This window comes from Balaenoptera musculus, chromosome 2, assembly GCF_009873245.2.
Source record: "Balaenoptera musculus isolate JJ_BM4_2016_0621 chromosome 2, mBalMus1.pri.v3, whole genome shotgun sequence".
NCBI classification, from domain to species: Eukaryota; Metazoa; Chordata; class Mammalia; order Artiodactyla; family Balaenopteridae; genus Balaenoptera; species Balaenoptera musculus.
The window spans coordinates 120,648,644-120,792,822 of record NC_045786.1 but is presented as its reverse complement, the minus strand read 5'-3'; the positions used below and the strand labels follow the sequence as shown (position 1 = coordinate 120,792,822).

Here is a 144,179-nt window from a genome sequence, read left to right as displayed (position 1 = left end):
TTTTTCTTACAAAAATGGTAATATGTTGAAATAGCATTTTATGCACCAGATTTTTAATTATATTATGAATAGTATGTTTTCCTATGGTAATAAATATTCTTCTGTATTTGTATTTTAATTGATGAATATCATTCTACTATGTGGAGATATCATAATTTACTACATACTATTGGTGGACATTTAGATTCTTCCCAAAATTTCAGTAGTATAGATAATGCTCTAATGAAAGCCTCTGTTTAAATATATTTTATTTACATCTTTGATTCTTTCCTTACCATTTCTAGAAGAGTTTTGCCCTTTACATTGCCAAGTGAAGTGTACCACTCTTTCATATGACCATTCTAATCCATTGTATACTGATGTTTTGTCTCAAGTACATAAGGTGGTATTTTCTGATTACAATCTCAGAATCTGGTAATCTGGTCATTTTGTGAATATGGAGTCTGCAGTTCCCTGTGTATATATTACCGTGTATGTGTATATATGTACGCATGTGTTAAATATAACATATATGGCAAAGAAAGTAAAGTAGATTTTACTTTCTTTGAGTTTAGATATTTGTTTCATTAGCTTCTCTATAAGCTCAAATTTAAACTTTCTAAGTCTGAATTGAGGAATTGTTTTTGAAATAAGTGATACGATTTATATTAAGTTACACTTTGGGACTATAGCTCTAGTTTATTTTGACCAAAAAAATTTGATATGTTGGAAATAACCCGTGCTAAAAATTCTTTTATTCTCATTTTATCATTTTATGTGTTTGTGATTTAAAGCTTTTACAAGGCTACCAATGGTAGAAGATTCTATTGAAATATTTATATACATGGCTCTGGATCAAGGGGTGTGTGTGTGTGTGTGTGTGCGTGTGTGCATGCGTGTGTATCTGCATGTGAGTGCATCTGTGTCTATTATGGAAATAGATGTGTGTGTGTGCCTTTGTCTATCACGGAAACACCTATACTTTTGTATATTTTAAAAACATTTGTAGCTATTATCTTGGTGTTGCAATATATAATATACAATTCTTATATAAGGAGATGGGCATATCTCTCTTTATAAGGAAAAATTTGGCAGAAAAAAATTCAGAGGCTTATTCTTTCTAGATGCCTTAATGGATGTCCAGTCCGCTACTTAGATACTAAGTTATAACTAGAAAATGCTTTTTTTTCCACAATAATTATTGGACATATAGTTAACTTGCCCTACCTCTAAGACAAGCATTTTTAAACTGGGAGCATTGACTCCTAGGAGTGCATGAATGGGCTTCACAATGTGTGTGAGCCCACCAAAATTATACAGTCCCAACGTTATGTTTATGTGCATTTGTGCATTTTTCCCTATTGTGAAAATTCTATCATTTAAAATTCCATTCTCCAAAGGCTCTGTGACACTCAAAAGGGTTAATAATCATAGTTATAAGATGTATTAATTATGTATCAGGAAACAGAATTGAATAGAATATCTATAAATTGGGAATCTAGGGATTTTAGGATATTCAGTAACATGGTGTTGTGTTTTCATATGTGATTTGACCTGTCAGAGCACAATTCAAGCTTTATTGTGTTGCACAAATTGAGTAGTTGAAACAGACTATATTAGGCACATAAAGGTTTTGTTTTGTTTTGTTTTGTTTTTGTTTTTGTTTTTTTAAAGAGTGAAGATGCTGCAGAAAAAATAATCATAGCAATTTTTTGGTTGTTCAACTCAAGGTTAATTTGGATAATTGCCTATGGTCTAATCTTGAGTTTATTTGTCATTTATTTATTTGTTTGCTTGTTTATTTATTTCAGTAAGTGAGGGAGCCAGGATGAAAAGAAATTATGTCAAAGAAATTAATAGTTTTATCATTTGTTTGGCTGACTAGCTTATAGTTAATCTTATACATTTGAACCTGTAATATGCAGGATACTTTGTACAGTGAGGAATTGAGGGTATATGGAGACATGTAAGAGATGGCTCAAATTTTCCAAAAGCTCACAATCTAGAATGAAAATTAAGTTTATAAGACCAACCACAATCTGAGGCAATGTACTTCTGGCATGAGTAACTCAAAAGCAAGACTATATCATGTCTATCCACACTATCACAATTAGGAATAGTTTCTACTTACAGCAGAAATTTGACATGAGACTGTATTTGAAAATGTAGGTTTTATTATTATTCTTGTATGGTGAGGTTAACAGATCAGAAGATGACTGCCATTGAAAGGATAGTTTGTTACAGTTCCCAAGAGGAGGGGGCACACCGCACAACTTGGGGTCCCATTGGGAAGAACTAGGGTTGGTCAGGAGGCAGAGGGAGGTGAGGGGAAAACACGGGCCAGAACCTTTATTGTGGTTTTCTAGAGAAGGAACTGGAGAGGCAGGGTAAGCAAGTTTAGGACTGGTGAGTTGAAATAATTTCTGTGGGCTCTGGGGTGTAGGGGCTGTCCCTCTTTCCCTGATACCTGGCCTTGGTGTGATTACAGAAAGAGGATAGTGGTCCAGAGTGTAAGACCCCCAAGAAAGAGGTTGGGCTAGATGGCTTCTAAATTGATTAGTTTGCATAAGAATGGCATGCTCCTGGGTCAGTTGTTTGCTCTTTCTGGGAATTAGCTAGCAGTGGGAGGGGCAGTCTTTCCAAGATTAGCAAGGCCCCTGATGTCAAAACATCAGAAAATACAGAATATAAAAAGGAATGACTGATACAGGCTGTTAACAGATATAAGGCTCTTGAGGCTATTCACTTCCCCATACTATTTTAAAACAATAACAAAGTAGTGGACCTATTTACTAAATGCCAAATAGTGAGAAATTCAGTCTTTTCAGTGGTCCAGAAATTGGTTAGTTTGTAATAAGATTAGTTCTTAAAATGTTTCCATTATGAATTGATACTGTATTCATAATATTAATAAAATTATCTGAGGAAAACTTCCATTAATCCTGGTATTTCCTATTCCTCCCCCCAGCCCCCAATATTATTTCAGGAAAGTTAGCACAAGGATGAAAATATTGTTGAACTCTTAATATATAGCAATCCTGTCCAACTGAAATATAATGCTAGCCACACATGTCATTTAAAAAATTTTAGTAAAACTAAAAATAGAGTTACCATATGATCTAGTAATCCCACCCCTGGGCATATATCCAGAAAAGATGAAACCTCTAATTTGAAAAGATACATACACCCCAATGTTCATAGCAGCACTATTTACAATAGTCCAAGACATGGACGTAACTTATGTGTCCATCGACAGATGAATGGATAAAGAAGATGTGGTATATATACACAGTGGAATATTACTCAGCCATAAAAAAGAATGAGATAATGCCATTTGGAACAACATGGATGGACCTAGAGATTATCATACTAAATGAAGTAAGTCAGACAAAGACAAATATTACATATTACATATGTGGAATCTAAAAAAATAATACAAATGAACTTATTTACGAAGCAGAAACAGACTCACAGACATAGAAAACAAACTTATGATTACCAAAGGGAAAGGGGGAGGAGGGGTAAATTAGGAGTATGGGACTAACAGATACACACTGCCATATATAAAGTAGCTGAACAACAAGGATTTACCATATAGCACAGGGAACTATGTTCAATATCTTGTAGTAATCTATAATGGAGAAAAAACAGAAAAAAAGTATATATAAAACCAAATCACTTTGCTGTACACCTGAAACTAACACAGTATTGTAAGGCAACTATACTTCAATTAAAAAAAGATTATTTTGCAAAAAAAAAAAAATTTAGTAGCCATATAAATATAAAAAAAGTAAAATTAATTTAAATATATTATTTATATGCATGTTTAATATATAAAGTAATATATTTTGTTTAATCCCATATATCCAAAATATCATTTCAGAATGTAACCAATATAAATATTATTTATGAGATTTTTTTCTTCTTTTTAATGCTGTATCTTTGAAATCTGGTGTGTATTCTATACTTACAGCACATTTAATTTGGATGTTAAATTGTCATTGAAATACTTGATCTGTCTTTCAGTTTCATAAAATTTACAGTTGATTGAGTAGATTTACATATCCAAAATTGTTCCAGATGCACTTAGAAGTTTTCCAATAATTGAACTGGGTATCAGTTTTGTTTTGTTTTTTAAAATTTATTTATTTTTATTTATTTATGGCTGTGTTGGGTCTTCGTTTCTGTGTGAGGGCTTTCTCCAGTTGTGGCAAGCGGGGGCCACTCTTCATCGCGGTGCGCGGGCCTCTCACTATCGCGGCCTCTCTTGTTGCGGAGCACAGGCTCTAGACGCGCAGGCTCAGTAATTGTGGCTCACGGGTCCAGTTGCTCCGCGGCACGTGGGATCTTCCCAGACCAGGGCTCGAACCCGTGTCCCCTGCATTGGCAGGCAGATTCTCAACCACTGCACCACCAGGGAAGCCCTGGCTATCAGTTTTAAACATTTAAATTAAGTAAGAGTAAACAGAATTTAAAATTCAGTTCTTCAGCAGTACTATCTGCATTTGGTCAGTGGTTACTGCATTGGACAGTTGAGGTCTAGAGTAATGATTATCAAACTGTGCATTAGAATCAACCATGAATTATGTAAAAAACACAGTTTGCTGGACTCCACCTGAAACCTACTGAATCAGAATCTACAGGGCATTATGTGATCAACAGAATAGTTTGAGGGTCACTGGAAACACCAAACATCCATGTGTCTAGAAACAGAGGAAGGAAGAAAGTTCTTTATGAGAAGGAAGTCTATAAATTCTTACCTAATTGGGTGCCCCTTATTCTCCAACCTTACTTCCTACCAATCTCTTCCTAATGTGCTCTTTTCCAGCCACACTGGCCTCTTTGTAACTTTTCCTCTCATGACTTTGAATTCAGTTCCTCTGGAATTATCTTCTCTTCCACAAAAAGCTTGGCTCACACAGATATCATCTTCTCAGAGAGGCATTTCCTGAGCACATGAAACATGAAATTAACGTATTTCCCACCATACTTTGTCTCCTCACCTTTTTACTTGTCAGTTTCAATAACTAACATTTCATGTTTTTCTATTTATTAGTTATCTCCCCCTTACTAGAATGTAAATCCAATGGGAAATGGGTCTTTGTTTACTACTTTATCACCATCATCTAGAAAAGTACTTGGCACTCAGTAAATCGTGTTAAAGAGATAAATATAAAATCTCATTCAGTCTGGAAGACTAGAACCTAACCACTAAATTTGTACAGTTCAGATAAGGTCAATGCAAAGTCAGCTCCAGTGTCTACGATAACCAATTGCCCCTGATTGATTTAGAGCAGTGAATTTCTGACCAAACTGACTTTTAGACCATATCTCGGGGAGCGTGTTGGACATATATGGTCAGTAACAGGCACTAGAGAAATAGAATACCATGGACACTGAACAGACTTTCACATTATGTAGTTGAGAGGATCAGAATGCTCAATGATATTTGATATCTATTCTCAAAGTAAGAAAATAGTTAATAGCAATGGTGGGACTTCCAGCAAACAAGATAGCATAGACCCATTTTCCTCTGCTCTTCTCTGATAAGCATAACTATAAATCTGGTAATGGTGCAAGAGACAATGCAAGGATAACTCTGAAAGGTGTTCAGAAGAGGTGAGCTGGTTTAGGACACCAGGATGTGAAACACAGCACAGCGGCAGGGTGTCTTGAGTCCCCCTGCCCAACAGAGAATGGTGTTCAGGTCCAGCATTTTCAGATGCAAATGGCAACAGAAGGCAGCCTAGGTATGCTGCTCTCCCCCCCATCCCCAGGTGGAATGGGAGTACCTCTGACAATATCAGGGGAGCAGGACATTGCCCACAAGGGGATCAACTGTGAGCCCCACCAGAGATAAGCATCCTGGGGAGATACTTCTTCCTCATGGGCCTGAGACTCTTTTTGCAGAGAGATACTGAGGGGGCAGGCAGATTGGGCAGGAGAGTTCAGCTATAGCAGGCAGCCTGGTTCAGGGAAGCCTCTTTGTCTCCCTGGGGACTCTTCTTCCCCACTCAGAGAGTCAGGACAACCAGGAGCCACTGATAGGGGGGATCCTACCACAGTCTTCTCCCACTGAGGGAAACCCATGGCATTCCTGAGGAAACACATTCAATTTCCTCAGGTGGGACCAGGTGGGATCAGTGGGAGCCCTAGGGGCACTAGATAGACCAAACTAGCCAAAGTAACACTTCTAAGCCTCTGAAAGTTACACTGCCATTGGAAGCGGAGCCCACAGATGTAAGTTAAGTCCCATGGGCTACACCTAAACAGAGTGACTGCTTGCTAAATAAAAGATTCAGATAGGACCCAGAGGCTCCTAACATAGCAGACAGTATGTCCAGGATACAATATAAACTCACAACTTGAATGAGAAAAGACAATCAATCCACTGATGTCAACACCAAGGTGAATCAGATATTGGAATTATCTGACAATGGTTTTAAAGCAGCTGTCGTGAAAATGCTTTGACAATCAATTACAAATTCTCTCAAGACAAATGAAAAATTAGAAAATCTCAGCCAACACTTAAATTTATAAAAAAGAACAAAAGGGAAATTATAGAACTGAATAACACAATAATTGAAATTATAAAAACTCACTGGATGGACTCAATAATTAATTAAGCATAGATAATTGTTAGAGGATTATACATTCATTTTTAAAATAGTTACTGAGAATTTACAAAGTGTAAACAAGTCAGACATGTTACCTGTATAGACTGTCAGTGAAATAGAGGAGTTGGGTGTTAAATAAATCACGGCAGAAATAATTATAATTGTGACAAGTGCTATGAAGAAAATGCCACAGATAAGAAGTACAGACAATCATTCTCAAGGGTATGGAATTTGAAGGAAAGATGAGGAGAGCAGAAGATAATTCATGAGGAGAAAGGCTCATTGAAGGGAGTTCGCTGAGTTTCCTGCAGGCTTCCTTCTGACTTGGTCAGCTCATGTTTGCCTCAGGAGTCTCTGTTGCCAGCTTTCTTGATAAAGCATAAACGATCTGAAATCCTTATGCTTCCTCTGAAAATTAGGATTGTGATGAGGTGAGTGAAGGACGACTTGTAGGATTCTGGTGTGGATGATGGGGTAAATATGGCAACATTATTAGGACTGGTTGTAGAGGAAGTGGAACAGGTTTAGAACTGGACAAAAATGAGGTCACTTTTGCATACACTGAGCTGGAGATGCCTGGCTATCTGCTGCATCCTACTGGCAGATGGATTTGTGGTTTGGAGCTCAGCAGAGATCAGAGTTAGCGATATGGATTTGCCAGTCTTTAGCATGGATGGAGGTTAATGCAAGGAAGGAATGAGGTCATGGGAAGAGAGTATGTAGGATGAGAAAAGAGGGTCTAAGACATAAATGTAGGGATTGGGAGAAGAAGAGAGCCTGCAAAGATGAATACAGGGAAAACAGAGAAAAGTAATAGAAGCCAGATAATGTTAACAAAGGAAGGAAAGGTTAATGTCAAATGCTGCATAAATGTCAAGGAGGTAGGAGGACAAAAACAATTTGCAACAAGAACACTCAGTGCCCTTGACAGGAGCAGCTTCTATAATTTTTAAATGGAAAAAATGGAAACAGCACTATAGACTCTGTTTCTGGAAATTTGGCAGAGGGAGAGCAAGAAAGACAAAGGGAGGGGGTCAAGGTAAAGATTTTGTTTTTGATTTTGGTATGAGAACAGCAATTTGAATGTTTGTAGGCTCAGTAGAAGGGGCAAACTGAAGGGAAGAGGTTGGGACCCAAATAAGAAAGGGAGTGGCAGATGAGGCAAGGTCCTTGAAGTGGTGGTGGGAGCTGGATGATGGAGCAGAGGAAGGGGCATTATCCTTCATGGGACAGGGGGAGGGAGGGATTCCTTTTCCAATGAGGGAAGGATCATTTATAAAAGGGCAGAAATTGAAGTGTTATTACTTAATCCACTTTAATTTCCTTGTCATGTGGAAACAATGTGTCCTACTAAAAATAAAAGGAGAAGTCATGGGTGGTGAAAGTTTGGAAAAAATATTAGAAATATTAAGAGGAACAAGGAAAAGAAAATTGGAGGTTTTCTGGGAAGCATTGACCTACTAGTTGAGGTTAGAGGCACGTGTGTGATGGAGTCATTTGACTATCTTCAGCAGGTAATTTTTGATCGTGACTATCAGCTGATCAATTTTGGAATGAGAGTTTAAGGAAGTGTTGGCACTTAACCAAAGTCTTCACAAATGAAGTTGAATATTTTGTAACATTGTTACTGTCAATGTTTACGTCGTGGCACACTTTGTCAATTTACTAAATATATCACTAATTAGTTGATTAAAAACATGTTTTTCTTTTATTTATTATTCTGTAGGCACTTATCGGTTGCCTACAACGTGCACAGTACTTTTTCAGTCCCAGCGGGGAAGCCTAGAAAAGTTGCAATTCCTGCCTGCCATAAATTATCCATTTATTTGAAAGGAAATGATAAATAGCGCAACAATCAGGGAAGATAAGCAAAAATGAAAAGACAACTACTATTTTTGTTAAGGTCTACTACGTATCAGACATTGGACTTGGGTGTTTTATAGATGTTATCTCAGAGGCAATATTGGGTAATGATTAAGATTGTGGCCTCTGGAACCAGATTCTAAGTGCCTGATACATGATGGCGATTATTATCAGCTAATTGATTTCACAATAAATGCAGGGAGTAGACATTATTATTCCCATTGTATAAACAAGGAAAGTGAAATTAAAGGGGTTAGATAATCTTGCACAAGATCACACAGTTGAGGTAGATTAAGATTCCAGTTTCTGATTGTGTAGCCTTCATTTGTTTCCATGGACTCTGCAGCTGCTCACCTAATGTATAATGTTGTACAAATTGCATTTTCCTTAGAAATTATGCTTGCAAAGTAGGGGGTATGCTCAGCATGTGGTGACATTAATCACAGAAAATGGACTGATGAAAATGAGTCTTATGGAGGGATTTGTGGGCATTAATTAGAGAAACAGAGTTAGAAAGACATTCTGGAAAGAGGAAATAACATAAGTGAAGCAATAGCCGTGGGAATGACTTTTTTTTTTTTTTCTTTTTAAAGGCTGGGAAATGACAAGGAGATAATTCTACTGGAGTTGGCCTCTATGCATTGTGAGATGAGAGGGTGAGTAACTATATGACTCATTTTCTAAAAATGATTTGATTTGTAGCTTTTGTTACTTACCTGTCCTTTTGACATTATTGCATTTTAAGAAAAATTGGAAATAATCATTTCTATTCTTTTCAATTTTGGTCTATCCAGTGGACCTATCCAGTTAGGTGGCCTTTCTTTTCCTGTGAATCACTAACACTGAACAGAATACTTGTGGACAAAATTTGTACATTAGTACTTTTTTATGGATTGCCACATAAATACCAGCTATATTTCATCTGAATGGTTTTTGTTTCTAGGGTTTCCTAACTGGTTTCTTCATTTCCATCTTGACCCCTCTGTAGTAAAGGCTCTTCCCCCAGTCATGGTGATCCTTGAAAAATCTAAGTCCAATTATGTTACTGCTCACAATTTCTAATGACTTTTCTATTTTCTCAAAATAAAATCCAATGTTCTTACTCTCAGCTATACGGTCCTGTAGATCTTGTCTCATGCTGGCAACTTCTCTGACGTATCTGTGTTTCTTTCTCTATCCACGTTGCCTTGTCCATCATTTCCTTCAGCTCTCTGCTCAAATGCCATCTAATCATTGGGGTCTTTCCCAACCACTTTCTCTAAAATTGTCCTGTTCTTTTCACCTCTCCCCACATCTGTCCCAGCAACCTCTATTCTTCTTTACCTTGATTTTGTTCATATCACTCATCACCACCTGACATATTACATATTTATTTGTTTACTGTCTGTCTCTTCCCACTTGATATAAGCCCCATGAGAATGGGAACTTTGTCTTGTTCATTGTTCTTGGTATAATACCAAGAGCATTGGCATATAGTAAGTTCTAAACAAATACTTATTGAAGAAATGGAAATGAGTGAATAAAACTATTTTTACTAATGCTAATATATTTAACATTTTAAATTTATATTGGGGAGAATAGTACCTCTAATATGGGAGCTATGCTGTGCTAAAGTACTTCACAAAATAATTGACCAAAACTTGTCATGCAGTGCCAGAACTCATGCTTATTTTCCTTATCCAAATAAGGACTATTTTCATTATCCAAATACTATTCAGCACAGTGAAAGCATTTCCTAAAACAGACATGAATACCTTTTTTAAAAATTGAAAGTCATTAATGTACAGTGGATGGGGTTAACAATCCAGGGATTTGATTTGTTGTGAACAAATCAACAACAACAACAAAATTTGCATTTTTCTTTTGGTGGAGTGGTGACATTGTTGTGGAAAATCTGGGAGGGGTTATGAATGACAAATCTAACATGAAAATGAATTGCACTGCAAGCCTCTGCTTGAGAGAGTCTAAGAAAGGCTAGGATGGTTTATCTATATTTGAGATACAATAGGAGACAGAGAGAGTTATTAATTCCTCCTCAACCATCAACACGCTTTATGAGCTTGGATAGGTTCCCACACAAGCAATCAAACTCTGCCATTCCCCTTTGGGAATGAGCCAGACTGTCTTTCGTTTTTCAGTAAGGAGTCAGGAATTGCTGTTTTGTCATCGTAGTGATCTCTCAGGATAGAATAGGATGACTATAGAACCATCTGAGGCCAAGTCAACTTCCAATTTTGTGTATATCTGGGTGTCCTCAATCTAATCAGTTCAACCTGTTTGTCCATCTGCTAGGGTCAAAAAACTGGCAAACAAGAGAGTATTGTACTATTCAACCTCAAGTTTGTATCATTTAAATTCTTCATGTTCTACTTCCTTGATTTATAGATGCCTAGTAGCCCGGTCAAGGCTGAGAAAAATACAATAGTGTGCTAACTGTAAATTATCAAAGACAACCAAACCAGCTAGCCCTCTAAAGGTTTGTGTTGAAGAGATTGGCAAAGTGGCAAATCAGTAAACAGTACAGGCTTGTGGGTTATCATTGGCTTTTATGTGTGCCCCCAGATTTCTTGTTTTGGCATGACAATCTTTAATAACGATTATATTACTAGTGAAGCTTTCAAATGACGATCAAGTAGATTATAGTAGAAATTATATCTGCATATGTTTGGTTGTCTACTAGACAAAAACATTGTTAGAAGTTCTTTCCTGACACCCAGGTTCTCATAAAAACATGCAAACACAGTGTGCTGCCTCAAGAGACTACAATCACAGTGGTGATATTCCATTTTATATTTATGTTCTGAGAGATATCTCCCTGATGGTGGAATATATACCAAATTCCAGCAAACATCCAGTTTGAGAATGGGAGAGGAATTCCTGGCCCAGCACTGTTGGTCAACGCATAGAATTCACTATGTTAAATGGTGTCAGACATATTGCCTCCAATGCTTGCCAACTTTTTTTCACTCAATAATGCCAACATTGCCACTTCATCATGCAAACAGACAATCCAAGCCTGAAATATTCTTCTGCAGATGCTAATGACAGCAATCTCAGAGGGAGCCTCATTCTTGTTTTGGTACTGTTGTACCTCAGACCATCATGTAGCATTCTGCCAATAACAGGTTTTAAATTAAAGTGTTCAGCTGTCTCAATGACTACAATAGAAGTGTTGGTGGCTGGCCTCTCCGTGTCACCCCTAGGGTATCCAAAGTCACCAGAACACTGGATACTTGGAGAGGAACCCTGCCTGTTTCCATCTATTCCCTCATCCCATGTCATCCTCTTTTTTCTATGGAGCTCAAAAGACTTTCTTCCCAATAAGGCGAAACTAGGAGTTCAAATTCGAGTGATGTTGTCTTGGTTAGTCATTCACTCACAGGTATTTACATTTTCTGGGGCTCCCTTTGTCTGTGGCACAGTTCCTGCATCTTTGGCATCATTGGTCATTATAACTCAGCCAGGAGACTTGCTACTGCTATCAGAGGAAATGTCTGCCGCCCCTTGGGTGACTCAGTTAAACTTGTTCTCTGCCTTTAGAAGCTTTTACTCTGGGACAAGCAGCATGGGTGTGTCACATGTCTGTGGGTGTGTAGTGGTAGATATATCATTGTTTTAATTTGCAGTTATCTGATGATTAATGATGATAGCATCTTTTCATGCACTTATTTTCCATCTGTATGTCTTCTTTGGTGAGATACCTATTCAGATCTTTTGCTCATTTAAAAAAATTGGGTTGTTCAGGTTTTTTTATGCTTGAGTTTTAACTGCTTTTTGTATATTTTGGAGAGCAGTGCTTTATCAGATTATGTATTTTGAGAATATTTTCTCTAAGTTTGTGGCTTGTCTTTTGATACTATTAACAATGTATTTTGGAGAGCAGAGGTTATTAAATTTAATAGAGTGTAACATCAATTTTTCTTTAAAATTCATGGATGATGCTTTTGAAGTTGTATCCATAATCTCATTACTAAACTCAGGCTTCTCTAGATTTTCTTCTGTTTCCTTCTAGACATTTTGTAGTACTGAATTTTTTTTAACATGTTTATAGGAGTATAATTGCTTTACAATGGTGTGTTAGTTTCTGCTTTATAACAAAGTGAATCAGCTATACATATACATATGTCCCCATATCCCCTCCCTCTTGCATCTCCCTCCCACCCTCCCTATCCCACCCCTCTAGGTGGTCACAAAGCACCGAGGCGATCTCCCTGTACTAGTGGCTGCTTCTCACTAGCTATCTATTTTAACTTTGGTAGTGTATATATGTCCATGCCACTCTCTCACTTTGTCCCAGCTTAACCTTCCCCCTCCCCGTGTTCTCAAGTCCATTCTCTACCTCTGCATCTTTATTCCTGTCCTGCCCCTAGGTTCTTCAGAACCATTTTTTTTTTTTAGATTCCATATATATGTGTTAGCATACAGTATTTATTTTTCTCTTTCTGACTTACTTCACTCTGTATGACAGACTCTAGGTACATCCACCTCACTACAAGTAACTCAAGTTCGTTTATTTTTACGGCTGAGTAATACTCCATTGTATATACGTGCCACATCTTCTTTATCCATTCATCTATCGATGGACACTTATGTTGCTTCCATGTCCTGACTATTTTAAATAGAGCTGCAATGAACATTGTGGTACATGACTATTTTTGAATTATGGTTTTCTCAGGGTATATGCCCAGTAGTGGGATTTCTGGGTCATATGGTAGTTCTGTTTTTACTTTTTTAAGGAACCTCCCTACTGTTCTCCATAGTGGCTGTAACAATTTACATTCCCACCAACAGTGCAAGAGTGTTTCCTTTTCTCCACCTTCCCTCCAGCATTTATTGTTTGTAGATTTTGTGATGATGGCCATTCTGACTGGTGTGAAGTGATACCTCATTGCAGTTTTGATTTGAAATTCTCTAATGATTAGTGATGTTGAGCATCCTTTCATGTGTTTGTTGGCAATCTGTATATCTTCTTTGGAGAAATGTCTATTTAGGTCTTCTGCCCATTTTTGGATTGGGTTGTTTGTTGCTTCATTTGCAAATATTTTCTCCCATTCTAAGGGTTGTCTTTTCATCTTGTTTATGGTTTCCTTTGCTGTGCAAAAGCTTTTAAGTTTCATTAGGTCCCTTTTGTTTATTTTTGTTTTTATTTCCATTTCTCTAGGAGGTGGGTCAAAAAGGATCTTGCTGTGATTTATGTCATAGAGTGTTCTACCTATATTTTCCTCTAAGAGTTTTATAGATGTCTGGCCTTACATTTAGGTCTTTAATACATTTTGAGGTTATTTTTGTGTATGGTGTTGGGGAGTGTTCTAATTTCATTCTTTTACATGTAGCTGTCCAGTTTTCCCAGCACCACTTATTGAAGAGGCTGTCTTTACTCCATTGTATATTCTTGCCTCCTTTATCAAAAATAAGGTGACCGTATGTGTGTGGGTTTATCTCTGGGCTTTGTATCCTGTTCCATTGATGTACATTTCTGTTTTTGTGCAAGTACCATACTGTCTTGATTACTGTAGCTTTGTGGTATAGTCTGAAGTCTGGGAGCCTGATTCTTCCAGCTCCGTTTTCTTTCTCAAGATTGCTTTGGCTGTTCGGGGTCTTTTGTGTTTCCATACAAATTGTGAAATTTTTTGTTCTACTTCTGTGAAAAGTGCCATTGGTAGTTTGATAGGGATTGCATTGAATCTGTAGATTGTTGTGGGTAGTATAGTCATTTTCACAATGTTGATTCTTCCAATCCAAGAACATGGTATACCTCTCCATCTGTTTGTATCATCTTTAATTTCTTTCATTAGTGTCTTATAGTTTTATGCAAACAGGTGTTTTATCTCCTTAGGTAGGTTTATTCCTAGATATTTTATTATTTTTGTTGCAATGGTAAATGGGTATGTTTCCTTAATTTTTCTTTCAGATTTTTCATCATTAGTGTATACGAATGCAAGAGATTTCTGTTCATTAATTTTGTATCCTATTACTTTACCAAATTCATTGATTGGCTCTAGTATTTTTCTGGTAGCATCTTTAGGATTTTCTATGTATAGTATCATGTCATCTGCAAACAGTGACAGCTTTGCTCCCTCTTTTCCAATTTGGATTCCTTTTATTTCTTTTTCTTCTCTGATTGCTGTGACTAAAACTTCCAAAACTATGTTGACTAATAGTGGTGAGAGTGGACAACCTTGTCTTGTTCCTGGTCTTAGAGAAGATGATTTCAGTTTTTCACCACTGAGAACGATGTTGGCTGTGGGTTTGGCATATATGGCCTTTATTATGTTGAGGTAAGTTCCCTCTACGCCTACTTTCTGGAGGGTTTTTATCATAAGTGGGTGTTGAATTTTTTCAAAAGCTTTTTCTGCATCTATTGAGATGATCATATGGTTTTTCTCCTTCAGTTTGTTTATATGGTGTATCACATTGATTGATTTGTACATATTGAAGAATCCTTGCATTCCTGGGATAAACCCCACGTGATCATGGTGTATGATCCTTTTAATGTGCTGTTGGATTCTGTTTGCTAGTATTTTGTTGAGGATTTTTGCATCTATGTTCATCAGTGATATTGGTCTGTAGTTTTCTTTCTTTGTGACATCTTTGTCTGGTTTTGGTATCAGGGTGATGGTGGCCTTGTAGAATGAGTTTGGGAGTGTTCCTCCCTCTGCTACATTTTGGAAGAGTTTGAGAAGGATTGGTGTTAGCACTTCTCTAAACGTTTGATAGAATTCACCTTTGAACCCATCTGGTCCTGGGCTTTTGTTTATTGGAAGATTTTTAATCACAGTTTCCATTTCAATGCTTGTGATTGTTCTGTTTATATTTTCTATTTCTTCCTGGTTCCATCTTGGAAGGTTGTGCTTTTCTAAGAATTTGTCCATTTCTTCCAGACTGCCCATTTTATTGGCATATAGTTGCTTGTAGTAATCTCTCATGATCCTTTGTATTTCTGCAGTGTCAGTTGTCACTTCTCCTCTTTCATTTCTAATTCTATGAATTTGAGTCTTCTCCCTTTTTTTCTTGATGAGTCTGGCTAACGCTTTGCCAATTTTGTTTATCTTCTCAAAGAACCAGCTTTTAGTTTTATTGATTATTGCTTTGTTTCCTTCATTTCTTTTTCATTTATTTCTGATCTGATCTTTATGATTTCTTTCCTTCTGCTAACTTTGGGTATGTTTTATCCTTCTTTCTCTGACTGCTTTAGGTGTAAAGTCAGGTTGTTTATTTGAGATGTTTCTTGTTTCTTGAGGTAGGATTGTATTGCTATAATCTTCTCTCTTGGAACAGCTTTTGCTGCCTCCCATAGGTTTTGTGTCATTTTGTTTTCAATGTCATTTGTTTCTAGGTATTTTTTGATTTCCTCTTTGATGTCTTCGTTGATCTCTTGGTTATTAAATAGTGTATTGTTTAGATTCCATGTGTTTGTATTTTTTTACAGATTTTTTCCCGTTATTGATATCTAGTCTCATAGCAATTTGGTCAGAAAAGATACTTGATGCAATTTCAATTTTCTTAAATTTACCAAGACTTGATTGGTGACCCAAGATATGATCTATCCTGGAGAATGTTCCATGAGCACTTGAGAAGACAGTGTATTCTGTTGTTTTGAATGGAATGTCCTATAAATATCTATTAAGTCCATCTTGTTTAATGTGTCATTCAAGCTTGTGTTTCTTTATTTATTTTCATTTTGGATGATGCGTCCTTTGGTGAAAGTGGGGTGTTAAAGTCCCCTACTATGATTATGTTACTGTTGATTTCCCCTTTTATGGCTGTTAGCATTTGCCTTATGTATTTAGGTATTTAGGTGCTCCTATGTTGGGTGCACCATTTGTTGAAAAGACCATCCTTTCTATATTGTATTGCCTTTGGTCCTTTGTTAAACATCAGTTGACTATATTTGCATGTGTCTGTTTCTGGCTTTCTATTTTGTTCCACTGATCTATTTGTGTTTTCTTTTGCCAATGTCATGCTGTCTTGATATAGTGAGTCTTGAAATTAGGTAGTATATGTCTTCCAGTTTTAGTCTTCTTAGTATTGTGCTAACTACTTCACCTTTCCATATAAAAACCTTAAGATTAGATTGCTGATAACCACAAAATAACTTGCTTGGAGTTTTTGTGAGGACAGTGTTGAATCTATAGATCAAGTTGGGAATAAATGACATCTGAACACTGTTGATTCTTCCTATATGAACATCGTATATCTCTTCATTTATTTAGATCTTCTTTGATTTCTTTTATCAGAGTTTTGTAGTTTTCCTCAGGTAGAACTTATAATATTTTGTTAGATTTTTACATGATTTTCCTGGTGCTAATATAAATGGTATTATATTTTTAATTTAAAATTTCAATTGTTTATTGCCGCTATGTAGGAATCAATTGGCTTTTTTTTTAACTTTGTATCCTGAAACCTTGTTATTGTCACTTATTTTTTCCAGGAGATTTTTGGTCTCTTATTTGGGATTTTGGTATAGACAATCATACCATCTGTGAGCTAAAACCATTTTTTTTCTTCCATTTCAATATGTATACCCTTTCTTATTGCACTAGATAAGACTCAGCTGATGTCTCTTGTTTCCTATTTTAGGGGGAAAACATTCAGTTTCTCTCCATTAAGTAAAATGTTAGCTGTACATTTTTGTGAATGTTCTTATCAAATTGAGGAAGGTCCCCTCTATTCCTGATTTGCTGAGAATTTTTTATCATGAATGGATGTTGGATTTTATTAAATATGTTTTCTTCTTTAGCCTGTTAATGTGGTGGATTATATTAGTTGATTTTCAAATGTTGAACCAGCTGTGCATACCTGTAATGAATCCTTTTTGGTTATGGTGCATAGTTCTTTTTATACATTATTGGACTCAGTTTATTAATATTTTATTAAGGATTTTTGTCAATCGGCAAATATCTTTGATTCCCTTTCCTATGTGAATGATGTCTTGGCTGAATATTTGATTTTTGAATGGTAGTCTTTGCTCCTTTGGAGAGTAGGGGTAAGAGATGGCAGGTTGTCAGGTCCCTTTGAAACCACTCAGTTCCCAGTTCTCCTTAGCTGCAAAGTCTAGAGTTCTTCTAAACTTTGAGGTAAGAAGGGTAGGAAAGAAACAGTCCATTTTTACAGGGGTAAATTTCCCCAGCCAAGCTTTCACCATTAGTGCAGAGCTTTGATATTTTTCCTAGGAGCCTCTACTTTTGGTCCTCAGGCTGTGGTCAAAAACAAGGCACAAGAGAGTTGAGTAAGGACCTCTCTCTCTCATTCTCTCTCCCTCTCTTAGGAGAACCTAAAGCCTGAATCCTTATTCATACCCTCTAGTCTCCCTCTGCCTGCTAAATCTAACAGCTGCAAAACACAAAACTAAGGAAAATTAATTGGCAATTAGCTTCCAATGAAAGGGAAAGAGAGCAAAGACTTATGGTTAGAGCAATAACTTCCCAGAATCCCTGTGTCATATTGAAATCTATTTAGCTCCTCTTTTTCCACTTCCCAGCATATAATAAATTTCATTTCATGCCTTTTAAATGAAATGGTAAAATGCATCAGACAAGCCATCATTTTTGGTGTCAGCTGACACACAAACTTTACACTTACAAAAGTATTTTACATATGGTAGGGGATTCAATTTAAGCCTGAACTTTACTGACATGGACACTACAGACAGAATTGAAGCAATTTCACACAGCTCAGTCAGCAGCAGAGGCCTTGGCAGAAGTGCCTGGAAGTGAGCTGTCATTGAAGTGGACAAGTGGAAAAGGAGGAAGATGGCAGAGTCAAGTGGTGACAGACAGGACGAGTTCAGTATTACAGGTGAGACCACTCTCAATATCTCCAAAATAATTCAAGGTTTTTTACATGGAACTGGAGATGTTATGGGGATGGCGATTCAATAGCAAAGCCAGGGAAATCCAGTCATTACTCTTAATATGACCCCTTTTTAAACACCCAAGTGTGGCTTAGGTAACTCAGGTCACACAGTAGAAGAATGTAGAGAGGAATTCACTTAACAACTGTATTTAACCAGAAAGTAGATCTGCTGTATCTTTTGACCCAGGTCTTTGGTCTTTGTTCTAGTATCTTTTCTGTGTGTGATTTACAGAGGAAAATTAATTAACACATTTTAATAAACGTCTCATTATTTTCTTGGAGAATATGACTTTATAAAGTATGCAGGATCACTTGATCAAGGGAAAAGAATCTTTAGATGGTCAACAACTGCCCATGTTCATTTATAAGGAGGCACAAGCTTTTTCTCTGTTACCGCTACTATCTTCCTGACATATCCAGCAGACCTTGACAAGTACAGCACATAAAGCTTATTTCTGTAGTGATAGGAGTAGTGCTCTGCTCCTGACTAAGAAACCTTTATAAGCAAGGCTTCAGTTCCACAAAAATGAGCTGAGACAATCTTACAGCTTGTTCAAAACGTAACTCACTATCCTTGCTTCATTTCACTGGGTTTCTGAAAGCAGCCCTGAACCACTTGTTGCTCCAAGTCATCTCTTCAATTCATCCATCAGTATGGGGTACCATTTTTTTATGGAACACCAGATTGCTTAGGGACCAAGATAGAAGAATTTGAAATCTGGGTCTTTCGTGCTTGGGAAGGAGTTTTTGTGCTTTTCCTACCCATAAACTCTCAACTTATATTCATTTAGAGTGTTTTAGTTTCTTATATACAAAGAATGGATTTTCCACAGTTGATGAGAAAAATGAAAAGGAGTGTGAATTTTTGCTGAGCTTAGAGCTAACCTGCTTGAGTGACTAGGAACATCTTAGAAACACACATTGTCAGTTTAAGAATGTGATGTAATCTTCAGGGGAATAGAATATTGTTTGGTCCAGGAAAGATGGGATTTGTTTCATTTGATTTGGTAGATGGTATTATATCTGACAGACAGTAGAGTTGGGAAAAATACAGTTTCTTCTCCTCTCTTTTGACTTGCATAAAGAAAAGATTAAAATAACAATAAAATAATAAATTTTAAATAATATCCTTTTCTTCAGTTATGTAGAAGTAGAACTGAGAATGTGAGCTTCATTTGACATTTGACAACTGAGTTGGAAAATCATTATAACTTTACTAAGATTGATGCAAAGCAGCGTTTCTCAGTGTGTTCTGATCAGCAGCACCTGGGAAATTGTTAGAAGTGCAAATTCTCAGCCTTCACCCCAGATCTACTCAATCAGAAACTCTGGGGTAGATGCCCAACCTTCTGTGTTTTAATAAGTTCTCCAGATGATTATGGTGCATCGCTCACTCCTTCAGCCCCTTGAAGTCTTTGCTCAAATGTCATTTCTCAGTGAGGCTTCCATGTCCACTTTATTATATATTGGAACAGCCCAGCCCCTGCCCTTGGCATTCCCTATTTTTCTTACCTTGTGCTGCCCTTGTTTAAATCCATGCATCTAATCACCTTCTAATATAATATCTAATTTATCTATTATGTTTATTGTTTGTGATCTGTCTTCCCTCATCAGAAGGCAAGCCCCTCAAAAGCAGGGGCTTTGTCTGTTTCATTCACTGTTTTGTCCCAAACACTTAGAATAGTGCATGGCACATAAATATGTGCTCGATAAACATTTATTGAATGGGTTATTTTGTGAAGTCAGAATTCATAACAAATCCATGTCTCTCCCAAAGCGCTGAAGCATTTCACACCAGGAGAGCTGAGATTCCATATTGACAAGCTCTCCAAGCGTTTCCCCCTGTGCTCTTCTCCTCCCATCTCCCCATCCGCCCCCTGACACATCCCCACAGCGTCCTACACCTGAGTCATGCTCAGCCGGGTATGCATGTGTCCCCACACACACCCCCACACACACTCACACACTCCTCCACCATATGCTATAGCACCAGCACCCCAACCCCTAAATGGTCACTAGAGACCATAACCCTGTCAGGAAAAAAGGTAGATGGTTCACCCCATCCCACAACCCCCTTTAAATTAGTTCTAGTCTCCATTTCTGGTCCTTAATGCCTTTGCTGCTGATTTATTGCTAGGAGCCTGGAAGAAGGTGTTATCGTTCTATTTCACACACGATATGCTAATCAAATGTGTATTTTAAGGATCGGTTTTAGAGATAACGCTGTATCTAATTAATTCCTGTTTTAGAGGTAGACCCTAAGTGCTAAAATACTCTGCTTTTCTGGAAGGGTAGATTGGAGTCAAATCTTTTGTATTGAAAGGGGGAAATGTATTCATTTTGTAATGGAGAATATACATAGTGAACCAGGGTGTAATATTGTAACAGTGGAGATTAGGGTAAACATAGGAGATGTTTTATGTCAGTGTCACGTTCTCAATGAAGCCTAATCTGACCACTGTAGGTGAAGTAGCAAGTGCTTTCTTCCCTGTTCTGTCCATTCTTTCTCCCCCTTATCATCTCTGCTTTTTTTCTCTTCCAGAACAAGTAATATAACATTACTTCTGTTATATTATACTTTTCTCATTTACTATTTTTGATATTTATTGTCTCTTCCCCCTCCCCACCAAAGAATGTAAGCTTCTCAAGGGATGGTATATTTTTTACTCTCTTGATCAATGCATTGAGATTAGTGATAATGAGATAAGGATAACTAAAACTGTGCCTGACACATAGTGGGTACTCAATAAATACTTGTGAATGAATAGAATATACAGTGTTTATATTCTTGCCACTATAAGAGTGAAGAGTTGTGGGAATATAACCAAATGGAGAAGATAATTCACCTAAGGTTGATGTGGAGAAGCACTTATGCTGTTTGCCCAAATTATGGGGTTTCCTTATCATACTAATGATTTTTTTTTTTTTTTTGGCTGCACCTTGCGGTATGCTAGATCTTAGTTCCCCGACCAGGGATCAAACCTGTGCCCCCTGCAGTGGAAGCACAGAGTCTTAACCACTGGACCACCAGGGAAGTCCCACTAATGATGTTATAATGAACCATGTTACAGGCAAATAATGTAATTGTAATTAAGAGTGGAGAAACAAGTGTTCCAGAGGGCTCATACACTGGAGGATAGTTAAAGGGGGAGGTTTGGGAGGATCTTTTATTGTGGACAAAGAATGAGGTCCCAAGGGCTGTAAATGAAAAAAAAAAATAGTGTATTAATAAAAGAGAATATTGTATAAATAAAAGAGATTGTATTGAACTGTGAGTTGATGAATTTGGGGGTTAATGCATACCTGGAGGCTTCACTGAGAAATCAAGACTGGAAGGTAGCGGCTTTTGTGAAATGGCTTGTTATTATGACAACTTGTCTTGATTGTTTTTCTTACTCCTTGCTGCCACCCGGCAGCTCACCTGAAGGGATTAGGATGGTTAGAAGGCAGAGTTAAGTAGAGAGTACATTGGATTAGGAGTCTATTATTACTATCTTTAACTGACGGAAAATACTTCTTAAAATAATTCACTTCACAATATTTTTGCCCTAGGTGGCAAGTGCAGGAACATTCTAGAGAGCTGAGATAGGTAGAGAAATTAAATAGCTGACTCTCTATAGTATAAGCATAGGCAACCTAATTAGAAAATTAGGTCATTTTCTTCTTAAATTCCCATCACCTCTATGTGTACCTGAAAGTTACACTCCTGTCCCATCAGTAACCCTTATAAGGAACACATTTTTTTCCCAAGTTATCATTTCAAATATTTTCTTTTACTAAAGAGAGTGCTAATTGTTGAAAGGACACGTTTAACTTCAGTCATCACATTTGTAGCCTGAGACTAGCTTATGTTCAGAAGTTGCTTCAGTAACTAAAGATAACACTGTTAAAGATAGACAGTGTTTAACACTTAAAATTCACCATGGTAGATTCTGAAAAAAATTAAATGAACAGCGAGCCACCATTTTTTTGAAACTGTTTTATGTTTTATCCCTGGGCTTTTCCTGATCATAGCCCAGAAACAAGAAACAAAACCATTTCCCTAAGCTGTGGCTGTTCATCTCAGCTGTCATTGTCCCCCACTCTGGTAAACAAGAATGCACGTGAAAGGAGCCATGTTGGCTTCTGTTCTTTGCGAGACTGTAGACACAACGCAGAATCTGGCAGATGGAAAAAAAAATAGTGGGTGTGTGCTTTACTAATAGATTTCTAAAACAATAGCTATATCAGGAAAACATGCATTAAAAAAAAGAACAGCAAAGCATAGCTATCCACAAGTTCCTTCAGAGAATCATTCTCACGTTTTAGGTGTTATACTTGAGTGCTTGCTAAAAAAATCATTTTTAGCAGAAGAAAAGAAAACTGCATCCATAAACATGTCTGTGTGTGTGCCCATGTGAATGAGTGAGGTGAGAGGGGAAGAGGGAGGAGAGAGGGAGAAGGAGGCAGGCAGAGAAGTAGAGGAGAGAGACTTTGATGGATTTCCTTTCCAGGAAGTTTGGTTTAAACTTGTTTCCCTGAAAGCAGAAGCCCACCTAGGGGCAGCAAAGGTTTAGGACTCACAGATCTTGAGTGACAATTTCATAGTCAGAAGGGGACACTCCAGTTTTCTTTGCTGAAAGAGTAGAAGTGGGAAGCTTGCGCATGGGTTCAACTGTTCGCTTTGGATATCTATTTGCTTTGGATATCTATGTGTCCTAGAACTTAGGAAATGCCTGGAGAGGAATATATATGCAGATGAAAGAGATATCCAGAATTTTATAGCACTTTTGTAAAATATAAGGGGTTTTCTGTTTCCATATAACATTGAACTTGATCCATATCAATAAGTTATCTGAATCTTCAAGGAATTAGGGTGTATTTGTACTTGAGGATATAAATAGTCAATTCCATTTCACAGTTGCATATTTTTCTGGCCGAAGCTAACTCAGTGTTAAGTAAAGCAAATTAACAGTGTAAAGTATAGTTATTTTCCAGAAATTTATATTTTAAAATGTGATGTCATTAATGTTATTTATTCTTTTAATTCTTCTGTGGTATAACTTTAGGGCTTGATACATTTCATTAAAATATAACAGTGACCATCCAGTGGGCAGTAGACATTGTATCTAGTTAATGGCTCTGGCAAATTTAACCTTTAGGGGTAAGGGAAAGGAGGTTATTAACAAAATTAGTAACAATTACTGTTATAGACAAAGGCCTCTGAGCACAGGGTGTGGGAGTGGTCTGCTCTAGGGGGCAAACAACAGGGATGTGACTTATCTGTAGAATTTAAAAACAATTATCAAATTAAGTGAAAGCCAGTCTCCTATTTATTTTCACCAAAAACTTGGACAACTCTAAATGTCAGTTAATTTAACAGGCTAATTTTCCTAAATAATAGAATCAGTCAAGTGGTGCATGAAGACTGCACTCATAATCAGTATGCCCAATTGCTTTCCTAAAACACTTTGAATGTTAAACTGCATCAACCTCCCCTTTGCCCTACCATACTTTTTTTCTACTAAGCCAGGTAGAAGAAAATCTGATCAGTTCATAAATAAATTTCTTTCAGATAACTCTGTTCTAGAAATTTTTCTATCCTCTGTAAAGCCTTGTAGTGGCACTTGTGAACAGAAATCAAGGTTCAGATTTTCACTCTCAGAAAGAAAAGTCACTCATACATCTTTGACTGATTTTATTAGATCCTTGTCAGATGTGGTCTTGAATCAAAAGCAGGCATTATAAAGAAAATACAATATTCTGCAATTCTTCTCCAGAGTTAGGTTGGGTGGTTAGAGATTGTACTGGTCAACCACCAATGAGGAAAAGGAAGTATGTGTATCTTGCACATAAGGGTAAGTATGACCTTATCAAAATGTCAAGGACATTTGGGGATATTTAGCATCTTTAGAATTATGATGGTCAGAGATTTTTCCAGTAGACATTTTTCACAGCCCTGACTGTAAGAATAGTGGTAGATATCTAGGAGATATCTAAGTGGAGAGTTTTGAGGACATGCAAGTGTGTGTGTTTGTGTGTGAATGCACACATGTGTGTAGAGATATACAATTGATTAAGCATGAAATAATGAGAATATATGAGAAGCAAGTTCCATGGAGTATAATAAACTCTGAGTTAGCTTCAGGTCTGTGCTAATAACCTGGGAGCCCAGGCCCAAAGAATAGGATGTGAAAGAAGGGCCCCAGTATTCAGAACAGGGAATGTAAGGTGAACTCCATCCAGAACACCAGGACCTGGTGGAGTTCCACCTTGACAAAAGGAAGACAGGATTCCTGCTAGTGTGGAAGGGGGCCAGGACTCAGACCACTGTCACAATGGTCTCTTCCAGCATAAAAACACGAAACAGTTCAGAGATCAAATACATATGGACATTTTTTACCCTTTTGTTAACTAAATATCTTTTCCATTTCCCATAAATTTCTTTTCCATGCTTTTGAAACATCGGGTCTTATTGCCTTTCCCCTCAGAATAGAAATGTAATTTCTAATTTCTAATGATCACAAAGGCCACAGGTGAGAACTCCAACTTTCTACCAATAAACACAGATTTGGCTCGGTCTGCACTCATTTTTAGAAATTTATTTCTTCCTGTTAGAATAAAATATATCTAGGAATCTCCTAAAATAATCTTCCCAGTTTTGCTCTAGATCTCATCTCCTCCCTCCTCAGGGAGATTAATGTACTGATCATTTCCTCTTTCCTGTGTCTTCAATTTCTCCCTACCTCCTTCTTTCCAAAAGAATTTAAGCAGACTGAAGTCCCTTACATCATAGAAACACAACATAGCTAACTCTGCTTTCCTTACCGCCAAATACTCTTAGCCTGCTGTAATATAGCTTTTGTGTCCACTCAGTTACTAAAATTGTTTTCACCAAGATCACCAAATACATCTTCATTGTTATTCCTAGTGGGTACTTTTCAACTTTTTCTAAACTGAACCACTGTTGTTCACTCTGTCCTTTAAATACTCCTTGTTTCGTCTTCTAGATTATCCATTGTCCTGGTTTTTCACAGATTTTTCTGATAGCCACTAAACATCTGCTTTGCAGGGTCTTCTTCTTCTACCAGGAATTCCAGCCCCTCCTCCTTTCTTTGCCTTCTTACCTGCACTCCTCCCTTTATCCTCAACATGCCTACTCTTCTGAAAATCAGTTTTGTTCTTACATACTCCAAGAAGTTTTTCCTGAATTTTGAAATATGTGTTCTGTCCAAGTTTATATGCTTTCGTAACACATTTTCCTCAAGTAGTGTTGTAATCACCTGTATACACACCTGTGTTCCTCATGTTCTTGCTTCTCAAATTATGGCTCACAAACCCTCAGCATCAGCATCGCCTGAGAACTCCGTAGAAATGCAGAATCTTCGGTCCCACCGCAGACCTACTAAATCAGAATCTGCGTTTTAATGACGTCCCAGGGTGATTCGTATCCACATTAAAATTGGGAATCTCAGTGTGGTCATATTAGACACTTGATAAATATTTGTTCAATGAAATGGAAAAATCCCTGTCTACCCAAGAAATCTGTACAGAAGAAAGCAAGTGGGGGGACTTCCCTGGCAGTCCAGTGGTTAAGACTTCACCTTCCAATGCAGGGAGTGCAGGTTTGACCCCTGGTCAGGCAGCTAAGATCCCACATGCCTCGGGGCCAAAAAACCAAAACATAAAACAGAAACAATATTGTAACAAATTCAATAAAGACTTTAAAAATGCTCCACATCAAAAAAAAAAAAAAAAACTTAAAAAAAAAAAAAGAGAAAGTAAATGGGATGGATTGCCTTAAGGCTAGAATGATGTATTTAAGATGCAGCTCAAAGGTACCGCTGAATTGGGAAGGCTCTTTTGCTCATTTGTAGAAGACAATTGCACACAGCTGCTCCGTTTCTATTTACTGAAAAGATGCGGGGGTGGGGGTGTGTGAGTGAGTGTGTGACAGAGAGAGAGAGAGAGAGAGAGAGAGACACAGACAGAAAGAGACAAAAAGAAACAGAAAGAAGAGAGAAAGTAAATACAGTTTAGCTAGTGAGCTTTGGAAATCTCCATCCGTTAAACTTCCATTGATCGCAGAGCCCCGTGGTGCAGCTCATAAGTGATTGGGTAACTACTGTCTCAAGTGAAGCTCATGGAAGAAGCAGAATTCAGAAGCTCCTCCTAAGACAACACCAGGTCTGCTGATTTTATTCCATTTAAAAATCATAAGAACAGAGGTTTTGTATTTGGTAAACGTTTACTGCTACATACTCTTTTAACTTGCAACATGTTCCAGGGCCTAATGATAATTCAAAGGGGTCAAACTAGGCCCCGAGGGAAAATTCAGCCTGTATCCTGTTATTGAATAGCCAAAAAGCTAAGAATGGTTTTCACATTTTAAAAGGTTTTTTTTTTTTTTTTTTAAATTTATTTATTTATTTGTATTTATTTTTGGCTGCACTGGGTCTTTGTCACCGCACACAGGCTTTCTCTAGTTGCGGTGAGCAGGGGCTACTCTTCGTTGCGGTGCACGGGCTTATTGCTGTGGCTTCTCTTGTTACGGAGCACGGGCTCTAGGCACATGGGCTTCAGTAGTTGTGGCGCACGGGCTTAGTTGCTCCGCAGCATGTGGGATCTTCCCAGACCAGGGCTCGAACCCGTGTCCCCTGCATTGGCAGGCGGATTCCTAACCACTGCGCCACCAGGGAAGCCCTTAAAAGGTTTTTAAGAAAACAAAGACTATATAACAGAGACCATAAGTGGCCCTCAAATCCTAAAATATTTACTCTCTGTGTCTTTACAGAAAATGTGTACTGGTCCTAACTCAAAAATTTACACCAACATCCATAACAGCATCAGAAGAACCATTTTAGGGCAAAATCGTGCAATGTGGAAACTGTTCAGTAACAGGAAAAGATTTTAAGTCGCCACCTGCCATCGCTCTGGTGTGAGTGTGTACACACATACACACACACACACACACACACACTAATTTATTATCTACCAGAAACTCTTGGATGTGCTTTTTGGCACAATCATTATCACAGAAAATAAGGAAAATAGAACTTTCCTTAACAATTCATTGCTTCTGTTTAATGGGTAGTAAAATCTATTTGGTTTGAAAAATAGATTTCACTTAAAGTTTTAGAAAGAAATCATTGTTATGCCAGAATAAAATAACTTTTCAATAAGTAAGTGCAGTCATTTCACAATCTTGCCATTTTTTTGGTGTATATTAGTTTAAAACAATGGGTTCTGGCTTCACTTCACCTGGAACAAAGTGGTAGCTGTGCTTAGGAAAATACTTTATTCCTACCAAGAGAGCAGATTCCTATTACGATCTGATAATCTGATGTAAACATAGTGGCAGTTTGAGCAAAAGATCCCAAGATTTGACTTGGAGTACATTCAAATTATAGGGTGGAAAAGCCTCTTTATAGCCCTGTTTGGGGTATGTAAAGAACTTTGTTTTAAAATTTCTCAATAGTTTGATCATGGGGTATGTGCGCATATGTGTGTAATTTTTGACACATGACCTATTTGATTAATGAAGTGAAAAATACTTTTCTCAAAAGGTTAGTTATTTTATGCTATTTTTATCTTTCTGTTTAGTATGGAAATTGTGGCCTTATATACTTGTAAAATTATCTCTCATCACATTTGGTAGGTAATTTTTTGGAAGCACCTATCAGTATTCATAAATTCTTTGGCCTTCACAAGCTAGATAATTCAACATTAAGTAAAAGTGATTTTCAGGGGACTTTCTGGAATAAATCCCTCGTATATGATCATATGCAAATTATGTAGGGAGGGAATACTCATGAACAATTGAAATTATCCCCTAATTTAAATTTGCCAGATATTTTGTCTTTCTTACAACTTCAATGCTGTGTGCTTATGCATGAAAAAATAACTTTATAAAGTACATGTATCTGTGAATTATTTGAAAAGAGTTTTAATTGCTGGGGTTTCTATGATTAGACTGGAATTGAGTTTATCCCCCTTCTGTTTTATACAACAACATATAATGTGACCCAGAGGGTGCTTTTTAAAATTTAATGTGTTTAAGGAATCATTAATGATGTTAAAAGTTTGATCTTGCCTGTAGGATAGAACAGTCTTGTAAAAAAAAATTTTTTTTTAATTAGCCTGTGTAACATTCCAGGCTAATTTTTTCCATATTAGGTAGCATCCCCAAAGTTAAGGTTAGTAAGTACTTTTACCATATCAATTTTAGAGAGAAGCATTGACTTCACATCAGGTATTAATGGTTTTTACATAACATACAAAATGGTCAACTACATTTCTTATTTTTTGTATGTTATCAACACTTAAGTTGTAATGACTTAAATTATACAAATATCTGTTATATGACTAAGATATGCACAATACTGTGCAAAACATGAAAGGTAGAGAAAATGAGCAGGTCATGCCTTTAAGGTAAATTTCATGAGGCCAGGATAATGTCATATTCGTCTTTATTGAGTCAGATCATAATACACAGTCTATACATAGAGAATACTCATTTGATATTGTACATGTTGAATATGAGTGAATTTGTAATGAATATAATGGGGAGTGGATCTAAGAAAAATGCACAGTTAACCATAACACAATAGAAGCATGAGACTGTAAATACCTTAGAAAGGTTCAAAATGACATGAGGGTTTCAAGGAGACAGTAATCATATCAGGTTACAATTGGAGAGGAGAAAAAATCTAGGACGGCTGCATGTCAAAGGAATTTTTGAGATGACATCGGAGTATAGAATAGTGAGAAATGGGTTAAGGAGCTGTCCAGACAGAGAGAACTCACATGAAAAAGGCACAGAGGTGGGAACACATGGCAAGTGTTAGGGGACTGGTAACTGCTTTGGATGGGTTGTAATGTGAGGTACAGATAGGGAGGGCATGGGGAGATTGGGATTTAACATGCTGCTCTAGAATAAGAGAAAAAGGAGTGATTTATATCATCTATCCTTCTGTAGGATTGCCAAAATTCTCTGCAGTCAAGTATTTAAACAAATCTCCTCAAACAAGTTGACAGTGAAAATTATGTAGCAGCTTTAGGTAAATTGTTCCAGTATTTAAAAGACAAGGTTATCAGGTGTTTTGAGTTAAGCCCAAATTTGCTTCAGAAGTAGAAGACATAACTTTGATAATCCTTTTAGCAAACACATTGTAAAATTCTCTCTTGTATAAGTTTTACCTTTTGTGAATGGAATAAGCTTAGATATTCTTACATGCTCTTAAATTTAAAATTATTTTACTAATTGTTTGCTTTCTTCTTAAACCATCAAAATACTGGGCAATAAATTTGGTTCTAAGAAATCATGTATTTAGTATACATTTAAATCTTGGTTCCTCATATTTATTTATTCTTTGTTTTTCATACATCATTTGAAAAATTATTTCCTGACCGTACATTTATAAGGAGTATTGGAGAATATTTCTTGAACACTTGCATTTCCAATATATGGCAATGCTGTCTTACGGCCATTTGAAATTGTAACACAATCATAATGAAAGGAAGCAGATGTTCATTGCTGAGGAGGAACTCTATGTAATGCTACTTCCAAAATATACATCTTCCATATCAAAAAGATATTTTTCATTTCTGCCTTTCTCTATGTGCATTGGAATTTCCTATGTATATTATTCACTGCAGGAAATATAATGTTAGAGGGAATATCATAATAAGATTTAAGTGTCATACCAAAGGACTAATTTTGGGAAATTAACTCCGGAGATTTGAACAGCTGCTGATTTCCTCTTTTTATTATTTCTAGGAAGTGAAATTTATAAACAAGATTTTCCCAAGATGGTTTACAGGTAGCTATTATACTAGGAAAAAATAATAAGGTGCAGGAATCCAGGGAGAAGAAAATACTTGTGTCTAAAAAATATGTTTGAAAATTATTTCGAGTGAAATATTGCCTTCACATCTTAATGAACTTTATTAAGAGATATTTTGATGTAATGTAACTTTGTTAAGAGACATTATTTTTCTAAAACTCACTTGAATAGGAATAGTTTCCTAGAAAGTCCATGGCATTTATTTGGAGTCAGTGTCTGGTCTTTATGATTCTCATTTAATGAGGCAGGGTTGAGGATCTTCTCAGTACCATCTCCTGGAGGCTTGCATGTGGATTTCTGTGCATCATTATACTTGGGCAAAAAGCTACAATAATGTACTAATCAGAAAAACATTGATTGTAAGTCAAGATTAAAAATTTTCCTCATATTTGATTCTCCAGTCAAAGGTCAGTTGGTCTGACCTCAGCCTAGTAGAGATAATAATTAAATAATGATAATACCTTAGATTTAGACTAATATTTTTTTTAAACATCTTTATTGAAGTATAATTGCCTTACAACGGTGTGTTAGCTTCTGCTTTAAAACAAAGTGAATCAGTTATACATATACAATATGTTCCCATTTCTCTTCCCTCTTGCATCTCCCTCCCTCCCACCCTCTGCATCCCACCCCTCTAGGTGGTCACAAAGCACCGAGCTGATATCCCTGTGCTATGCGGCTGCTTCCCACTAGCTATCTATTTTACATTTGGTAGTGTGTATATGTCCATGACACTCTCTTACCCTGTCACATCTCACCCCATCCCCTCCCCATATCCTCAAGTCCATTCTCTAGTAGGTCTGTGTCTTTATTCCCGTCTTGCCACTAGGTTCTTCATGGCCTTTTTTTTTTTTTCCTTAGATTCCGTATATATGTGTTAGCATACTGTATTTGTTTTTCTCTTTCTGACTTACTTCACTCTGTATGACAGACTCTAACTCCATCCACCTCATTACAAATACCTCCATTTCATTTCTTTTTATGGCTGAGTAATATTCCATTGTATATATGTGCCACATCTTCTTTATCCATTCATCTGTCGATGGACATTTAGGTTGCTTCCATGTCCTGGCTATTGTAAATAGAGCTGCAATGAACATTTTGGTACATGACTCTTTTTGAATTATGGTTTTCTCAGGGTATATGCCCAGTAGTGGGATTGCTGGGTCGTATGGTAGTTCTATTTGTAGTTTTTTAAGGAACCTCCATACTGTTCTCCATAGTGGCTGTATCAATTTACATTCCCACCAACAGTGCAAGAGTGTTCCCGTTCCTCCGCACCCTCTCCAGCATTTATTGTTTCTAGATTTTTTGATGATGGCCATTCTGACGGGTGTGAGATGATATCTCATTGTAGTTTTGATTGGCATTTCTCTAATGATTAATGATGTTGAGCATTCTTTCATGTGTCTGTAGGCCATCTGTATATCTTCTTTGGAGAAATGTCTATTTAGGTCTTCTGCCCATTTTTGGATTGGGTTGTTCGTTTTTTTGTTATTGAGCTGCATGAGCTGCTTGTAAATCTTGGAGATTAATCCTTTGTCAGTTGCTTCATTTGCAACTATTTTCTCCCATTCTGAGGGTTGTCTTTTGGTCTTGTTTATGGTTTCCTTTGCTGTGCAAAAGCTTTTAAGTTTCATTAGGTCCCATTTGTTTATCTGTGTTCTTATTTCCATTTCTCTGGGAGCTGGGTCAAAAAGAATCTTGCTGTGATGTATGTCATAGAGTGTTCTGCCTATGTTTTCCTCTAAGAGTTTGATAGTGTCTGCCCTTACGCTTAGGTCTTTAATCCATTTTGAGTTTATTTTTGTGCATGGTGTCAGGGAGTGTTCTAATTTCATACTTTTACATGTAACTGTCCAATTTTCCCAGCACCACTTATTGAAGAGGCTGTCTTTTCTCCACTGTATATGCTTGCCTCCTTTATCAAAGATAAGGTGACCATATGTGTGTGGGTTTATCTCTGGGCTTTCTATCCTGTTCCATTGATCTATATTTCTGTTTTTGTGCCAGTACCAAACTGTCTTGATTACTGAAGCTTTGTAATATAGTCTGAAGTCAGGGAGCCTGATTCCCCCAGCTCCATTTTTCGTTCTCAAGATTGCTTTGGCTATTCGGGGTCTTTTGTGTTTCCATACAAATTGTGAAATTTTTTGTTCTAGTTCTGTGAAAAATGCCAGTGGTAGTTTGATAGGGATTGCATTGAATCTGTAGATTGCTTTGGGTAGTAGAGTCATTTTCACAATGTTGATTCTTCCAATCCAGGAACATGGTATATCTCTCCATCTATTTGTATCATCTTTAATTTCTTTCATCAGTGTCTTATAGTTTTCTGCATACAGGTCTTTTGTCTCCTTAGGTAGGTTTATTCCTAGATATTTTATTCTTTTTGTTGCAATGGTAAACGGGAGTGTTTTCTTAATTTCACTTTCAGGTTTTTCGTCATTAGTGTATAGAAATGCAAGAGATTTCTGTGCATTAATTTTGTATCCTGCTACTTTACCAAATTCATTGATTAGCTCTAGGAGTTTTCTGGTAGCATCTTTAGGATTCTCTATGTATAGTATCATGTCATCTGCAAATAGTGACAGCTTTACTTCTTCTTTTCCGATTTGGATTCCTTTTATTTCTTTTTCTTCTCTGATTGGTGTGGCTAACACTTCCAAAACTATGTTGAATAATAGTGGTGAGAGTGGGCAACCTTGTCTTGTTCCTGATCTTAGTGGAAATGGTTTCAGTTTTTCACCATTGAGGACAATGTTGGCTGTGGGTTTGTCATATATGGCCTTTATTATGTTGAGGAAAGTTCCCTCTATGCCTACTTTCTGCAGGGCTTTTATCATAAATGGGTGTTGAATTTTGTCGAAAGATTTCTCTGCATCTATTGAGATGATCATATGGTTTTTCTCCTTCAATTTGTTAATATGGTGTATCACGTTGATTGATTTACGTATATTGAAGAATCCTTGCATTCCTGGGATAAACCCCACTTGATCATGGTGTATGATCCTTTTAATGTGCTGTTGGATTCTGTTTGCGAGTATTTTGTTGAGGATTTTTGCATCTATGTTCATCAGTGATATTGGCCTGTAGTTTTCTTTCTTTGTGACATCTTTGTCTGGTTTTGGTATCAGGGTGATGCTGGCCTCGTAGAATGAGTTTGGGAGTGTTCCTCCCTCTGCAATATTTTGGAAGAGTTTGAGATGGATAGGTGTTAGCTCTTCTCTAAATGTTTGATAGAATTCACCTGTGAAGCCATCTGGTGCTGCGCTTTTGTTTGTTGGAAGGTTTTTAATCACAGTTTCAATTTCAGTGCTTGTGATTGGTCTGTTCATATTTTCTATTTCTTCCTGGTTCAGTCTCGGCAGTTTGTGCATTTCTAAGAATCTGTCCATTTCTTCCAGGTTGTCCATTTTATTGGTATAGAGTTGCTTGTAGTAATCTCTCATGATCTTTTGTATTTCTGCAGTGTCAGTGGTAACTTCTCCTTTTTCATTTCTAATTCTATTGATTTGAGTCTTCTCCCTTTTTCTCTTGATGAGTCTGGCTAATGGTTTATCAATTTTGTTTATCTTCTCAAAGAACCAGCTTTTAGTTTCATTGATTTTTGCTATTGTTTCCTTCATTTCTTTTTCATTTATTTCTGACCTGATCTTTATAATTTCTTTCATTCTGCTAGCTTTGGGGTTTTTTTGTTCTTCTTTCTCTAATTGCTTTAGGTGCAAGGTTAGGTTGTTTATTCGAGATGTTTCCTGTTTCTTGAGGTAGGCTTGTATTGCTATAAACTTCCCTCTTAGCACTGCTTTTGCTGCGTCCCATAGGTTTTGGGTCGTCGTATCTCCATTGTCATTTGTTTCTAGGTATTTTTTGATTTCCCCTTTGATTTCTTCAGTGATCACTTCGTTATTAAGTAGTGTATTGTGTAGCCTCCATGTGTTTGTATTTTTTACAGATCTTTTCCTGTAATTGATATCTAGTCTCATAGCGTTGTGGTCGGAAAAGATACTTGATACGATTTCAATTTTCTTAAATTTACCAAGGCTTGATTTGTGACCCAAGATATGATCTATCCTGGAGAATGTTCCATGAGCACTTGAGAAAAATGTGTATTCTGTTGTTTTTGGGTGGAATGTCCTATAAATATCAATTAAGTCCATCTTGTTTAATGTATCTATTAAAGCTTGTGCTTCCTTATTTATTTTCATTTTGGATGATCTGTCCATTGGTGAAAGTGGGGTGTTAAAGTCCCCTACTATGATTGTGTTGCTGTCGATTTCCCCTTTTATGGCTGTTAGTATTTGCCTTATGTATTGAGGTGCTCCTATGTTGGGTGCATAAATATTTACAATTGTTATACCTTCCTCTTGGATCGATCCCTTGATCATTATATAGTGTCCTTCTTTGTCTCTTGTAATAGTCTTTATTTTAAAGTCTATTTTGTCTGATATGAGAATTGCTACTCCAGCTTTCTTTTGATTTCCATTTGCATGGAATATCTTTTTCCATCCCCTCACTTTCAGTCTGTATGTGTCTCTAGGTCTGAAGTGGGTCTCTTGTAGACAGCATATATATGGGTCTTGTTTTTGTATCCATTCAGCCAGCCTGTGTCTTTTGGTGGGAGCATTTAATCCATTTACATTCAAGGTAATTATCGATATGTATGTTCCTATTCCCATTTTCTGAAATGTTTTGGGTTTGTTATTGTAGGTGTTTTCCTTCTCTTGTGTTTCTTGCCTAGAGAAGTTCCTTTAGCATTTGTTGTAAAGCTGGTTTGGTGGTGCTGAACTCTCTCAGCTTTTGCTTGTCTGTAAAGGTTTTAATTTCTCCATCACATCTGAATGAGATCCTTGCTGGGTAGAGTAATCTTGGTTGTAGGTTTTTCTCCTTCATCACTTTAAGTATATCCTGCCACTCCCTTCTGGCTTGCAGAGTTTCTGCTGAAAGATCAGATGTTAACCTTATGGGGATTCCCTTGTGTGTTATTTGTTGTTTTTCCCTTGCTGCCTTTAATATGTTTTCCTTATATTTAATTTTTGACAGTTTGATTAATATGTGTCTTGGCATGTTTCTCCTTGGGTTTATCCTGTATGGGACTCTCTGTGCTTCCAGGACTTGATTAACTATTTCCTTTCCCATATTAGGGAAGTTTTCAACTATAATCTCTTCAAATATTTTCTCAGTCCCTTTCTTTTTCTCTTCTTCTTCTGGGACCCCTATAATTCGAATGTTGCTGCGTTTAATGTTGTCCAGAGGTCTCTGAGACTGTCCTCAGTTCTTTTCATTCTTTTTTCTTTATCCTGCTCTGCAGTAGTTATTTCCACCATTTTATCTTCCAGGTCACTTATCCTTTCTTCTGCCTCAGTTATTCTGCTATTGATCCCATCTAGAGTATTTTTAATTTCATTTATTGTGTTTTTCATCATTGCTTGGTTCCTCTTTAGTTCTTCTACGTCCTTGTTAAATGTTTCTTGCATTTTGTCTATTCTATTTCCAAGATTTTGGATCATCCTTACTATCATTATTCTGAATTCTTTTTCAGGTAGACTACCTATTTCCTCTTCATTTGTTAGGTCTGGTGTGTTTTGACCCTGCTCCTTCATCTGCTGTGTGTTTTTCTGTCGTCTCATGTTGCTTAGCTTACTGTGTTTGGGGTCTCCTTATCACAGGTTGCAGGTTCGTAGTTCCCGTTGTTTTTGGTATCTGTCCCCAGTGGCTAAGGTTGGTTCAGTGGGTTGTGTAGGCTTCCTGGTGGAGGGAACTAGTGCCTGAGCTCTGGTGGATGAGGCTGGATCTTGTCTTTCTGGTGGGCACGTCCACGTCTGGTGGTGTATTTTGGGGTGTCTGTGGCCTTATTATGACTTTAGGCAGCCTCTCTGCTAATGGATGGGGCTGTGTTCCTGTCTTGCTAGTTGTTTGGCATAGGGTGTTCAGCACTGTAGCTTGCTGGTCATTGAGTGATGCTGGGTCTTGATGTTGAGATGGAGATCTCTGAGAGATTTTTGCCGTTTGGTATTACGTGGAGCTGGGAGGTCTCTTGTGGACCAGTGTCCTGAAGTTGGCTCTCCCACCTCCGAGGTACGGCCCTGATGCCTGGCTGAAGCACCAAGAGCCTTTCATCCACACGGCTCAGAGTAAAAGGGAGAAAAAATAGAAAGAAAGAAAGAAAGAAAGAGGCTATAATACAGTGAAGTAAAATAAAGCTATTATAAAGCAAAGCTATACAGACAAAATCTCCCCCAGAAGCATATACATATACACTCACAAAAAAAAAGGAAAAGGGGAAAAATTAATATATCCTGCTCCCAAAGTCCACCTCCTGAATTTGGGATGATTCGTTGTCTATTCAGGTATTCAACAGATGCAGGCACATCAAGTTGTTTGTGGAGTTTTAATCCGCTGCTTCTGAAGCTGCTGGGAGAGATTTCCCCTCCTCGTCTCTGTTCGCACAGCTCCTGGGGATCAGCTTTGGATTTGGACCCGCCTCTGCGTGTAGGTCGCCTGAGGGCGTCTGTTCCCCGCCCGGACAGGACGGGGTTAAAGGAGCAGCTGCTTCGGGGGCTCTGGCTCCCCCAGGCCGCGGGGAGGGAGGGGTACAGAGGAGGCAGGGCGAGCCTGCGGCGTCAGAGGCCGGCGTGACGTTGCACCAGCCTGAGGTGCGCAGTGCGTTCTCCCGGGGAACTTGTCCCCGGATCACGGGACGCTGGCAGTGGCGGGCTGCACGGGCTCCCGGGAGGGGCGGTGTGGAGAGTGACCTGTGCTCGCACACAGGCTTTTTGGAGGCGGCAGCAGCAGCCCCAGTGTCTCACACCCGTCTCTGGGGTCCGCGCTGATAGCCGCAGCTCGCGCCAGTCTCTGGAGTTCGTTTAGGCAGCGCTCTGAATCCCCTCTCCTTGCGCGCCACGAAACAAAGAGGCAAGAAAAAGTCTCTTGCCTCTTCGGCAGCTGCAGACTTTTTCCCGGTCTCCCTCCCAGCCAGCTGTGGTGCGCTAACCCCTTCAGGCTGTGTTCACGCCGCCAACCCCAGTCCTCTCCCTGCGATCTGACCGAAGCCCGAGCCTCAGCTCCCAGCCCCGCCCGCCCCGGCGGCTGAGCAGACAAGCCTCTGGGGCTGGTGAGTGCTGGTCAGCGCCGAGCCTCCGTGCGGGAAGTGTGGGTATCTCTCTGCTTTGCCCTCCACACCCCTGTGGCTGCGCTCTCCTCCGTGGCTCCGAAGCTTCCCCCCTCTGCCACCCGCAGTCTCTGCCCGCGAAGGGGCTTCCTAGTGCGTGGAAATCTTTCCTCCTTCACAGCTCCCTCCCACTGGTGCAGGTGCTGTCCCTATTCTTTTGTCTCTGTTATTTCTTTTTTCTTTTGCCCTACCCAAGTACGGGGGGAGTTTCTTGCCTTTTGGGAGGTCTGACGTTTTCTGCCAGCGTTCAGTGGGTGTTCTGTAGGAGCAGTTCCACGTGTAGATGTATTTCTACTGTATCTGTGGGAAGGAAGGTGATCTCCGCGTCTTACTCTTCCGCCATCTTCTCTCCTCTCTCCCGACTAATATTTACAGGTAACATAATTTACATTAATAATGTAAGAACAAAAAGTAACAAGTCACAGAAAATAAAAATAATACGTTGATATTACAGATAACAATATTATAGGTAATAATTATTTTATTTGAATTTGTGAATTAAGAAGAGAGTGATTAAGTCGCTTAATCTCAATGAGACTCAGTTTTTTCACCTATAAAACAGACTTTAGTAACCAGTCTCTCTTGCTTGAGTTTACGCAGCTAATGAGTATGAGAGCTGGGACGCTAACCCAGGACTCTTGAATCCCAAATAATAACAGTTTCTCTTTAGGAAAATGTCAGTTGTCCTAGGAAATGACCTTATATGATCTATTCAAAGACTGTTGACTCCAAACCTTCACTTTTCTTTTATTTTCTCATATATTTGAGCTAATTGCATGACAGAAAGCATTTGAAAACTAAAACATTCAGTTAGGAATTCAGACGTTTTTGTCTCTGTGATATTCACCACGTGGTAGATGTAGAAACCCATAATCAAGAAAGTTCTGAACTCGTATGGACACCAAGGGGGGAAAACCACAGTGGGGTGGGGATGGTGGTGTGCTGAATTGGGCGATTGGGATTGACATGTATTCACTGATGTGCATAAAATTGATGACTAATAAGAACCTGCAGTATAAACAAACAAACAAACAAAACAACTGATACTAAACTTTCTTTGGGTTATTTGTATGTAAATATGTTAATATAAATGTCTCAGACATTACATGAAATTTCTAAAAATCTTATATGTTCTGGTATAATGTTATAAGTCATAATTCTAGTTATTACTTTAAAATGTATATCTCAGAAATAAGTAAATTTCCTTGTAAACTGCATTATTATGAACTTTCATAAAATCTTTAACCGTGAAAAAAAAAAATGCCTCTGTCAAAATTGCTGAATAAAAAAAAAAAAAAAAGTTCTGAACTAACAATTTCGAGAATATATGATCCAATATCCTCATTCTACTGAAGACAGCACTGGATTGACGGCTCTCTTTACAAAACACAGCAGGGCTCTCCATGAACCCAATAAAAACTAGAAGTGATATTATAGTAATGATATTTTTGGAGGAAATGGTTTTGCTCTTTTGGATTTTTCATTTAAATAGTCCTTTTTATATTTGGAGACCATTTGTGTAAACCAGAAGGCATGTAATTCCAGGGAGTTAACAATCTTGAAGGAAATTACAATTTGAACTCTTTGGCTTATTTTTATTACCAGATCTGTTTAAGAAATTTAATAGACATGACAATGCTGATGTTATGGCCTGACAGGAAACAAGAATATGCTATAGAAACCAGACAGTAAAAAAATAATTGACCTGTTCTTTGTAATGTATGAGTTCTCCACGATCTGCCGGGACTAAAGCACCATTGCCTTAGCTCATGGGCTCTGCCACAGCCTGAGTCACTGCTCACAAAAAGCTAAGAAATGTTGTGAAATGACATCAACAGAGCCTGGACTCCAGGCCACTAAAAGGATGTGGGGGGTTTCATTTTATCATATTAAAGTTTTTCCCTTTAATTTACTATATTTCATTGAATCTAAGATGCCACAATGATGCATATTACAGTTTAATGGTGTTAGCTGGAACCTAGATTGCATCCTCTCAACTAAAATCTGTATTATTCTGAGCTGAGTGAATTCTCTCCATAATAATAAAATAAAAATAATCTAGGATAGCAAAATTATTTTTCCAGTTTCTGTCAGTTTATCAATCCTCAAAAATAATTGAGCACCTATTGCTGCTTGGGAAAGTGCTAGGCATGACAACCCGGGGCCTGCCCTCAGAGAGCTTACAGTTATACATGCATTTGTAATACAAAGTGATAAGAGCAATAAATAGTCAAATAGACAAGAAATTACAGCACCTGTAAGAGCATAGGTAGGGCATGTGGGCCAATAATAGGGCTTAGGGAATCACTAAAGGGACAGTTTCAATAATTTTTTATGACATTTAAACTTGTATAACTAGCAACACTTCTGTTTCTCTCTTCTTTGAATACATTTTTTTAAGTTTATAATGTTCTCAATATACAATAATTATTAATAATTGCTAATGATAATGATGCAACATATACTCTTGCTATTATATAATGAATGGTTTCCTGCCCCTTTAGTTGGCATCAGCAATCAAGAATCCTCTCTTTAAGAATAATATTTACTAGTATTTCAGGTTGAATAATATGAAATTGTTGTTTCTATAGGTTAAAAACAACTGAATATTGGCAATTTTATGTGACTCAACCTATTCATCTTGCTAAATGGAAGAAATTTCCAACGTGACTCTTTCATGCTATCATCTTTTGCCTCCTTTTTTGTTGTTATTGCCTAGATCTTATGAGATTCAAAATCAATAATTTTCAGTTTTAATGAATCTACCTCTCTTACCAAATATCAGAATTTATATGCATATTTTTTTACATGTGATTGGGAACAAGAGGAAAGAGATTTTGAACTGAAGTAGTAGAGTTCTTTTCTTAACTTAATCAATGGCCTCAAAGACAATTCCTAAATTCCCAAGATGACATAAGATACTACCAGATTCCATAAATTAACAGCAATCTTGCCCAAGTTAAGTAATTGTTCTTGGACAAGAAAAACAGTTGACTTGTTCGGCATACAGTCAAAAGGAAGGTTCATACCCTCTTCTGGAAGTGGCCAGCTCTCATCTTAACACTAAGCTCTTTATTTCCATCTTCTTTTTTTGAGTTCCACTTGGTACTGAGACATGCATCAGTAAGAAGCACCTCTACATACTCAGCTAGACTGTTCAGAAACTTTCTTTAAGAGATGGGATAATGGAAATACTATACATATGGATCATTAGCAATTTGACTCTTAGAATCACTTCTACTCCAGTTTCTACTGTAAATTGCACGATCAATAATCAAGCAGTCTTCTGCTGGAAAGAAATGGAACAAATGATTATTTAAAAATTAAAAAAAAAGTTTGAACTTTGAGAGTTGTTTTGCCTTTTGAGAGTGGTTTAGAAAACCACTAGGTCTTTTGAAGCTAAAGTAGAATGATGAGTATTTTCTAAAAAATGAAAAAAATAGAAATTTACAAAATATATATATTTTATTTCTATCAATTTAGCAAAAATTAAAAATGTCATTATAGTCTATGAATTTCCATGTGTGATAAGATTTCTTTCATTTATCCCTGGTGGGAATGTAAATCGCTACCATATTTTACAAAGGGCCATAAGATAATTAGGTATAATATCATGTAAAAAGTCAAGATATAAAATTATATAGAAAGCCTCAGTTATGAAAAGATAGGAAAATAAAAAATTCCAAGAAGGAAATACGTCAAAATATAAATAGTGATTATTCTTGGGAAGTAGCGTAATGGGTTATTGACTGGAAAAATAAAAAACCGCACAATGTGAGAGCTGTGAGTTTCAGTTTTATTTGGGGACTTACTGAGGACTAGACTATAGTCCAGGAGACAGCCTCTCAGATAGCTTCTGAGGAACTGCTCCAAAGAGGCAGGTGAGGAGCCAGTATGTATATGAATTTCTTTTCTTTTTTGGTCTGGGAAATACATGTAGTCAAACACGCATCTTGGTAAAAGGTTACTGTTAGTCATGAGGATCAGATATCTCAGTTAACGATTTCAGTGTTTATCTAGGTATGGGAAGACGCAAGAATCTGGGGCCATTGAAATTCTTCCTTAGATATGCATTTTAACTATGTAGGGGCTCATATATCCAAAACACAGAATGCTTTATCCTGAACTCCTTTCAAGGTGTACTTGTACATCGCTATTTCAGTGGCTAATGACTTGATTCTTGTAGAACTGAATGGTGGGCAACCTTCTTTTGTCTACAGGGTGTAGATGAGGAAAAATAATTTTCCCTCTATTCCTCTATGTTCTTGTCTGAGACCCCCTGTAATAAAATGATAGGTTAACATGGGAAAAACAAACAGAAGTTTAATAACATGTATACCTCCTGTATATAAAGGAGACACCCAGGAAAACTGAGTAACTCCCTGAAGTGGCACAAGCTACCACCTTAAATACCATCTTCAGGCAAAAGTAAAAGAAAGATGTCGGGAAATTATCAGAAAAAGCAAAGTGAAAAAGAGTATGATTATTATAACAGATTTAAGTGTCTTCTCCACTGATAAGAGTTTCTAGATATTATTCATCCTCCTCCTCCTGGTACAGAGAGGGAGACACCCTTACAAATGGGGATTTCCCTTATAACTATAAATTTCTCTTGTAAAAGGGTAAGCTCCTACTACATTTTCAGAGCTTCTCCTATGTCTGCTATTTCTTAAAAATAACAAGCTAAAGATAATCCTTATGCCAAAGAGGCATATTTGGGGGTAGTAAATTCTGCTCCCCATTCATGGATAAGCTTATACTGTTTTATATTTTCTTTGAATATATATTTAAAATAGGTTTTTTACATTTTCCGAGTGCTAAGCCTGCATAATTTTTATATTTTAAAAAAAGTCCAAACATTTTATTTTTTAAAAATGAAGTAATGGTGATTCCAATAAATGATACTTTTAGGAATAATGACATGAAGGACAGAGACTACAACATAATACTAAATATTCCCTGGAGCTACATATTGGCTCAGGTATGCTAAATTTTAAGTAATTTTAAATAAATTCATATTTATGGCTAAATTAAACAAAGTTCAATTTAATTTTTAGAATTCTCAAACAGAACAGGTGTAAAGTTCAGGGAATTGCACTATCCAGTTATTATCTCACTGTAGGAAATCTCCTTTTTCCTTTCCTCTCTCTTCCTGCTCTTTCCTTACCTTACATATTTGATGAGCACTGGCTATGTGGGTGACACTGTGTTAGGTGCAGAGGATATAAAAATATTAAACAGCTCCTGTCTTTAAGGAGTTTTCAATTAAGGGTATAAACATTCTTGAAAATTTAACTTCATTTGAAGAAAGTAAACTCAAAGAGATTTAAAAGGAGAAAAGTCTTTTGTGACAGCAGACATTCAAGTTTAATTATTAAGAATCTCAGAAGCAAGATATACAACTGTATTCTTTGTCTAATGTGCTTAAGAGTGACTTTACAATCTATTAGCTCAACTAGGAGAGCTGTCAAGTTGCTGGAATGAAACAGGTAGCCTTGTTACTTCCTGAATTATAGAGACAGCAAGTGGGATTGGAAGACCACAGGGGACAGATCTTTGAAACTGTGTCCCTGATGTCACATTAACAACCACTTTCCTTTTCCTTCTGAAGTGAAAATAAAGCTAAAGGGGTAAAAAAGGGGGAAATAATAGAAACATTTTTATAGTTGCTCTATATAGCACAAGTCAATAATTTCAGGAAGATATTTGAAGAATTTCTTTGTCTTGTGGTTATTTATCTTTTCCAAGTCAAGAGAGTTTAGCAACATGACAACATAATGAACAGTTCAAAAACACTCTTAGGTGACCAGTTTGCAATCAAAACATACTTTATAAATCCCTATTATTATTCCCCCTTGTTTTCTTCTTTTTTTAAAAATTTCTGTCTTATTCCATTTAAAGGATTTCCTTACTCAACAACACGTCCTTTCAGTAGCTCATGTCTATAAAATCAACTGCCAATGCTAATTGCAGAGGCATCATACATAGGCATTGAGGGGAGACCTCAGGGATAACATCTCTATCTTAAGTTTTGTAGAACCTAATACTGCTTTTATCTTTTAATTCTCTCTGCAGCAGCTGCAGTTATCTTTCAGGAACAGATTTGAAATGTGAGGAAAATGCTAACAAATTTGCCAGTATGTAACCTTTCTAATATCATTAAGGATTAGGATGAGTGACTCATTTCCTTATATTATCCATATGCAATTGTGGTCATTATTGACCCCTTAATTATAGCTATTAGATGACATAAAATTTCAAAACACTTTGCCACCTTCCTATTATTTGCAAACCAAGTCTTTTATTTCAGGGGTGCCAATATTACTGCTCCAATGTTCAAGTGTATTTATTTAATAGTTAAATTTTGTATCCTTCTACTCATAGAGGAAGATAATATTAATGAGGAATATCTCAAATGATCTCCCCACTCCCATGATCCCCACAAAATATTCATTTTTAATGAATAATAAATAATGTAAAGAAATGTACATTTTTAAAATAAATGCCTAGAAGTCAAAGTCTACTTTAGATACAGACAAAATCATTGATATGCCTGATTGAAAATTACCATTTTTTAATTCATTTGGATAAGGGTTATGTTGTCAAACTCAAATTCATGTGCCCAATGCACAGTGAGGCCAAACAAACTGAATCGTTGGAGTGTGGAGCAGACAAAGATTTATTGCAAGGGTCAAGCAAGGAGTATGGGTGACTCATGCTCAAAAGACCCAAACACCTGATAAATTTCAGGGAAGGGTTTTTAAAGGCAAGGTGAGGGAGAGAGTCGCAGGGTGTGTGATCATCTAGTGCACAATGCTCTGGTTGGTTGATGGTGAGGTAACAGGGTGGTGTCACAAGGGTTAACATCAATTCTCAGGCTCCATCCAGTCTGGAGGCTATGTATTCATGGTCATCACGCAGTTAATTTCTACCATTTGGTAGGAGTTTTAGTATCTGCAAAACAACTCAGGAATGTGTATCAGACACTGTTATATATGTCCTTCAGGGAGGAACTAAAGATTCTGTGACTCTGCTATATGGCTGATCTATTGTTTAAATTGTTACCAGTTCTCCTGGCTCAATTGCTATTTTTTGTTACTACATTTTTACATTTCTTCTGTCATTAATTCTTGAGCCAGCTTTTTTGACTCAAGTGAGGCCTGGGAGACTAAAGTTTTTCTACAGTCATGAGGCAGGCAGAGGACATGGGGAGGTAGGGTCTGTCATGGGAAGGCCCCATAGGGTCCTGCTCAGTTACAGTAATAATAATAATAATAATGGCAGCTAACATTCATTTTGTACTTACTATGTGACAGCCATTGTGCTGCCTTACTTGGAATATTTCATTCATTCACATAATAATTGTAATATCTACATTTTATAGATGAGGTTAAACACAGGTAGAAACTGACATAACTAGGATTTGAACCATTTTCTTCTAGAACCTGCTGCTCCCTCCTCCATACTCACATTAATCAAATTATAGTATAATTTGTTCTTTGTTTACCTTTCTATCCAGGTGTCTCTAAAGAAGAATGTAAACTGATTTATTTGGGATGCTTAGAGCTATATTTTGCATGATAATGATTTTCTTTCCATCCTTCAAACTGCCACTTTATTTTCTATCCATAAGGTCTATCTATGCATTTTTATGTAATTTTTTTTTCTGAGAACATGGTTGCTTATCTCTGTATTCCCTGTGCATAGCACAGTTAGCTCCTGGCAAACAGAAGACACTTAGTAAATATTTACTGAATGAGTAGATCTGCATATAATTTTTATTTAAAAAATTGATCAATCTATGCATATAATTTTGCTAAAACTTATTATCCAATAATGGTTTCAGAACACCAATAAGGAACATCATCCTAAGTCAATAAGTCTACTTTTGATGCACTAAGTAACTCTGACTAATTTTTTAAGAAATAGCACTACTAGGTCAAAGGGTTTATACATTTTCAAGTTTTAGTAGACATTGACAAAATTCCAAAAAGGTACACCAATTTACATTCTCATCAAAGAAGTAGAGGTAGAAAAAAAGCATGATTAGATAAAATGACTTGATTTACTGCTACAACAGATTACTACAATATTCTGAGCAAGCCACCTGAACTATGTGTAAGAGTTTCTTGATAAGATCCTGGATGGAGATTTCATTGCCTCTTGTAATTACAATTCAGAAGTAGTCACAAGATGTATAAAAAACACTCAAAATTCAAAAATAAGAAAAGAAACCACCTAATTCAAAAGTAGACAAAATATTTGAATAGACTTTTTATCACAGAAGATATGAGGATGGCAAACAAGCACATGAAAGATGCTCAACATAATATGTCATTAGGGAAACAAAAATTAAAATTACAGTGAGATACCAGTACACATGTTAGAATAGTTAAAACAAGACACAACAAAACAACAAAAAGCTGACATTAGCCATTCCTGATGAGGATGTGAAACAGTTGGAATGATTGTTCATTGTTGATGCAAAATGATACAACTACTTTGGAAAACAATTGGGCAGTTTATTATAAAGTTAAATGTATTTGTGCCATATGATTCAGCAGTCTCACTACTAGGTATTTACCCAAGAGACACAAAAGTTTATGTGTACATCAAAACCTATAGTGCATGTTTATAGCAGCTTTATTTATAATTGCCCAAAACAGAGACAATCAGTATCCTTCACCATGTGAATGGATGAACCAACTATGGTATATCCATACAATGAAGTAATGCTCATCAATCAAATGTAATAAACTATTGATACAAACCAATAACATAGTTAAATGTCAAATGAATCATGCTAAGTGAAAGAAGTCAGACACAAAAGGCTATTGTATAATTCATGCTCTTTCTTCTCTCCCTGTATAAAGATATGAGGTAAAGTTATTTTTAAGGCAGGATAAGAAAATTTTTGAATATAAAATTCTCTCTGCCCATTTGGGCCACTCTCTCTTTAGTGTGCATTGTGTATCTCCATTATACTTGAACTAGACCTCCTTAGAAGACACAGGAATGCTTGCTCAATTGAAAATAACAATTTTCTCCTGGTACCAGCAAGGTAACTCCTTAAGAGATAACATTCCTTTCTAAATCCTGTGAGGGGTCACGGTGACCCAATACTTGCCTTGTATGTGCAGATCTGGACTATGTAAACTGTCAATCTGTTACTTTGATGTGTGACCCTTTGTTTTGAAAACGTGTATAACTGTGCTTTGACCTCTAACCAGTGGAACAATCCTCAAGGCTTTCTGAAAGACTGTCTGCCAGGTTATAACCCTCAGGTTGGCTCGAATAAAATTCCCTACTTCTTTCTTAGACTGACTATTAATTAATTTTTCATCGACAGTATAAACATTCTGGAAAAGGCAAAACTATAAGCACAGAAAAGAAATCAGTAGGTAGCAGCTTCTAGGGATTGGGAGTGTGTGAGACGTTGACCACAAAGGGGCAACGTGGGAAAATTTTCTTTCACTGATAGAATTGTTCTGTTTCTCGATTGTGGTGGTTGTTCTAAGACTTTATGCATTCATTAAAACTCATAGACTTCTACACCAAAAAGAGCAAATTTATTGTATGTAAATTAAAATTAAAAGACATAAAAATTCAAATGAATAAAAAATAGAGGAATTACAGAAGCTCACTTTGACATCTGCAAGGCATTGAGAAGGCATGGTGTAGCCTGGTGTGCGCAGGTGTCTGTGAGTGTGAGTGTGTGTATTTTTTATTGTTGTCATTGTTGTTATTATTATTATCATTACCATTGCCTTGTAGTACCCAGATTTAGTTAGGTAACAAGAGATGATTAGGCTTGTTTTCTCCTCTATCGTTTCCAATTTGGACCCAGAGAGAAAATTATTGCTAGATTTGGATTTTGTTGCTGTGAGAGTTTGTCTTGATTTACCCCTCTCATTTTATAAAGAGATGCTCATTTAGATTGATCAAGGGGGCTGATATAAAATCATCCAACTTACTTTGGGATCAGAATCTGAAACAGATCTAGCTTATTTGTTTATATTCCTATTTATCAATTTCCCCATTTTAGCAAGGTTATATACTAATATAACTCCTCATGTATTAATGTTGCTCATAGCTTCAGTCTTTGGAAATCTTGGGTATTTTGTATTGCTTGTCATATACTTTTGGAAGTTAAAATTGTCCTTCAGCTAAATAAAGACAAGATTACCTAACTGCAGCATTAATAAAATTGCATCTAGAAATTCATTTAAGTTCCTCTGAAGAAAATACACTTTTAAATTAAGATCATATAATTACCATTTTACTCGCCTTAAATTAAACTAGATCAATCCATGTAAAAAACATTAGAAGTAAAACCATGAATCACTCTTTACTTTAGATGTTTCTTACTTAGATTTTGATTTTTGATTTGACTTTATATTTTGAAGTGTTATAATATTACACATTTAGATTGTGGAGTTTTGTCAGTTGGCTGAAAGGTATACCAAAATCAGATTTTTTAGAAGGTGAATCTCTGCTCATCATATAAAAGGATTAGAATCCTGTTTTTGTGTTCAAATTGAGAAAACATTCTTGAGATATAGACTCAGTTCAGGTGTTATCACAGCTGGACAATCTACTTCCCTGGGCATTTATTAAAAGTGAAATACTGTGGAGAGGGCAAACCTCCATAAAGGAGTAGAAAAATGGGAAGAAGCTTAGTCAGTGTCATTAATGTTTATGATAATACTAAGGGGACAGTGAAGGAAGAGAGGTGAGAATAGCATCACCCAAAGTGATATTTTTTCCCCTTAGAAAATGCTTTCCCTGTAGAAACTTTTTAGTAATTATTATTCCATTGCAATTTTGCTTTTTGCCTTTATTTCCAATTAAAAAGATAAAATGTAATCATATAGCTTTTTAAAAAAATGAACAATCTGAACAAGTTTTAAGCTATGGCATTGAGTCAGTTACTAAATCTAAAGTATTATTGAAAAATAAAGGGATTTATCCCTCAAATTATACTTATTGCAATTATAGTTATTCCAACAGCAGAGGTTATTTTACTTAATATTAGTGAGTTTTAAATTTATTAGACAAGGTAGCTTTAGCTATGCTGAAGGGTAAAAAGAAAATCAAACTCTTACCTCAGCGGCTTTAAATAACAAAGGTGTACTTCCTGCTAAGGCTATAGCAAGTTGCAGTTTGAGCTGCTGTCCTGCACAGCTCCTTTCCAGGTAGGGGCTAAAAGGCCCAAACCCTTCCATCTTGCAAATTTGTTATCTTGGAGTCTATTCCAACAGCATGGAAGGAGAACACAGAGCACAGAAAAGGCACACCTGATCTTTACTTCCTCAGGCTACAAGTGATGCAACCCAGCTGCTCACATTCTATCGGAGAGAATTGTCCATATGATGGTCTCTAGATGCAGGGAGGCTAGGAAGTGAAGCTTAGCTGTGCTTGTAAGAATATGAAATAATTGGGTGAATAAATAGCATTTTCTCTGCCACATATTAAAAAAAATGTTCATGGCATCTTCTAGTTTCTATTAACATAAACAGATCCATTTACTTTGAAAAATGAACTAAATAAAGTGGCTTGATTTTTTTGGATGCCCAAGCACCACTTTCTAAGAATAGTTTCAGAGCTAAAATTTGGTCAAAGAATTTCAGACACCTTTGTTTTAGATCCGGTACCTTTTTACCATGGATAATTTAGGAGCTGAGTCATGCACTTGATTAGGAAGGAAGAAATGAGTTCTGATTAACAGTATCTCTGAGATAGTTAATTATTAATATATATATCATATATATCTATATATATATATATTATATCTGAAAAGAAAATAAATCCTGAAAAACAGTGTGCTTATATGAAAGAGATGTGAATGTTGGATTTCTGTGAAGCCATAGGATATCTTTATTTGTATTAAATCTATTTATTATTTTGTTTATTTATCCTCTAATTCATTCATGGACTCAGTAGAAAGTTATTGAGTCTCTAAACATAGGCCAGACACCCTGCAGAGCATAAGGATAAAGATGAAAATAAACACGTTCCCTACCTTTAAAGAGGTTCTAATCTAGTTGGGGAGAGTTATTTCTCACTACTTAAAAACAAAAACAAAACATAAACTATAGAGTCAAGCAAGCACTTTTGAAATAGAAAGAATTTGTTCTGCAGGGGAGGAAAATTTGCCACCCTAAAATATATCTCTTTAGCATATTAATCGTTTTTAGCCAGTTACATTCTGAGAAGTGGCACTCTGAAAGGCTCTGAACACCAAGTAGGAGTTGCCCCTTTGTAAGAAACACTTACATTTGTAAGGGAAATTCCCATTTGTAAGGGTGTCTCCCTCTTTGTCCTGGAAGAGGAAGATGACCAAATCTCTCAAAAGTCTTATCAATGGAGAAGGCAGGACTTAAATCTGCATCACAGTCACCCAGTTGCCAGTCCTGGTAACCTCCCAAAGCTAACTCTCCCCACCCTAGCATCCTCTTTAGGTGAGGAAGGTATTTAAGGTAAGGACTTTGGCCATTTTTGTGAGTTACTCAGTTTTCCTGGATTTCTTAGGTATATATGTTATTAAACTTTGTTTGGTTTTCTCCTGTTAATCTGTCCTATGTCAAGTTAATTCTTAGACCAGCCAGAAGAACCTAGAAGAGTAGAGGAAAACTTTTTCCTCCCTGACAGTTCAAAGTGCCACTGGGGACAGAGATGAGGGTGCTTCTAACTCTGCTTGGGAGAGAAATCAGATTATATTCTTACTGAGGAATGGGCCTATGTTTAAGATTGTTGTATATTTTCTATAAAAGTTTTGGAAAGCTGTCACTGAATTTGTTTAGAACTGAGTAGGATGATAAGTGTCCTCACAATATATTTGAATGAAATAATTCACCAACTTCAAAGGCCATTTGGGGAATAAACAGATTTTTCTTTCTGGCTTTGGATATATGCTCCTAAATTGTAATTAGGCATACATGACTAGGTAAATATAGATTTATATAATCTAATTGGGGTATTATTTATTTTCAAAAAACATTTTATTTAAAAAATCTTTGAGATAAAACATGGATATATTTCCATTAAGAATAAAGCAATATGGCAGCACTTATATAAAATCTCATATTTTTCAAAGTCAGTATTCCTTCAGAGAACATGAATCATGAACACGAACATGCTGTTCTTTTGAATTTAATAGCATCACATAACTTTTCCACAAAAAGATTGACATTTAAAAATCATGTTAGTAATGGTACTTATGACGCCGAAAACTCAGCCTCTGTGCACTGGTGCTGAATTGAATATTGAAGACAGAGTTTTGGGTGAAGTAGAAAAGAATAGCTTTATTGTTTTGCCAGGCAAAGGGGGACACAGCAGGCTCCTGCCTCAAAAACTGTGTGTCCCCACGAGAGAGGATTTGGTGAGGAGTTTTATAGCAATGGTTCAAGGGTGGGGTTGCTGATAAGATTAGGGTGTGTGTAGGACCTGCACTCCTTTAATCTGGCCTCAGGTGGTCTTCTCTGGAATGAAGAATGCTGACATCATCCATTTGTTGGGGGTTTTAGTTCTGTAAAGAGCTCAAAGATATTGTTATGTGTATCCCTTGAGATAGAACCAGGACCCTGTCCCAAGCCTGCACTATTGTTTTTTGGCTACTCCTCCCTTGTCTCTGCATCCCCTCCCTTCCTTGTAGCAACTGTTCAAATCTGCCCTTTGGGACTTAGGGAAGGTCATGGAGGCTGGAGTCTGTTCCCTAAAGATAAGGAACGGGGGACACAGAAAGGCTTCCATGCCCAGGAGCCCCAAAGGGTCCTACTCGGTTTCACTTACAAAGGATAAAAAGTTACATTAAATTATATTGTCATTAGTTGAAAAACACTATTTCTGCATTTTTGTCCTTGTGGTTGTCTTCTCGTACACTCTCTTTCTGCCCCCCTAAATTGTATATGTGTTCTTTCTCAGAATTAAAAGTTTTCTTAATATCATTATATTTTGTAGATATTATCTAAATTCTTGCAGTCAGGATAGGCAGATTTAGGTCAGGTTATGGGGCAAATGGCATAAGACATATTGAGAAAACAGTGGTTCTGGGAAATGACAGACCTAAAGGGTATGACATGTTATTGGCTTAAACAATAGTCTAGAGTGACGAATACCTATTAATATGTGTTCTGAGGGCAAATGAAAAGTGAGGTGACAGAATATGGTATTAGTTTGAAATGGACAGGGCAAGTAAGATACAGAGGTTCAGGAGTAATAGAAGTTAGCATTACAGCATTAAGCTGAATGAGAAGAAAAGACATTACATGGTGAGAATAGTTATTTAGATTTTGTTCATTTACTTGTGTGTGTGTGTGTATATGTGCATGTATGTGAATGTGTTGAGTGGGTGTGAATTTATTTCCTGACTTTATCAAGAAAGGATTCAAATCAGTTATAAAACACACATGCTAAGACCTCTGCTTCTGGTCAAGATGGATTAACAGGGACAGAATAGGATGCCTGAAACAAATGCAAGACAGGATAAAATGATGTAACCAAAAGCTGGTTCTTTGAGAAGACTAATAATATTGATGAACATCTAACTAGATTAGCCAAGAAAAAAGAGAGAAAACACAAATTAGGAATAAAGAGAGATGACATCACTACAGATTCAGTAGATATATTTAGGGAATATTATAAACAACTCTATGCCAATATATTTGACTACTGAGAGAAAATAGATTCCTTGAATAACATAAACTATTAAAGGCTCACTCAAGAAAAACTAGATAATCTTAAAAGCCTTATATCTATTAAAGAATTGAATTTGCATTGAATTTTCACTTCTTAACACAAAGAAAACACCAGGAAATTCTACCAGACATTTGGAGAAATAATATCAATTCCACATAAACTCCCCTAGAAAACTGAAGAGGACTGAATACTACCCAATTCATTTGATGACACCAACATTTAAAAACAAATAAAAAAACAAAAAAGAATAAAACAACTACACAATATCCTTTAAGAATATAGATGAAAAAAGAATTCTTAATAAAATGTTAGCAAACCAAATCCAATAATACATAAGTTGAATATATCATGAACAAGTGGATTTTATCTGAGAAGGAAAGGTTGTTTGCACATTTGATAACTAACCAACGTTCAGAAAAAAAAATACACGATCATCCCAATAGACACACAGAAATGCAATTGACAAAATCCAAACTCCATTGCTGATGAAACTGCCAGCAAACTAGGAATTGAAAGAAACTTACTTAAACTTGATAAAAACATCTACAAAACTCCTGCTGCTATAGTCATTTTCACAAAATTGATTCTTCTAATCCAAGAACATGGTATATCTCTCCATCTGTTTGTGTCACTTTTTATTTCTTTCATCAGTGTCTTATGGTTTTCTGAGTACAGGTCTTTTACCTCCTTAGGTAGGTTTATTCCTAGGTATTTTATTCTTTTTTTGCAATGGTAAATGGGATTGTTACCTTACTTTCTCTTTCTGATCTTCCCTTGTTAGTGTATAGGAATGCAAGAGACTTCTGTGCATTAATTTTGTATCCTGCAACTTTACCAAATTCATAGATTAGCTCTAGTAGTTTTCTGTGGCATCTTTAGGATTTTCTATGTATAGTATCATGTCATCTGCTAACAGTGACAGTTTTACTTCTTCTTTTCCAATTTGGATTCCTTTTATTTCTTTTTTTTCTCTGATTACCGTGGTTAGGATTTCCAAGACTATGTTGAATAAGAGTGGCGAGAGTGGACATCCTTTCTTGTTCCTGATCTTACTGGAAATGCTTTCAGTTTTACACCATTGAGAATGATGTTTGCTGTGGGTTTGTCATATATGGCCTTTATTATGTTGAAGTAGGTTCTCTCTGTGTCCCCTTTCTGGAGAATTTTTATCATAAATGGGTGTTGAATTTTGTCAAAAGCTTTTTCTGCATCTATTGAGATGATCATATGGTTTTTACTCTTTAATTTGTTAATATGATGTATCACATTGATTGATTTGCATATAGTGAAGAATCCTTGCATCCCTGGAATGTCCCACTTGATCATGGTGTATGATCATTTTAATGTGTTGTTGGATTCTGTTTGTTAGTATTTTATTGAGGATTTTTGCATCTATGTTTATCAGTGATATTGGTCTGTAATTTTCTTTTTTTGTGATATCTTTGTCTGGTTTTGATATCAGGGTGATGGTGACCTCGTAGAGTGAACTTGGGAGTGTTCCTTCTGCAATTTTTTGGAAGAGTTTGAGGAGGATGGGTGTTAGTACTTCTCTAACTGTTTGATAGAATTTGCCTGTGAAGCCATCCAGTCCTGGACTTTTGCTTGTTGGAAGATTTTTAATTGCAGTTTCAACTTTATTACTTGTGATTGGTCTGTTCATATTTTCTGTTTCTTCCTGGTTCAGTCTGGGAGGATTGTACCTTTCTAAGAATTTCTCCATTTCTTCTAGGTTGTCCATTTTATTGGCATATAGTTGCCTGTAGTAGTCTCTTATGGTCCTTTGTATTTCTGCGGTGTCAGTTGTAATTTCTCCTTTTTCATTTCTAATTTTATTGATTTGAATCCTCTACTTTTTTTTCTTGGGGAGTCTGGCTAAAGGTTTATCAATTTTATTTATCTTCTCAAAGAACCAGCTTTTAGTTTTATTGATTATTGCTATTGTTTTTTCGTTTCTATTTCATTTATTTTTTTCTGCTCTGATTTTTTTCCTTCTAGTAACTTTGGGTTTTGTTTTTTCTTCTTTCTCTAGTTGCTTTAGGTGTAAAGTTAGGTTGTTTATTTGAGATTTTTCTTGTTTCTTGAGGTAAGATTGAATTGCTATAAACTTCCCTCATAGGACTGCTTTTGCTGCATCCCATAGGTTTTGGGTCATTGTGTTTTTGTTGTCATTTATTTCTTTGTATTTTTTGATTTCCTCTTTGATTTCTTCAGTGATCTCTTGCTTATTTAGTAGCATATTGTTTAGCCTCCCTCTGTATGTGTTTTTTTTACAGTTTCTTTTCCTGTTATTTATTTCTAATCTCATAGCGTTGTGGTCAGAAGAGATGCCTGATACATTTTCAGTTTTTTAAAATTTACCAAGGCTTGATTGGTGACCCAAGATGTGATCTATCCTGGAGAATGTTCCATGTGCACTTGAGAAGAAAGTGTATTCTGCTGTTTTCAGATGGAATGTCCTATAAATATCAATTAAGTCTATCTGGTCTATTGTGTCATTTAAAACTTGTGTTTCCTTATTTATTTTCTGTCTGGATGACCTGTCCATTGGTGTAAGTGAGGTGTTAAAGTTCCCCACTATTATTGTGTTACTGTCGATTTCTCCTTTTATGGCTGTTAGCATTTGCCTTATGGATTGAGGTGCTCCTATTTTGGGTGCATAAATATTTACAATTGTTATGTTTTCTTATTGGATTGATTCCTTGATCCTTATGTAATGTCCTTCCTTGTCTCTTGTAACAGTCTTGCCATCCCTATCAAATACCAATGGCATTTTTCACAGAATTAGAACAAAAAAAAAATTACAGTATATATGGAAACACAAAAGAGCCCGAATAGCCAAAGCAATCTTGAGAAAGAAAAACAGAGCTGGAGGAATCAGGCTCCCAGACTTCAGACTATACTACAAAGCTACAGTAATCAAGACAGTACGGTCCTGGCACAAAAACAGAAATATAGATTAATGGAACAGGATAGAAAGACAGTAGATTATCCCACATACCTATGGTCACCTAATCTATGACAAAGGAGGCAAAAATATACAGGGAGAAAAGACAACCTCTTCAGTAAGTGTTTCTGGGAAAAATGGACAGTTACATGTAAAACAATGAAATTAGAACACTTCCTAACACCATATACTAAAATAAACTCAAAATGGAATAAAGACCTAAATGTAAGCCTAGACACTATAAAAATCTTAGAGGAAAACATAGGCAGAACAATCTTTGACATAAATCACAGCAAGATCTTTTTTGACCCACCTCCTAGAGTAATGAAAATAAAAACAAAAATAAACGGTACCTAATTAAACTTAAAAGCTTTTTCATAGCAAAGGAAAACATAAACAAGATGAAAAGACAACCCCCAGAATGGGAGAAAATATTTGCAAATGAAGCAACTGACAAGGGATTAATCTCTAAAAATATACCAACAGCTCATGCAGATCAATATCCAAAAAACAAACAACCCAATCAAAAGATGGGCAGAAGACCTAAATAGACATTTCTCCAAAGAAGATATACAGATTACCAACAAACACATGAAAGGATGCTCAAATCACTAATCATTAGAGAAAGGTAAATCAAAACTATAATGAGGTATCACCTCACACCAGTCAGAATGGCCATCATCAAAAAATCTACAAACAATAAATGCTGGAGAGGGTGTGGAGAAAAGGGAACCTCTGGCACTGTTGGTGGGAATGTAAATTGATACAGCCACTATGGAGAAAAGTATGGAGATTCCTTAAAAAATTGAAAATAGAATTACCTTATGACCCAGCAATCCCTCTACTGGGCATATACCCTGACAAAACCATAATTCAAAAGACACATGCACCCCAATGTTCATTGCAGCCCTATTTACAATAGCCAGAACATGGAAGCAAACTAAATGTCCACCAACAGAGGAATGGATAAAGAAGATGTGGTACATATATACAATGGAATATTACTCAGCCATAAAAAGGAATGAAATTGGGTCATTTGTAGAGATGTGGATGGACCTAGAGTCTGTCATACAGAATGAATTAAGTCAGAAAGAGAAAAACAAATATTGTATATTAACGCATATATGTGTAATCTAGAAAAATGGTACAGATGAACCTATTTGCAGGGCAGGAATAGATACACTGACGTACAGGACGGACAAGTGGACACAGCACGGAGGTGTGTGTGAAGGGGGGTGTGGGATGAACTGAGAGATTGGCATTGACATATATACACTATATGTTTAAAACAGATAGCTAGTGGGTACCTGCTGTATAGGGCAGGGGGCTCAGCTCAGTGCTCTGTGGTGACCTAGATGGGTGGGATGGGGTGTTGGTCAGGAGTTCCAAGATGGAGGGGATATATGTATGCATATAGCTGATTCATCTTTTTGTACAGCAGAAACTAACAGAACATTGTAAGGCAACTATACCCCAATTAAAAAAAAAAATCCTACTGCTAACATAATACATCATGATGAAAGAAGGAATGCTTTTCCCCTATGATCAGGAGAGAATGCTTTCCCCTATGACAAAAATCAAGGATGTCTTTCACTACTTCTATTCAGCTTTATATTAAAGCTAGTAAATAAGTTTATCAGGCATGTAGAAACAAGATCAATACATAAGAATAATTGTATTTTGATATTACTAGCAATAAATATTCACACATTGAAATGAAAAACTATGCCACTTATAGGATCAAAGTTATTAAATACTTAGAGGTAAATCTGACAATATGTAAGATATATACATTAAAATTATAAAATGTTACAGAAAGAAATTAAAGAAAGCCTAAATAAATGGAGAGATATACCATACTCATGGTCTGAAAGATCAATACTGTGATCAACAAATTCACAATCAAAATCCTAGCAGGATATTTGTTTTGGTAAAAATTACTAAGTTGACTTTAAAATTCATATAGAAATGCTACGGAATGGTTATCACAAAACTGGGTTTGCCTCTTTGTGGGGGTCGAGCCAAAAGACACAACCCAGTGAAAGATCAAGAGAAGGAAGGAATTATTACTTGCAGCAAATAAGGAGAGCACCAGGGATCTTTCCCAAAGCAACATCTCTCTGAACAGCAAAGTTGGGGAAGTTTTAAGCTAAGGATACATGTATACTCACGAAGGGACTCATATTCAGAGTCTAAGCTTTAGTTGATTGAAGTCAGGAGGGTCCGAAAAGGTCAAAATCATCCTCCCTTAATTTCCAGTTGTCCTGGTGGTTGAGCACTTCAGGCTAATCTTTAACATTGAAACAGAACTGGGAGTCTTTACAACTGATATATTATCTTTACTATTGTTACTGTTGTTGCCTGATAACAGTCCTTTGTTCCTACATTCTTTTGTTCCCTTAAGGTTATTAATTGCTGGGACCTGTTCAAGGACAAGCATTGTGGCCAGGCTTAGATCACAAAATGTCTTAGGCCAAAAATATCTTCTCTTATGTCAAGAAAGCTATGCTTGGTTCTCTTTCTCTGGGGACCCTCTACCCTATCTGCTTACAGAACTACATGTAGCCCCCAAATTTAAAGATGCTTAACAAAGAAAAAAATGAATGGCTAATACTACCTGATATCAAGGTTTATTATAAAGGTACAATCATCAAGACAGAGTGGTATTGGCATCAAGCTAAACAAATAAAGCAACAGAATAGAAGGAGGAGTCCAGAAATAGACTCATACATATGAAAAACATATTTGACAAAAACACAAAGGCAATTAACTGGAGAAAGGGTCATTGCTTTCAAGAAATAGACTGGGATAATAGGATACCTATATGTCAAAAACAAAACAAAGCAAAGAACATGAACTCTGATCTTTAGCTTGCGTTATATAAAATATTAACACAAAATGGATTATAGGCCTAAATATAAAACCTAAAACCATAAAACTTCTAAGAAAATAAGTCAGTTTGGCTAGAGGATTTGGACTTTTTTTTTTTTTTTTTTCATTCTGCAACTCCATGTGTTCTTCTGAAGTACCTGGATGTAGGGAAAACACACTCCTTTTAGCTAGAGAAGGTAATAACAAAGAACCTAAAAACACTGGAGACAAACTTGTTCTAAATTATAGTCTTGATTAGGACACTCTATATTTACATTCAAATGTAATCTCTAAGGGGGAGCATTCATTTTGATAGTGCCTAAGATAGGACCTTGCAAAAAGTTGGCAATTAATGAGTACATTTCTTGGATAAGGTGAACATTCTATAAACAGTGTCAAAGAAAAATTGTACTGGACAGAGTTAAGCAGGAAAGAAAGACGTTATTCAAGGCTATCGCAACAGGGTAGAGAGATTAAACCCAATTCTGGGGAACAAAAGGCCAGAGGATTTTTAAGCCCTGGGGCAAGCTGATGGAAAAGTACTGGAGGACTTCAGAGGAGGTTGGTCAATGTGTTAGGCCATCTGTGTTTGCTAATTGGAACTTATGGAAGATAGGCTTCTATCCTCCCACAAAGACTGGGAGATAGTGTCCCTATCTTTCTTGATGATTACACTTCAAAGGAATGGCTCCCAGATCCCTGAGAAAGACATTCTTGAGTTGTAAAATGGGCAAAAGGCTAGGAGAAAATTTATATCTCAAAGGGACAGAGAAATAATTTATGATTGAAAGCTTTCTAAAGTACTTGATCTAAGAAAAGGGAGGTCAGAAGTTTATAGTCTTAAAAAAAAAAACTGTTTACAATTTAGTCAAACTGAGGGGAACTTTAAAGGCCTCAGGCCATCTTCGTCAACAGATTACTGGGAATATTACTCAGAAGTCTAGCCTACTTCACCTTTGCTGTTTTTGACAATTGTAGATTTAACTACTCAAAAGAGGATGAAACGATTAACATAAATCCATCATCGTGATGGAAAGCAATAACTTAGAGGATGGGTATATGGTATCTTTTTATATTAAAATACATGCAATTTTACTTATCTTAAGGACCTGAAATACTGCAGCATAATACAATGTAATAGTTCTACTTGAGGCTCATTATTATGATTTTTGATGATTTGGGTTTTGTAATAATGATTATTTTTTCTGACAGCTAAATGGATTCTAATTTTTTGTCCTTTTAATATATCTGACTTTAATTATTCAACACAGTTGGTTTTACTATGAATATATTCAAAAATTATAAAATATTTTATTTTGTGGATTTTTTAATGTATAAAATTACAAATTATATGTTAATCTCAAAATTTTATGCCACATTTTGCTAAATTATCATGTTGAAATTATATATTCTGAAAAGAGTAACTTAAAGTTTTGTTCATTCTTCTAACATAGGGTAGAAGAATAAAAAGTACATACTGCATGTTACTTTCTTTTTTAAATTAATTTTTATTGGAGTATAGTTGCTTTACAATGTTGTGTTAGTTTCTACTGTACAGCAAAATGAATCAGCTATACATAGACATGTATCCCTTCTTTTTTGGGTTTCCTTCCCATTTAGGTCACCACAGTGCATTAAGTAGAGTTCCCTGTGCTATATACATTATGTTCTCATTAGTTGTCTAATAGTACCGATAGTGTATATGTGTTAATCCCAATCTCCCAGTTCCTCCCACCCACCTCCCCTTTCCCCCTTGGTATCCATACATTTGTTCTCTCCATCTGTGTCTCTGTTTCTGCTTTTCAAATAAGATCATCTATACCATTTTTCTAGATTCCACATATATGCGTTAATATACGATATTTGTTTTTCTTTTTCTGACTTATTTCTCTCTCTATGACACTCTCTAGGTACATCTATGTCTCTAAAAATGACCCAATTTCGTTCCTTTCAATGGTTGAGTAAACTGCATGTTACTTTCAAGAAAAACATTCATTTTTTGAAATATTTGCATTCATTAGGTATTGACTGAAAAAAATGCACAGCCTAAAAGTTGAGAATTATGTTTTATTTGGCAGATATACTGAGGACTTAAGCTGGGGAGATAGGCTCTCAGATAGCCCTGAGGGACTATTCTGAAGAGGTAAGGGAGGAGCAAGAATATACAGGAGTTTTTGCCAAAAAGCAAACAAACAAACAAAAAAACCAAAAAACCAGGTAGTTAGAACATGAAAAGATTACTATTAATTAAAGAAACACCAGAAATCTCACGTTCATGAATTTAGTGCTTTTCTATGTATGGGAAGATGCAAGAGAGTCTGAGCTCATTGAAATCCTTCCTTTGACAGGCACCTTAATTATCTAGGTCCAGTGTTCTGCTTTCTCCAACCTGAATCCCCTCAGGGTGTGGGGCCTGCTGCAGTGGCCAATGGCTCCATGGCTGCTCTATTGTTTTTGATATCACAAGCAACATTCTTTGTCCACAGAGGTGAATTTAAGAATTAAGTGATATCATTAATTATAGGAAATGCTGATTATATACAACTTTTATTGTATTATATACAACTTTGCTGTAACTATGGAGGTTATGGTACTTGTGGTAAAAGTGATTTAGAAGGAAGCAGAGAGACCCAAGGCAGTCAAACCCAGGTGATCACCTGAATAAGTAAGAATTATTCCCAAACCCTGTAAAAGACTGGAGAAAAATTTACTAAAGAGGTTGGTGATGGGATAAACATTTATCATTTCCTGAGCTGAAATTTCTGCAAGAGTTCATAGGATCAGTTTGGAATCCTCTTCCACAAGGCAAAAGAAGCTACTATAATGAATTTAAGGATCAAGGCATAACACAATTATTACTTCTTTCATATTCACTTTGCCACAAATTGAAGACAGAAACACAGAGCCTGTGAGCAGCGAGATCCAGGGACAATTTCAGCCTCGCCACTGCCATGGCTCAGGGCCAGCAGGACTCCTCTCCATCCACCACCATCCACTTCTGGCACAAACTTCCAGTCATGGATGAAAACATGCTAGTGCAGAGGCCAAACTGAGCAAGCAAGCTGAGTGATATGTTGACATGGCAGCCTGCATGAAGTCTGTAACTGAGCAAGAAGCCAAATTAATCTTCTCTCTGTAGCTTATGAAAATGTTCTGGAGCCCATAGATCATCTTGGAGGGTTGTCTCAAGTACTGAGAAAATGATGGAAGGTTCCAATGGCTTGAGAATACAGAGAGAAAATTGAAAGTGATCTCCGAGATATCTGCAAATGATTTGCTGTCTCTTTTGGAAAAAAATTCTTCATCCCCAGTGTTTCACAAACCCAGAGCAAAGTCTTCTACTTGAAAATGAAAGGAGACTACTACTGTTACTTGGTCAGTTTACTGCTGGTGATGACAAGAAAGGATTATGGATTAGTCACAGCAAGCCTACCAAGAAGCTTTCTAAGTCAGAAACAGAAAATGCAACCAAAAACATCCTATCGTATTGGGTCTGGGCTGTAAGTTCTCTGTGTTCTATTGTGCGATTCTAAACTTCCTGGAAAAAGCCTGCTCTCTTGCAAAGAGAGCTCTTTCCCCCTCCAGTTTTATTTAAATCTGCAAAGAGAGCTCTTTTCCCCTCCAGTTTTATTTAAATATAATTCACATGTAACACTATATGTGTTAAGGTGTACAACATAAAGCTTTAAAAAATGTATATGTTGCAAAATGATTACCATAGTAAGTTGAGCTAACATCCATCACCTCATGTAATTATAATTTTTTTTTTCCTTGTGATGAGAACTTTTAAGATTTACTGTCTTAGCAACTTTTAAATATACAGTACTGTTAACTATAGTCATCATGTTGTACATTATACCCCAGAACTTATTTATCTTACAACTGGAAGTTTATACCATTTGACCATCCTCACCCAATTATGCCCCCGCCCCCAGCAACCACAATTCTGACTCTGTTTCTATGAGTTTATTTTAGATTTCACATATAAGTGAGGTCATATATTTTTCTTTCTCAGTCTGACTTATTTCAGTTAACATAATGCTCTCAAGGTCCATCCCTGTTTTTGCAAATGGTAGAATTTCCTTCTTTTTAATGGCTGAATAGTATTCCATTGTATATGTATACCACATTTTCTTTACATATTCATCTGTCAATAGACTTAGATTGTTAAGTCAGCTTTTGATGAAGCCATTGCTGAACTTGTTATGTTAAGTAAAGAATCACACAAAGACAACATGCTAACAATGCAGTGACTGAGAGGCAGCTTGACATTGTGAACATTGGATGCCCAAGTGGACAAGGCTGAAGCAGGAGAAGGAGGGGAAAATTAACCAGCCTCCCAACTTTTGTCTATCTCATTCTGAAATTTACACATTTGTTATCCATAGTGCCCCACAAATAGATTTTTTTTATGACAAGTATATGTTAATTTTATTTGAATTTCTATTTTTTCCCGTAAGGTTTTTATGTTTAATGATAGGGGAATAGAGTCAGTTAACATTTAGAAATTTACCTGCTTTTTCCCTTCTCTTTCTTTCTTTTAAATTTTACATTCAGACTTGCTTTGTTTTTTCATTTATTCAGCTCTTGTTTTAACAAGATAATTTATCTTGCTTAAATAAATTTTGTTGTTCTTCATATAGATTTTGAACTTTTGTTACCTTTTCCTAGCTATTTTATCATTTGGCTATTGCCAATTAGATTTTTTTTTAATTGAGATATAATTGACATATGACATTAGTTTCAAGGTGTAAAACATAGGGATTTGATATGTGTATATATTGTAAAATAATTACCAGTGTCTAGTTGACATTCATCACCACATATAATTTTTTTTTCTTGTGATGAGAACTTTTAAGGTCTACTCTCTCAGTAACTTTCAAGTATACAATACGGGCATATCTCGGAGATATTGTGGGTTCAGTTCCAGACCACAGCAGTAAAGTGAACATTACAAAGTGAGTCACATAAATTTTTTGGTTTACCAGGGCATATAAAAGTTATGTTTACACGATACTGTAGTCTATTAAGTGTGCAATAGCATTATGTCTAAAAAAATAATGTACATACCTTAATTAAAACATACTTTATTGCTGAAAATGCTAACCATTATCTGACAATGCAGGATTGCAACAAACCTGCATTTTTATAAAAAATGTAATATCTGTGAAGTGCAATAAATTCAAGTGCAATAGAACAAGGTATGCTTATACCATATTATTAACTATAGTTGCCATGCTGTATATTTTATCCCATGACTTATTTATTTTATAAATGGAAGTTCGTACCTTTTGATGCCCTTCATCCATTTCACCCATCCCCCACCCCCTGTTTCCCCTTTGGAAACCACCAACCTGTTCTCTGTATTTATGCATTCAGTTTTGTTGTTTTTTGTTTTTTAGATTCTACATATAAGTGAGATTGTATGGTATGTCTTTCTCTGACTTATTTCACTTAGCATAATGCCCTCAGGTTCCATCCAGGTTGTTGCAAATGGCAAGATTTCCCTCTTTTTTATAGCTAAATAATATTCCATTGTATATATACATACCATATTTTCTTTGTCCATTCATCCGTTGATGGACACTTAGTTTGCTTCCATGTCTTGACTACTGTAAATAATGCTGCAGTGAATGTGGGGGAGCAGATAACTTTTCAAGTTAGTGTTTTGTTTCCTTTGGATAAATATCCAGAAGTGGAATTTCTAGATCATATGGTAGTTCTATTTCTAATGTTTTGAGGAAACGCCATACTGTTTTCCCTAATAGCTGCACCAATTTACATTCCCACTAACAGAGCACAGGGATTCCCTTTTCTTTATATCCTCATGAACACTTGTTATTTCTTACCTTTTTGATAATAACCATTTTTGTGTGTGTGTGTGTGTGTGTTGGCTGCTTTATTTAAGGGCTGGTGACTGACAGCTATCCTCAACCCAGCCCCTCCCTCCTCTACAAAAGTGGCCAAACATGAAAACAGGCCGCTCTGCCAGGGGGCCTGTGGGGCTGTGGCTTGAATCCCAGGCCACAGGCCTTGGAAGGCATGGAAGGAGGATGGGCAGTCAGTCCAGTTCAAATGGACAAGTGCTGGTGAGGTGGGGGAAGATGCTGGAGAGTCCTGAGGCAGCCTCTGCTGGGCTTGCCCTCACCTAGGATGTCAGGACACAGGTCCCTGGAGGAGCCAAGACCCCAAAGCCAGGGGGGCCAGGTGCCAGAAGAGGGAGCAAGTCAAAGGCTTTTGGAGCCAAGGGAGGCAGTTCAGGACCCTGGAACCCAGCAACACTTCAACACTACCCCATGCCCACGAGGACACCCCCACAGTCACACCTGCAGCCACACACACACTCACACCCACACCCACACCCATGCCAATTCCACATACACACAGGGCTGCAAAGGCCCTGGACCCACACCCTGGACCCTGGAATGTCTCTGGATTGGTACCCAGCAGGTGAGGCTGCCAAGGGGGTGGGTCCTCTGCGTTGCTAGTGATTGGCTGCCTCGCAGGCATCTATCAAATCGCTGTACACGTCCACTGGTTCTGACAGATAAGTGATGGGCGTCTGGAATTCTTCTAGGCACATGGTACAAGAGATGACTCCAGTGTTGTGGGCCTGGTCCATTTTCATGTCACAAGACTTCTCGTGGTTGCAGAAGGGGCAGGTGAACTCGACATCTAGGGAGACTGTCATCTTCTTCTTGGGGGGTGGCTTCTGTTTTGACTTTCTGCGCACCACGTCTGCAGGAGGGCAAACCTGCACTTGCCGACCCTCGTTGCAACAGCCTCGTTCACCCGGGAGACAGTGACTTCCAGCTCCCTGCAGAAGCCGATAACAACCATTTTGACAGGTGTGAGGTGATACCTCATTTTGGTTTTAATTTGCATTTCCCTAATGATTAGTGATGTCAATCACAATTTCATGTATCTGTTGGCCATCTGTATGTCTTCTTTCGAAAAAAGTCTATTCAGATCCCCTGCCCATTTCTTAATCACATTATTTGTCTTTTTTGCTATTGAGTTGTATGAATTCTTTATATATTTTGGATATTAACCCTTTATTGGATATATGATTTGCAAATATTTTTTTTCCCATTCCATTGTTTACCTTTTTATTTTGTTGATGGTTTCCTTTGCTATGCAGATACCTTTTAGTTTGATGTAGTACCACTTGTTTATTCCTGCTTTTGGTATCAAATCCAAAAAATCACCAAGACCTATGTCAAGGAGCTTATAACCTGTTTTCTTATAGGAGTTTTATGGTTCCAGGTCTTATATTCAAGTCTTTAATCCATTTTGAGTTGATTCTTATGTATGGCCTAAAATAGTTGTCCAGTTTCATTCTTTTGCATGTGGCTGTCCAGTTTTCCAAACCCCATTTATTGAAGAGACTGTCCTTTCCCTAGTGCCTATTTTTGGTTCCCTTGCCATAAATTAATTGACTGTATATGTGTGGGTTTATTTCTGGGCTTTCTACTCTGTTCCATGGATTTATGTGTCTGTTTTTATGCCAGTACCATACTGTTTTGAGTAATATAGCTTTGTCATGTAGTTTGAAATTGCAGCACATAATGCCTTTAGCTTTGTTCTCTCTCAAGGTTGCTTTGGCTATTTGGGGTCTTTTGTGGTTCCATAAAATTTTTCAGATTGTTTGTTCTATTTCTGTGAAAAATGCCATTGGAATTTTGATAAAGATTGCATTGAATCTCTAAATTGCTTTGTGTAGTATGGGCATTTTAACAATATTAATTCCTCTAGTACATGAGCATTGAATAGCTTTCCATTTTTTTGTGTTGTCCTCAATTTCTTTCATCAGTGTCTTATAGTTTTTCAAGTACAAGTCTTTTGCCTCCTTGGTTAAATTTACTTCTAGGAATTTCATTCTTTGTGATGCAATTGTAAATGGGATTGTTTTCTTAATTTCTCTTTCTGATAACTTGTTATTATGTAGAGAAATGCAATTGATCTTGTATATTGATTTTGCATCCTGCAACTTTACTGAATTTATTTATTAGTTCTCAAGAGTTTTTTGGTGGAGTCTTTTGGGTTTTCTATATACAATATCATGTCATCTGCAAATAGTTACAGTTTTACTTCTTCCTTTCTAATTTGGATGTCTTACACTTCTTTTTCTTGTTTGATTGTTGTGTCCAGGGCTTCCAATACTGTGTTGAATAAGAATAGTGAGAGTGGGCATCTTTCTCTTGTTTCTAATCTTAGAGGAAAAGCTTTGATGTTAGCTGTGGGCTTGTCATATATGGCTTTTATTATGTTGAGGTATGTTCCCTCTATAACCACTTTGTTGAGAGTTATTTTCATCTTGAGGTGGTCAATAATGGAGATGTGAAATTTTTATACATAGTACTTTTGCTATGTTGTGGCTTTGCAAGGACTTGTGTTAAAACTGCTTCTATGTCTAAGGAAAGAAAACTGCCTGCCTATTGGTTTGTCCTGGTGTGGGATAGGAGATAAAATTGGTTCCTATCAAAGATTTGGTTGTTGTGGGTATTTTAAGATTTGGAGAAATTATAGGACTGTAGTAAAAATAGATCCCCCATGGATGTTATTACCAAACATGTTTGTTTTGCCTGATGCGCAGCAAGCCAAAAGGCTGAGACACTGAGGTTTGTAGCAAAGAGAGAGTTAATTGGTAAGGCATCCAAGTGAGGAGATGGGAGAGCAAGCCTCAAATCTGCCTTCCCTAAGGCAAGGGGCTTGTTGTATTCGTGTATAAAGAATAAAGAAGCAGGGTGGTCTGAGTCACGGGGAGTGTGGGGAGGTTGGGGAAATGTGATTGGAAAAAAGTGCAATAATCATTGTTCTGCACAGGCGTAACTCAGCTACAGACCTCTGCACATTCAAAAGGTCACTGAGTGGACACTCCTGCACATCCAGCTGGTGGGTCAGTGGGCCTATTCAGTCTTAACCAGCTCAGCTGGAACTTGACACAGCTGACTCTCAGCTCAGCTTGTGCTAGACACAGGTGACTCCACATTCCTGAAAAATAACTCAGGCAAACATCTTATAGTTTGGGCTATGTGTTGCTTGGAGGACATATAAGTCTTAAAATGACCTTAATTGGTAAGGGCAGATGAAATGGATTTAAACCAAGATTTCATTACATTTTGAACATGTGTATCTGTGGAGTACAAAATCTCGACATGCACACCTTTGACTACAGCTGCAGAAGTGTTCCTTTAGACAAAGTTGTGATCCAATTTTGTCTAGAGAAGGGCAGAAATTATTCATATTCCATTGTTTGTAAAGTTACCTATTGTTTTCTTTCATTAGTTTGGTAACGCTCATTTTATTTGCATTTAAATATTTTAAGCAACCTAAGAACAAATGTAAAAGTAAAGATGCGTTAAAATGAATTTCTTGATATCCATTATTTCATGGATATCAAGCAGAAAAGTAGAACAAAAGCCCCCAAAAAGCAAAAAATGATTTTTGCTTTTGTGATTTCTTTGAAACTTATCTAACATGCATGTTCTGTGAAAACAGTGAACAGTGGAATAACTTGAGATGGTGGCTAGGTTTATTTAATATTTTATGAAATCTTTATGAACAATCTAAGTATAATTGTTCAGAACATGTGTATTAAGTTGATGTAAGTGGAATAAAAGTTTTATGAATGAAAAAAAAAAAACTAGAAACATGAACTCTCAATTTTTCTTTTACTTTATTCCTCAGTTTAATTTTAATATTAAGGAAGTACATTTTACGTTTTTTGGTGTCAACATTTATCTTAGAAGATGCTTTCATCGTTTTTCTCATGCTTTCAGGTTATTCTTTTGAAACATGACTGATTTTAATATATACTTTCCACCACTCTTTGCATTTGTTGTATTTATCGATTTACAATGCTTTATAAATTTTAGTTATTTGTTCTAACAAAAATAACTTTAGTATTGCTCATATAGGATCCAAAAATTGTCTTATTCGTTGGTGAGGAAATGAACATGTGAATATCCTAGAATATCTTTAAGAAATAAATACTAGAAGATAAAGTCAATAGAAGTTTTAGATCTTTATAAGATATACAGGTCTTTTCTGCTGAAGCCAGAACACTGGTAGTAACAGCAGCAGCTAGAGGGGGCCAAGAGTCCAGTAGGTCAGTGATCTCATTGGGGTCACAGAGTGTTCTAAATCTGGAGTCAGAGTAGAATATGAAGAATCCTGTCCTAAGCATATGAATTTGTAACTAGAAGTGACTGAGTTGCAAAGACTGACTAATTTTGGGCAATAAAGCTAGCATCATTATATTCTGGAAGATAACTTTCTGAAACTATGTTTTAAATATTTAAGTATAGGCATAAGTTTTTTAATTGCACTTTGCTTTATTGTGCTTCGCAGATACTGCATTTTTGACAAATTGAAAATTTGTGGCAATCCTGCATTGTCAGACAATGGTTAGCATTTTTTAGCAATAAAGTATTTTAAAATTAAGGTATGTACACTGCTTTTTAGACAAATTACTATTGCACACTTACTAGACAACAGTATAGTGTAAACATAAGTTTTATATGCACTGGTAAACCAAAAAATTCATGTGACTTGCTTTATTCCAATATTAGCTTTATTGTGGTGGTCTGGAACTGAATTTGCAATGTCTCTAAGTATGCCTGTATTTACTGACTGATTAACAACCTTAGCTTTTATTTTATGAGATGTTGGGGGAAAATCTCTGAGTTGTATTTGAAGAATTTGATCTACTTTAAGAGAAAATTCATACCTTACAGTACATTTTAGTTGGTAGGTAAGATATAAATAAATATCAGAGAGTTTTAATAAATTAAAGGACAGCTTTAACTACAGATTAATATTGAACCTTATAGTAGAAATAATTTTATAATGAAATACTTATATATCTGTGAGAGGCTGAATATACAAATGGAATATGGCCAGGCCATAACTAAAACATAGAACTCTGAACCACATCCTTAGTAGCAACCAGGCAGGGAAGCCAAACCACAACCTCTGTAGCAATCAGCCCCAAAAGGCAAAACTTGATCAATAACTGCCAACTTCCCTAATTTTTGCCCTGCTTCTAACTTCAGACCAACCAGAGGAAATGAAAACATGCTTCCCTAGCCAATCACATAGGGTGCCCTTCTTCTAAGTTAGCCTGTCTCCAGATTCCTCATGCTGACAGCTTCCATTCAGGGTATATCTGAAGCCTTTTCTTTTTTCCCCTTTAAAGCTTTACACTTCCTTTACTGCCTTTAAATCCCTATCAAATGCAAGTGATGGTGATGGACTCTAGTTCTGAATAAAAAGCCTTTGCTTGTTCACATACAGGTGGTCTTCACTTATTTACACAACTGGAAATGTAAATGTATGGAATATTGAGACTTATAAAATCCAAACTATATCATCTAAGATTTTAAAATAACAATTTCAGGGTATAAATTACTTCCACTTAAATAATCTCATGATGGTAAAAATTTGCTGACTCTCAGCTAGAAATTGAGAAGCAGTCAATTCTAATTTACACACTAGCTTTCCAACAATTTCTTGATTTTGAAATATGGATTTTCACATCCACACTTTTAAAAGTAACTGAGATCATCTGAAAGTTATTTTAATATATAATTTATAGTGGTCCTTTGATTCATTGACCCAGGATAATACCTGGTGATTTAAAGTTTTATCCAGAAAAGAATTCTGACTTTCAGTTAGTTGGTAAGGAATATCCAATATTTAGATAAGAAATTCAATTATCTTTTCATAGAAGCCGAGATGATTAGAGTCAGAGAGCCAGAGGCACTATGCTGTTTCATTTTAACGTATACCTAAACCAATTCTGTTTTTAAGTATATATTTTATTTCAAGAAATTGGATCTGCCTTGAGATCCATAAACTCACACTATTGCATTCATATTTATTGCTTTTAAAGTAATTATTGTGCTAACTAATACATTAAGTTTGTTCTGTTAAATATAAGAAGCCCTTAACTTTATAAAAATCTCCCTGGAGTTTTCTCCTGGACTATTATTTAGTTATGTTCAAACACAAATTATAATAGCCAATAACATAAGAATGTTTCTGGAGGGCTTTTAAAGAAGAAAGAAAAATGAAAGAACGCCTGGTAATGTGGATTTCAGTCAGGAAATCCAAGGATTCACTAGTGGTTTTCAACCTTTTCTAGCCTTTGTAATAGTGATAAATACAAACACATACAGTGTTTATTATGGGCCAATTATTGTTCTAAGCACATTATAGGTATGAACTCACTAATCCTTATACCAATTCTAGGAGGTTAGTGTAATAATTCCTTAACACTTCCTTTAGATTTATAATTTTTGTGACCTAAATCAATGGCACTTATATTTTAGATATGAATGTAATTTAAAATTTAAAAGAATGGGAAAGAGTCACAGAGTTTTTTCACCAAGTAAAGTTATAAGAACTACCCACCACCATCAACACAACTACTATCTACTGTCATCATTTTTTCATTGAAAACAAATATTTAACATCAAAACAGTGAGCCTAAACTCAGAGTAAAGAGCACTCTTACTGAAAAAAAAATTTGCTTTATGGAAAGCTCATTTTATTCCTTATATTTGTCAGATGTTTACATGGATCAATAAAAGCTTTATTGACAACCAAAGACAATCTGTGGATTTACTTGAAAAATAAATTAGAAATTTTAAAGGGTCTGACTAGTTGAAGTCAAAAACAGTCAATCCTTTGTGAATGATACTAAAAACAGTCAAATCTCCCAAGTTTTGTGTGAATAAATTATAAATTATAAATTAATTGGCTGGTTGAATTCTTTACTTTTTAATTTTTTTTTTTTTTTTTTGGTCTAATGACTGAAAGCAGTGTGAACAGTAATAGAAAAAAAATAAATCCACACAAAGAAATGAATGCTCATCCATGCTCATTTGTCTGTAAAATTGTGAAATAAATGTGTTTTGCATATTGAGCAGTCAGTTTATTTTCCTCATGCCTGCCATTAAGTTATATGGTTTCTTGATCTGTGAGTTAGCACTTGGTTTTCCAGGGTCCTCTACTTTGACTTTAATGTCACTACATCCTTGGGAATAGTAAGCATCACATTTGAAGCTCCAGGGATTTGGTGCCTGTCTGTAGAGCATACAAAGCATAACAATGTTTTTTTTTCAAGGGTTTAGCTTTCAAGCTGTGTTAATTTGTTATTTGGTTGCCACACTGATTTTTTTTCTTTTATTAATTATATCTTCAGCTCTTTGGTTGGTCTATAATAGGGACATATTGATTATTCTTGTGGGTGAGTAATTGAAGTATAATAGTTCCAAATTCTATATCCAGAAATCAGGAAATAGCTAATAACTTGAATCAGTGTCAAAATGTACATTATTGGTTGAATAGAGTTGGATGATAATTCAACTCTGCAAAGGGATAAATGATCACTTGAGAATAACATAAGTACTGGATTAATGTCTTATTGATTTCTGAAAAAGAATGGAAATGTGGTCATGTTTTCTGCTTTTAAAGAGGATATTTCTTTTGGGGAGGTTATTTTGATCACATTAACACCTTAATCAAAGTAATCAGAAAGTGACATGATTATGTGGCTATCAACTAGCAAACTGTTACTCAAAAATAACTGAAACAATATTGTGAGTGTGACTATGGAAATACCAATTAGGACAAGTGGATATGGTTGGTGATGCATATATAGAGTTCATAGAGGAAAACATCCTAGTAAAAATAGTTTTATACCACATAGCAATATGTTTGATCTCAGATATTTCATTTTATTTGAAAAATTAGTTTAAAATAATTTGTAATAAAACATACTGTAATGGGCTGAATTGTGACCACCCCAACAAAAAAAAGATATGTCCTAACCCTAATGCCCAGTACCTGTGATTGTGAATTTATTTGGAGAAAGGGTCTTCACAGATACAATTAAGTTAAGGGTCCCAAGATGAGAGCATCCTGAATAACCCAGGTGGACCCTAAGTCCAATGAAACATGTCTTTCTTAGAGACACAGGGGATAAAGCCATGTGAAAATGGAGGCAGAGATTGGAATGATGTGTCCACAAACCAAGAAATGCCAGGGAATCCTGCAGCAACCAGAAGCTAGGAGAAAATCATGGACAGATTCTCCCCCAGAACTTCAAGAGTCAGCCAATCCTGCCAGCACTGATTTTGGACTTCTGGCCTCTAGAACTGTGAGAGGATATTTTTTGGTTTTTTAAGCCATCAAAATTGCTGTAATTTGTTGCAGCAGCTCTAATAAACCAATACATACACTTATGCAGAGACTAAAATGTCAGAAAATTGAAAAACTAAAATAGGAAAGTAGTTACATCATATTGATTCAACAAGAGCTAAGTAGAGAATTAACTCTGAGTCATCCCAACTTTTATCTCATATCTATATTAACAAGCTTAAATAAAATTAATTGAATTTGCAACAACTCATGATTTCATGTTACATTCCAAAATCATTAAAGATAGAGGAGTAATACAAATGAATACAGTGAAGTCCAAATTTATAAGCAGAAACTGATTAAAAATGAAAATTAGTTTGGAATCCAACCATTTAAATATCTAGGGAAAATACTTCCTGAAACATAAATATTTAGGGGAAAATCACTTCGGAAACCTTTAAATGCTTAAACAGAACATGAAAGGTATTAACCAAATGTGATATTAATTACTGTGAGATTAAATAGCTAACAGCAGAACAACGATCTTTATGTACAAAGTCTTTCTAGTTTTCAGTCAATTATTGTTTGTATAATTAGTAAACAATTTCATCATCTATGCTATAGTTATTTAAAATCAAGTCAAAAAGAATTCCATCATAGTTTGGGGAAATGTTTTTATGCCTTAAGTTAGGCTGACTCATAAAAAAATGCTCCAAAATTTATCTATTTAGACTTAACCAAATATCTTTTTAAAAGAACAACTAACTGACATAATTTAGGTCATAATCCTCTTAAAAATATTTTAGAAAAGGGTTATGTTGTATTAAAAAAAAAAACTCTATCCAAATTATATAGAATCTGGAGGGTTACTGTCATTGCCAAGTATTATCAGAATAATTGTATTCATATAAATGCCGGAATTTTAAATCCTTCATAAGCTTCACAGAACATAGAGTTCTCACTAAACAAACAAAATATGGCATCAAGCCAAGGGAATGAAGAGAATTGAAATCTCACTTTGGATAAATGCGTAGTTAATTACTGTTGACTGATTAATTCAACCCTTTTATTTCTATTCTAAGCTTTTCTTATTTGATATTAGAATATATAACAAATGGAGTTTCAAGAATATATTTTGAAAGACACTGTGTCAAAGTAAAGGTTATCTCCTGATGAGATTTTTAATTAATTAAAGTTCAATAGAAGTTTAATATGAAAAAAAGTTACTGTAAATTTGTTTGATAATGCTACAATTTGTTCTGATGTGCTACTGAGTAAAACAAGTTTGTAAGGTGATATGAAAATATGTTTTAATAACTGAAGTTTTCTTCATCACCTTGTATTAAGCATATCATGTAAAAGTTTTTAAGTTTTATAAATTTTTATTGCAGATGAAAGTAGGTATTTAGAAAGGGTATTGGAGAGATATGTTTTAATGGTTTATCAGTTTTAGATTTGACTCCTTGTCCTACAACCTACAATACTGAATAAGCTAATCAATGTAATCCCATACTAAATGAAGCAGATTAGGTACTCAATAAATGCTATTTATTATTATTTATTTTTTAAAATTTATTTTATTGAAGTATAGTTGATTTACAATGTTGGATTAGTTTCTGCTATACAACAAAGTGATTCAGTTTTATGTATATATATATATATATTCTCTTCTATATTCTTTTTCATTACGGTTTATTACAGGTTATTGAATATAGTTCCCCACGCTATACAGTAGGACCTTGTTGTTTATCCATTCTATATATAATAGCTTGCATCTGCTAATCCCAAAATCCCAATCCATCCCTTCCCCACTCCCCCTCCCCTTTGGCAACTGCAAGTCTGTCCTCTATGTTTGTGAATCTGTTTCTGTTTCGTAGATAAGTTCACTTGTGTCATATTTTAGATTTCACATATAAGTGATATCATATGGTATTTGTCTTTCTCTTTCTGATTTACTTCACTTAGTGTGATAATCTCTAGGTCCATCCATGTTGCTGCAAATGACATTAATTCATTCTTTTTTAATGGCTTAGTAGTATTCCATTGTATATATATATATATAGCACATCTTCTTTACCCATTAATCTGTCAATGGGTATTTAGGTTTTTTCCATGTCTTGGCTATTGAGAATAGTGTTGCTATGAGCATAAGGGTGCATGTATCTTTTTGAATTATAGTTTTGTATGATTATATGCCCAGGAGTTGGATTGCAGGATCATATGGAACTCTATTTTTAATTTTTGTGAAGAACCTCCATACTGTTCTCCATAGTGGCTGCACCAATTTACATTCCCACCAACAGTGTAGGAGGGTTCCCTTTTCTCCACACCCTCTCCAGCATTTATTATTTATAGACTTTTTAATGATGGTCATTCTGACTGGTGTGAGGTGATTACTCATTGTAGTAGTTTTGATTTGAATAAATGCTATTTCATTTTTTCTTTATTCATCTTTCCTAGATGTTCTAAGTTTTTTGGAGTTGTACCCATTCTCTCCTTTTAATATCTGAAAAAAATTGAAGATATTAGTGGATTTTAATAAACCTATTGATTATTAAAAATATATATCATATCTTTTTAACCTTATTTATTAAGTAGAAAATTGACATGGATTAGAGTTCATGTGTGCTCTTAAGTAGTAGGATAAATAGCTGGGTATTTCTGATATTTACCTGACTGATGTCAACATCAGGGTGGAGACATTTATAAATATCTTTGCCTTAACATTCCTGACCTCTTCAACTCCATTAACCTTCACTTTCATGAAATTTCAACAACCCAGTCCCATGAACACACATTGAATTTTGTTATCTTTTAGAATTGTTATTTTTCAAAATTTTTAGAAACATAGTGGTTTTTTGCCTACCACTTTCACTACTATTCCCCCACTTAATGGAATCTTTGATCTCATGGAGACTCCTAAGTCCTTAATCACCTGACTACTTATTTATAATTATTTTTACTAATTTTGGGCCTTTCCTGCCTTCACTTTCTTCTCATATTCAAGCATATCATATGCTCAATATGAGCCAATGCTGTTTTTATTACAATCAATAGAAGAACAGTTAAGTCTTTTTAAGGCAAAAACATTAATAACTACAGGAAAGGCAAGGTTTAGCTAGTGCTCATGGAGCACTGGAAATGGATGGTTTATTCAATAAATGGTTCTAAAACAATTGGCTAACCAGGTGGGAAAACAAACTAAAATATTAATTTAATTTATATTTTATTTTTTACATGGAAAAACAAATTTATAACTCTAAAAGAAATTACAGAAACATTTTAAAAAATAAAATCAGGGTAGAGAAAAATTTCTTAAAGGACAAAAAGGGAAATATTTAATATATTTCACAACCTTAAATTTTTTTATTTATATATATCTGTACCACAAGAAATATTATAAACTCAGTTCAAAGCAAGCTGTAGATTAAACATTTGTAGTGCATACAAGTGATAAAAAGTTGATAACCAGAGTATGAAAATAATTTCTACAAATCAATAAGAGAAAACAAAAAGAATGGAAAATGGGCTGAAGAATATTGTATCAGTCAGGGTTCAATAGGAGTCATATGGTACATTCAAAAGGGGCTTTGATGAGAGTTCAATACAAGGACTGTTTACAAAGGTAAGGGCATGATTTAGTAAACCAACTAGGAATAGACTAATTCTGTAGGGCCAGCAGAAGAAGAAAGAAAAATGAAGGGGAGAAGAGAGAGTTATCAGAACACAAAAAGAATAAGAGGGTCACCTGACAGGAGCTGTAGCCCTTGGCAAAGGAACACAGCTAACCCACAGCAATCTGCAGGGGGAATGCTAATGGGACAGATATCCAATATCACTCCCTTCCTAATCTCTGAGATTTTTGCTAATGGCTCCGATGGGCAAAGCCAACTGGAAGCCAGAGGGCATGGAAGCCAGCACCTAACTTGCACAATTAAATCTCCAATTAAGGATGTCAAATCTAAGTTTCCAACAGCCTAAATTTTTGCCCAGATGGGTGATAAGAGGGGTTGTGTTACAAATAGGTTTTAAATCAAAGGGACTGATTTGGGTGTATGTCGTTAATAGGGTGTCAGCTTGTTTGCCAATTAAAATTTCCGTGGCTGAGGATATTACAGAGTTCCAGCATTTGCCTATAGGCAAACCCTCCAATTGGACCAGTTACTATGGGCCCTTTGCTTCAGTAGTTAGTTTGTTTGGTGATGGGCAAGCCAGCAAGATCTCTAAGTGTTAGAGATTATATTAACCAAACTGAATGAAATGGAGAGAGAGAGAGAAGAGAGAACTTACCATAAGCTAGTTAGGTTGAGAAATGAAAGGTTATAGAGTGGTGAAAAAGAAAGACATTTTTTCTCATTGACATAGGACACATTTAAGATGTAATAGAGAATGTGTATCCCATATGTAAGCCTTATGAATTTGGTTCATGAAACAGATATTGGCTATTCTGAAAAGCCTTACATTATATTCTGTTTATAAGCCACATCCAGTCTTGCTGCAAATAATGGTGTCAACCATAGATAAATTAGTAAAACTCTTGGATGCACTGCTGATACCATGTTGCCATATTATCACCATGATATGTGATCTAAGTTACTTTTTCCTACTCATCTACCATGGGATCTATAATATGCATTACACACAGTGTTTTGATGCCTGAGAATCTTTCTGAACTTATGGGACTTTGAATGACCTGGACCACTATCCACCCCTGTGATGAAGACTGAGTTTTGTGTGGAAGCACCCAGTTTCAGTAGGGAACAATAATAAAATAGTACCTCATTGGCCAGGTAGTAGTAACTGCCATTGTTTAAAGAAAGCTGCATTATAGTGGAGGTAAACGTACGGCTTCTTAGTTACCTGATTGATATGCATGCCTGTGAACAGTGCACTTAAAACACTTGGAAGACACTTTAGCATCTTAGCGCAAAATCCTTCCATAAAATATTTTTAAAATTATATCTTAACATGATACTCTATAGAGATTATTCCTGTGGCTGATTAATTACGTACTCTTTGGGGGACAGAGGAGCAGTTTCTTTGAATAGTGGTAAGCATGTAAAAATATTAGCTGTGCCTTAAACTTTTCTTTAATTGCTTAGAGTACTATCAGTTTGTGTGACACAGAGGGAAACAAAGCTAGAGATTTGCTTTAAAACAAACAACAAAAACAAATCTTATTCCTCCATGTAATAGGCATAATATGAGCCAGAATTAGCATAAAACTTGCCAACTGCCCTAAGAAGAGAACTTCTCCAGACTATAGTAAAATCAGATTAGAGTAAGTCATTCCATCTGCAGGACTTACTAAAGATATCAGTGGAGATTTCATCTGTTTTGAGAGAGAAAGGGTAGGCTTCTTTCACAGGGTTTCTTATGAGAACCTAGGAGTGTTCTTCAGCCTCTGTTTAAAGTTGGAGATACAATAAAAGAAGAAAAATTAATAATTATGCTACTTAGTGATATGCTAGTTAGTGTTGACACTAGTTAGTGACGATACTAGGGGGTAATAGTATCCCTTAGTTACCCCAATCTCCTCCATGCTATTACAGATATAGAGTGTTTCAATTATTGGACTTGTTACAGAATCTTAAGATTGGAAAGGGCCTTAAATGATCATCTAATCACACCAACAAGTTGGTGTTTGAATAATTTCTATAAAATTCCTGATGGGCACAGCCCAACCTTTGCTAGAATACCTACTATGAAAGGTCATTTATCTATTACCTTCCAAAATTGCCCACTCTTATCTATGACTAGGTTTGATTTTAGATGCTCTCTCTGTGCGTATGTCTCCTTATGACTTCTATTTAGTGTTCTTGGTTTGAGCTATATGAACCATAATAAAAAATGTCAACTCTATCTTCCACAGGAAAGCCTGTCTATATTTAAGGTATCATGATTTTTGAGATTTTTTTCATCTTGGGCTGAATCTTCTGTACCACATAAGAAGTGAAGCTTATGGGTAGGGCTTGCCTTTAAAAAGTTGTTTATCAGGTAGTATTTGTCTTTAATAACACCTTTCTAGAGCATTTACACTGGTACATCTTCTTCATCCCAATAAGTGCCGTGTTCCACTTAAGGTACAGCCTTATTGCCACTTCTCATCAACATCTCCATCCATCCCAGCATTCACTGAGCAGTGAGATGGTAACATCCTTTTGATACTAGCTCTCCTATCATCAATTATTATTATTTATTTTATAGCTGTGCTTGTGTTTCTATTTTATATTGAAAGGTCTTAAGAGTGGGGAGAAGATGCATTTTTATCTGTATCATCCTCAATAATCATCTTCATCATTGCAATAGCTAACATTTATTACCTGCTTACTGTGTGACAGACCATTTTCTAAGCCTTTACATGTATTAACATTTCAAAATAACCTCATGAAGTAGGTACTAGTGTTACCCACATTTTACATATGAGAAAACTGAGGCATAAGGAGGTCAAGCAATTTTCTCAAGATTACATGCATCATAAGTGTTGGAATCAATATTCGAACCAGTGTGGTCTGGCTTCAGTGTTCAGTATCATAACCACTCTGTTACACTGTCTTCTCTACAATCTAAAACCTTCATTGGCTCTCAACAGACTTTCCTTGGATGAGTTCATCTGTGCCCCTGTGTTTAACTATCACTTAGGCACCGGATCTATTATCTTTTGTGCTTCAGATCTTTATTTTGAACTGTAAAGTGTGCGACTCTATATGGAAGCACTATGTCCAACTTGATCTATCCTAAAATGTGTTCATCATTTTCCATTCAAAACCCTGCCTTCTCTTGTGTCCCCTCCTTTCATTAAATGGAATCATCATATATCAGTTTGCCCAAGTTAGAGATCTAGGCTTCCTCATAGATTCCTCCTATTCTCATGCTCTAGCACTTCCAATTAATCTCAGAGTCCTATAAATTCTAGTTCAACAATATCTGTCTAATCATCCCTCTCCTCTCAATTTTTACTGTGATTACTTTTGTTCACAATTTTTCACTTGGAGTATTGTAGCTTTAGCCTCAGAAAAGTCCTCTACTCAAATGTTGCTCCCTTCTAGTGGATTTACCACAGCATAGCCAGGGAATTTCATAACATAAAAGTGATACTGTCATGTATCTGTTTAAGATGCTTAAATGCCTCCACCTCCCCCTTTCAGGATAAAAGACAGATTCTAGCAAGTCAAAGAAACCCTTCATAATCTGGCTTTGTTCACCTTTCCAGTCTTACACGTTGTCATATATTCTTAAGCAACCTGCTATACACTGTTTTCTCTGCCTAGGATGACCTGACCCTCATGGCCTGTCCTTGACCAGTTCTTGTCTATTTTTTGAAGATTAGTTCAAATGTCACCTTTCCTTGGAATTGTTCCCTACAGCCATCTACACTCCAATATCTGATTAATTTCCCTCGTCACTCTGTTATGTACATCTATGCTTTTTCTATGTGATTTCAGCAGCATGGTAATGGTTGATTTTTACATTTTCATTCTGTTTACCTCGTAGCCTGTGAGTTCCTTGAGGGCAAGTATTACATTTGCTGTTGTTGTGGTCCTAGTATTTAGTGCCTGGGAAATAGCAGACCTACAACAAAACTTAGCTGGATGAAGGTCAATAACGCCTCCCAGTCTATTAGCAGAAATGAGAGGGCCTACGTCCAGGATGGGAAAAGGTTCATCCATGTGCTAGTTCTCACTGTTTGAGGAGCTGCCTGGAGCATGGTGCTGACATGGATTCTAAGGCAATGTTTAGGCTCAGTGGAAGTGTATTGGAATTTATTACTGATATTTATTATGGGGGATAGGGAGAAGTGGCATTTGCCTATCTTGATACTGCTCTAACAATATTTTTCATTAGGATTTGCCTTCATATAGGAAATCCTCAAAGCCTATGAAGACATTAATACTCCCTGGAGTTAATTTTTAAAAATAATGACATCTTTGGGACTTGTTCCAAGGGCTGGAAACTTGCCTTTGTCCTTCAAATTATACCAATTCTTCAAAAACTAGGAAGCAGCATAGTATGGTAGTTAAGTCCCAGGGTTGGGGTGTCAGGCAGTATTAGCTTGAAGCTCTATTTTACTACTTATTACTTGCTTGACCTTGAGCAAGTAGCTTAAACCTTTCTGGCCTCAGTTTCCTCATCTAGAAAATGAGAGTAATTGTGCTAATATCTACTGTTATTATAATTCTACCAAACCTCTACCAGCATAGTTCTAAACAAGTGTGTCCTATATAGAGACTTAAACCAAATACAGAGCATTACAGTTTAAATCTAATTACATGTGCCATTGGTAAGTATACTCAGGTTATATAGTGTAGGACTTCACCAGTGCCTTTATGTAATGCAGAGTGTAATTGATTCACAGTAGAGCTAAGTAATTCTAAGCAAGTCAGTTTATACTCTGAAATAGGCAAATAATGGTAAGTATCACTATTGAGTTCCTTCTGAATGCTGGGCATTATTTAGGTCCTTTATACATCTGCCGAAATATGTGTAAAAGTCTTAGAAGACTGTTTGACACATTAATAAATGTGCTACTAATAGTATTATTTATAATCTTCACAAAAACTAAACAGAGAAGGTGAATTTATTTGATGCTGAGATATATGTTAAACTGTTCACTATAGTTAGCAAAGGCAGAGTCAATCCTTGTATTTACTGAGCAATTCATATGTGACAGATACTGATTCTAACTTTAATAATCTCTAGATAATATCTTACCCCAGGTAACCGTTATGGGAGCATGCGATAGTTCCAAACATTGGTGAATGACCACAGTAATAGTGCTCGGGTTAAGTTGAATATAATGACATGTTACTAAGAAGAGTTAATAATGCAAATGCTTTTCCAAGGAGGAACTTGGGGATACAAGCTTATTGTGGAAATCTCATCCTGTGGCCACTATCCTAATACTGATTATATAATATTATACTATTACTAATTTCTCACAAAGATCAGGATTTTAAGGGAGTGTGAAATTATTAGAAGGAATATATTTCTTACCAAATTAGATAAAATGATAATTTCTTGATTTTACTTGGAGAGGGGAAAAAGACAGCTTTAGGAAATCTGAACCTATCCTTTAAAGCCAAATTTCTACATAACTGAAAGTTACCCTTGAAAGGGTTCGGCCTTAAGAAAAGCTGAACATTTGATCATGCAGGCACCAAGCCCGTGATGCCTCACAACGCAAGTGTTTAAACCAGGCTTCTCAAAACAATAATGAAGTGTGTTTAACAGCTCTTTTATTTCATTTTGGAGTTGTTAAAAGAATATTAAAGTCAAATCATGGAAATGAGACTCATCTGTATAAGTACATTTAAGTCGGGATTACATAGAGATGAGTTTTCTAAAAGTATCTCCACTTCTAAGCATTTGAAGGTGGTTCTTCGTCACTTACCCCAAGTTAAACTTCATTGCATTGGGATCAGGCTTTTATCCTTTATTTTCAATAACAAAAATCACATCCAGCAGTGTGACAGCTAAGGCAGCCCTGGAAATTAAGCATTTTGCTGAGGAGAAGGAAATCCTTGTAAGTAGCTTGGTTAAGGTTTTTTTTAAGCTTATTTTTTTTGTAGCTTTTGGTGGTTTTAGGACTACTGGGCCGTGCAGCTGAATGTGCTGTAGTGGCTAATTTAAAGTTCTAAGGGAGTTTAAAGCAGCATGCATTTTTCATCACAGATAGGTTAAAAGGTTTTTAAAGTATTCTACTTATTCATAGGCAGCTGGAATCCAGTAGGATTGCATATCTGCTACGACTTCAGCAAATATCATTCCCAATTTGGCCCTTAAAGAACAGCACTAGAAATTCTTTACATGCTTCCTACCTAGAAATAGACAGCAAATTTTGTGGCAACTTTAGCTGTGAACTCTTCATTTCAGGGCTCTACATCTTCATTTTAATATGTATTGCTGTTTTTATTTGTGTGCCCAAGAAATACTAAATTCATGGTGGCTGTGAATGATATGGATCGCTGTAGCTCCCTTTAAACTGGGACTCCTTATAGCATGTAAGAGCTCGTGACCACAAATTACATCGGTGTAGTTTTCACTACTTTCAGTTCTCCATATAGGCCACAGTAGATTGATTTCTACAAAAAAAAAAAAAAAAAAAAAAATGTACTTTTGGTGGTCTCGCTGCCATATATGAATATGCATCCTATAAATATATTGTCTAGGCAGTGCACTGTATTGGTATCAATACTGCCTCTTTATTCAAAACGAGAATGGTTTAACAAATGTAGGCATGTGTAAGAGGGAAAAAAAGATGTCACAACAGAGGGGTCCTTCATATAGCAGAGACGTTGCTGTCCCCTGATGTCTTATATAAATCCTGCAGCCTCAGACCTACAGTAGATATATAATGACATGTTATCAAAACCACACCATTGAGTTAAAATGGTCGATGTCAAACTAATTCTGCCTCACCAGGTATTTCTTCCCATTTATAATACCTTTTTTTAAAATAAAAAAGGGTCCAACAATTCAGATGTGTATATAATAGGGATGATATACAATTGTACTTCAAGCTGACTGCAAGCAACCTGTCAAAAAACAAAGCTAAATTCTGAGTAATAAAATCCATCACATGATTGATATCTTGCATTAAGTGTAAGTTGAAGAAAGCAATTTTGTTTATGGGGAAAGTCTTGGCTTGGCACATTTTTCATGTCACATAAAGATGGAAATCTTACCTTATGGTTGTAGATTGCAGATATATTTCAGCTTCTGTAATTGTAAAAGGACACACATCTCTTTTAAAATAAGAACCATTTTCTTCTGATAAAAATGAGCTCATTTTAATATAGTTCTTTCTTCCAATACATATCATGTTCTCCTTTGCTTTCATTCCCATGTTAACTCTTTTATGATCTTGATTTTACTGTGGCTTAGTAAACGAATGCATCGTCTAAGAATTTTCAGAGCTTCCAATTTCTGTGTGTTTGTGGGCACTTCATGGCAGAAACAATGAGTTAACAGATAAAGAATTTACCTAATATTTAAGAATACTGCGAATTGAAGAAAACTGGGTCCATGTGTTCTCATTTTTCTGTGTGGAAGAGAAATGAGTGGTAATATTAAAAATCTTGTATAATTTTGGAAATTTATCAATTTCTGATTTCTTTGTATTAAATACTTTAAAATAAAGCTTTCTAAAAATGCACAGTATTTTATAGTTTACAAAATGCTAGCACACATATCATTAATCTTCATCTGTCCTTTGAAATAAGAATTAATATTGTTACGATTTTTATCTTCTTGTTTTATATACCAGAAAACTAAGGCTCTATGAGGTTAAATAATCTGCCCAAAGCTGACCCTCTAGAATTTAGCAGACTAGTATTTTGATATAGTAGAATTCTAAATGATTTAAGCTCACTTGACTTCTGACTAAAATATGGGTAGACCAACTCTAGCATTGGTGTTAACCTACTTTGGCTAAATTAGAGCTAATCAAAAATGTTTTAAATCAGAAGTTTTGTTTTTGTCTTTTTGTTTTTAGAGGAGTGCATGTAGATTTGTATAAGAGAATGGGAATTGCTATTGAAAGGGATGAGGAAGAGAATTCTTACCTCTGAAGTAGTAAATGGTTTCAATATATAGGTAATTAATGCTTAATAAATATTGAGGAAAATAGAAGTATCAATGCTACATCACACCTGTGTAAAATTTGTGAAAGCTGAGCTGTGTATTCTCTCTTTGGACTATCTTTGTATATCATGCAAAAGTTACTTTGTTAGGAGAAGGAGATTGGCTAAATCTGGATTCACACCAGTATTATTCAGGTCTGCATTTCTCTTTCTGATAGTATCACAGCTGCATGTTCTTTTCTGCCTTTCTGATTCCCTACGGGGTAGGCTGGTTCTAAGATAGTTCCCAATGATTAAATCCAGGCTTCTGGTATCCACATTCTTGTGTAATGCCCTCCACTTCTGTATGGGCTGCTCCTAGGGACTTGCTTCTAATAAATAGAATATGACAAAGTGACAGATGTCATTTCTGAGATAAGGCTATAAAAGAATGACTTCTGTCTCTCCCTTTCTCTTGCTACTCCTCCCTGTTTGGCTGACTTCGATAAAGCCAGCTGCCATGTGAGCTGCCCTATGGAGAGAACCATGTGGCAAAGGACTGAGATCCTCAGTCTACTAACCCACAGAGAACTAAATCCTACTCACAACCACCAAGTAAACCTGGAAGCAGATTCCACACCAGTCGAACTTTGAGATTACTGCTGCTTTGGTGAACACTTGGATTGCAGCCTAGTGAGAGACCCTAAATTGGAGGACCCAGCTAATCTGGGTCCAGATTCTTGACCCACAGAATATATGTGTATTGTTTTAAGCAGCTATACTTTGTTGCAATTTATTACCCTCCTAGATATTCTATGTCACATCATCTTATATTATTTCCGTGAAAACTCATCATTATTTGAAATTATCTTAATTTATTTATTTGTTATTTATTCTCTCTCTTCCTCCAATTAAACTATAAGTCTTATAAGACTTGGGACTTTGTCTTGTTCATCTTTAGTTCCCCACAGTGTCTAGAAGAGCACCTGGCACATAGTTACTGGTACTCTGTAATTATAGGTTGAATGAATGAATAAACAAATTTTACTTAGAGTTTTATTTCTAGGCCCTCATTTTTGTCTCCCTCTAAAATAGCGAAATAGCTTAAGACAAGAACATTTGATTTTTCTTTTTATCTCTACCTACAGAAGGATTATTTCTGAAATATTTTTTAACCCGCTGCTAATCTTCCTTCTAACAGCTGTCTCACTATTAACTTCTCCATGTCCAAAGATCTTCAAGAACAATATTCTCATCATTTTTACTTTGCATAAAATTAGGTAAAAACAAAAAAATTGATTCTTTGACATACAGTACATTTTCAATTTGCTTTTCTTTGGATTCTGAGCTTGTGTTCACTAGAATTTTGATGGAACAATATACTATCTGCAGTATTAAAATTGTTTCGTTTTCCACGTTGTTTCCACGTGAAAGGTGTTGGCTTCCTGAGTAAAATTCATAAAAGTGAAAATGAAGAAATACCGTCTCTCTCTCTGTCTCCTTGTAGCTCTTTCGCTCTTCTTGTTTGTTTTTCCTAGAATATTGTTGGTTTCATAAAATAAATTTCTGGCTTTTGGACCACATTTGGTCCTTGGCTTCATTTCATCCAGTTCTCAAAGCAATTTTGCTGTTGTCACTGATGTAGAAACTTGTAAAATAAAGGACTTCCTTATTCTTTCATTTATTGTAAAACCTCTTAGGATTTAAAATTACAATAGTAAAATAGTTATAAACAGTAGGTTCAAGGTTCAGAAAGTGTTGGTGGTTGTGTTCTAAAGTTGGACCAAAAATAAATATCATATGTATTGTTACCTATCTTTTGTCCATGGTTCCAGGAGCATGATAAGGGGTACATAACTAATCCCATGCTCCTCCCTGTTTAACGGTGATTTCTACTGATGATGATTTTAGCTTAAAAAAACCAAAGTATTCAGCTGTCAGTGAGGTAAAAGCAATAAAAGTTTACAGTCATCAGTTGTCTAATATTATATTTAACTACTTTGAAATTTAAAGTAATTAAAAATTCCAGTCAATAAATTTAACACATGTAGTCCTGTGTTAGGTCAATGTGTGTTTGGCCAGTTAAGGGAGAGTGTAAGAGGGGAAGCAAGTTGGGAGAAGAAGACTGATAGAAAGACATAGTCCTAAAAGTCTTTTTAATCATTTTCAATAGACTAATGTCCTAATAGTCTTCTAGTGAGTTAGGAGTTGAAGAATTCACTTTACAGAGGAAAAAGACAAAGTATGGGAGAAAGTGATAAAACTTACAGGGTATCTATGATATGCTGGATACTAGATTAGGTACATCATGTACTTTATCTTATTAAACACTTACAAGAGTCTTACAAGGTACTTTCACCATCCCTAAGTGAATCCAACTCTCTGTCTTCCAACACAGTCAGAGCCGAGGTAAACGACACATGATCTTTCTATAACTTCAACCTCAACCAGGCCTGTAGCCAACTCTGAGTTATTTTACTTTCCTACTTACCCAAATAAGATTTCACACATTTTGTACTTTCTTTAAATCTCTCACTCTACCCTTTCCACAGCACTCTCAGTGATTTTGTATCTTCAGAAAGGAAATAGAAGCCATCAGACATTGCCTACTTCATTTTCCTATCCCTCTCCCCTCCTACTAATTTACTGTCACCTATTCTCTCCTCCTTCTCCCCTGTTAACATGGGGGAATTATGCTTCTTTCCATGATGTGGATTAGATACTCTCTTGCCTTTTCAGAAATGAGGTTATTAAGTATTCCCTTTCTCTCCTTTATCTTTAATATATTCCTCTCATCTGAACCCTTCTTATTAGCAATTAAATATTCTACATGTGAATATATTTTCAATTTTAAATGTAATATTTAAATATGTGTTATACAAATTTTTATACATTGTATTATATGTTAATTTTATTAATTATGAGTTTATAGAAAAATTAATAACTATTTTCCTCTCTACTGAGGAAAATAATCATTCCCCTCCTCATCTGAGCATACTATTATTTTTCTAATCTAAAACCACCTTCTCTTTGCCCATTTCTGCATCCAACTGTTACTCTATTTCTGTCCTCCCTTCAGAGTAAAACATTTGGAAAGAGTATTGTATACACCTGTTTCTAAATTTTTTTCTCTTCTTTTCTTTTATCAAGTTTCTTGTATCAAGATCACCAATAGACATTATTAAATCCAGTAGTCACTTCTCAGTTGTGATATTTCTTAAAATTTTAGCAACATTTGCCATGGTTGATAATTCTTTTCCTTGAGCCACTTTCATCTTTTGGCTTCCAAGATGCTGTCTGGTTTTCCCACCAATTCTCTGGCTTTTCCTTCTCATTGCTCTTTGCTGAGTCCTTCTCATCTTCTTGACCACTAACATGGGATTGCTCAAGGCTTATTACTTGGACTTCTACTCTTCTCTATTTAATCTTGCTTCTTTGGAATTCTCATCAAGATTCAGAACTTCAAATATAAGCTGCCAATTCCCAAATAAATACCTTCAGCACAGATCGCTTCCCTGACTTCCAGCATCACATAGCCACCTGACTACTTGTCCCATCAACTTAAATATGGAACATACATCATAAACTGAACATGTCCAAAACTGAGCTCTCACAGCATTCTCTAATGCAGTAAATGGCAAATTCACTGTTCTAATTTCTCAGGACAAAAATCTTAGAATCATCTTTAATGTCTCTTTCCCTCCTCACACTTGGTATCTTAGGCTCTACCTTTAAAGGATATCTAGGACACAAATTCTTATGCCTCCAGTGTCATTCTACCCTGATCAAAATCATAATTATCTCTCACCTAAAGTCTCTTAATTTGTCTCCCAACATCTACCTTCAATCTATGAAGCCAGAGTAAACGTGGTGAAACCCAAGGTGGATCAAGCTCAAAATCTTCCAAAAGTTTCCCATTCTAATCTGAGTAAAAGTCCAAGTCCTCATAGTAATCCACAGGACCCTACATTATTTGTTCTAATTTCAAATTACTTCTATTTCATCATCTCTAACTTCTACTTCAACCATAATAGCTCTTTAGCTCTTCAGCTCGTCCTTAAACATGTCAGCATATTTGAAACTGAGACTTTTCCACCTGGTATTGCTTCAGCCTGCAATGGTCTTTCCCCAGATATGTTTACCTTACTACTTTGATCTTTTCATTACAGAAGATATGCTTTATTTATTTATTTTTTGTCTGTCTCCCCCAGTAGAATATAAGCCCCATGTATTGGCTAGAGTAACACTAGCTGTTGCAACAAATAAACCCCCCAATTTCAGTAGGCTAACATAATACAGTTTATTTTGGGCTCATATAGGTGTTCAAATATTTTTAAAGTGAGTAATTTGAGAGGGTGCTTTGCCCCACTTAGTCATTCAGTGACCCAGGCTTGCAAAAACCCTGTCATTTCTAATGTCATCATCTAAGGCCATTCTCAGGTCACTCCTGTTTCTTAAAGGCCATAGCACAGAAATGACCAACTTTATTTGCATTCCAATTTCAATGAAGATACCCAGTAAGATAGCCATATCTGGAAGAAAGCATGCGGGGAATGTAGCCCTTGATTGGGCAGCTACGCTCCTATGGCAACAAAGAGCCTGAATATTTGGTAAATGCCTAGCTGTCTATGCCACATTCCATAAGAGCAGTGATTTTTGATTATTTTATTTACTGCTATATCCCCAACACCTAGAAGAGTTAAATGAATAACTGAAATATAAGCAAATAAATAAAACAAATAAACAAACCATTTATGGATCTATAACCCCTGTCCTTTCCCTTCTCAGGCTTATCAAAATGGCAGTCCAGACCTCCTGCTTCACTCTAACTTTCTAGTCACTCATCCTACTCCAATCTGAGTCCCAGCAAACCTGAACTTCCTCCTTGTAAATAAATTCACTAGAAAATGTGGCAGGATGATATTTTTGAGATATATTTATATATATATGTTTTTACATAGCAGAAAAGCATACTTGGAAATATGTCTTTTGCATTTTAATCTAAACTATAGAGTAGACACAGTATGACATGGAAATGGTTTCATTTCACTTTGGAAGGAGGTGACAAATTGTCCCTTTGTTGCAGTGGGAGTGTAGTCTGGGGTGGGGGGCATCTCATCTTGGGTTTTCCAAGAACTGAGGCTGTGAGAAGGATTTAACATGTTACTTGTTTATTTGGAGAGGTAATCTTCAGGAACAGAAAGAGGAATTGGTGTGAGTGCGATAGAGAAGCTGACAAAGCCAATGTAAGTGTATTATTGAAGTTCCTATTGTGAGCCATAGAGGTTTTATTTTGCTGGAACCTCCTGAGAAATCCAGAGACTGCCTCCTAAGACTATCTTTCCAAGGATGAGAGACAGAAGCATTTTATTCATTAGCTCCCATCCCAAAGTGGTTAAGATTTACTCCTGAGGGTGTTAACTTTCTTGTTCTTCTGAGCTATATATGACATTCAGGCTCTCACAACACTAGAAAACGTCCTGGGGGAGAAAGAGTAAAATGCGGCAGTGTGTCTTAGTAGTGGGATGCCAGAGGCATGAAGGGACTTAAAGCCATTATGGAACTTTCTGCTCCTGTTATGACTGAAGTGAGGTGAGGCCTTAAGGATATGCAGTGGACACCAGAGCATCTCATATAGAGAGATTCTGAGGTGATATGACAGACATTTAAAATTAGTAAAGGAACTTACTAATTTTTGCCCTTCCCAGATTTTGGACTAGAAGAAACTGGAGTTTGAAGTTGGATGGTCATACTGTACAAATATTGTGCAAGATAGGCATGGAAGGGACTGTGCATATCAGCAAGTGCATGCCATCCCAAGCTACAAAAATCAGGGAGGACAAGCTATACAATAACTGGAGGACATTGAAGGTCTGAGGACTATACAATTACTAGGCCCTTGACATTAGACTGCCCCAAGCATGGATAAAGGAGGGGAGGGCACAGGGTGAGAACTGTGAATTTGACTGAGTACTTGACTAAAATGATGTTTGTAAAAGGGAATTCACTTCATACTTCCAAAGTTTATTCACCACCTCTGAAACAAAAAAGAATCAGGAGAAATAGGAGCTTATGAATAAGCTAAATTCTATTACAGAGAAATAAAGGTGTGTTTACATTTTGATCACCTGAGTTATATTTTCAGAAGTAAAATCTAGAACTCACTAGAATTCTTTTATCTCCATCAGCATTAAACTAACTTGGCCACTGTTGCTTGCAACCAAGGAAGCCTAACTAATGCAAAAATTGCTTCCATAGAATGAATTAGCTGTCTATACAATTATCCTGGAAATGGGACTTGGTATTCTGATACAATGAGATTCCAGTTCACATTCTGGGAAGGGGGACTAATAGCCCATGAGACAAAAAGGAACCATGAGAGTGAAGCTCTGGGATCCAAGCAGCTGTCACCATAGAATAATTTTAAGAAGAGTGTGAATTCCAGAATCGCTGTGTATGGTGAGTGCTTCTGATAGCACTGGCTAACTTAAAGCAGATGAGAAGCTCAGATCACTAAATTGTCACCTTGTATCATGGAATGAAACCTATGAGCTTTCTGACTCTGCTGAAAGACATTTTTTCTTTTTATAGCAGAAATGCTGAAGTCACTAATTGATTATTGATTCTGAAGATTCAGTTGAATTCATAACCTCATCAGGTCTCTTGTATGAAAGTTAGGGAACTAATCAATAACTGATCAAGATTTGACTATGTGAAAAAAATATCTTCTTAAAGGATCCGGATATGGAGCTTGCCAATTTGGAAGTCATCTGAAACTCCCTAATGGCCTGCTATTCACTAGGAAAAAACCCTCCTCTGCTAACTGGAGGAGGCTAATAACTCCCTTTATGCCCATGCTGTTACTTATGAGTAGCCCGAATCTAAACTCCTCATTGCCAGGACACTGAAATGCAGAGTCGGAGGAGGGAATGAAAGGTACACAGAGACAAACTTGAAAAATTTGCCAATTTGATGAATCAAAAATCTGAAAAACTTGAGGGAGTTAGTTTAGAGGGTAGATCAACTAAGGCAGGTGTAGCCAAATTGTAATTATGCCTTATTTATTGAGATGGCTATCCTTTTCTGAGATTATAAATTTAATGGATTAGCCAGAGTTAGAGCCGTGATTCTAATGATTTCTGGGCTGAATAGTAAAAACCTGAACTCAAAATTGGCCCATGCTAAAAGACATGAATTGGCCAGGAATCCCTGTGCATCATTCAGAACAGAGGTTGCAATCTGGGAGCCTGCAGCCTGGATCTGGCCTGTTGATATGCTTTGTTTGGTCCTCATATTTTTGGCCCACACAGTGTTTTTAAAACAGTTGATTTAAGTGCCAAGAAACCTACATAAAAACTTTGATTTCTACCCTCCTTTTAAAAGATCTGGCAACATTGAGCTCATATTCCTATGTGGCAACAACTTGCTGCCGTCTGCTTAAGATGGGGCAGGTATACTTCATTTTTCTATAGGTTCATCACTTTCTATAGCAACTCTCTTCCAGTTGACTGCACTAGTTTAAATTTGATTTTGTGATCCCTATTAATAAGGAAGGAATAAAAAGACTTTGCATAATAGAACTCTGATTAAATTTGCCCTATATCCTACCTACACACCCAGAGAGGCCTGGGAAAATGGGTTGATGAGGAAGAATCTATTTAAAAAATATGTTTAATGACTCTCTAGGCCTGGAATACTGGTGAAAGTGTTACTGAACCAAACTTCGGTCCACTCACCCATGCACAATAAAGCCAATTTCCTGACACGGGTTGTGGTGAAGGAAAGTGCAGCATTTATTGTAAGGCACCAGGCAAGGAGTCCAGAGCAGCTAGTGCTCAAAAAGCCAGAACTCTCTGGTGGGTTTCAGCAAAGCATTTTTAAAGGCAAGGTGAGGGAGGGGAGTCCCAGGGTATGTGACTAGCTCTTGCACAATTCTCTGATTGGTTGATGGTGAGGTAAGAGGGCGGTTACCTTATCAATCCTTAGATGCCAGTAGGTCTGGGGTCTACTGTGCTCATGGTCATCAAGTAGTTAATTTCTTCTGTTTGGAAGAGGTTTTAGCATCTGTAAAACAACTCAGGAAATATGCATCAGATACTACTATCTAGGTACTTCCGAATGGAGCTAAAGCAGAGGATATGGGGGAGGGGTCTGTGCTGGGAATGCTGCATAGGGTCCTGCTCCCTTAAAAAAGGGCCTGCAATTGAATGGGACTCAGATTTTAGCAAGAATGGGGAATCTCACAGTGGCAGAGCCCAGGGTGTAGCAGTAAAGTAACAGAAGAAAAAACAATATACCTAGGAATATGACCTAATTCAGAAAAAGGGTATTTGCAGATGTATTTAGTTAAGATGAGGTCATATGGGAGTAGGGTAGACCCCTACTCCAATATCACTAGTGTCCTCATAAAAAGGGGGAATTTGGACACAGACATGCACACAAAGAGACGTCATGTGAAGATGAAGGCAAAGATTGGGGTGTTGCAGCAGAAGCCAAAAAACACCAATGATTGCCAGCAAACCACCAGAAGCTAGAAAGGAGACATGGAACAGATTCTCCTTCATAGCCCTCAGAGGGAACCAACCCTGCTGAAACCTTGATCTCTAACTTCTAGCCCCCAGAACCATGAGACAATAAATTTCTGTTGTTTAAGCCACTCAGTTTGTGGTACTTTCATTTCAGCCTTAGAAAATGAGTACAGTTCTAATACTTGGTGAGAACAAGATCTTGAGCTTTTCCTTCCATTTGTTATCCAATATTCTTTGAATTATTTCCTTTTTTAAGGGGAGGAGGCTTAAGATAAAATCTGTTTTGTCTTCTTTTTATTTTTTTTTCAAAGACAGTAACAGACACACATACATATATCCCATAATGCTATGAATAGGTCACTGTGGACCTATTCAGTATCACTACGCCTTACTCATACTTACAATCCCAGCTAAATCAAAGAAAGGGGGGAAGAGAAATCATCATACACACACACACTACCTTAGCACTCTGTGTTTTTCTTCTCTAGAAAGATTTTAGTTTTAATGAAAAACAATTATATAAATATATCAATGTATATCTCCCCACTTGACTGAGATCTATTACAGCAAGCAAGAATTGTGTTTTATGTCTACTTAGTAGTATCTGGTATACGGCAGGCACTCAAATATTTTGGAATGAATTAAATATTAAGTTTGTCTTATTCTTAAAGTCAATAATAGTCACTAAGTATAATTAACAATGAAAAATCTCTCATAATTAATTAAACTAAAAAGTTTAGTATCTGTGTTAGAGTTCTTAAAATATCTGCCATTATTGCTTTTGTGCTAGAATGTAATAGTTCTTTCAGAATTAATTTTAAAAAAGTTATTTCTCCTCTGGTCCTCTATTCCTTTCATGTGTGACTGTGACTATGCAATAATATAGGATATATTTACATATTATCAAGTTGAGTTGTCTGGAATTAAATGGAAGCTCCTTTTAGTGATTTAAAAGTAGAAAATAGCATTAATTATAACTGAGATGAAAAAGCTATAAACCATTTGTTTCCTGATGGGAGATCACTCAAATTTAAATTGATTTATCCATCTCATAACTTACTGTAAAGGAAATTGTCAAGATTACCCTTGCCTTGTCAAAAACATGTCAATGGAGAGTTGAACATAATGGAAGGAGTCATTTTCAAATATAATATTAAATGCTAGTAAAAAATGTTCAAATCCTGGTTTCACACCAAAGGAAAAAAAAACCCCAGCAACAAACTTATAAAACAGCTCTCTTTTATAATGATATTTCTACATATGTATTTATCCAAGTGTCCACCTGACACCGCCACTTCAATGTGTAATAGGCATTCCAAATTTACATGTCTAAATAGAACTCTTGATTTCGCCTGCCTTTCAAATGTGTTCTTATCTTTTTTTGTTTGTTTGTTTCATAATTCACCCAGTGTCTCAAGACAAAAATCTAGAAGTCAACCTTGTTACCATGCTTTTCTTGATCTTCACATCCAAACCAATAACAAGTCCTATTGATTTTAGTTTCAAAATGTGTATTTAATATGAATACTACTCTTGATCTCTTTTGCCACAACTTAAGCCTATACTATTATTTTGTCAAGCCACATCAATAGCCCCCTAAGTGGTCTTCTGCTTGTACTCTTGCCCTCTTAAAATCCATTCTTCACACAAGAAATCATCTCACCATCAATGGCTTCCCACTGTATTTAGATTAAAATATAAACCAATTACTACAGTCTTTGTATCAGTTGGGTTCTTGCTGAAATAGTTAAGAATGTTAAGGTTTTGGGGGAGAAACATCTTTGAAAGAAAAAGGGACAGAGCAGGATTTGGTAGAGATAACAATGAAAGGCAATGTAGATCTAAAATGTCTCTGCACGCCAAACAGCTTGCTGTGGAGCAACAATTGTTCCCTAAATGAGTCCTGTAATGGGTGGACATGGCTATGGCCAGGGCTTGTACTAGATTCTTGCTCAGTCACTAGCTGAGACCACCCCAAGAAAAGAATGCCTTTAGCTTAAGAGGTGATGTGGATCTGAGGGTGCTTACTGACAGCTTGAAACTGTCAGTTAACCACATTCCTTGAAACTGGGCAGGGAGTCATCTCTCTATCTCTCTCTCTCTTTTTTTTTTTTTTCTTTAATTTTTATTGGAGTATAGCTGATCTACAATGCTGTGTTAGTTTCAGGTTTACAGCAAAGTGAATCAGTTATACATATACATACATCCACTCTTTTTTAGATTCTTTTCCCAAATAGGCCATTTCAGAGTACTGAGTAGAGTTCCCTGTGCTATACAGTAGGTTCTTATTAGTTATCTATTTTATATGTAGTAGTGTGTATATGTCAATCCCAATCTCCCAACTTATCCCTCCCCCCCTTTACCCCCTGGTAACCATAAGTTTGTTTTCTACATCTGTGACTCTATTTCTGTTTTGTAGATAAGTTCATTTGTACCCCTTTTTTAGATTCCACATATAAGCTATATCATAAGATATTTGTCTCTTGTAGATGAATTTGGCTAGTGAGTTTCTGTCCCTGCTCTGTCTTAAGGCCCTAGGTGCTTTGGGTTCTCATTCAAATCTTGAAACTCATCTCATGGCACCCTACTTTGCAGTCACTGCCTTCTAATTTTCTTGTACACACTAAACCCTTTCTTGCCTCAGAATCTTTGAACATTCTATTTCCTCTGGAGTATTTCTGATATGTATTAAGTTACTTAATTCTAACAACAAGCCTATCAGGTGGGTATGATGATTATTACCATTTTACAGACTAGGAAACCGGCACAAAGAGGTTAAGTGACTTCCCCAGGGTTCCTCACCTAGGATACTATAGAGCAAGGCTTCTAACCCAAGAATCAGGCTCCAGAAGCCTTGCTGTTAATGATTATACTCCACTGTCTTTACAGATATTACAAATATTCTTATGGCTCAGGTTTCAGCTCAATGATTACTTTCTCAAGGAAGCATCCACTGACAACCCTAACTTTAGTAATACCCATCCTGGTTCCTATTTGTAATTCCTACTATATTTTCCTAGACTTAACACAATATAAAATTATCTTTTTGTTGTTGTCTTTCATATTTATTTTGTCTCACCATATGAGTATGTACACTCCTTGAGGTCTGGAACCATGTCTGTCTTCAATTCATTGTGTTCTCCCTAGTACCCATAAAAGAGCCCTGACCATCAGAGAAGCTCTTTAATTTTTTTTTTTATGAATGAATGAATTACCAAAGCTTTCATTCTCTAGAAAAAGGAATATTAGGCTGTATTCATCTTGGAAATGAATTTAGCTATTATATTGAATAAGTAGATATTGAAATCTATTATATTTCCTTTTTCCTCTTCCCTAAGAAGGGTTCCATGTTAATTCATCTCTGAAAAACATCATATTAAAAGGGAAACCTAGAAAATATTTGGGCTGTTGAAGGTAATATACGTATCTCTCTGTTTCTTTTTCTAGTTATCTATCATCTATCACCTCTCTCTCTCTCATGTACCTCTTTACAGACACATGCACACACACACACAGCCTACAAAGGAGCTGCTTCACTAAAATAGAAAAATCTTGGTCAGTGAGCATTCACATAACTTGAGATGTTTTACTGGAGATTTATAACTTCTTATCCATTTCTCAATAAGCCAGTTTACATTGTAGGAGTCTCTGATTGAGAGTGGTGCCAGGTCCATGAGAAAGGACCATGTACCATGGTCCAGAGGTATACACACCATTGATATTCCCTCAAGCTTATCCCAAAGGGGCCTGTGGCTTTTAGTCACATTGGACAAAAGAAAAAACAGACATTTCAGGGATTATTAGATTAGATTAAATTAGATCTGAACTAACACTAATCTTTATTGGAAATAAATTCTACGTGGTTCACCAGTCAGAATGGTGACCTATAGATCAGATGATAAGTGAAGTTTTAGACCAAATCCAGCCCACATTGGGTTTAATGCTGTCACAGAACCATCCTCAGAATGTAGAATAATAATTGATATACTAAGTAATTGGAAGAACTCCAAAATTAGTTACATGATTCATGGAGTGAAGGCCATTAAGTTAGGAAATGTCAAATAAGCCCTAGGATTTCCCTTCTATTTTTCTCCCACCCCTCAAACCCCAAGATAGTGAATTAATACTGAATCCTTGGGGAAACTGAGAGTTTGAATGCACCAACAAAGACTTGAAAAATGCAGGTTTAACTCTTTTGTTGGGTGAAAAACTAGGTAGGTCTTAGAGAATGATTGTGGATTATTACAGTTGGAGATACCAGATACAGCTGTAGTTCCAAATTTGTATTCTTTATTGGAGGAAATAAAAATGTTCCCTGCACCTAATATACAGTTATTACAAAATTTTTCCCCCAACCTTATCAGTAAAATAATCAGAAACATTGTAGAGACAGCAGATTATCTTTACTGATTTCCCATAAAGCTATGCCAATTCTACTGCTCTCTATCATATCTTTTTCCTTTAAACTTTCTAGAGTATTCATACCCATGTTAGTATCTTAAATAAAATGTGTGTGTTCTTTCCTTACTATAGTTATCTTCAGTAAAACATTGATATTCATCTGAACATCTTTAAATGACTCATGTCTTCTAAAATTTTATATTTCTTAAATAATCAGGAATAGTTATGTCTAGTTGAGGTGTTACTAATTAAAATATTAATTGTAATTTAAAAACACATAATTCAGATTATTATGAGTCTTGACAATTTTTTACCATCTCGCTAATTGAAGGGCTCAAAAATTTAGAGAAGATAAATTTTATGGTACAAACTTTAATTATAATATCCTTAGTATTTCTCCCGGTGAAGTTCATGCCCTTTAACCCTAGGACCCTAAGGTAGATCAATTCCTAGGCTGGATGTATACTCTGTTTTCTCTGGAGATGTAACTCATCAATTCTGGTGCCTCCACCTTTTTCTAGATATCATGATACAGTTTTCTTTAATTTTTAACTAAATGGGATACTGCACAATGGGGTTGCAAATGAGGAATATATTCCGTGTTTGTGTTTTTAAAAAACAAAAATTAAAAAAATATTATACCGAAGAGAATTCTGGGAAAATGTAGTAGCAGTGGCAGCATATGTTTTGGATCTTCCCAAATCCTTGCATAAAAACAGAGCAACCAGAAAGCAAAACCAAAAATCCATGGATAATATTTTCAACCAAACTACATATCTCTTCAATTCCCAAAATGAGTTGGAACAAAGTACCAACAGCTACCAGACATGCCTGTTATCAACATGTGTGCAAGGAAAAGCAGAGGGAGTTACCCTTTTGGTGGGAGAAAGTTGTTTTATTTTGTCTTTTGTCTTTTTGTGTCTCAATTCATCTTTTCCTAGGCTGGGCTTTCATATGTGTGTACAATTAGGGAGCAGAGAGCTGAGGGCTGTAATGGAGTAGGGGGTAGTTCAACATCTGCTTGGCCAGTGGCGTGCTTTCAAGTCTGATGATGGCTGAGGCCCACCCCTTGGGTTTAGGTGGATAGAGCCCAGGGCACCAATACTAGATTAAATTGGGGGCTTTAATTCCTACAACACAAGCCCTGTTGGCCCAGAGGCATCCAAGCCTTAGGGAGCTGCAGGGAAAAATGCAAACAGAAGTGTCCTGGGTCTGGTACCTCTGCCAGAGCAGGAAAACTCCAACATAGTCAACTTGAAAGTGAAGTGGGTAAACATTAGGACAGCATTTGCACCTGGGGGTGGGTGTTATGTTCTTTAAAGTGAGTGTAAGGGGTTTGTGTTCAGATCTATAGGGTATGGAGCAGTATAGCCCCAAGAACTTTCCAAACTGATGTTCTAGGGCTCTTTTTCAAGATAGGTCTCTACCCTGAGGGGAGAATACTGACATCGGGATGTAAATTGACAGAGACAGGAGTAAAAAACGAAATATAATTAGAGGATAGGGCAAAAGCATCAGAGAATCTTAGAAAACAAGGTGCCATGTTTTTAACACTATACAAAAGCAAGAGAAGAGAGGGCTTTTTGACATTAGAAAATACCCGAATAAAGTCTACTAAGAGTGAAGAAAAATGAAATTTACACAAAAATGAAATACAGAAAAATGGTCAACTCTCAGATACATTTGCCATAGGAAAAATGAGTATAAGGAGAAAAGAATATTCCTACAGAGATTAAAGTCTGTCAGAAAGGTTTTTTCAAAATGCAGATCAAAACTGTATATATTATCTTAAAATAAGCCAAAAGACATTAAGAAAATGATTAAAAACATTAAAGAACAACATAAATGAGAATTAGAAAACCTCAGAAAGGGAGAAAGAATTCAAGTAAAATTAGAAACAAAAGAAAAAACATTTTAGAAATGAAGACTAAACTAGAAGAAATATAAGAAGAGACAAATATTGAAGACAGGCATGGTAGGTGAATAGTGTCATTGCTTCTCTCCCCTCATTGCCCCCCTCCCCCAAAGGTATCAGGTCTTAATCCCTGGAACCTATAAATGTTACCTTATATGGAAACAGGATCTTTGCAAATGTGATTAAGTTAAGGGTCTTGAGAAATCAGGAGATTATCCAGGATTATCAGGGTAAATCCTAAATTCAACCACATGTCTCCTAAGAGGGATAGAGGGGAAGAGTTGATGATACATAAAAAAGAAGACAATGTGGTGAAGCTGAAGGTAGAGATTAGAGTGATGTGGACACAAGCCAAGGAATGCTGGCAGCCATTAGAAGTCGAAAGGGTCAAGGAAAGGATTCTCCCCCAGAGCTTGTAGAGGGATAGTGGGTGGCCCTGCTTATACCTTGATTTTGATACAGTGATACAGATTTTGGGCTTCTGGTCTTCAAAATTGTGAGAGAATAAATTTCTGCTGTTTTAAGGTACTAAGTTTGTGGTAATATGTTACAGCAGCCATATGAAACTAATATACAACTAACACCACATGTGGAAAATAGGAGTATAAAAAAGAAACAAAGCAAGGAGAATATAGCAAATACTAAAAACTATAATTCAAGAGAACCTTACTGAAATAAAAAAAAAATGAAAGTACATATTGAAAGTCTTAAAAGAGCACACCATATATCTGATAGTATTAGCCTAAAATGACTAACACAAAGATATATTTCAGTAAATTTACTGGACTTTTAAGAAAAGGAAAAGAAATCATTTGGGCATCCACCCACAAAAGGTACATGTAACTTAGAAGAAAAATAAAATGGAATCATCATCAGTCTTTCTGATAAAAAATTTTTGTGCCAAAGAAAATAAAGTAATATATTTGAGATATTTAGGGAAAGCATATGTGAGCCAAGGATTTTTAGCCAGAAAAGCTGCCCTTCAGATAAAAAGGAAACACACACATTGTTATCATTATTCAAGAAATCATGGAGTATTATTTCCGTAAGTTATTTCTAAGGAATCTACTACAAAATTAATTTCAGAGTATCAAAATGAATTGAGATATTGATATAAGACAGGAGATAATCATGTATGGTTTTTGGTAAAACTAAGATTAAATGAGAATATGAAGAGAAGGATATTATAATATGCAATATATAGTGGATATATGATTAAACAATATAAACATAATATAATCATAAAAATGGAGAAAGTGTGGGGATGATATATGCAAAAAAAAGTAACTGCTTCTATCTATTATTTTATAATCAGTGGTTGTCTTGTTAATATTCTTATTTCTGAAACATTTGTATTTTTAATACGGGATAAAAAAATAATTATGAGATAACCTAATTTCATCATCTGTGTTCTTGAGAACCATAATCCTCAGTATGGAAGAAAGGAGATAGAGTAATGTAGATGAATTTAGATAAGAACCCTGTAGTACTGTTTTTGAATTGGAAATATTATTAGCTCATAAGGTATTTTATCTATCAATATCTATCTATATTTATCTATATCCCATTCTGTCCACTGAAAAGGAAACAATGACCAAACCAGCAGGAATGAGCATGCTTTGTACAGGTTGCCAAATTGAAATATTACTTCTCATTAAAAGGAGCCAGGGCTTCTTGGATAGATGGCTAATTTTAGAGTAAGAATTGTAACAGATGAACCTGGAACATGTTGACATATAACTATCAAACATACTATGGTCATATCAAAAAGACTTAGGAGGTGTTTTAAAGAATCTTTCACTAGGTGTAGATTTAGCAATTTGAGGTTAAAAAAAGATAAGCGTTAAGACTGGATTTAAACTCATAAACTTTTTCATCCATGAGTTTATAATATTTTTTTAAAAACCCTAATTTTTTACATTTTGAAAACTAGAGAGAACCAATTCTTTATCTTGAAAACAGGTTAAATAAAAGTAAGAACTGAGTATTTACATAAGAACCATTCCACTATGTAACCACATAGAAGTGTCTTATTATAAAATTATTGCAGATAATACATGAAAAAAATGATAGAATTAGAATATCACCTTTTTACAACCTCACTGAATTGATGGATCCAGTCCTGAGCATCAACCTATGCTAGCATCAAAAAGGAAGCGACCTGATATAATATGCATCCCGATGACAGAAACCCCTTTTCCTTGTCAAAGGGATTGAATCTGAGTTTGGTCAAGCATCTTAATCCAGATGCCAATTTGCAGGAAATTCAGAGAATAGGTCAAACTGCACTGTGGGTATACAATTAGCAAAACAAATACTGTGGAAAATCTACCTGTCAAATGGCCCAGGTTCTTCAACATATAAACTAACAAAATAATGAAATAGAGGAGAGACAATTGTTGCCTTAGGCTTTCCTTTCATACAATCATCCCATTTCTTTACTGTCATATTTGATTAAATGTTTAACTCGATATAAAATCCTAGGTTGGCAATAATTTTCCTTCAGTATTTTGAAGGCATTGATCCATTGTCTTTTATCTTGCCATGTGACTATTGAAAAGTCAGAAGCCATTCTGATTCCTGTTCATTTGCTTTTGAGTCTTTTAACTTCCCTCTCTGAAAGTCTTTTGGATATTTACTTTGTCTTCAATATTCTTAAATTTCACAGTGATGAATTTCAGTGTGACTTACTTTCTTATTCCTTATGTTGGAAATTCTGTGGAATTTTTAACTTGAAAAATCATATCCTTCAGTTCCATAAAACATTTAAATATATTATTTGATGTTTTCTTCTGAGAAAATCCTATTACTTTAATGTGGAAGTTCCTGGATCAATCAAGACATTAGCAAGTTAAGTCCAGTGATATATAGAACAAATGTATCATGACTGGATGGGGTTTATTCTAGGAAGGCATGTTGGTGTAAATTTGACTAATTTGCCACATTAACAATGCAAGAAGAAAGCCATGGGATGATCTAAATAGATACAGGAAAGGCATTTAATAATTTCAATATCCATGCATGATAAAAATCTTTCAGCAAGCTTGAAAAACAAGGCAATTCCACAAACTAATATATCCCCAAACTTGCTGGTGACCTTCGACCCCTAGTTCCTCTGCATCTGCAGATTCAACCAACCAAAGATTGTATAGTACAGTAGTATTTAATATTGAAAAACATTTGCATATAAGTTGACTGGTGCAGTTCAAACCCATCTTGTCAATTATTTTCTTTTTTCCTGGTTTGGTTTTATTTATCCTTATAGTTTTTTTTCCCTCCCTGTACTTAAAAATAATCTTTTTTCTGTTGTTGTAATGAGGTTTCAGGTGAGGATCCAGTGTGCCATGATTAGTGGAAAATCCAATAAGCAGTCTTTTAACTTTGTTTATGGTATCTTTTGTAGTACATAAGTTTAAAATTTTTGAGGTTTAAAATGTCAGTCTTTTCATACAGATCATTGAAGTTTTTGTGTTTGCTTAGAAAGTTCATTTCCAACTCAATATAATTAAAATATTTGGAGTCTAATACTTTACTAATTACTTTAATGTTTAACCCTTTAATCAATTTGATGTGTGTATGTGTGTGTGTGTGTGTGTGTGTGTGTGTGTGTGTAAGGATAAATAGAATGGGTCAGGGATCCGATATGATTTTTGCATGGATAGCAGATTTCCCAGTGTAATTTCTTAAATGATCTATTCTTTTCCCACTAGTGTCAATGACACTTTTATTTAGACTAAAGTTCTATACATGTGATTTTATATGACACCTATATTGTGCTCCCTTTATATCTTCATCATTTCCAATGCCAGTTCATACTGTTTCATTTACAATTTTTTTAAACATTTTTATTGGAGTATAATTACTTTACAATGGTGTGTTAAGTTCTGCTTTATAACAAAGTGAATCAGCTATACATATATGTGTATCCCCATATTTCCTCCCTCTTGCGTCTCCCTCCCGCCCTCCCTATCCCACCCCTCTAGGTGGTCACAAAGCACTGAGCTGATCTCCCTGTGCTATGTGGCTGCTTCCCACTAGCTATCTATTGTACATTTGGTAGTATATATATGTCCATGCCACTCTCTCACTTAGTCCCAGTTTACCCTTTCCCCTCCCCGTGTTCTCAAGTCCATTCTCTACCTCTGCGTCTTTATTCCTGTCCTGCCCCTAGGTTCTTCAGAAACATTATATTTTTTAGATTCCATATATATTTGTTAGCATACTGTGTTTGTTTTTCTCTTTCTGACTTATTTCACTCTGTATGACAGATTCTAGGTCCATCCACCTCACTACAAATAACTCAATTTCGTTTCCTTTTATGGCTGAGTAATATTCCATTGTATATATGTGCCACATCTTCTGTATCCATTCATCTGTTGATGGACACTTAGGTTGCTTCCATGTCCTGGCTATGGTAAATAGAGCTGCAATGAACATTGTGGTACATGACTTTTTTTGAATTATGTTTTCTCAAGGTATATGCCCAGTAGTGGGATTGCTGGGTTGTATGGTAGTTCTATTTTTAGTTTTTTAAGGAACCTCCATGCTGTTCTCCATAGTGGCTGTACCAATTTACATTCCCACCAACAGTGGAAGAGGGTTCCCTTTTCTCCACCCCCTCTCCAGCATTTATTGTTTGCAGATTTTTTGATGATGGCCATGCTGACTGGTGTGAGATGATACCTCATTGTAGTTTTGATTTGCATTTGTCTAATGATTAGTGATTTTGAGCATCCTTTCATGTGTTTGTTGGCGATCTGCATATCTTCTTTGGAGAAATATCTATTTAGGTCTTCTACCCTTTTCTGGATTGGGTTGTTTCTGTTTTTGATATTGAGCTGCATGAGTTGCTTGTAAATTTTGGAGATTAATCCTTTGTCAATTTCTTCATTTGCAATATTTTCTCCCATTCTGAGGGTTGTCTTTTTGTCTTGTTTCTGTTTTCCTTTGCTGTACAAAAGCTTTTAAGTTTCATTAGGTCCTATTTGTTTATTTTTATTTTTATTTTCATTCCTCTAGGAGGTAGGCCAAAAAGGATCTTGCTGTGATTAATGTCATAGAGTGTTCTGCCTATGTTTTTCCTCTAAGAGTTTTATAGATGTCTGACCTTACATTTAGGTCGTTAATCCATTTTAAGTTTATTTTTGTTTATGGTGTTGGGGAGTGTTCTAATTTCATTCTTTTACATTTGGCTATCTGGTTTTCACAGCACCATTTATTGAAGAGGCTATCTTTTCTCCATTGTATATCGTTGCCTCCTTTATCAAAAATAAGGTGACCATATGTGTGTGGGTTTATCTTTGGGCTTTGTATCCTGTTTCATTGATCTATATTTCCGTTTTTGTGCCAGTACCATACTGTCTTGATTACTGTAGCTTTGTAGTATAGTCTGAAGTCTGGGAGCCTGATTCCTCCAGCTCTGTTTTTCTTTCTGGAGATTGTTTTGGCTATTCTGGGTCTTTTCTGTTTCCATACGAATTGTGAAATTTTTTGTTCTAGTTCTGTGAAAAATGCCATTGGTAGTTTGATAAGGATTGCACTGAATTTGTAGATTGCTTTGGGTAGTATAGTCATTTTCACAATATTGATTCTTCCAATCCAAGAACATGGTATATCTCTCCATCTGTTTGTACCATCTTTAATTTCTTTCATCAATGTCTTATACTTTTCTGTATACAGGTCTTTTGTCTCTTTGGTAGGTTTATTCCTAGGTATTTTATTCTTTTTGTTGCAGTGGTAAATGGTAGTGTTTCCTTAATTTCTCTTTCAGGTTTTTCATCATTAGTGTATAAGATTGCAAGAGATTTCTGTGCATTAATTTTGTATCCTGTTACTTTACCAAATTCATTGATTGTCTCTAGTAGTTTTCTGGTAGCATCTTTAGGATTCTCTATGTATAGTATCATGTCATCTGCAAACAGTGACAGCTTTACTTCTTCTTTTCCGATTTGGATTCCTTTTATTTCTTTTTCTTTTCTGATTGCTGTGGCTAAAACTTCCAAAACTATGTTGACTAATAGTGGTGAGAGTGGACAGCCTTTTCTTGTTCCTGATCTTAGAGAAGATGGTTTCAGTTTTTCACCATTGAGAACGATGTTGGCTGTGGGTTTGTCATATACGGCCTTTATTATGTTGAGGTAAGTTCCCTCTATGCCTACTTTCTGGAGGGTTTTTATCATAAATCGGTGCTGAATTTTGTCGAAAGCTGTTTCTGCATCTATTGAGATGATCATATGGTTTTTCTCCTTCAATGTATTAATATGGTTTATCACATTGATTTGCGTATATTGAAGTATCCTTGCATTCTTGGGATAAACCCCACTTGATCATGGTGTATGATCTTTTTAATGTGCTGTTGGATTCTGTTTGCTAGTATTTTGTTGAGGATTTTTACATCTATGTTCATCAGTGATATTGGCCTGTAGTTTTCTTTCTTTGTGACGTCTTTGTCTGGTTTTGGTATCATGGTGATGGTGGCCTCGTAGAATGAGTATGGGAGTGTTCCTCCCTCTGCTATATTTTGGAAGAGTTTGAGAAGGATTGGTGTTAGCTCTTCTCTAAATGTTTGATAGAATTCGCCTGTGAAGCCATCTGGTCCTGGGCTTTTGTTTGTTGGAAGATTTTTAATCACAGTGTCAATTTCAGTGCTTGTGATTGGTCTGTTTATATTTTCTATTTCTTCCTGGTTCAGTCTCAGAAGGTTGTGCTTTTGTAAGAATTTGTCCATTTCTTCCAGGTTGTCCTTTTTATTGGCATATAGTTGCTTGTAGTAATCTCTCATGATCCTTTGAATTTCTGCAGTGTCAGTTGTTACTTCTCCTTTTTCATTTCTAAATCTATTGATTTGAGTCTTCTCCCTTTTTTTCTTGATGAGTCTGGCTAATGTTTTATCAATTTTGTTTTTCTTCTCAAAGAACAAGCTTTTAGTTTTATTGATCTTTGCTATTTTTTCCTTCATTTCTTTTTCATTTATTTCTGCTCTGATCTTTATGATTTCTTTCCTTCTCCTAACTTCAGGGTTTTCTTGTTCTTTCTCTACTTGTTTTAGGTGTAAGTTTTGGTTGTTTATTTGAGATGTTTCTTGTTTCTTGAGGTAGGATTTTATTGTTATAAACTTCCCTCTTAGAACTGCTTTTGCAGCATCCCATAGGTTTTGGGTTATCGTGTTTACATTGTCATTTTTTTCTAGGTATTTTTTGATTTCCTCTTTGATTTCTTCAGTGATCTCTTGGTTATTTAGTGGCATATAGTTTAGCTTCCATGTGTTTGTATTTTTTACAGTTTTTTTCCCTGTAATTGATATCTAGTCTCATAGCGTTGTGGTCGGAAAGGATACTTGATATGATTTCAGTTTTCCTAAATTTACCAAGACTTGATTTGTCACCCAGGATATGATCTATACTGGAAAGTATTCCATGCGCTCTTGAGGATAAAGTTTATTGTGTTGTTTTTGGATAGAATGTCTTATAAATATCAGTTAAATCCATCTTGTTTAATGTCTCATTTAAAGCGTGTGTTTACCTATTTATTTTCATTTTGGATGATCTGCCCATTAGCAAAAGTGGGGTGTTAAAGTTCTGTGCTATTATTGTGTTACTGTCGATTTCTCCTTTTATGGCTGTTAGCATTTGCCTTATGTGTTGTGGTGCTCCTATGTTGGTTGCATAAATATTTACAATTGTTATATCTTCTTCTTGGATTGCTCCCTTGATCATTATGTAGTGTCCTTCTTCGTCTCTTGTAATAGTCTTTAAAGTCTATTTTTTCTGATATGAAAATTACTACTCCAGCTTTCTTTTGATTTCTATTTGCTTGGAATATCTTTTTCCATCCCCTCACTTACAGTCTGTATATGTCGCTAGTTCTGAACTGGGTCTCTTGTAGACAACATATATATGGGTCTTGTTTATGTATCCATTCAGCTAGTCTATGTCTTTTGGTTGGAGCATTTAATCCATGTAGTTATCAATATGTATTTTCCTATTACCATTTTCTAAATTGTTTTGGGTTTGTTATTGTAGGTCTTTTCCTTCTCTTGTGTTTCCTGCCTAGAGATTTCCTTTAGCATTTGTTGTAAAGCTGGTTTGGTGGTGCTGAATTCTCTTAGCTTTTGCTTGTCTGTAAAGGTTTTGATTTCTGCATCGAATCTGAATGAGATCCTTGGTGGGTAAAGTAATCTTCGTTGTAGGTTTTTCCCTTTCATCACTTTGAATTTGTCCTGCCACTGCCTTCTGGCTTGCAGAGTTTCTGCTGAAAGATCAGCTGTTAACGTTATGGGGATTCCCTTGTATGTTATTTGCTGCTTTTCCCTTGCTGCTTTTAATATTTTTTCTCTGTATTTAATTTTTGATAGTTTGATTAATGTGGGTCTTGGCATGTTTCCCCTTGGATTTATCCTGTATGGGACTCTGAGCTTCCTAGACTTTGTTGACTATTTCCTTTCCCATATTAGGGAAGTTTTCAACTATAATCACTTCAAATGTTTTCTCAGTCCCTTTCTTTTTCTCTTCTTCTTCTGAGACCCCTATAATTCAAATGTTGGTGCATTTATTGTGAACCCAGAGGTCTCTGAGACTGTCCTCAATTCTTTTCATTCTTTTTTCTTTATTCTGCTCTACTGGAGTTATTTCCACTATTTTATCATCCAGGTCACTTATCCATTCTTCTGCCTCAGTTATTCTGCTATTTATTCCTTCTAGAGAATTTTTAATCTCATTTATTTTGTTGTTCATCATTGTTTGTTTGCTCTTTAGTGTTTCTAGTTCCTTGTTAAATGTTTCTTGTATTTTCTCCATTCTATTTCCAAGATTTTGGATCATCTTTACTATCATTACACTGAATTCATTTTCAGGTAGACTGCCTATTTCCTCTTCATTTGTTTGTTCTGATGGGTTTTTACCTTGCTTCTTTATCTGCTGTGTGTTTCTTTGTCTTCTCATTTTGCTTAACTTACTGTGTTTGGGGTCTCCTTTTTGCAGGCTGCAGGTTCTTAGTTCCCATTGTTTTTGGTGTCTTCCCACAGTGAGTAAAGTTGGTTCAGTGTGTTGTGTAGGCTTCCTGTGGAGGAGACTGGTGCCTGTGTTCTGGTAGACGAGACTGAATCTTGTCTTTCTGGTGGCAGGACCACGTCTGGTGGTGTGTTTTGGGGTGTCTGTGATCTTATTATGATTTTAGGCAGCCTCTCTGCTAATGGGTATGGTTGTGTTCCTGTCTTGTTAGTTGTTTGGCATAGGGTGTCCTGCACTGTAGCTTGCTGGTCGTTGAATGGAACTGGGTCTTAGCGTTGAGATGCAGATCTTTGGGAGAGCTTTCACCATTTGATATTATGTGGAGCCGGGAGGTCTCTGGTAGACCAGTGTCCTGAACTTGGCTCTCCCACCTCAGAAGCACAGGCTTGACACCCTGACAGAGTATCAAGACCCTGTCAGCCACACAGCCCAGAAGAAAAGGGAGAAAAAAAAGAAAGAAATAAAATAAAGTTATTGAAATGAAAAATTTTTAAAGATTGTTACAAATAAAAAAAATTGAAAAGTTATAAAAAAAAGAAGAAAGAAGGAAAGAAAGAAGAGAGCAACCAAACCAAAAAACAAATCCACCAATGATAACAAGCGCTAAAAAATTATACTAAAAAAAAAAAAAAAAAGGACAGACAGAACCCTAGGACAAATGGTAAAACAAAGCTGTACAGAGAAAATCACACAAAGTCCATCACCTCAATTTTGTGATGATTCATTGTCTATTCAGGTATTCCAGAAATGCAGGGTACATCAAGTTGATTGTGGAGTTTTAATCCGCTGCTCCTGTGGCTGCTGGGAGAAATTTCCCTTTCTCTTCTTTGTTCGCACAGCTCTTGGGGTTCAGCTTTGGATTTGGCCCCACCTCTGCATGTAGGTCGCCTGAGGGCATCTGTTCTTTGCTGAGACAGGACAGGGTTAAAGTAGCAGCTAATTAGGGGTTTCTGGCTCACTCAGGAGGGGATGAGGGAGAGAAGGGTACAGAATGCAGGGGGAGCCTGTGGTGGCAGAGGCCGGCGTGACATTGCAACAGTCTGAGGGCGCCGTGTGTTCTCCCGGTGAAGTTGTCCCTAGGTCACAGGACCCTGGCAGTAGTGGGCTGCACAGCCTCCTGGGAGGGGAGGTGTGGACAGGTACCTGTGTTTGCACACAGGCTTCTTGGTGGCTGCAGAAGCAACCTTAGCATTTCATGCCTGTTTTTGGGGTCCGTGCTGATAGCCATGGCTCATGCCCTTCTCTGGACCTTGTTTAGGCAGTGCTCTGAATCCCTTCTCCTCGTGCACCGCGAAACAGTGGTCTCTCGCCTCTTAGGCACTTCCAGACTGCTTTCCCAGACTCCCTCCCAGCTAGCTGTGGTGCACTAGCCCCCTTCAGGCTGTGTTCATGCAGCCAACCCCGCTCCTCTCCCTGGGATCTGAACTCTGAAGTTGGAGCCTCAGCTCCCAGCCCCCACCCACCCCAGCAGGTGAGCAGACAAGCCTCTCAGGCTGGTGAGTGCTGGTCAGCACTGATCCTCTGTGCGGGAATCTCTCTGCTTTGCCCTCTGCACCACTGTTGCTGCGCTCTCCTCTGTGGCTCCAAAGCTTCCCCCCCACCCACCCCCCCATCTCCGCCCGTGAAGGGGCTTCCTAGAGTGTGGAAACTTTTCCTCCTCCACAGCTCCCTCCCAGAGGTGCAGGTCCTGCCCCTATTCTTTTATCTCTCTTTTTTCTTTTTTCTTTTGCCATACCCAGGTACATGGGGAGTTTCTTGCCTTTAGGGAAGTCTGAGGTCTTCTGCCAGCGTCCAGTAGGTGTTCTGTAGGAGTTGTTCCACATGTAGATGTATTTCTGATGTATTTGTGGGAGGAAGGTGATCTCCACGTCTTACACCTCCACCATCTTGAAGGTCTCTCTCATTTACTATTACTACATATTTTATTTTAATAGCTGATGAGGCAATGTTTTCTTGACTGTATTTGCTAATTTTTTTTTCCATATGCACTTTACAATTCGATTTTAATGTTCCATAAGTATTCTGTTGAGATATTATTTGAGAATACTTTGAATTTCTAGATGTATTTTGAGATAGTTAATTTTCATTCTCAGTCTGGTCAGTTTAAGACTATCAACTCTCTGAAGGTTGTGATCATGTGTGTTTGGTTCATGACTTAATCCTCATTGCCTAACCTGGTGTAGGGACCCAATAATATATTTATATGTAATACACTATGTGTAATAAATAAATAAATAAATAAATAAATAAATAAGTAGAAATGTGTAACCTTTCTTTACAACTGATATACTATTCACTGCAATAAAAATGAGATATCATTAGCTAGCACCAGATCCACTGAGGCAAAAATATCTCCCATCATTAAAGCATTATCTCACTAAATTCAGAAAATCTCAGTTAAGCAAGAAAAAATAGCTTACTTTGTGTATGTTTATGAACATACACTTGTGGTGATTTGTGCACAACATAATAAAAAAGTACATTTGGTTTTATTTAAGAATTACTGCTAATTACATGATTTGGACTAATGCCAGTAACAGTAATAAAAGTATTTAAAATGTTAGCTGTATGCTGCTTTGTGACTTTAACATTTAAGTAATTAGGCTTTAAATAGAATCTGTTATAAATTTGACTTTGTTAACTTTGTTAAGGCAAATATATGTCATATATTTCATATTATTACTTAGATAGGGTTGCTTGTTTAAAAATTTTAGCCTTGGCTCTTAAAATGAGTATTCCTTTATTTTATCCAAAACACTAGAGGACACTTTTTCTTTCTCCTCTTTTCACTTTGTTGACAGATTGCTTTATGTACTCCAATCTTACTGTAGATTTTTCTGTATTCTCTATACATCTTTCTCTCTAAGAGTTGGGAACACAGAACTACCTGGCTTTGGCATTGTGCCTCTGGCTGCTGACTATAAAAACAAAAGTACCTCATGTGGTACTTTTGACAGGGCCCTGATTTAACAAATGGCGGATTCCTAGTTTACAATTCATTCAGACTCTCATTATGTAAGACAGGGACCCTAAGGCTGCAAAGATAATAAAATTAAAAAATTGAAAACCTTTAGGGACAGATGAATTGCCTTCCTTATGTTATCTGAATTGCTGTCTGTTAATCTTTGGGAGACGTTTATTAACTTCATATATTTTCTAAGTGAAAGGGATGTTGGTACATTTCCCTTTTCTGATCTAGATGTTGCAAATGAAGTAAATGCTTTGATAAAAAGCCATGAGGGAGAGCATGTTTTACTATAGTGTCAATTCTCTGATGTAAATATTATTTGAATTTATTGATATGTTAAGCTCCTAGCTCTTGGGTTCATATCAGAACAATGCAGGGAGATATTGAAAGGCTTACCTATGTAAATTTCTTTCTGTTGTATTGTTTGACAGCATGCCAACTTAAATCTTTTCCATTATTTATTTTAAATTTTGAAAATATTTTTGTTCATGTATTTTAGGCTACAAAAGAACTTAAACAGTACTTTGCTCTTTAGCAGCTATTTGCACACACATTAAGGACAATGAAATAAAAGTAAAGCAAAATCCTTTCCAACTGATTAAGAAACAATTTAATAGAGCTCTTTCAAATATATGTTACATTAGGTTTTTAAAAATATTATGAGTTTCTTTAAACTAACTTGAGATTATTATGTTTTTTAAATGAATTTTTTTCACTAGTCATAATTGTTAAAATTTACTAGGTTACTAAGTCTTCTTAGAAAATGTAAGTCCTTGTTTAGAGCTGCATAATAGTTCATATTGTGATTGTATAGTGGTTTATTTAGTCATTCTCTTATGGACTGAATTGTATCCTCCCAAAATTCATATGTTAAAGCCCTAACCCCCAATGTGACTGTGTTTTGAGATAGGGCCTTTAAGGAGGGATTTAAGGTTAAATGATGTTATAAGGGTGGAGGTCCTAATTCAGTAGGACTGACGAGCTTATAAGACAAGTAAGAGATGACAGAGCTCATTCTCTCTCTCTCTCCACAGAGGAAAGACCATGTGAGGACCCAAAAAAGGAGGCACCATGAAAGGTAAGGAGAGAAGCCTCACCAAAAATCAACCCTAGTAGCTCCTTGCTCTCAGACTTCCAGCCTCCAGAACCATGAGTATAAAAGTTCTGTTGTTTTAGTCACCCAGTCTGTGATATTTTGTTATGGCAGCACAGCAGAATAATATATCCTGTTAGTGAACATTTACTATTACATTTTGTTTTGTTTGTTTTATATGTTTTACTATTACTATTTTGCTATTATATATTACTATTTACTATTATATTTTATTTTACTAATATACTTACTATTATATTTTATAATATAGTGACTAAATAGTAATTTTATATTTTTTACTGCAATGTTTTACTATTATATTGATGCAATGGGAATTCTTATCATAAATATTTATGTATATCTAGTAAAAATTTTTCTAGTAAAATTCAATGTGTGGCAATGCTGAGCCAAAAGCTATACATTTTGGGTCAAAAGCTAGGGGAAATTTTTATCAAAAATTTTTGTCCAAATGTGTTTTATACAAGTTTATATGGCCATCAATTGCATATGAGAGCTCCTTTCATCACAGGCTTGCCCAAACTGCATTTTAACAAAAAAAATGTTTCCTGAAGTAAAAAGTAAAGAGCTCTTTTTCTCCTTTGAATATATATTTCTTTGATTATTTTTAAATTTGATATTCTTTACATATTTATGGGTTAATTTTTATTTCTTCTATACTGGATTGCCATTCATGTTCTTTGCCCATTTTTCTGGGTGTGTATCCTTTTGTATACTAATGATAAAACCGATGAAGCTGTGCTTGAAAAAGAGGTCTCCCATTTTCATTTCTTAGTACAGAATTGATGTACGGCATAAGGAAAAAAAATAACTACCTATGTTGCATCTCCATTAGACATTTAAAATATTCATTTATTCACCTATCATTTGATGAATATTGAATGTCTTCTATGTGCCTGGCAATTCTCTATGCCCTAGTATTAGAGAACTGAACAAAATACTGTCTTTACTTTCTGAAATTTATGTTCTCATGAAGAAGTGACAGGAAGCAAGCAATGTGTTGGATGGTGTTAAGAGCATAAAACAGAGTAAAGGGTATAAGAAGGGCTGGGAGTGGGGAGGGTGGTTGCTGTTTTACAAAGGTGTGTCAGGGATGGTCTCTAACAAAGTGACTTTTAAGATCTGAAGAAAGTTCGAGAGTGGGCCAAGTGGCTGTCTGGAGGAAAATCTTTCCCTGAAGTGGGAATTGCAAATGCAGAGACCTTGAAGCCAATGTGTCCTTGTATGATATCAGTTTTAAAAAATTGTATAGGGGCTTCCCTGGTGGTGCAGTGGTTGGGAGTCCGCCTGCCAATGCAGGGGACATGGGTTCGAGCCCTGGTCTGGGAAGATCCCACATGCCGCGGAGCAACTAGGCCCGTGAGCCACAACTGCTGAGACTGCGCGTCTGGAGCCTGTGCTCCGCAACAAGAGAGGCTGCGATAGTGAGAGGCCCGCGCACCGTGATGAAGAGTGGCGCCCGCTTGCCGCAGCTGGAGGGAGTCCTTGCGCAGAAACGAAGACCCAACACAGCCATAAATAAATAAACAAATCTAAAAAAAAAAAAAAAATTTGTATGTTGTTGTTAATGTCGGAGAGGGGAAATTTCCCGCTCTTGAGTTCTTGTGGCTGGACTAATAATAACATTGACATAAGGCAGATTAATAGGAGAAAAAGAAAAAAAAAAATATGTGCACATGGAAGTCTCATAGAAATGGGACCTAATAAGTGGCCAAAGCTGGCAGCTTTTATACTTTTCCACAAAGACAATGAATTGGTGAGGAATTGACAGGACAAGGAAACTTAGGTTTGGGTGCTTAATTAGTACAGAATCTAAACAGAATTTGGACTTAGAGTACTAAATTAAAGAAGTAACAAAATTTGTTTATATAGTCTTCTCAGTCCAAATTCCCTACCTCTGGTGATAAGGGTGTCCTTCCACTCCAAATACAGAGCATGCACCTTTCACATCAGAGATTCGTTTCCTGCTTTCAGGGAGACAGAGAGTAGGATCAAAGTGTCCCTCTTGCATTAGCTGGTTCTTAAGTAAGTTTAATTCAAAATAATCAATATGCCACTGAGGGAGAAAAGACAGTCTCTTCAGCAAGTGGTGTTGGGAAAGCTGGACAGTGCATGTAAGTCAATGAAGTTAGAACACACGTTCACACCAAACACAAAAATAAACTCAAAATGGTTTAAAGACGTAAATATAAGACATGACACCATAAAACTCCTAGAAGAGAACATAGGCAAAACATTCTCTGACATAAATTGTACCAATGTTTTCTTAGGTCTCCTAAGGCAATAGAAATAAAACCAAAAATAAACAAGTGAGACCTAATCAAGCTTATAATCTTTTGCACAACAAAGGAAACTATAAATAAAATGAAAAGACAACCTACAGACTAGGAGAAAATATTTGCGAATGATGAGACTGACAGGGCTTAATTTCCAAAATATACAAACAGCTCATACAACTCAATAACAAAAAAACAAACAACCCAATCAAAAATGGGCAGAAGACCTAAATAGACATTTCTTCAAAGAAGACATACAGATGGCCAGCAGGCACATATAAAGATGCTCAACATCGCTAGTTATTAGAGAAATGCAAATCAAAACTACAGTGTGGTGCCACCTCACACTGGTTAGAATGGCCATCATTTAAAAAGTCTACAGATAACAAATGCTGGAGAGGGTGTGGAGAAAAGGGAACCCTTCTACACTGTTTGTGGGAATGTAAATTGGTGCAGCCACTATGGAGAACAGTATGGAAGTTCCTTGAAAAACTAAAAATAGAGTTACCATATGATCCAGTGATCTCACTCCTGGGCATATATCTGGAGAAAATGATAATTCAAAAAGATACATGAACCCCAATGTTCATAAGAGTACTATTTACAATAGCCAGGACATGGAAGCAACCTAAGTGTCCATCGACAGATGAATGGATAAAGAAGATATGGTATATATATACAGTGGAATATTACCAGTCATAAAAAAGAATGAAATAATGCCATTTGAAGCAACATGGATGGACCTAGAGATTATCATATTAAGTGAAGTAAGTCAGACAAAGACAAATACCATATGATATCACTTACATGTGGAATCTAAAATATGACACAAATATACTTATTTACAATACAGAAACAGAGTATTTTCATAGGCATAGAAAATAAACTTATAGTTAGCAAAGGGGAAAGTGGGTGTGGGAGGGATAAATTAGGAGTTTGGGATTAGCAGACACAAACTACTATATATAAAATAAACAACAAGCTCCTGTTGTGCAGCACAGGAAACTATATTCAATATGCTGTAATAAACCATAATGGAAAAGAATATGAAAAAGAATATATAACTGAATTATTTTGCTGTACACCAGAAACTAACACAACATTGTAAATCAACTATACTTCAATTTTAAAAAATGCCATTGAGGCATATTTTAGGGTGGCCTGCCCTTGGCCCCAACACTCTTACTGTATTTTTAAGAGCCTTCATTCTCTATGAATTTAGTATTAAATAGAAGATGATTCCTCATTTAAGTACTAAAGATGGTTAGGATTAGACTTACTAGTATGTATTCTCTTTGGTTAATTTTTCAACCATTATTTTTGAACTGGGCCATTTCTCAGGTACTTGGGCACATCACTGAACTAACAGATACAACGTTCAATACTTTTTGATTAGGACTGTATGTTATTGCTGTGTTGAAATCATGGTGGAAACTATTGCTTGAGTTCGTATAATACTTGAGATATATATGGCAGCATTTCTAAGCATGGGTTCCATGGAATGCTATTTGAGAAATTTTAATATCTTTCCAAGAAAATATTCTTTGTCAAACAGATTTTGGAAATGCTACATATCCTTCCCTTTTCTGAAGAGCTTTCCACTAATGAATTGCAAATGCAAGGGCCTTGAAGACTCTGTGCTTGTATTAGCTTACTAACAGCTATGTAAAATCCTAAAGAACCACATGTTTCTGATGAATACTTATTGACTTGATATGGGAAAACATCTTGTGAAACACTAGCTTTAATTATTAGATAAGTACATTGAACTTCATTTTTTTCCTCCTGGAAACCAGATGAGTATTATATCAGAAGATAAACTACCTTCCCAAACCATAGTTTATTATTATAAAATTATCATTTTTTTAGTAGTTCTGAATTAAACCCAGTTATAAAATAATTTGGAATAATATAACATCAAGACCCTGTATTTAAGAAGATACTTTATTAGACTGTCTTTCGTGACCCAAAATCTCTGACTTCCATCTGAAGATAAACCACCAATGGAAAATCCTTACTTTGTGTAGGCAGATACACCCTCTTGAGTGGCTTCACTTCTTGGTAAGTATCCTTTTTCTTCCAGTGCCTCGTAAAGCTTTTCAATTTACTCTAAAATGAGGAATCACATACTTCACCTTTCAGTGAGCTAATTGATATTTGTTTCACATTGAATTTTCACTCAGTGGATTATAAAACTAGAGATATTTCAGTCTTAGATTTCTAACAGCCCAGCTCATTGGAAAGGGGAGGAGAAAAAGGTGATACCTCTTTCCTGGACCAGGAGGTTAGATGTCCTTTCTGATGGAAAATATTCAGAAGGCCCAATCTGGTCTGTCTTATTACAGAAGTTAATACCTTGGACCTAAAGCATTCACATACTAAAGCCTTGACCACCTATCGTCTTGTGCATATGATTGTTATTTCACTAGATACCTAGTAATAACCTCATATTTTAAAAGGCAACTGTAAATATGAAGGTGTCATTATTCAATGCTACAATATATTTATTAAATATTTTTACTATTCATAAAATATTTTGATTAGTTTTGGTTTAGTTAGATACATCTATGATTTTTTTTTTCCAGAAAGTGTATGTAAGGAGTATACTTTCTTTTTTTTTTTTTAATATTTTATTTATTTGTTTGTTTATTTTTGGCTGCACTGGGTCTTCATTGCTGCGCACGGACTTTCTCTAGTTGCGGTGAGCGGGGGCTACTCTTCACTGCGGTGTGCAGGCTTCTCATTGCGGTGGCTTCTCTTGTTGTGGAGCACGGCCTCTAGCCGCGCAGGCTTCCGTAGTTGTGGCTCGCAGGCTCTAGAGTGCAGGCTCAGTAGTTGTGGCACACGGGCTTAGTTGCTCCCTGGCATGTGGGATCTTCCCGGACCAGGGCTTGAACCCGTATGCCCTGCATTGGCAGGCAGATTCTTTACCCCTGCGCTACCAGGGAAGCCCAGGAGTATACTTTCTATACTTCCACAAGTACTTATGTGCCTGAGAGTTTCATTCATTTACTTTCAAATGAGAATAGTACTTGGATGGGTTGATTTTTGAATTGAAAGTTTTTCTCTTTGAAACTCAAATTTAGGATTTTTCTTTATTTTTGAAATTAGAAAAAAAAGGGATATATTTAGTGTGCTTCCTTTTCATTAATAATGCTTGGCACCAGGAAATGTCTTTTCATCTGAAAAACTGAAGTTCTTCAGGTCATTAAAAATTTATTGTATTATTTCTTTATTTTTTGCATATTTTCACATCATTTTAAAAATCCCTTTTTAGTATTGGTATAACTATATCTTTTGGATACAGTTTTCTGTATCAGTTATCTATTAAATTATAACAAACCACTTCAAAACTTATTTTTATGAGTTTAGTTTTATTAAGATACCACGAAGAGGTTTTAATTTTGTTAGTATGTTCATTCAGTCTAGCTAAACACAGCTGAATTCATTGTTAAAAAAGAAAACATGTGATGTGCCATTATAAATACTTTTTTGTTGTGCCATACAGTTTAATTTGTTGTCTTTTTTTAGTCTATCTTTAGAATCAACCCTAACTTGGCTAGCATTTTCACCTTTTGTTATTGTATATAAGCTAAGTTAGCTCTCAGGAATCACCCTAGGATTGTCATCAATATTCCCTGGTCACATCTTGATTCTTGCTGCATTGGTGACCTGTTGTGTGGACACTGACATTGCCTTCCAGTGGGCATGTGTTTATCAACACTGTGATTATATGCTTCATAATCATATAAAGCATATAATCACAGTGCGATTATATATAAATCATAGGTCCTGCTACCTATGAAACTATTTTCAAACTAGGGCAAAGTATAAAGAACTTGAATAGAAAAAGCTACCAGTAGCTTACTTACATAGTGAGCTTCAATGAAACCTGTTGCTTTCCTTTCAGAGTTACTTAAATAAAAGTAGCCATTATGAGACACTGTATATGGTAGGAGCTCAATAGATATTTCCTTCCCTCTCCACTTCCTCCTTGTGTTTTTCCTAATCCACGCTTTTGCTAGACTGTGCAGATCATGTCATTATTAAGGGGTACTTTTACTAAGTGAGTATGAGAATGGTCCTCATATGATAAAGAAAGGAGTGTCTTTTTCACATATATGTAGGAGAGTTGAAGGAAATAGGACTAGACTGAATACCCAAAGCCATTTCTTTTAGATATATATATATTTACTGTGTGTGGATATTTACAAACCTTTTACACTAGCATGTATTTATAGTTTGTAGAGCAGGGCTGATATTACAAATAGATGAATAGTTGATTACTACTCAGTGTGATTTGGGGGCAGTGATTTCTTTCAAGTATCTTTACTGGCTTGTACTATAAGGAGTATAGCCTTGAACTGCCTCCTCTTGTATTTTTCATGCTGAACTTGGCTGACTCTTTATTGAGTTTAGTCTTGGGTGTCTTCATATCTTCTGGTTTCCCCCCAAATGATCTTTTTAAAATTTTGTTGATAATCTTAAAAATTATATAACCATATTCTGAATCACCTGAGGCAGAAAGAGTCAGAGCAAATATGTGACTTAAAGTTGTTTATCATTCTGTTCTGAAAAATAAGTTTTTGATATAGAATGCTATTTTATCAGTAGGTAAAAATTTTTGACTTAAACCAGACATTATGATATATAATAATTCAATCATTTATTTATTCGGTCATTCAACACTAACCATTGAGTGCTCAGGAGTAATAAAGGCAAGCATTTTTCTTATAGTCTAGTAGGCAGACATTAAACAAATGATTATTACATATTTAATTATATCTGTCCTAGTGTATTTATAGAAGTCAAGCTCATTGAAATTCACTAACAGATATTAATATTTCAGAAGACAGTTACATGATAAATGCTCATTATAGAATTGTAAATAAGGACTGAATTAGTACATTTATCTGTATTTCCTTCTGGGGTATTCATACTTTTAAAATGATAAAACAAGTTGCACGTTTACTTTTGTTTGATTGAGTATAAGTTTTGCTTATATTCAGCTGCAATTGTACTAAACTTTTGAGGCTGTAAGCTTCTGAATAGGTGTCCGTGATGCTTCACAGCTGTATATAGTAATTAGTGATGTAAGGCAAGACCTTAGATGAAAGTGATAATGGTAATGTTTTATTTCTCTAAAAAAATGTGAATGCTAAGGAATGTAATCAATTTAGAAGATGATGTTTTAATTGGAAAATTGATGACTACATGATAATAGTTAAAAGGAGATATGAATAATCTTGCCATAATGGGAGCATAGATAAAAATATTCCTTTTTTATGAATAAAAATAATTTTACCCCATAATATATATTTTTAAATCTCCACAGGAAATGAATCATTTAAATAGAAGATAGGAGAAACTTAGATAATGGTGTTTTCCAGTTGTAAGCATGTATGTCAGTGGGCAAAATGGGTTGCTTCAATAAAAATATTTATATCATGTCATCACCATTCATAGTCAATGTGTATGTGACTTCAAAAATTACAAAAAAACCTTAATGTATATATATATATATTTTTGCCAGAATGATGTCAAATTATCAGCTTGACATTTTAAATAACTAAATCAATAAGGTTTTTGAATGGATCCAGTAAACTGCTCTTACAGATTCAGATATATACAAACCAGGTTTAAGATGATATCTCTAAGAGGGGTGGGATGGGGAGGGTGGAAGGGAGATGCAAGAGGGAGGGGATATGGGGATATAAGTATACGTATAGCTGATTCACTTTGTTACACAGCAGAAACTAACACAACAATGTAAAGTAATTATACTCCAATAAAGATGTTTAAAAAAATTTAACCCCCCCCCTAAAAAATAATATCTCTAGGGATTAGTGAATGGCTCTCTTCCACCCTAGCAGTTTTAATATAGAAAATTATCCCAAAGAGTGAGTCTAATTCTACCTCCTGCATGTGGCTGGAGGCTAGCAATACATCCTTCAGGAACTGCAGGAAACCTCCTTGCTTTCTTCTGAAATGATTCCCTTGACATACATTCAAATAGGACTTGAGAAAATAATCTCCAACTTTAGTGGAGGTCAATTATGTAACCACTGCTAAGACAATTACATCATATTCTTCAAGAAAGTTGCAAGAAGCTGCAGTTGAAAGAAGTGTGTGTGTTTGTGTGTGTGTGTGTGAGAAAGAGAGACAGAGACAGAGAGACATAGAGAGAGATTCTGCTGCTGCTGGTATTTTGCTGTTTATCTTTGGTAATAAAAGAGTAAATCTTATTGCTGAGCTGCTTGCCACGTGGTGTCTACTTTTGGTGCTCCCTTCCGTACTCCTTGCCATGACCCTTCTCCAATTATGCGTCAGGAAAAAGAACTGCTTCCTGTCATTGTTTAAAATGGACTCAGCCTCAGAAATTCTGTCTGAAAGTTTACTCTATTCCCTCATTGGGAAAGCAGTTTTTAAAGCACAAGATTTTTTTAAATGGAGTTTTTAATGTTAAAACAAAGGGAAACACAACTTTGGAAATGTTGTGTTCCTAATGAATTATTATTTCTTAAGGGAGAAAGTTTTTCAAAATGAGTTTTATATTTTTAAGAGGAAATTATGTTTTTTCTTCTAGTGTATTTATAAAATAAATGAATAAACCCAAAGGGCTTCATTTTGATTGTTGTTCTTCTATTAGCGTTGCAGCTTTTGTTGTACATTTTTAGCAAGTTTCATAAAAAAAAAATTTGGAAAATTTGGTTATTTATATAAGGCTTAACATATCACGCTTTTCTAACAGAATATTTAACTTTTTGCCAAATGCACACTTCACAAATTACTAATTTGTCTTGGGTTAAGTACAAGTAATAAGCTTGGGGTAGCATATCTGTTAACATAGCTTCTAGAGCTGGGGACAAGTTCAACTGTTAATGTATGTCTCTCCTTCCTTCATTTCACAGTATAATTGCCTTCCATGGTGGATTATTTTCTATAGAAACCTGTCAAAATAATTGTTTCCCTTTTCCCCTATGCCACAATGAATTTTTAACTTATTGGCAATGAATTTTTAACTTATTTTCGTTTTTTATTGTGAGGTATTTATTATATATGAAAGTAATACTATATACTAAAACAAATAATAAAGTGATTACTACTATAAACTATTCAGGTTATGAAACCAAACATCACCAATATGATTAAAGCTACTCCTCCTCATCCTGTAATCTCATTACTCCCCACCAGAGGTAAGCTTCTTTTTCGTGAAACACTCTGTCACTTGGCTTAGGGCCTTTTCACTTGATTTTGTCTTACCCTTGCTTTTTCTAAATCTTTGCTGGTTTCTTCTCCATTTCCAGCTGTTGTATCTTTACTGGCATAAACAAGCATAGCCACTAGTACCTTATATGAAACTGTTTCTCTAGCAAATACTTATTTATCCATCTACATCATTAAAGAAAATCAAAATCATTTTACTCTCATATGACAGTGAAAAAAGTATATATTTATTTCTTGACTCAGGGCCCCATCAACTCTGTTGCTTTCTATCATAATATAATCTGGGAATAACTTGATAGTGATGACATCCCAGAGAATATTTGATGATGTTATGTTAATTAGACCTTTCTTTGGTTATCCTATTACTGCATAACAAATTACACATTAAGTAGCAGCTTAAAACAATCATTTTAATTTTGTTCACAGTTTTGGAGATAAGGAATTTGGGAAGGGCTAGAACACATGATGGTTGCATTCATATTTTGGTTGGGGATTTAGTCATTTGAAAGCCTGTCTAGGCTGGACATCCAAGATGGTTCATTCACATGGCTGGCCTTGACATTGGCTATCAGCTGGGAACTCAGCTGGAGCTATAGACCAAACACCTCACACGACTTTTTCATGTGACCTGGACTTCTTACAGCATGGCTACTGGGTTTTGAGAGGGAGTGTCCAAGAGGGAGTGACAAAGAATGAACATTTCAAAGGTTCAAGGCGGAGAGTCTCCAAGTCTTTTGACTTAGCCCTGCAAGTCCTGTGGCATCACTTCTATTGCCAGTCAGTCACCAAGGCCAGCCAGATTCAAGGGGAAGGGAATTCAATTTTACATCTCAATGGGAGGAATGTCAAAGCATTTGTAGTTGTCTTTATCCCACCACAGACCTGGTGAGTTTAAAGAACTAAGGACCCTATTTGCCTTAATAAGAAACATGAATTCTAGAGGGTAGATTTTATATCTTATTAAAGCTCAGGGGCCTGTCACATGGGTGAAATTTCTAATGTTCATTTATTTGAGTCATGTTAAGACATCCCTTCTAAAGTGAGAAAAAATTGTTGCACTTTACCTTGCCTGCTATAAAGACAGAGACACAGTAGTAGGTAGGTCTCATAAGATCTGGAAGACAACATATAACAACTTGTGGTGAGCTGCACTGACCCAAGTTCTAGATCTACCATACAGCTACTAGCCTAAAGTAAGAATAGAGCAAGACCACCTGTAGCACAAGTCCCCCTGCTACTTGGGTGTAGGACCTAGTATTGGGAGGATCTATGGCAGACAGAGATGTATCTGTCAAGTGACTTAGAGAAAGCACAATACAATCTCTAAGGTTTTTAGAGAAAGGCCATGCCCTTCTTCACTGTCAAGTATTCTCCATGGGCCATGGAAGACAACTCAACAGCTGACCATGGTACTCTAAGCCTGGACTGCCTGAACTAGTTATTATGTGATTTAATGAAATATGTAATTGGAGGGGCACAATAGAATTAGATTGTGAAATGGAAATAATATGTATAAGGCTGAGGCCAAATAGATATTAATAAACATTAATAGGCATGAGTAAACAATATAAGCTGCTGGCTCAGAATCCAATCATAACTGCTTCTAAAACCTCTCCCTCGACTCCTGTTTCTTTTTTTCTTTTCTACCTACCTGCCTGTTGTTACTATATATAAAAAAAAACTTTTACTTTATAACAAACTAACTGTTAAAAAATAATATTAAAATAAATTCAATCTTATTAATTCTAATCATTTCTCTCAAAAGTTATGCAGACATATACATAATAAGGACAGTCTCTTAAAGTACTTTTCAAAACCATATAATTTGTTTCTTTTACTTTCTTACTGTACTAATATTTAAGTTAGATTTAACCAAAGTGGTATTAGTAAGTATGTAATATAATCTATTTCTTCTGATATCAATAGAGCTATGCAAGTTTCCATGTTTTCCTTTTGTGTCTAATTTGTATTGCACATCTTTAAAAATCCTTTTTTTTTATAATCCAATTTTTGGATGCAAAGTTTTACGTGTGTTCATTAAGTCAAAGTTATTAATGATAATGTTTTAGTATTCTATATCTTTACTCATTTTTATCTGCTTGATATCGCTGATAAAATATTTACTTGAAAATTTATAAAATTTTATACTATAAAATTTGAATGTACATGCCCTGTTTTATCAAATTCTCTTGAACATGGACAGGACCAGTGAATATGATGGGCTAATACTCCTGTGATTAAGTTACTAATCAGTTAACTTTGAATTAATCAAAGAGGAGATTGTTCTGTGTGGGCCTGATTTAATCAGATGAGCCCTTTAAAAGAAGTTGAAGCATCAGAGAGATGCTATTCTGATGGTCTTGGAGGTACAGTTTATGACTTCTACAACTGCAGGGAAATGACTCCTGCCAATAACCACATTAGCTTGGAAGAGGGCTCTGAGCCTCAGATGAGACCCTTGCTCCAGCTGTCACTTAGGTTTCAGTCTTATGAGACCTGGAGCAGAGAATCCACTTGAGCCCTGTCTGTACTTCTGACATACAGGAACTGTGAGGTAATGAATTTGAATTATTTTAAATTGCTAAGTTTGTGGTAATTTGTTATGTAGCAATAGAAATGTAAAACAGCCCCCCATTTTTTTAAACATATTTATGAAGTCTCATATCTTTATCTCTTATCATGTTGTCTACTCTACCACTAGCCTAAAAAGGTAATCATTCTAATATATTTATTTTCTATCCTTTTATTATATGTGTATTCTTGAAAAATACATGCTATTTTTATAGGTATGTATTTTTATTTTATAAGCTGTTATGTTATAGGTCTCATTTTTATCTTATAATTTTTACACAGCCATGCTTCTATGAACTATTTAAGTTACATTTACATTTAGCCTATTGCTTCTCATAGTCTTTCAGTATTCCATGGTTTGCATCCACCATGTTTTTATGTCCATTCCCCAGGAATGGTCCTCCAAATTGCCTCCAGTTTCCCACCATGATAAGCAATGCTGTAGTCGTCTTCCCTTTTGGACCTGGGGGCAATTTCTCTAGGATATATGCTCAGGAAAAGGAATGCTACTTCTTAGAGTATTTATATACTTAATCTGACTGAGTACTGTCAGATTGCTCTCCATAATAGCTGCACATTCTAAATGACCATCTGTACTACATGAACATTCCCATATTCCCACGATCTCTCCAACAATTTATGTTACCTAGCATTTTAATACTTGTTAATATTATGGGTATGAAGTTATATCACATTGTTTTAATTTGGTTTTCTTTTTTAAAAATGAGTTTAAGCATTTCTTCATATCTGTATTAGTTATTCATGTTATTTCTTCTGTGATTATAATTTTAATTTTTTTTTTTGAAATTAATCAATATTTATGTTTTCTCCTTCACAGAAGAGTTATTTATCATGCAGTCACATCATGTTGGTGTTTATCTTACTCTTCCAGCATGCTGATATTATCTGTAACTTTGGAACTGGGTGGTTGTGAATGCTTTTACTTTTTCCATTATTATTTTTTTTAAGTATGCCTACGAGAATTAATCATGAATATGTTGACATTTACAGGAAAAGCATACGTCTCTTTTTAGTGCTGGGCTTATTTATTATACTCATAGAACCTCCAATTTCCACACAGATTTTTGCTCACCCAGGTATCCAAAGTTTATTCTATTTTTTAAATTCACGTGAATGGTTAGTGCAATGAATTAATGGCCTTATGAAATACCAGGAAGAATACTCCCATGTCAGAACAGAGTTTACCAAACATGGGGGGACAGTTTTTTTTGTGTGTGTAGGAATATCGGATTTTACATGAAGAGATACCAAAAGGGGAAATGTAATAGACTGAAAATATCACTGATTCCTGTACGTCATTGACCTTAGAATAATACTAATGAGAAAATGTTAAATGTTCTTACAAATATAAAAATTCCACTTGCTTTTTATGTATCATTATACAGTGTTCTCCACCCAGTGCCAATTTAACGAAAAAGCAAAAAGAAATAATAATATTCATAGCTAACCTTTATGTATTTTTTTGGTTTATGCTCCTTTACTTTATTCAGTGCTTTACTTGCAATATCTCATATAATCCTCAGAAAACTCCTGAGATTTATACTCCTTTTATTACTGTTTTACATATGAGAATCTGGAGGCTTATTGTAACCAAGGGGTCAAAAGGTTAAGTGTTTTACTGTGTAAGTTCTATTATGCTAAGCTGCCTCAACTTAAATTAGTGTTCTTGTCATAATGTAAAATACGTAGGGCTGGTTCGAATCTGGGTATGGCTTATTAGAGAGTATGTGTGTGAATGATGCTGATATCTTAGCACTGTTGCTGACACTAGTTCTTTGCTAAGCAGGCTCAAAGTTGGAGTGGCAGTACATGTAGAACTCAATAATATCCAATCAAAATGCATCTTTAAGATTTAGTGGTTCTTTGTCTTTTCAGTATTGGTAGCTCTTATTTCCTTCAGCCCTTTGACTTTTGGGCAGAGCTACACTTAATATTATAAGGAAAATAGCACTAAAAAAGCAAGTATGCTGCACTATTTTTAGTTCCTAGAGAAACAAGATGCTGACACGGTAAAAAAGAAAAAAAAAAAAAAAGGCTATATACACACTATTGCTGTTATAACACGGTTTCAAGATTACTAGATGAGAGTGATCATTAAGGCATTGCTTAGAGATTTCTGCTTATGTGACATTAAATATTTGTGTTTTAAGTAATGTGGTGGTTCTCAATATAAAGAAACCTGAATACTGGAAAATGTATGGTTATTGATATATATATATATATATATCAGACATATATTGAAGTTCTATTTATAATTACTTAAACTTGGGATCCTCTATTTGACTCTTCTTTTGGATATGGTTTTCTACCATAAGGAAAAAAAAAAGAAGCTTAAGTCATATCATGTTATAGGTCAGACAGTCAATATGATAGACAAAGAAGTTGAGTCAGTAATATCCAAATCCTTCTCCTTCTGACCAAGTTTTGAGAGCAAAAACAAATGAGAAATATGCCCCCACATTCAAAAGGGGGAGCATTAGGAAGAGAGGAGAGGCACTATAAAAGTCCAAAGCCCAGAGCATGGACTAGTGCTGCTAGAGATACAATTACATTCATCTTGTTGGGTATTCACACTTTAGTTTTAATTGAGACAGCAAAAGAGGGATGCATGAAGCTGCAGTATGTCCAGAGGAGCCATGGAAAACATGTAAGTGCATTGATTCTGAGTGGGAGACCTGTGTAAATCTTCCATTCAGAGGCCAGGCATGAAATATTGGGAAGCTTTTGATACTTGACATTACTTCTACTTTCTCCTTTTGTTCATGTGCTCTCTAAATAGGCTTATTTTCCTTTCAAGTGCCTGCTGTTAAGAAGTGCTGATTTGGTTTGAACTATGTGGGAGGGCTAGGACAAAGTGGACCAGATTGAAAGAAAATTATTGAAGTTAACCCAGAGAAACCATTCTGAGGCGGTTGGAAAAATTTCAGTTGCTTGCCATATGATATACTCCTTTTTGCTTTTAATCCAGATGTTTTGGATACTTGTTGACCTAGGATGCACTTATAAACATTCTGCTTTTACTCAGTGGACCTCTTACCACAAATTATATATACTTAGTATTTGAAATTAGCTTTAGGCAGTTTTGTCACAATGTAGCAGCAGTCGTCTACTTTCTCTGCCAAAAATTTATACACAGTTGGCCTTCCCTATCAGACTGCCAACTTTCAATGCTTAGATAATAGTATAAATAAATGGCCATGGCAAACAAAATATGGATGCCTTCTAGCTGAATGTTAAAATAATCATTGTGGTTGGATGATTCATTTGTTTAAGAAAGAGGCCACCATCACACTGATACCAAAACCAGTCAAAGATATGACAAAAAAGGAAAATTACAGACCAATATCACTGATGAATATAGATGCAAAAATCCTCAACAAAATACTAGGAGACTGACTCCAACAATACATTAAAAGGATCATACACCATGATCAAGTGGGATTTATTCTAGGAATGCAAGGATTTTTCAATATCTGTAAATCAATCAATGTGATACCCCGCATTAACAAACTGAAGAATAAAAACCATATGATCACTTCAATAGATGCAGAAAAAGCTTTTGATAAAATTCAACAATGATCTATGATAAAAACTCTCCAGAAAGTGGGCATAGGGGGAACATACCTCAACATAATAAGGGCTATATATGACAAATCCACAGCCAACATCATACTCAATGGTGAAAAGCTGAAGGCATTTCCTCTAAGATCAAGAACAAGACACGGATGCCCACTCTTGTCAATTTTATTTAACATAGTTTTGGAAGTCCTAGTCACAGCAATCAGAGAAGAAAAAGAAATAAAAGGAATCAAAACTGGAAAAGAAGAAGTAAAACTGTCACTGTTTGCAGATTACATAATGCTATACATAGAAAATACTAAAGACCCTACCAGAAAACTACTAGAGCTCATCATGAATTTGGTAAAGTTGCTGGATACAAAATTAATATATAGAAATCTGTTGCATTTCTAGACACTAACAACAAAATATCAGAAAGAGAATTTAAGAAAACAATCCTAATTACCATTGCATCAAATACTTAGGAATAAACCTACCTAAGGAGGCAAAAGACCTGTACCTGTACTCTGAAAACTATAAGACATTGATGAAAGAAATTGAAGATGAGACAAACAGATGGAAAGACATACCATGTTCTTGGACTGGAAGAATCAATATTGTTAAAATGACCATACTATCCAAGGCAAGCTACAGATTCAATGCAATCCCTATCAAATTACCAATGGCATTTTTTACAAAAAAATTTACAATTTGTATGGAAACACAAAAGACTCTGAATAGCCAAAGCAATCTTGAGAAAGAAGAATGGAGCTGGAAGAATCAGGCTCCCTGACTTCAGACTATACTACAAAGCTACAGTAATCAAGATGCTATGGTACTGGCACAAAAACAGAAATATAGATCAATGGAACAGGATAGAAAGCCCAGAGATAAACCCATCCACTTACAGTCAGTTAATCTATGACAAAGGAGGCAAGAATATACAATGGAGAAAAGACAGTCTCTTCAATAAGTGGTGCTGGGAAAACTAAACAGCTACATGTAAAAGATTGAAATTAGAACATTCTCTAACACCATATACAAAAATAAACTCAAAATGGATTAAAGACCTAAATGTAACACCAGATACTATAAAACTGCTAGAGGAAAACATAGGCAGAACACTCTTTGACATAAATCACAGCAATATTTTTTGAATCTGTCTCCTGGAGTAATGGAAATAAAAACAAAAATAAACTAATGGGACCTAATTAAACTCAAAAGCTTTTGCACAGCAAAGGAAACCATAAACAAAATGAAAAGGCAACCTACAGACTGGGAGAAAATATTTGCAAGTGACGCAACTGACAAGGGATTAATTTCCAGAATATACAAACAGCTCATATAGCTTAAAATCGAAAAGAAAAACAACCCAATAAAAAATGGGCAGAATATCTAAATAGACATTTCTCCAAAGAAGACATACAAATGGCCAATAGGCACATGAAAAGATGCTCAATATCGTTAATAATTAGAGAAATGCAAATCAAACTACAATGAGGTATCACCTCACACTGGTCAGAATGGCCATCATCTGAAATGTCTACCAATAATGAATGCTGGAGAGAGTGTGGAAGAAAGGAACCATTCTATGCTGTTGGTGGGAATATAACTTGGTGCAGCCACTATGGAGAACAGTATGGAAGTTCCTTAAAAAAATAAAAATAGAGTTACCATATGATCCAGTGATCTCACTCCTGGGCATATATCTGGGGAAAACTATAATTGAAAAAGATACATGCACCCCAATGTTCATAACAGCATTATTTACACTAGCCAAGACATGGAAGCAACTTAAATGTCCATCGACAGATGAATGGATACAGAAGATGTGGTATATATATATGCAATGGAATATTACTCAGTCAAAAAAGAATGAAATAATACCATTTGCAGCAACATGGATGGACCTAGAGATTATCACCTTAAGTGAAGTAAGTCAGATAGAGAAAAACAAATATCATGTGACATCAATTACATGTGAAATCTAAAAAAAAAAATGATTCAAATGAACTTATTTATAATACAGACCCACAGACATAGAAAAACTTATGGATACCAAAGAGGATAGTGAGGAGGTGGGGGGTGGAGAGATAAATTAGGAGTTTGGGATTAACATATACACACTGCTATATATAAAATAGATAAACAGCAAGGACCTACCCTATAGCACAGGGAACTATATTCACTATCTTGTAATAACCTGTAATGGAAAAGAATCTGAATGTGTATATATTTATATATATACACATATATATGTATATATATATATATATATATATACACATACCTATATATATACATGTATATATATGTGTGTGTGTATAACTGAATCACTTTGCTGTACACCTGATACTAACAGAACATTGTAAATTAACTATACTTCAATAAGAAGAAGTTTAAAAAAAAAGAAGCACTTTGATGGATTTTTTCCCACCTCAACCACAGCTCCTAGTCCAGATAAAAGAGTGTAAATCAAAGGTTGACCACAGTTGTTTTGCATAATCAAGAAAGAAGAATTTGAGTTTCTCCCTGGAGGGACATGATGATGATGAGAAATGTAGGGATGGAAGAAAGAGGAAAATATAAGACCTAGCAAGGAGGTAATATTAGGCTGGTAGGACATGTCAGTTGATAAATTTCTTGGTAGTGAAAGTCTGGTATGGAAAACATTCTTTGCTTAGTCGGGTTTTTTTGGAAACAAAAGAAGAAAATAGTGTTTATTGTGTGACAAAGAGTTGTAGAAACAGGATGTCATCAAAGGAATCAAGACCAACAATAGAGCCAGGTGAAAACAAAGAAGCATAGAACACATAAGTCTAAAACAAGATGAGAGGTGTTTGAGAGTTGAAGAGGGCTTTAAAATTCCAAAATCTACCTACATTTTTATGTACGTATGTATGTATCTTTTAGTGAGCTTGTGACTCCAGGGATCAGGAGATTATGTAAACCTTCAGACTGATGACATCCTGAAACTATTGGATAAAATATTAATATCCTTATTTTTACAGAAAGAATCATTTTATGGACCTCGAAAACTTGCTTTGCCTACTCATCACTGCCTTAAGATGAGAAACCAAAATGAGAAAGATGGGTCCTATTTCCAAGTGGTTTTAACAAAAGAGCTAATGGTAGACAAGGTTATAGCTGAAATGAGCTCATTAGATGAATTCTTTTTAGTAATACACTTTGCATACCAATTAATAAAAAATAATTAACCTTTAAATATATCAGGATATTTTCCAGATTTTGAAATATGGACTCCATTTGTTTTTATCCTTGTGTATTTTAAGACCCATGGTAATAGAAAAGAGTCATGCCGAGACCTCCAAGACTAAAGATGGATATTAGGACTGGGTTTAAATAGATTTCTGTAGTTCCTTCGGTCTTTTTTTAACCTCTTTGCCTTGCCCTTTCAAAAGAACTTCACTATAGATTGAACAATTTTAGACTGAAATTGGGGAATCATTATGTTCATGGAGGTGGAAAACACATATTATTTCAAAAGAATGTAAGATGATAGAAGATTACCTTGAACCTCAAAATTTCTCTTCTTGGCAAATGGGCTATAAAATGACTTTCTCAATATGAGCCCAATTTAGCACAGTCCTAAGTTTCAATGACTTCTTCTAGATTTTTGAGGTTAAGAAGAATGGAAAAGTGGATTCTCTGTGATTATCTCCTATAGAGATTCCATGCCTGTGATCCAAAAATAATTTGAGGATGTCAGCATGTTTGCTTTTAATCTTGGCAGTGTGCCAAGAAAAATACGAGCGATAAAATCAGTTACAGCAAACATACTAAGTTGCTTTCTATTTTGTTTCTGGTCTGTTATTCACTTTTTCATCAAAGTTAGAATTGAAACAAGCTAATCTATTTCTCATCAGGAAAACTTATACTGTGTTTGGAAGAAGTGAAAATCAATAGTAATAGACAGTTTTAAAAGAAGCACTCTAGTTGGTTTGGAATTCTTTTTTAGTAGGTTTTTAAAATTGGCATGAGCTTAGTTGATTTTACACAATAGTTGAGTAAGGAGCTGCCTGGAGTGACACAGAGGGGGAGCTTCTGAATGGATCTCATATACTACCCTACATAAAAGTTGGAAATCTCAGTAGGAACTCAGTTCTTTAAATTAAGCTATTTTTGTCTATTTAAATGTCCTATAGCCACAATTTCTTATAAACCACTTTTTAAAAATTACTTCAACTACATTCTTCACTGGACTCAGAGGATGCCCATTCCTTGTTATATTTTCTTTTTATCTATTATTAGCATCTTTATTCCTCACTTTCTCCCTCAGTTTTAAATACCATTTTCATCACTTTAATACTTCTCTCACTGATGTCCTCTGAGATCTTGTATCGTGATTCCATTGCACTAGCTTAGAAAACACCAACCCTAGATGGATTTTAGTTTTTCTGGGTAGTTCTTAAACATCTAAACACTCCTCAGAAGTGTGGCAGATTTTTAAATCATTGTCTCCAAATTCTTTTGGTCTCTCAATGTGTCCCGAAAGTTTTCTATATATTATCTAAGCAGATCTCTATTTTTTTTTTTTTTTTTTTTTACTGTCTTAGTACTTCTCAACTTTCCTCAAACTGGGATCTCTTCCCATCTTGCCTTTTCACAGCCTCAGCTATCCTCATCTCTTCACTGAAAAAATATCCCTCAACTCCTGTTTCCCTGCTGTGAAATAATAGAAAAAATATGTATTAATCTCTGCTTCCAAGTTCCTGGCACAGAGTTCCTAAAATCCTTGTAATTTCCTAAGTGATAAGAGCACTAAGAATATCTTTTGTTCTAATATTTGGTCTTTGACCCTGGTTCCTGACACAAAGCTCCTAAATCCCTTGAAATTTCCTGGGGGTATAGGAATATCTTTTGTTCTAAAGACGTGACTCTTTATGGGCTCCTAGATAGCTTCAGGATGGTGGCTGATCACTGGAAAGAACAAACCATGATTGGAACTTTTAGCCCCACTCTGCATCCTCTGGGAAGGGAAGAGGGGCTGAAGATTGTGTTCATGATTGATCATGCCTGTGATGAAACCTCCATAAACATCCCAAAAGTGTGGGGTTTGGAGAGTTTCCAGGTTGGTGAGCACATCTATGTGTTGGGAGGGTGGCACACCCTAACTCCACAGAAGCTTCTTTGCCTAGGACCTTTCCAGACCTCATCCCACGTATGTCTTCATCTGGATGCTCATTTGTATCCTTTATCATGTAATCAATTAGCAAGTGTTTTCCTGAGTTCTGTGACATGTTCTAGCAAATGATTGAATCCAAGGAGAGGGTCTTAGCAACCTCTGATTTGTAGCCAAGTTGGATAGAAGTTTTGGGTAACCTGGGGACCTACTAATTGTGGTGGATGTCTAGAGATGGGGGCAGGCTTGTGGGACTGAACCTTTAACCTGTATGGTCTGCACTAACTCAAGGCAGATAGTGTCAGAATTTCTTGGTATGGAAAACCTGTAGGTCTGGTGTGAGTGTGGTAGTGTTGTGAGTGTGGTAGTAGTGTGATAGTTAAGGTAAACAGTGAGTTTTAATTTTTAACCCACTTATTTACTTACCTGCACCTGTACCCAATGTTTCCTCTCGACCATCAATTATAAAGAAAAAAGTGTTCCTTTACACTGAAAGAGAACTCTTCCATCTCTACTCTGAACTCCATCTCATCTCAATTTTTTAGGGACCTCATTCTCTGGATTATTCCTTCTGTGTGTGCAATATTCTCTCCTTAACAGGACTTTCACATTAGATTAGTATTTTAACATACTCAGTTCTCTACTCTCTCAAAACAATAATTTTCTTCTCTTCCAAATTTCCTTAAAGTTGACAGCTTCTTTTCACCCTCAGGATTCTTTAAAGAGTACTCACTGTCTTTATTTCTTTCTCTGTCATTCCCTCTTTGCCTTCATTCCTTTCTAATTTTATTAGTCAGCTTTGCTGCAGTAAAAAATTACCCCAAAATCTCAGTAGATTATAAAAATAAACATTTATTTTTACAAGTCAGCTACTGGTGGTTTGCTGTTTTGGCTCTTCTCCCTGTGTCTTATTCTGGGACCCATTCTGAAGGAGAAGCCCTTTGGGAGTTGCTGTTTTTGTGGCAGAAAGCAAAAAGTAAGAGCTGGTGAAAACATTTGATGCCCCTTTAGCTGTTATTTGGAGCTGGTTAAGCTCTAAACCACAAACTTTTATGATATTTGGACACATTCACCTTTTGTATAATTGGTATAAACTAAGAGATGCAGAGAACCATTTCCCTGGAGCATAAGTCAAGTTAGTCATGAGAACAAAAATTTAGGGGTACAGTTTTTGTTGTCAGTGCTGAGCAACAGATCCCAAGAGATGGAAGTGTGCTTTAACACATTTATTTTTTGTGTGTTCCTGATATGTGAAGCCCAGAGTGGGACTCTTTTCGTCTGAGCCTAAAGGTGGTTTTCGCTTGGATGTTCCATATTAACATTTAATGAATGAATTTTTGGTTTCAGATCAGATCCTTCTCTTGCGGTATGAGGGCAGAGATCTTGTTCTTTTTATTCAGCATTAATCCTAATGCTCCAATTTGCCCTCATACTGCTACTGATCCTCTTTCTAAACCAGAAATGAGGAGATAAGCCTCAGTTCAAAGCTCAGAATTTTCACACTCTCACAAGATAAAAATCCCAACATCCTGTTTAGCCACAGCTTGTGCTCCTTTCTCCTTCCATCCCCTATGCTATTCATTTTGGCAGTTTGAACTAGTAAAATGTGTACTTTTGCCTCTGCTGTTTTTTTCCAACATGTGTCTATCCTTAACTTATTTACACATCAGCCTCCTATTCATCAACTAGGTCTCCACTTAGACATTACCTTCTCTATTGAACCTATGTGATTGTTACACACAGATTTTTGTATGCCTTTCTTTGTGTTTCTACTGAAATCCTATTACATAATTATGACAATGAATACATTTAATTATGCTGTCTTATATAATTTGTGGCACATGGCCTGAGTAATATATATATACATAAGGGTAATATATGTGTATTACATATATTGCATATTATACATTGTATACAATTATTATACATTTATTATACAATTGTATACTTTGTATACAATTATATATATTACATATATGGATCTATATCCATATATATGTATATGTATATAACTTATGATTCATATGTTAAGTATCTATATATGGAAAATAGGGGAGCAATACACATTTACTAAATAAATAAAGTGTTCTTGTCAAACACATTTTTCCTAAACATTAAGAGATAATCTTTGTTAACTTTGAAATTTTTCTGAAGTAGCCAATCATGGTCCAAAATAAGGAATTCTGTATTTTTAATGTATCTTTCCTGTCAAAGTAATTAGTTTCAAGTGGGAAAACTGATATATAAAGCACACACATGCCTGAAAATTTCAGATTCTTCTCCAACTATTCAGAGTTATTAGAGATATATTCCTAGGCTATGTCTGACTTGACAATTCATTTCTATATGAATTACCTGAATGCTGAACAATTTAGGAGGATTGGTGAGTCTTAGCAAAATGTTTATAATATGTTGCTTTTATTCATTTATAGTACTTTGGTTTCCCAACAAGTTTTATCTGAAACATTGCATTTATCTCTTAAACTGTTTCCTTACCTCCTATCTCCCCTCTTTCCCAAATACAGTCTTCAGGATGATATTTAAAAAACACAAATCTAGTCCTTTTACTCTTTAGTTAAAAACAATCAATAATTTTCTATTTCCTATATTCATTATAGACACCTCCATATCCTTCATTCTTTATCCCCATTCAATCATCAAGTTTTATAGATTCAGCTTCTGTATCATCTATCATATCTAGCCTTTCTTTTCTATCCCTAGAGCTACTGATAATTAAAGCATCTATCATATTGTACGTGAATTACTAGAATAGTTTCAAAAGTAGTCTCTCTTCTTTGGGTTTTGTATTTCTCTTAACAAATTCTCTGCTGCCAGATTGATTTTTTTGGAAATTAAAATCAGATCATATTAGACACAGGCTAAACTCCGTCATAATATTAGCACACAAAAGCTCTGCTTTTATCTTCTGATTTTTCTTTTTTTGTGCTAATAACGCTGGTCTTTCCATATGGAAAACCCTTTTGTACTATCCTTCTGTAAAACAATTTCAACACTGAGTTTGATCAACCTTGTCTGTAAAGTCTTTGCTGTACATTTTACTACCTCCCTAGCAGAGAACTCACCATTCCATTCTATTCTTGGTGCCCCTTTTTTATTTTGTTAATAATTTTCTTTCTTTCTTTCTTTCCTTTCTTTCTTTCTTTCTCTCTCTCTTTCTTTTTTTTTTTTTTTTGCCAATCTGATGGTTGTGAAATGCCATCAAATTGGTAAAAATATAATTTGCATTTTTAGGAAGATTAATGTGGTTGAACAATTATCTTTATATTTATGTCATTTGTATTGTCATTTCTACCAATATTTTTCATGTTATGTCTTCATTTTTCTTTTAGGTTGTTTGCTTTTCTCTTATTTATTAAAAAAATTTTCATATATTCTAGCTACAAATATTTACTTTGATAGTATATATGGCAAGTATTTCCTCCAAGTCGCTGTTTTTTCCGTTCACTGTCTTTATATAATTTTTAATTGACAACAGTAATTTTTAACCCAGTAAAAATCTTCTCTGCTCTCATTATACTTTAAATTTGTTCAAGTATTATGATTTTAAGATCATAAAGATATTGTTATATATTGTCTTCTAAAAGTTTTATATTTTTGTTTTACACATTTAATTCTTTAATTCACTTGGGCCTGGTTTTTGAGCTTGGTGTGTATAAGGAAATCCTTTTTTTCTCTTAAGGATAGTAAATATCCTCACTCTTTTACTGAAAAGTCAATCTTTTCTCCATTAATCTACAATGGAATAAATCAAGTGTCCAGTTATGTATGGATCTATTTCTGCACTCTCTATTTGATTCCATGATAAATCTTGATATCTAGTAGTACAGTTTCTTATTATTTTCTCCTTTAAAAATATGTTTTGGCTATTATTGCAATTTTACAGTTAATTGTGAATTTTAAAATCAGCTTCACAATTGTACAATAAAATGCTTTTGTGTGAAATTGATTAAATTATAGATCAACTTGACATCTTTACAAAATTGAGTCCCCTATTCTACAGAAATGGAAATTTATTCATGCCAGCTGTAATGTATTTCAGCATACTTTTATGGTTTTTCCACAGAATATTTACACTTTTTGTTAGATTTAAGTACTTTTAAATTTGATTATATATGTTGATATGTGTAGAGAGAAATACTTTGATTATATTAAAAATCTTTTATTTTTATTGTGAAAAATACCATACAACCAAAATTATGAAAGTATAAGTCTCTTAAAGAATAATTTGAAATGAAGTATTCCTACTGTAACCACCACAATAAGAAAGAGAATGTGGCCTGTCCCTTAAAAAACTCCCTTTGTTTCCCTTCCTGATCATAGGCTTTCTCTCCCTCCAGAGGTAACCACTATTCTGAACTATGTGATAATTATTCTCTTGCTTTTCCTTATAGTTCATTATCTATGTAAGTATCTCTAAACTACGTAAAATAATTTGGAAATTACATAAAGGGTCATACTACACGTATAATTCTTTGACTTTCTTCTTTCACTAAAAGTTATGCTATTGAGATTTTTCCATGTCAAACCAGATTATTCTATTGCAGGAAAATACCATAATTTATATGATAGTTCTATTGTTCAGAGACATTCGGACTGTTTCCAGTTTTTGACTATTGTTAACAATTCTGTTATATACATTCTTGTGCATGTTTCATGATATAGCCATGTACTGAGCATCTCTGGATCCAAGGACTAGAATACTGTGTTGCAAGATATGTAAAGAATTACTGTACCAGATAATACCAAACCATTTTTTAAAAATAGATCATTATTGGAGTATAATTGCTTCACAATACTGTGTTAGTTTCTGTTGTACACCAAAATGAATCAGCCATATGCATACATATGTCCTCATATCCCAGCCCTCTTGAGCCTCCCTCTCACCATCCCTATCCCACCCCTCTAGGTCATCACAAAGCACCGAACCGATCTCCCTGTGCTATGCTGCTGCTTCCCACTAGCTAACTATTTAACATTCGGTAGTGTATATATGTTGATGCTACTCTCACTTTGCCCCAGCTTCCCCCTCCCATCCCATGTCCTCAAGTCCATTCTCTATGTCTATATCTTTATTCCTGCCATGCAACTAGGTTCATCAGTACCATTTTTTTTTTTTTAGATTCCATATATATGCATTAGCATATGGTATTTGTTTTTCTCTTTCTGACTTACTTCACTCTGTACGACAGACTCTAGGTCCATCCACCTCACTACAAATAACTCAATTTCATTTCTTTTTATGGCTGAGTAATATTCCATTGTACATATGTGCCACATTTTCTTTATCCATTCATCTGTTGATGGACATTTAGGTTGCTTCCATGTCCTGGCTATTGTAAATAGTGCTGCAATGAACATTGGGGTGCATGTGTCTTTTTGAATTATGGTTTTTTCAGAGTATATGCCCAGTAGTGGTATTGCTGGGTCATATGGTAGTTCTATTTTTAGTTTTTCAAGGAGCCTCCATACTGTTTTCCATAGTGGTTGTATCAATTTACATTCCTACCAACAGTGCAGGAGGGTTCCCTTTTCACCACACCCTTTGCAGCATTTACTGTTTCTAGATTTTTTGATAATGGCCATTCTGACTGGCGTGAGGTGATACCTCATTGTAGTTTTGATTTACATTTCTCTAATAATTAGTGATGTTGAGCATCTTTTATGTGCCTCTTGGCCATCTGTATGTCTTCTCTGGAGAAATGCCTATTTAGGTCTTCCAACCAATTTTTAATTGGATTGTTTGTTTTTTTGATACTGAGCTCCATGAGCTGTATATATATTTTGGAGATTAATCCTTTGTCTGTTGTTTCATTTGCAAATATTTTCTCCCATTCTGAGGGTTGTCTTTTCAACAAGGAAAATTTTTTTTGTCTTAATCAAAGTTAAGGAAATAAATTGGGGACATAGTTAATTGGCTTCTTCCATTTTGAATCTTGGGGAATCTTTCTCTTCTTTCATAAGCTGGAGACATTCTGCTCTCTTTCTGTATCTCTCTGTCTCTGTTTCTGTCTCTATTCTTCTCTCCTAAGTCCCATTTTCCAGTTTATTTTGTTTCTTACTTTTTCTCCTTCTATTCCTTCTCCTCTCTCTTCTTTCTCCTTTTTCCTTCCTTGATTTCTTTCCTTTCCTCCTCATCTTTTCCCCTCTTCCATTATTCACACATTCAACCCTTCTTTGTGGTATTCAGATTTATGTTTTTAATATCATTTCATGAGCGTGCCATTATTCCTTAATTTTTGCCTCAGGATTTTTTTCATTATCTCCAGTTTGCTGTCCTGCTTTTTGTCTCTCATCCTTTAGTCAGTGCTGGCATTTGCTTAATGGGCAAAGGACTTGAGTAGACATTTCTTCAAAGAAGGCATACAAATGGCCACCACAGATACAAAAAATACTCAATATCACTAAGCATCAGGGAAATACAAATGAAAACCACAATGAGATATCACCTCACACCTTTTAGGATAGCTTTTATCAAAAACCAAAATAATGAAAGATAACAAATGTTGGTGAGGATATGGAGAAATTGGAATCCTTGTATATTATTGGTAAGAATGCCAAATGGTGTAGCCACTATTGAAAGCAGTATGAAAATTCCTCAAAAATTTAAAACTAGAACTATCATATGATCCACTTCTCGATATATATCCAAAATAATTGAAATCAGATTTTGAAGACATATCTGCACTTCCATGTTCATTGCAGCATTATTCACAATAGTGAAGATGTGGAAACAACCTAAATGTCTATTGATAGATGAATAGGTAAAGAAAATGTAGTAAGTACATACAATGGAATATTATACAGCTTTAAAATAGAAGGAAATCCTGCCATGTGCAACAACATGGATGAACCTGTAGTGTATTATGCTAAGAGTAATAAGTCAGTCACAGAAGGACAAAAACTATCTGATTCCACTTATATGAGTTATCTAAAATAGTCACACTCATAGAAACAGAAAGTAGAATAATGGTTGCCAGAGACTGGGGCAAATTGCTGTTTAATGGGAGCGCAGTTTCATGTATGCAAGATGAATAAGTTTTAGAGATCTTCTGTACTACATTACGTCTATAGTTAACAAAACTGTATTGTACACTTAATGATGTATTAATAGGGTAGATCTCATGTTAGGTATTCTTACCACAACAAAACAAAACAAAAACACAAAGGGACAGGAGGGAATTTTGGGAAGTGAAAGATATATTTACTACCTTGATTGACATGGATATATACATGTCAATACTCATCAAATTATACTTATATGTACATTTTTTGTATACATACACATGTATGTATATTTGTGCAATGCTTTGTATATCACTTATACTTCAATAAAGCTGTTAAAAAACTAGCATGGGTAGTTTTATCTTGGGTCCTATTCCATTTATCCAAATTATTTCCTTAGTACTTAGGAGGGACATCTGGATAGTAAATATTTATATTAAACTAATGTCCATCAAGAGGTCTGAGGGAAGAAACTGAGATTCTGGGCAGTCCCAGATTTGGAACTTGATCCCTGCTCAGTTTTTCTTTGTATTCCCTGATACCCTGGTAACCAGTATTCTTTAGCCACAGTTCTTCTCATTCATATCTCTACTCCAGGTACATAGTGTGCTTCTATTCAATGCTTATTTACAGCTCTGTCCTCTCCAGTTCTGGAGGTGTATGCTCTGTCACACCTCTTGAAAGTTCTCTCTTACTTCTGAGTGAAATGAAAAGAAGAGCACTGCCTTCTGTGGGTTTTTGTTTGGAAAGGTCACTTGAATTTTCCTATTAGCAGAGCCTTCTCTGCCTTTTTTATTTCTTAGTAAGAAAAATAGCTATAGGTAAACTGGGCCCATCTTTCTCAGAGCCTATTAAAGTTCCAGAATTCAACTCTACTTTATCATCCACAATAGAGTAATTCCCTACCCCACTTATTTGTGGATCCCCATTCTTTTTAAGAAACAGTGCTAGAGCAAACCACTCAGAGTGGTTTCAAGTTTCCATCTCTTTATCTGGTACGTGAAAAAGTGTATTAAATGTGAATGACTCTCATTCTTTCCTTGGCTTGCTGTAGTTTCTAGATTTCACTTCCCTAAATAAGGGAGAATAATAGAGATGGCCAGAATTCCTTCTACCTAGATTTCCAATGAATCTTTGGATTGTCTTTGATTTATAACTGTGTATTCTATACCTGGATGAAGTCTCTCAATATTTGTGATATGAGGTAATAACATTACCTAGGGTTCAGCTTTGGGTTTCCATATTCCTTTTCCACCTGTTCATTCTCTTCTCTGTTCACTCAGGGTTGATTTTAAGGAGAAGACTAATTAGAGGCATGCATTTAAAACTGCTGCCTTTACCAGAATTCCTGTCTCTCTCTCTCTCTCTATATATATATATATATATATTTTTTAATAAATTTATTTATTTATTTTTGGTTGTGTTGGGTCTTCGTTTCTGTGCGAAGGCTTTTCTCTAGTTGCGGCGAGTGGGGTCCACTCTTCATCGCAGTGCGCGGGCCTCTCACTATCGCGGCCTCTCTTATTGTGGAGCACAGGCTCCAGACGCGCAGGCTCAGCAATTGTGGCTCACGGGCCCAGTTGCTCCGTGGCATGTGGGATCTTCCCAGACCAGGGCTCTATCCCGTGTCCCCTGCATTGGCAGGCGGACTCTCAACCACTGCACCACCAGGGAAGCCCCTGTCAATATATTTTTAAAAATCACTATTTCTTTTTTGGAACAACTAAATGTTATTTATAAATATTTAAAATTTTAAAACTTATTTTACTAAATACTGAATTCCAGAAATAAGGAAAACATTGAGGCCATTCATAAATTTATCCTATTATTTATCCTTTATTTCTAACATTTCTAGCTAAGTCACTCTTTATGCGTTGATTACAATCACTATGAATATGTTCACTGAAATTTGTTCCCTGATGTGAGATTCAATATAATTCTATTGATGGTTCTACCTGTGGTAAGAACAGAAGATAATGTATTCATTTTCCAATTGTTAGTGCCTGTTTCAGATTTTCCTATGGTAAACATTATTCATTTTCAGTGTGCCCTTTTCCCCACATCCAGAAGAGGGCCAGCTCAACTCTGATGGCTACTTTCCACATTTTTCTGTGTACTTCCTTAGCATATTCAGAGAAAAATCAAAGTCACTATCTCAAATATCCTTTTATTCAGCAGTAAAGTCGCTCTCTAAAACTCAGTTATATGCTCAGAGAACAATCTATAACTTCCGTAGGCCATCTGGGATCCATCTAAAACATTCTATAGCAGAAAGTAATGTATAAATATTACTATTGTTCTGTAGTGTCGATTGTGGATTTGTAAATGTAAGAAAATTCAGATCTGTATGAGAGTATTGATTATAACTGTGGATCCTTATGTAAGGAAGGGAAAATTCCATTGATTTACTTGTATAATAAAAGTTGGGAAGTATAAGAATTATATTTTCAAATCTCCAACATGATTCAATTTTATGTCTTTTCATGACATTATGATGCTACTGTAAGCTTAATGTATGTGTTTCTAGTCTCCACAGGATAGTTTTATACACATATTTTATTTCTTTAAAATCATTCAATTGCACTGAAAGTAGTGCACAGTATTTTCTGAAATGACTATTATATGTGTGTACATAAGGCTTGGCTATATGGTAATAAACTAAATTTTAAAATCTTTATACATAATTTTTTTAATTGTAGAAGAGGTAGGAAAGATGTAAAAAGATGCTATTTAGCTAAAAAAATTTTGAAACCCAATCGTTCAGCAATTTGATGTATTTACTTTCACATACTTTTGCATTTAAGTTGTATTACATTATTTGCAATAATTTTTTGGCCTACTTACTTAGCTTTATAATATATTATAAAAATTCTGTATATATATTATATGTATATATGTATACTATAATTGCTGCAAGTTCAAATATTTGATTATAGTATTATTTACCTAATAATCAGCCATTGTTAAACACATTTTTTTCCCTTTTTTCTTATCACAATCCACACAGTGGTTAAATTCAGCAATATAGTTATTTTACATCTGTTGAGTGCCTACTACTTCTAGGGCATTAGAGGAGGTATCACAGATAATGATCAGATATTATTTTGGCCCTCAAATCACTTATAATCTAGTGGGGAAGCAGCCTTCAATCAAATGATCACACAAACAAATGTTAATTGGTGAATGTCTCAAGTGTTTATAAAGAAAAAAATACCCAGGGCTTTAGGATCTCATAATTAGGGCATTTAACTACCTAGGGAGGTTAGGGAAAGGTTGCCAAGGATGAACTAAAATATGGAGGGGTCAGTTAGGTGAGTAAGGAATGGTAAACACCCAGACTCTGTGGGGAGCGAGTGTGTGGGAGATAGAAAGACCTGAAGAAGTTCAGTGTGGAAGTAACAGTGAGAGCAAAGAGGGTTTTATGTGACCAGGTTGGAGGGAGATTGGAAGGGCAATAACTGCAGGGCCTTGTTGGCCACATTAATAGTTTTAATTTTTTCTAAGGCTAATGGGGTAGAAGGATATGAAATGGCCAGACTCCCATTATGAAAAAGATTGTGCTCCTTCAACGTGGATGCATGTTTCACCAGTTGGGTGGTTAATGCTGAGATACAAGAGAACACTGAAGTAACTAGGCATTGGTGGTAAAAATGGGAGAAAAATGAGAGATTTAAAATATACTTGGGGGATAAAATCTTTACTATTTAGCTCAGGGGATATCAAGGATGATTATAAAATATTTACACAACTGAATGGATGATGGCATCCCAATAGTTCAACATGAGTAAACAGTAATTATATAAGAGAGGAGGGAGAAGACAAACAGTATCATACATTTGTCTCTGGGTATCATTCATTCAAAAGAATAGTGTTGGGAGACAATTACCCATAGGTCTCTCACATTTCTTCATGTTTGTCAAATGAGACACTGGCTACGCTTTGTTTCAGTCTATCTTTTCAAGGATATTTGTACAGTAAAGAGCTTTGAAAAACATGGGTAGCTCTGAAGCAAAGTATAGGTTTTTTTACAGCTTTGTAAAATAGTGATAGTGTCCCCTTCCAGGGAAAGGGCAAGCCTACATACTGACCACTATAAAATATTCAGGTTCTTGAAGCTCAGGGATCCTTTCCTGTAATGCAATCCATAATGTGTGCAGGTGTCATTTGGCCTCTTTATGTCACATTGTGGGAGCTGCGATACAGGGAAATAGCATAAGAATGTTGTTGACATTCTGTCTACTGTTATTGCTGTGATAATAAATTATTCTTCATCTCTGATTCCAGAGTGTTCCCTCAGCATCAGTAAACCTGTGACAGGCTAACTTGTATGGTAAAATATCAGACCCTTCACAGTCCGTGACATTAGGTTCCATTTGACACATAAAATCAAAGAGCTATATGTTAATTTCAACTATAGTACAATTGCTTACCATTAAAAACAAATCAACTCTTCTTTTAGATTTGAGAATTTTAAACATTTTGGTTCTTTAAACATTATACATTTGGTTCTTTAAACATTATACATTTTGGTTCTTTCCTTCAAGCGTTGATATGCTTATTAACATAAATGTTCTTCAAATCTGCTTCATATCATCCTAAGTTGTTCATAGCACAGACTATTCTTAATATTTATAATCTTAACATTTTTTGATAAATTTAAAACACACATGTATGTGTACATATATATAATTATAATAATTATTATTTAGAAACATTTTCCAGTTGATTGTTCTCTTTGGGAAATGTACATCATAAACTTTTTATATTTCCCTTTTGTTCATTGTTATACCGTTAAAATATTCATATCCACATCTGCATATTTTGGAGACATATATATTATGAAACAAAATCTTACTTTCTTGTTTTTCTTTGTTAGTCTCAACCAATGAGAAGATGCACCA

General features: G+C 35.7%; 1 protein-coding gene and 1 pseudogene across 1 annotated transcript; one reads left to right on the top strand and one right to left on the bottom strand.

Annotated features, from left to right (window-relative positions):
* Positions 1-60,836: 60,836 nt before the first annotated feature.
* LOC118890379 lies at positions 60,837-62,150 on the top strand (annotated as a pseudogene).
* Positions 62,151-64,228: 2,078 nt separating this feature from the next.
* Positions 64,229-121,073, bottom strand: LOC118889904 (transcription elongation factor 1 homolog). Its single transcript, XM_036842043.1, has 2 exons — positions 120,999-121,073; positions 64,229-64,636 (listed from the first exon to the last, which is right to left on the bottom strand). Exons 1-2 carry the CDS (start codon positions 121,071-121,073, stop codon positions 64,304-64,306), a joined length of 408 nt encoding a protein of 135 aa, XP_036697938.1. The 3' UTR covers positions 64,229-64,303.
* Positions 121,074-144,179: the final 23,106 nt, after the last annotated feature.

Coding starts and splice junctions, on each gene's coding strand:
- LOC118889904 (XM_036842043.1), bottom strand. CDS start 121,073: ATGCTTGTTTATGCCAGTAAAGATACAACAGCTGGAAATGGAGAAGAA. Junction 64,637..120,998: donor AAGATTTAGAAAAAGCAAGG/GTAAGACAAAAT, acceptor CGGCTTCTGCAG/GGAGCTGGAAGTCACTGTCT.